General features: G+C 31.8%; 3 protein-coding genes across 5 annotated transcripts; 2 read left to right on the forward strand and 1 right to left on the reverse strand.

The window, feature by feature from the left end:
* Positions 1–13,960: 13,960 nt before the first annotated feature.
* LOC127707004 (C2 domain-containing protein 5-like) lies at positions 13,961–107,109 on the reverse strand. 2 transcript variants are annotated; one of them, XM_052211771.1, is made up of 31 exons: positions 107,031–107,109; positions 103,075–103,187; positions 101,547–101,633; positions 100,533–100,573; positions 100,116–100,246; positions 98,955–99,050; positions 97,268–97,423; positions 95,855–95,915; positions 94,906–95,034; positions 90,107–90,255; positions 89,253–89,353; positions 88,485–88,593; positions 85,684–85,798; positions 82,164–82,367; positions 80,321–80,425; positions 79,158–79,247; positions 78,642–78,699; positions 78,125–78,178; positions 77,173–77,247; positions 48,532–48,594; positions 46,931–47,029; positions 33,041–33,145; positions 31,908–32,036; positions 30,092–30,178; positions 29,503–29,592; positions 28,474–28,576; positions 28,031–28,132; positions 21,951–21,994; positions 16,994–17,119; positions 16,278–16,424; positions 13,961–14,562 (listed from the first exon to the last, which is right to left on the reverse strand). In XM_052211771.1, the coding sequence occupies exons 2-31, from the start codon at positions 103,162–103,164 to the stop codon at positions 14,425–14,427; spliced, it is 3,084 nt and encodes a 1,027-aa protein (XP_052067731.1). In that variant the 5' UTR covers positions 103,165–103,187; positions 107,031–107,109; the 3' UTR covers positions 13,961–14,424. The 2 variants fall into 2 exon arrangements, with proteins under 2 accessions (XP_052067731.1, XP_052067730.1); XM_052211770.1 differs by having other exon boundaries at positions 90,107–90,435.
* Positions 36,541–46,765, forward strand: LOC127707005 (ankyrin-3-like). The gene is made up of 7 exons (XM_052211772.1): positions 36,541–36,610; positions 38,093–38,145; positions 40,554–40,686; positions 42,771–42,869; positions 43,997–44,095; positions 45,235–45,336; positions 45,904–46,765. The coding sequence occupies exons 2-7, from the start codon at positions 38,093–38,095 to the stop codon at positions 46,570–46,572; spliced, it is 1,155 nt and encodes a 384-aa protein (XP_052067732.1). The 5' UTR covers positions 36,541–36,610; the 3' UTR covers positions 46,573–46,765.
* A 279-nt stretch (positions 107,110–107,388) lies between the features above and the next one.
* Positions 107,389–119,752, forward strand: LOC127704666 (glycerol-3-phosphate phosphatase-like). 2 transcript variants are annotated; one of them, XM_052208803.1, is made up of 8 exons: positions 107,389–107,493; positions 109,637–109,704; positions 111,239–111,331; positions 113,265–113,402; positions 113,924–113,989; positions 114,613–114,760; positions 115,641–115,782; positions 117,865–119,752. In XM_052208803.1, the coding sequence occupies exons 1-8, from the start codon at positions 107,415–107,417 to the stop codon at positions 118,055–118,057; spliced, it is 927 nt and encodes a 308-aa protein (XP_052064763.1). In that variant the 5' UTR covers positions 107,389–107,414; the 3' UTR covers positions 118,058–119,752. The 2 variants fall into 2 exon arrangements, with proteins under 2 accessions (XP_052064763.1, XP_052064764.1); XM_052208804.1 differs by lacking the exon at positions 117,865–119,752 and adding an exon at positions 116,917–117,759.
* The last annotated feature ends 2,469 nt before the right edge of the window (positions 119,753–122,221 follow it).

The raw sequence follows: 122,221 nt of genomic DNA on the forward strand, positions 1-122,221 counted from the left end.
ATAAAAACAATAAAACATCCCCAATTAAAATTTGTATAAAAACAGTAAAATATCCCCAATTAAAATTTGGATAAAAACAGTAAAACATCCCCTATTAAAATTTGGATAAAAACAGTAAAATATCCCCAATTAAAATTTGATAAAAACAAATAAATTAAAAACATGTTACAGAGCTTCACATGCTAACTGAGCCTCCTCACTCTCAGTTTGTACCAGTAGTAGCGAATACTTGATACATATGGTAAATTTTTGACCGAGCCACTGCACAAACTGAGCCTCCTCACTCTCAGTTTGTACCAGTAAACGTCGATACTTGGAACGTATGATTAGGGGACGTTACTATACCTAGAGCAGAGGTATAGCATCTGTGAACCCTAAACACAGAGAGCGGCTTAACTTCCCATACGTGTATACAAGTATCCAATGCTTACTGATAAGTAATGTTGTGTCAGTCACTAAAAACAATTTATAAATGTAACAACTAAAGAACCTACTGCAAAATAATAATATAAAACCTTAATTCTAAGTTGAACACATAACAGTTCCCTGTGGTATGTTTTATTCTAAAAAAGTCGTTTTACTGTGCAGTTTTCTTAAAGTTTTTTGAAAGGATTGAAAAAGTTGTGACCATAGTCAGTTAACACAGCATGACAGAAACTCAACAATACAGTTCAACCAGAAATACATGAAGATATCAAAACAATCTTTAACAATAAATGGTATTTAATGGTATTTAAATGTTATACAGTGACCTTTATTTTGTATTGAGATCCATGATAAGCTATAATCAATTCATTGTCCTTGATCCATGGTCTTTAGGGATAATTTTCTCATTGGCAATCCTACCACATCTCCTTATTGCCTGGGAAGAAAACTGTGGTTTTCTGTGTTGCTAACAAATTGAGTTTAACTACATGAAACACATAATACAATTTCTCAGTTAAGAATTCTTTAGAATGATCAGTTGTCAGAAACTCCTGTTTCCTTAATCAGTATTTGTGACCTCCTTAAAATTATATATACAAATGAAATAAGTGTGGCATTAACTCAAGTGAATCAATCTTTAAACACATATACAATGTGTCATACAAAACCATCTCAAGTGTCATACAAAACCATCTCAAAGAATCTATGAAATAAAGAAAAAGCAATTGGAAAGATACATATATTTATTGTTCCAATTAATCTTTTGATAGACACCAAAAACATTTACATCAACAAAAATTTAAACTATGATTTTATAACACAATTTCACATTCATGAATATGAAAATATACTTATGCAAAATAAATGTCTTAATTGTTCATTTCACGTCTTGATAATAGATGTGACACAAACAAATTGGTATATTGAGTACTGGAACTGAGTAATTTAAATTTTAAAAGATTCCAACTGTATGTGCCCGACAATCAAACAAAACTCAAATTTTTATTTGTGATATTCTCAAAAATGCTCATGCATATCCGATTTTTTAAGTGAGGTATACACAAAGATGTTGAATAATTTCTTGTGTATATATCCTGTGGATGCATTTAATGTCTACCCATCACTATTCCCTAAAAAAACATACAAATTGTATTTGCCTAAACAGCAGAATAATGATCATAGGAAATTTCAGGCTAAAAAAAACTCAGACTTCCAAAAGGCCATATGTATGGAATTTCTCTAAGCACATCTATCAAGAAATAGTAGATAAGAACTAATCCTGTATAAGCGGCATGAAAAAAAAATAAATTTGTCTTACATTTATGTTTTTGCTTTAATAAATCAAAGGTTGAAATCACATTATCATAAAAAGTTTTGAGAACATTCTTCATTCCATACACATTGGACGTTAAGCAACCAACAATCAATCAATCATTCCATACACAGATGTTATCATCTAATGCAAATTCTCTTGAAATCTGCAGAAGACAGTACCAGATCTTACAGTACCAGATCTTACAGTACACAGTACCAGATCTTACAGTACCAGATCTTACAGTACCAGATCTTACAGTACACAGTACCAGATCTTACAGTACCAGATCTTACAGTACCAGATCTTACAGTACCAGATCTTACAGTACCAGATCTTACAGTACCATACAGTACCAGATCTTACAGTACCAGATCTTACAGTACCAGATCTTACAGTACCAGATCTTACAGTACCAGATCTTACAGTACCAGATCTTCATGTCTTTAAAGGCAAACACATTTTTGTAACATCCAATTCTTTGCCTTGTAAGTCTTCATATGAAATAAATGTCTTCTTTTAAAAGCCAAACAAATGCTAGTCAGATTACATCCACATAGTTTTTGAAATAACAATTAAATGTTAACCATTGTCTCATGACTATGTTCAATGCTTCACTTCTAATACAATTCACTTCATTTAAAGATGAACTCTTGGCTGCTTTGATTCCTCTCCAAACAAAATAGCTTGTCCTGAACTTCTCTCATCATACTGAAAAGTAAAAACAAGATTTATAATCCTAAAGTATGCTGCTTGTTAGAGAGTAATCATCCATTAACCATTAACATTCAGATGCAAAGTTCAGTTGACATGAATACCAACTGATATTTAGATTTATTTCAAAATACAAATTTTAATGTCAGATAAATGCAATAGAGGAAAGAGGGGGAGGTCATAGGGTATACATGTACATGTATACCGTACGGTGACCTTTAGTGTTAATTTCAGTGTCATTTGGTCTCTTGTGTACCCCATCTTCTTATTTTTACATGTATGGCCGTACGGTTGCCTATAATTGCTTATATCCACTTCATTTGAACTTTGGTGGATAGTTATCTCTTTTGCAATCTTACCACATCTCCTCATTTCTATATAGGAACTTAAGACAAAAGGAAAAATATTTTATACAAAAATTTAAGATTGTGATAGGTATTTGATGCCTTAAATGGCAACTTGACAAAGACTCTTTTATTTTCCCTATATCTGTATGTTTCTCGTTTATCTTTTTTTATATAGATTAGACCATTGGTTTTCCTGTTTGAATGGTTTTACACTAGTCATTTTGGGGCCCTTTATAGCTTGCTGTTCGGTGTGAGCCAAGGCTCTGTGTTGACAAGGCCGTACTTTGACCTATAATTGTTAACTTTTTATACACTGTGACTTGGATGGAGAGTTGTCTCATTGGCACTCATACCACATCTTCTTAGTATATGGCTAGCTGTTTTTGTATTATTCAATTTCAAGATATCATATACAGTTGATAAAATGTCTTTTAAAGTTAATAATACATCATATTTAATTTGAAGATAATAAAATATCTTATACACTTTACAAGATATCTTATTAACTTAAAAATATATCTTTTAAACAATTAGATACATATATAGTTAATAAGATATCTTATTTAATGAAAAAAATATCTTATAAAGTATACAATATACAATTACTGTCTTTTGATAAGGTAAATTTGTGGTTTTGGCCGAAGCGAATATCAGTTTTTCAAAATTCAATTAAAGCCCATATTTACCAAAACTAAAGGCAGTGATTGTTTTATTCAGTATTTCAACAGAGGAATTGTATTTAATGACAATTATTTACCAAAACAAATTGCACATCACATGATTTTACCATAATCATACATGTAAAAGCATGCAACGTTTTGCATGGTGAATATACTTTTTTCTCAGTTGAATATGCTGTTTTGTTCAAAATCAAATTGATATACAGGTAGTTAAATGTACTAAAGTTCTATCAATATTGAATTAAAATTTAATTTCAATTTGAAGTTAATAAGATATCTTCTTCCATATTGATAGAACTATCTGGACATTAGGGACTGTCAAACAGAAAATGGTCTATAAAACATGCAAAAAATAAATGGGGAATGTGTCCATGGGACACAGATGATGCCCCCGCTTGCATATCATATAAAGTTATAAAGGGAAATAACTGAAGAACGGTAAAAGTGACGCTATCCAAATTTGTACTTGATCTGAGTTTTGTGGTAATAAGTATTGTGTATAATTTTCATAGCATTTGGTTGAGGCAAACTTAAGTTAGAGAACAGAAACAAAAATTAAGCAATTTTTCCATTTGTAAAGGGGTATAACTCTAGAACAATTAAAGTGAAGCCACCAAAATTCAAACTTGATCTGTATTTTGTGGTAATAAGCATATAGTGCGCGACATAATTGTCAAAGGTACAATTTTTTGCGGTGTTATTTTTTTGTTTGCCTTATTTTTGTACTCCATAAATAATCTCATATCTATTATTTTCTATGGTATACTGATGATGTCTCCCTTGGAAAAAGTTCAAAACCTGGAACCAACAAACTTTTCGTGTAGAATTTTACAAAATCATGTTTTAGAGCTTTAATCGCGATCACGCATGTGCAATCAGGACAAGAAGTCAAAATGGTCTATTTCACACCCATTCGTGAAAGTTGGCAGGTATATATATGATACTATCATTTTATAAATTTGAGTTCAAATTAAAAACAGATTGTAAAGGGTACAGTAGAACCATATGTCCCGCCCACAACTGCTACTGTCAGCGCAAAAGTTAAGTGTTGACTGCCAAAAACCTGAGTCCCTTATCAGTAAGATATAGTAAATAAGAAAAGTAAATTTTGCTCATCTTGTTTATTTAGAAGCCTGACTGTCCAAGTTTTGTTTAAAATTCCATGGAGGTTTTTGATAAAGTTATTCAAGTTTTGAAATCTCTAATCACAGACTATACCAAAATCTTGACTCCAAAAGAGCTATGCCAGTATTTATTAGTAATATACTATAACAATGGGGTGGGGTTAAAATATTGACCCTAGATGGTCTTAATTCTGTTGGTTGTCAATGTATTAGTAAAATATTGAAAAAAGTTTAAAAAATACAAATATTTCCTGCTATATTTCTAGTTCTTGAAAAAGGTTTGACATTATTGACATCTCATACCAAATCTCCTTAATTTATGACAATCAAATAAAATCAACCAATCAGGTCGCCTACCTGTACACTTTGCTTTGAGTCTTCTCTCTTGTATGACCTCTCCTTAATACCAATTTCAATTTTCATAACTGCTTCTTCTTGCGTCATACATTGACTGTCTTCATGTTTCCTTTCTATTCATTTTACTCTGAAGATTGTTCATTTATTTCCAGTCACTATAACCATTTCCTGCAAATCATAAAAACATGAATTAGGCTTAACAAATAGAAATACTTCTGAAATATTCAAATGTAACCACAGAACAATGGATAGGTTGATTGAGTAGTATTTTTTTAAATAATGACCCCTGCAATACAAATACAAATAAAAGAAGAATGTGTCTGAGGACATAAATGCCCCCACTCAAGCTATGCAATGAAAATGGGAAGGACTGACGAAACTATGTAAGAGTGGAAGGTCAAGGGTAACACTTAATGCCCCCATTGTCTTTGGCGTGGGTATTAAAATCAGTACAAAGACAAAGAAAGATAACTCTATTCATTTTAGATGACATTATGCAAACTTCAGAACTCCTGCTGAAAAACTGGTTTTTCATGTTTACCCATCTGATAATATTTTTTCAGGTAATATAATTATGCATCTGATAATATTTTTTTTCAGGTCATTCCTTTGAAATGACTAACAACAATGTATTAATACACATAAAGCAAAGGATACAGCAAGTCAGCAACATAACACAATAAGCTTGTTAAAACATATATTATAGCCATGCTTAAGACACTTGGCACAAAAACACACATATAGCAATTCACAAAACCTACCATGTATCAGGTACGAAGGTCCTTTATACACAAACCTATGGAACCTATGGTCCTACACCATGTACAATATTGGAACAGTATGTTTCATCATCTGTAATAAAAATATTATTATAACTATTTGTGTATTAAATTATCTAAAAAATTAATAGTTTAAAATATGTCTTAACATGCAAATTACTAATAGTCCTTTTTGATACATGTCGTGTACCAAAACTATTTTACCTATTTACGTTTATTCTTTTCACTAAAACTGAGTTATTAATATAATTCTACTATTTACGACTTGATATAATTATAAAATGATTATTTTATCTGATTTAACTGATATTCTATAAATTCATATACTTTTATATGTTTTTTTTTATCATATGCACCTTTTATTCTGAAATCATTCATTCTGACTATTCATACAATATCATCTATACAATACAGTATATTTGTAGGAATGCAAGATATTAAATTGAGAAAATTTACCTTATTTTTTAAAAATCACAGATGTCAACCAAATATGAATACAAATTATATCAAAGAACTGCATAACACCATTCAGTTCAAAATATAAGCAAATTCTAACCAAACAAAAGAATTTCCCTCCAAAAAAGACATATCACTTAATGAACCAATTATCATCAAGAACAGAGAGTTTTCACAACACAAACTTGTAAAACCTAGAGAGTTAACAAATAACTAATCTATCAAAACTCACTGAGCCATGCAGAAGTCTTACAATAAACATCACCACTGATCCATGACTAAAAACTACTCAATATATAGTACCTAGAATTAGAAATATTAAACTGATCAGATATATAATATCAAAATATCAAAGCATAATACAAATAAAAATATCCAAATAAACAGTCACTACCACATAATTACATCATGTGGTAATTGATCGGTTGTTGTTTCATTTTAACAGGTAAGGTCAATTGCCTTTGAATTTATTTAAATACACCATTGCAAAATTTACCAATTTAGGTAGGGCCAATTCCCTTTGAATTTATTTAAATACACCATTGCAAAATTTACCAATTTAGGTAGGGCCAATTGCCTTTGAATTTATTTAAATACACATTTGCCAAATTTACCAATTTAGGTAGGGCCAATTGCCTTTGAATTTATTTAAATACACCATTGCAAAATTTACCAATTTAGGTAGGGCCAATTGCCTTTGAATTTATTCAAATACACCATTGCAAAATTTACCAATTTAGGTAGGGCTAATTGCCTTTGAATTTATTTAAATACACCATTGCAAAATTTACCAATTTAGGTAGGGCCAATTGCCTTTGAATTTATTTAAATACACCATTGCAAAATTTACCAATTTAGGTAGGGCCAATTCCCTTTGAATTTTTTTCACAACAGGGTCATTTTTTAAAAGTCTTCCAAACTAAATTTCACAGTGTGACAGATTCATATGACTGTGTGCTTTGTGGTTGTAACAACCTGAGGGCGTACTTCTGAAAATGTTACCAAAATGTAAATGCTAAAGATAGCTCAAAACTGTAATATTGTCAACACAGGAGACAATAAAATGCTCCGCTGGGCACAACTTGATAAGACCGCAGAAGTCGAACCCTGAACAGTTGGGGCAAGTATGGACACAACATTCAAGCTTGATATAGCACTGAATTTGGATTGTGATTAATTTTTTTTTTTATAGGTTTCTGACACAGAATGAATGAATTTAATTTACCTATTCAAACCATATCATTATTATTTGCTTTTATATATAAATTAGAAATAACCAATTTAAAATGGAAAATTTTAAAGAAAATAAAAGGAAAAAAAAATCCCTCCCCCAAATTTTTTGAACCCCCTTATGATTCATCACTCCCAAACTCAATCCCAGCCTTCCCTTTGTGGTGTGGTACCTTGCAGTACAATTTCAGAGAAATCCATACACTTGAACACAAGTGTTTGTCTGGAAACTAGAAAAATGCTTGTTTTTATGCCCCTTTTTGGCCCCAAATTCCTAAACGTTTAGGGCAATTACCCCCAAACTCAAACCCAGCTTTCCCTTTGTGATATGGAACCTTGTAGTACAATTTCATAAAGATCCATACACTTACACAAACAAGTTATTGTCCTGAAACTAGAAAATTGCTTGTGTTTTGCCCCTTTTTGGCCCCTAATTCCTAAAATTTTGAGGCAATTACCCCCAAAATCAATCCCAGCCTTCCCTTTGTGGTATGGTACCTTGCAGTTCAATTTCAGAGAGATCCATACACTTGAACAGAAGTTACTGTCTGGAAACTAGAAAAACGCTTATGTTTGGCCCCTTATTCCTAAACATTTTGGGCAATTACCCCCAAACTCAATTCCAGCTTTCCCTTTGTGATATGGAACCTTGTAGTACAATTTCAGAAAGATCCATACACTTACACACAAGTTATTGTCATGAAACTAGAAAAATGCTTATTTTTTGCCCCTTTTTTGGCCCCTAATTCCTAAAATATTGAGGCAATCACCCCCATAATCAATCCCAGCATTCCCTTTGTGATATGGAACCTTGTGGTAAAATGTCAGAGAGATCCATACACTAACACACAAGTTATGTCTGGAAGTTACAAAAATGCTTATTTTTGGCCCCTTTTTGGACCCTTATTCCTTAACTGTTGGTACCATAACCCCAAAATTAATCCCAACCTTCCTTTTGTGGTATTGAACCTTGTGGTAAAATTTCATAGAGATTCATTCACTTAAACTAAAGTTAGAGTGCGAAAACCAATGTGTCTTCGGACGACGACGACGACGACGCCAACGTCATACCAATATACGACCGCAAAATTTTTGCGGTCGTATAAAAAGGGCTTTTTTATTTAAGGGAAAACATTTCAAAGTGCAAATGATTACAAAAAAGGCAACTTTTTGGTTAGCAACTTTTCTGAATACTTTGTCTGAGTTTGATCCCTTGATAATGCTGTTTTTCAGAGGGATCAAACTAGCAGCCTCCTAGTTTTCTGGAAAGTTTGCCACCAAAAGTTGCTTATATTAACCTATAGAAATGAACTTTCAAATTTTTTTGCTAAATTAAAAAAAACAAAAGGATTTTTAGCACAGTAAATTTATATCCCATTTGGGCTATAATATCTGAAACAGGTTATTATTACCCGTTTGGGAGATTGGCCCCAACCTGCTTATATGTAAATCATATACAACAAGAAATGATTGTAACAGGATGCTGTTACGAAGTCTCCCAAACGAAGCTCCCATAATTTGTAATTCCCAGGGTCGCCCCAAATTGGGCAAAGTCCACTGGAAATTGGTTTGGGCCAGTAAAGTTATATGCATTAGTGATGCCTGGGGACTAACCCTGTATATTATTCAAATCATCTTGGCATGACAAACCAGAATATATATGGTTTAGGGGTGGGGATCTCGACCATTTACAAGATACTAGAACATTGGGGGTGGGGGGAACCCCTGGGGACTGACCCTATACGTCATTCAAATGTTTGAGACATATCGAACAGGAATATATACGGTTTATGAGTGGGGATCTCGACCATTTACAAGATATTAGAACATTGGGGGTGGGGGAACCCCTGGGGACTGACCATATACATCATTCAAATGTTCGAGACATGACAAACAGGAATATATATGGTTTAGGGGTGGGGATCTCGACCATTTACAAGATATAAGAACTTTCTCAAATGGCAGGGGGTCAGGATGACCCCTGGGGACTAACCCTGTATTTCATTTGATTTGCTTTATCATGACAAACCAGAATATATATGGTTTAGGGGTGGGGATCTCGACCATTTACAAGATATTAGAACTTTCTCAAATGGCAGGGGGTCGGGATGACCCCTGGGGACTAACCCTGTATATCATTCAAACCATCTTAGCATGACAAACCAGAATATATATGGTTTAGGGGTGGGGATCTTGACCACTTACAAGGTATTAGAACTTTCTTAAATGGCAGGGGGTGGGGGTGACCTCTGGGGACTAACCCAGTATTACATTTAATTGGCTTTATCATTTAGAACATTTTCAATTAAAAAGATTGTGTCTATCACAAACGGTTTTCAATCTATAATCATTTGAAAATTTTAAAAAATAAAATCCCATAGGGTTCTATAGTAAAACCCTCTTTTCTTTTTGCCCCTCAAAGTACCCCTTTATAAACCCCATTGCACAAACAAAACCCTGATTGCACCACTAGACATGTTAGTCTAACATACTGTGAAACCCTAAGTTAATCTGACAAGCGGTTTTGGAGAACGTGTGCGGACAAGTTCAAATTTAAAAGCGGCGGAAGAGGAAGAGGAAGAAGAAGAAGAATAATAATAATAATAAGAACTGAGCAAAAACAATAAGTCTTCCCAAACTTCGTTTGGGAGACTTAATTATGCATGTACATTGTCAGAAAATATAAAATTTATTTGTTCAAGATTTAGAAACAGGACAAAAAGCAAGGCTCATAGAGAGTATAAATAAATTTCATATTTCCAACAATGTACATATATTGTTTTTATCCTACAATTTACACCTGGCGCTTTAAGGTTAAGTTTTTTAATTCCAAGTAGTTGTCTCTGATTTTTCAACATTTTTCAATGAAATCTACATACATGTAGTTTAAATGAGAAAACTATCCATCCAAGTTCAAATCAAGTGGATGTAAGTAATTATAAGCAACTGTATGGCCTACAACAATGAGAAAATCCCATATCTTATAGCCTTCTTTAAAAGACCCTGACTTGAAAAATATGGAACAATTCAATTGAGAAAACCAACATCCTAATTTATAACAGAACAATTTACGAAATAAATATGACAGACATGAACCAAAAACAACCACTGAACTACAGGCTCCAGACAGGCAAGTTAAGAATGTGGCTGGGTTAAACATGTTTGTGAGTGCTCAACCCTCCCCTAACCTAGGACAGTGGTGTTACAGCACAACAAAAGAACAAACTATAAAAATCAGTTGAAAATGGCTTAACTTATCAGATCGATACATAGCAGAAAAAACATCTAACCAAAACACAGACTGGACATGGCAGGGTATTTGTACATCCCTAACAACAAAAGACACAAAGTTCAGATCTGAAAGTACTCACAGTTACTGACAGCTAGTTCAAAGCGAATAAAGAACTAATAAAAGAAATTTTGTATAGAATGTTATGATAAATGCACTTTACTTTGTACATCTCAAAAGTAGTGATAAAGTTTGGAAAATTGATAACTATCAAGCCAGCCACATTAGAGTTTTGATTGCATGAATCTTTACCCCAAAAATTGCAATAATAAATGCACACCAAAAATCTGAATTTACAGTAAACAATTAAATAACAATGAACAAATCTATTATTCCCAAGAAATGTTAAAAATATGGAGACAGCATGAACTGAGACAAAAATGTGCATTGAAATTTACTTTTATTGTATTCATATCATACAGTAATTCTAATTATAAACTGATATAAAAAGAATGAATATTCAGATAACATAACAACTGAGTATTACCAAAACATGTGTAAAAACTAAAATAATGCCATCATTTGATGTTCAAAATGTATGTTTCTGTGGAATATAAATAAACAAGAATATGTGCATATAACCATGCCCTGCTCCCACCATTATATTTCCACGTTTGGGAAATCTGGGTCAAATTTGTCTTACAGTTTTATATTTTACATCAAAATGAACATGTGTACTAAATATCTAGTTCATGTGAGCACAACTTCATGATAAAATAACTTTAATTATAACAAATACCTGACACAAAACAGAAGAACAGATGGATGGACAGAAAAGAAAATGCTCTCTATAATTAAAGGCCACTAAAGGCAGGGCAGATGCAATACAAGATTTGAACATATAACATATATGTATTGTAATTTATGAAAAAAACTATTCCTAGCTATCAGCTTTTAATAGCTAATACTTAAATTAGCAATTTTCCAGAAAAATGTGTTGCACTTAAAAAATTGATACACTATAAAATGTTGTTTTTAGTGATGTGCATTGATGGAAAGATCAAGATTATGCTTGGTTTATTGTCTGAATCAAAAGTTTTTATTATTTGCAATTTTTAATAACAAATATGAAATTGGTTGTTACTTTATAAATAAAATCATGTGACAATTGCTACACATATAGATCATGTGACAATTGCTACACATATAGATCATGTGACAATAATTTTGCTACACATATAGATCATGTGACAATAATTTTGCTACACATATAGATCATGTGACAATTAATACACATATAGATCATGTGACAATTGCTACACATATAGATCAATCTATTTACAACAAATAATCACACAACACAACAAATGTCAATTGACAGTTAATGGAAACAAAAATCATGACAAATTACTTTGCCATATAAAGAAAAAAATGTGTATGTAAATATGGATAAAACCCAAAGGAAGAGCTATTATCAATAAGTGTTAACACATAATCATTGACTAGATAACAAAAATGGTTTTTCATTACAATGGTAATTCACAAACCATGTTAAATTACTTTGCCACATATTTTATTCCAGTTTTGAATTAGTACAAATAAAACAAATTTGGTTTTTCATAAAACTGGAGAAAAAATCACTATTTTTTTTCTCAATAGTCTCATGGAGTTATTACATCATTTTTGACTAGAAAACAACAAAAAAAATCAATGTAACTAAAAATAAATTCAAATATAGGTAAAAACAAAACCATTCTTAATTATATCCTAATATATTCATCACAAACTATAATTTTGACAGAGCAATTATAATCATATCTTATAGACTGTAGGATGACCTATATATGTCTTTTATGTTATTTGTATTGTTGGGTTTCTGTCTCATTGACATATACCCCATATTTTCACTTTCAAGACCAAAAAAAAAACATGAGTGCACATGCAGAAATATCTCACCTGCTTTACTGACCATTGAATTTATGTTGATGGTCCTAAATATGAAGTTTTACCACAAATATCACATAAACATAACATGATCAAAGAAAATGAGGTCATGGTCAGATAAACCAAGCCAGAAATACATGTACGCCTTACAATCATTCCATACACCAAATATAGTTGACCTATTGGTTATAGTATACAAGAAACAAACTTAACCAGGAAAACTTAATATTGACCAATGAACCATGAAATGTCAAATAAAACCTGCCAGACTGACATGTATTTCCTAAAATATTTCCATACACCAAATATAGTTGACCTATTGAATACAGTATAAGAAAAACAGACCAAAACACAAAAACTTAACTTAAACACTGAACCATGAAAAAGAGGTCAAGGTCAGATGACACCTAGATATATACTAGACCTATTGCTTATAGTATCTGAGATATGGACTTGACCTCGAAAACTTAACCTTGTTCACTGATCCATGAAATGAGGTTGAGGTCAAGTGAAAACTGTATGAAACACATGAGGACCTTGTGAGGTACGCACATACCAAATATAGTTATCCTATTGCTCATAATAAGAGAGAAATTAAGGTAACAAAAAATCTTAACTTTTTTGCAAGTAGTCACTTAACCATGAAAATGAGTTCAAGGACAATGGACATATAACAGACAGAAACTTCATAACATATATATATGGCATCTTTATACAAAGTATGAAGCATCAAGGTCATTTACTTTCTGAAATATTAAACTTTTAAGTAGTTAGATAACGCTGCTGCCACCCCCAGATCACTATCCCTATGTCTTGCTTTCTGCGACAGAAGTTGCAGGCTCGACAAAAAAACCCAAAAAAGGAAAACAATTTTTATGTTACAAAGATAAACTTTTGATTTTGAATTAAACAAGTCCATTTAAGGTCTCTGTGGTATGTGGTTTTGGACTGAAGCATGAGGAAGATAGGTCTAATCCTGTCAAGGATGGAAATTCATTTACACCTCTTATGTCTTGTAAAATGAAAAAATCTAGGCAGACTAACATGCCTCTAATTAATGGCTAGTTTCACATGTTTTCTAAGCAACATTTCACAAAAGAAAGATCAAAGTAATCTCCAATCTCCTATATATAGGTAGACTTTTGGTCTTAATCATATCTAATTCAGGTTATTACAAATAAATGAGGAATGTGTCCATGGGACACAGATGATGCCCCCGCTTGCATATAAAGTTATAAAGGGACATAACTTAAGGACGGTAAAAGTGACACTACCCAAATTTGTACTTGATCTGAGTAATTGTTGTAAGAAGCATTGTGTATAAGTTTCATAACATTTGCTTGAGGCAAACTAAAGTGAGAGAACGGAAACGAAAAATTCAGCAATATTTCCATTTGTAAAGGGGCATAACTCTAGAATGGTAAAAGTGATGCTACCCAAATTGAAACTTGATCTGTGTTTTGTGGTAATAAGCATTGTGTATAAGTTACATAACATTTGGTTGAGGCAAACTAAAGTTAGAGAATGGAAACCAATTTTGGGACATACGTACGTACAGACGGACAAGGGTAAAACTTAATGCCCCCTCTGCTACGCTCCCTCCGCTACGGCGGGGGCATAAAAATATGACTGTACATTGAAATCAATATACAAAATTTACATCAATTTAACAGAGAAGCATATAAAATATGTTCTGATCGTTTCATCTCTTGTGTGCTTTGATTTGTATACAATTTGAATGGTGAAAGTCCTCAAATTCACCTTTGTTGATATGTTCTTATTACAAATATCACATGAGGATCACATAACAATAAGTCACATGACAATCAGCTGTTAATCCTCTCTGTATTTATAATGATAGGTGAGTCACTGTTTTTTCTCGATGGTTCAGATGACACTTGGTAAATCTCACTGTCATAACTAAAACTGACTGTATCTCCACGTATGTTGATTAAACACTGAGCCTACAATACAATAAACAATAGGTTTATACTTTTTATTTTGATATGGTCTTCTAACTATTTGATTGATGAGTCTTATGTAGACAAAATTTTAAGCCTGGTAACTGTTATGAGTTTCCTATGAACAAGGAGAGGAGAGGGAAGATGGTTGTTTTAAGCCTGGTATCTATTATGAGTTTCCTATGAACAAGGAGAGGAGAGGGAAGATGGTTGTTTTAAGCCTGGTATCTGAGTTTTCTATGAACAAGGAGAGGAGAGGGAAGATGGTTGTTTTAAGCCTGGTATCTGAGTTTTCTATGAACAAGGAGAGGAGAGGGAAGATGGTTGTTTTAAGCCTGGTATCCGGGTTTTCTATGAACAAGGAGAGGAGAGGGAAGATGGTTGTTTTTAGCCTGGTTTCTGAGTTTTCTATGAACAAGGAGAGGAGAGGGAAGATGGTTGTTTTTAGCCTGGTTTCTGAGTTTTCTATGAACAAGGAGAGGAGAGGGAAGATGGTTACATAATTCAAACATCTTTTAAACAGTTTGCCTTCCATTTTAATGCAATTGTTTTTAAAAGAGAAGATATATAAACTCTAAAACTGCTTGTGGAAAAAAACATTTAGTTCAATTTATGTTAGTCTTTCGATACCTACTGATAACAATAAAACAGTCTGTGTGATGTAATAGTAGTGCTCATATGCCTGGAGACAGGCTCTGATATGTTATAATTGTGATAATAAATCCGTTATAAGCAATAGATTAAAAACAAGAGGCTCTCAAGAGCCTGAATCGCTCACCTGTAATTTTTTGCTTAAATCTTTCATCAATGAATATTTTTGCTTTTCAATATATATTAATGAGTGGCTTAAAAATGCCATTTAAATGTTCTTTGTATCTGACATATTTTATTCAAAAGCAAAAAAATGCATTTTACCCCTATGTTCCATTTTAGCCATAGTGGCTATGTTTTTTGACGTACAAGGAAATAAAATACAAAATTTATTGTAGATACTCTGAAACTGATTCAGCCCAAGTTTGGCTGAAATTGATTCAGCAGTTTCAAAGGAGCAGATTTTTTAAAGTAAGCAAACTAGATGAACAAATTGTGAAAAATTGTCTTTAAAGGGCAATAACACCTTAAGGGGTCAATTGACAATTTTGGTCATATGAAACTTATTTGTAGATCTTACTTTGCTGAACATTTTTGCTGTTTACAGTTTATCTTTATCTATAAAAATATTCAAGATAATAACCAAAAACTGCAAAATTTCCTTAAAATTACCAATTTAGTGGCAGCAACCCAACAATGGGTTGTTAGGTTCATCTGAAAATTCAGGGCTGATGGAACTTGACCTAATGAACAAATTTACCCCATGTTAGATTTGCTCTAAATGCTCGTAGTTTTTGAGATATAAGCCAAAAACTGCATTTTACCCCTATGTTCTATTTTTGGCCATGTTTTTTGATGAAACATAAAATAAAACACAAACTTTATTCTAGATACCCTAAGGATCATTCAGCTTAAGTTTGGTTGGAATTGGTTCAGTAGTTTCAGAGGAGAAGATGTTTGAAATAGTTTACACCGGACAGACGACGACTAAGGACGACGACAATGCCTAGTGATGGCAAAAGCTCACTTTTCCTTTGGAAATGTGAGCTAAAAAACCATTGCATTTTATCAGAACCTTTGACAATAATTCAAACAAAATAAAATAAATGACTATTTCAAAAGTTTACCTGGTTTTTATGTGGATTACACATCAAAACACATTCTGTCATCCTATATGCCACCATACCATTGCCACCCAATCCTGCCACTGTGGCTCTGACATTGGCTAGCACTTCAGCTATAAAGCTTTGCATGAATCCACCAAGGCCACCAATCTACAATACAATACAATGCAACTGATCAAACATTAAAATCAAAGAAACTGTGCTTATTGTCATGCTGAGCATACCCTCATTCTTATTAGATGTATTGGTAAATAGTCAGTAGGTGTGAAAGTCAAACAAAATTGTAACGTAGACTCATTGTAAAACCATAATAAACATACAATTCCATAAAATTATAGCAGAAAGATAAATATCTCCATTATTCTTCATCTGTTTTTAGTGTAGAAATGACGTTTCTCTACTATACCAAGTTGCTACATATTTCTCTTAGGGAACCAGTTTTTCTACAATACAAAGTTGCTACGGGAACCAGTTTCTCTACAATACAAAGTTGCTACGGGAACCAGTTTCTCTACAATACAAAGTTGCTACATACCTCTCTAAGGGAACCAGTTTCTCTACAATACAAAGTTGCTACATACTTCTGTTAGGGAACCAGTTTCTCTACAATACAAAGTTGCTACATACCTCTCTAAGGGAACCAGTTTCTCTACAATACAAAGTTGCTACATACCTCTCTTAGGGAACCAGTTTCTCTACAGTACAAAGTTGCTACATACCTCTCTTAGGGAACCAGTTTCTCTGATAAAGAAGAAGTTATAATGCCCTAAGTATCTTTCAATTCTTCCTCTTGGAATATATGGCAGAGGTGTCAACTCAATACCCACTCGGTGTTTTGGAAATACCTGTAAATCATAAGTAAAATGTATGTATCAAATTATCACAACTATTTGAAATACTTGTATATCCCATGTTAGGGTTGGAATTCATATTCCCCAAATCAATGTTATAATTCTATATGCTCTGTAACTGCGTGCATCATTCTTGTTAATTAATAGACCTATCTTATTGATTTATTTTGCCTTATTTATATATACTGGTACTAATTCACACACATTGTATTTTAATGGGTGTCAATGAAATCGTTGATTGGAGAAATTTTTTTATTTCTATGGTTTAAAGATAATCTCCAGACAAACTAAAATAAAATTTGTATTTTGTTGAAAATTTTTTAATCCACAAAAATAAGTATTCCATACATAATACTCAATCTACAGCAACACAATTTCTACTGGAATCTGATGTTTGGTTTACATCTTTGGTTGTGTACGTTAGATATTTATAATCTTTCAACCAGTTTAATTGAGGTCTGGAGTTGACATGTCAGTAACTGCTAGTAGTCCTTTGTTAATTCATGTTGATGATTGTCATTTTACTTAGTTTCTTTTGTTACCTATTCTGACATCGGACTCTGACTTCTTTTGAACTGAGTTTTACTGTGCGTATTGCTGTGTGTTTGTTTATTCTATATTGGCTAGAGGTATAGGGGGATGGGTGAGATCTCACAAAACATGTTTAACCCCGCCGCATTTTAGCGCCTGTCCCAAGTCAGGAGCCACTGGCCTTTGTTAGTCTTGTATGGTTTTAAATTTTAGTTCATTTATATGTTTTGGAGTTTTAGTGTGACGTCCATTTTCATTGAACTAGTACACAATTTTGTTTAGGGACCAGCTGAAGCCCGCCTCTGGTTGCGGGATTTTCTCGCTGTGTTGAAGACCCATTGGTGGCCTTCATCTGTTTTCTGCTCTTTGGTCGGGTTGTTGTCTCTTTGACACATTCCCCATTTCCATTCTCAATTTTATTTACAATCAGCACGATCTGTGTCCCTTGTTGTAATATATGTTGACATTACTGGCATTTTTTTTTTTTTTAAATTTTAAACAAATTTTATTAATTATCACCTGTTACATCAACCCTAAGTTGTCCAGGGAAGGAACTAAGGGGCCCCCGCTTTTTTACAGTCTCATTTGTCGGTGAAAATGCAAACGAGGAAAAAAACTCCCATTATAAATAATTAACATCTATCTATATAATTATCATCTATCTATATATTATACATCACACCATATATAGCCATTTGAATAACGTATTCATTCTATCTGTATATTTTTTCTCACAAGAGCAACCTATATATATATTAAGTAGCTTAGATTTTACAGCACTTCATTCCGTTCTTTTGTTGTGCTAATTTCTATAACATCCCAGTCGAGTGATCTCGAGTGACATTACTGGAATTTATTTATTAAAGCAAAAGCTATTCATATCTGAACCAAAAATCTTACAGGTTGTCAATTTTTACTTTAATTTTGGAAAGAGCTGAACAAAAAGTAAGAAGTTGAGACAAAAATTGCAAGGGAAATAACTCAAGTTAAATTTAAATTCATAAATTTGTTTCTTCTTGGGCAATTTTGGTTTCAATACCCATTATGATCCTCAAGAAAAATCTTGATAGAATATAAATGAACTGACTAATTGCAAGTAATAGGTTAACAAATGAAGGGGTTTTACTGCAAAGAGTTATATATCCAATGCAATTTACAACTGATCCATCTTGTTAAAGATATGCTATGATTTGATGTGTTTCCCAATATCAAAATAAGGAGATGTGTCTAATATTTCTCTGGACAATGATTCTAAATCGATTCTTAATGACCAATTTTAAAATATCATTCACCTTCATTTACTTTACAAACTTTATACATTTTAAATAACTAGAGTGAATTATTATACCTCAGTGTTTTTTTTCTTTATAAAAAAGAATGAAATATTTGTGCTATTTCATTCCAAAGACTATTTGCCAGTCAATAGTTTCAAAGACTATTACCCCGGTCAATAGTTTTATAAACATATTTCCCGTACTTTTGCATACTAATTTTTCATTGGACAACAATGACGTCATAGACTATTCTGCTTGGATTTGTGCGCTAGGCAACGTTGAACTCTGAAAATATCGTAAACGGTATAATCTGTATGTGTCTGTCGTCCTAAATTCAAATTCATATATTACTTACCAAAAGCAAATAAAAAAGAAAAAGAAAATCTACGCGACATGTTTTAAGAACTAAAACATAACAAATTTATGGTATGGGACTGTCGTGGTCTTCATAATCTGGGATTGCTTTGGTGCATAGTAAAATAAACAAGAAATGATTGTAACAGGATGCTGTTACGAAGTCTCCCAAACGAAGCTCCCATAATTCGTAATTCCCAGGGCCGTCTGACATTGGGCAAAGTCCAGTGAAAATTGGTTTGGTAAAGTTATATGCATTAGTGATGCCTGGGGACTAACCCTGTATATCATTCAAATCATCTTGCCACTTACAAGAACCCTTGGGGACTGACCCTATAAGTCATTCAAATGTTCGAGACATGACGAACAGGAATATATATGGTTTAGGGGTGGGGATCTCGACCATTTACAAGATATTAGAACATAGGGGGTGGGGGGGAACCCCTGGGGACCGATCCTATACGTCATTCAAATGTTCAAGACATGACGAACAGGAATATATATGGTTTAGGTGTGGGGATCTCGACCATTTACAAGATACTAGAACTTTCTCAAATGGCAGGGGGTGGGGGATGACCCCTGGGGACTAACCCTGTATATCATTCAAACCATCTTTGCATGACAAACCAGAATATATATGGTTTAGGGGTGGGGATCTTGACCACTTACAAGATATTAGAACATAGGGGGTGGGGGGAACACCTGGGGACCGATCCTATACGTCATTCAAATGTTCAAGACATGACGAACAGGAATATATATGGTTTAGGGGTGGGGATCTCGACCATTTACAAGATACTAGAACATTTATCAAATGGCAGGGGGTGGGGGATGACCCCTGGGGACTAACCCTGTATATCATTCAAACCATCTTTGCATGACAAACCAGAATATATATGGTTTAGGGGTGGGGATCTTGACCACTTATAAGATATTAGAACATTGGGGGTGGGGGGAACCCCTGGGGACTGATCCTATACGTCGTTCAAATGTTCGAGACATGACGAACAGGAATATATATGGTTTAGGGGTGGGGATCTCGACCATTTACAAGATATTAGAACTTTCTCAAATGGCAGGGGGTGGGGGATGACCCCTGGGGACTAACCCTGTTTATCATTCAAACCATCTTAGCATGACAAACCAGAATATATATGGTTTAGGGGTGGGGATCTTGACCACTTACAAGATATTAGAACTTTCTTAAATGGCAGGGGGTAGGGGTGACCCCTGGGGACTAACCCTGTATTTCATTTGATTTTCTTTATAATGACAAACAAGAATATATATGGTTTAGGGGTGGGGATCTCAACCATTTACAAGATATTAGAACTTTCTCAAATGGCAGGGGGTCGGGATGACCCCTGGGGACTAACCCTGTATATCATTCAAACCTTCTTAGCATGACAAACCAGAATATATATGGTTTAGGGGTGGGGATCTTGACCACTTACAAGGTATTAGAACTTTCTTAAATGGCAGGGGATGGCGGTGACCCCTGGGGACTAACCCTGTATTTCATTTAATGTGCTTTATCATTTAGAACATTTTCAATTAAAAAGATTGTGTCTATCACAAACGGTTTTCAATTTATAATCATTTGAAAATTTAAAAAAATAAATTCCCATAGGGTTCTATAGTAAAACCCTCCTTTCTTTTTGCCCCTCAAAGTACCCCTTTATAAACCCTATTGCACAAACAAAACCCTGATTGCACCACTAGACATGTTAGTCTAACATATTGTGAAACCCTAAGTTAATCTGACAAGCGGTTTTGGAGAACGGGTGCGGACAAGTTCAAATTTAAAAGTGGCGGAAGAGGAAGAGGAAGAAGAATAATAATAATAATAACTGAGCAAAAACAATAAGTCTTCCCAAACTTCGTTTGGGAGACTTAACAAGTAAAACTGTGAGCTACTGCTCACTGATGATACCCCTGCCGAAATATTTCGGTAAACAGGAAGTTGTTGAGTGATGAATCTGAAAACGCATCACACGGTATTGCTGACTTATATAAACCCTGAAACCAAATTTCAGAAATCCTTGTCAAGTAGTTCCTGAAAAAAATGTGACGAAAATTTTCAACTTGGCTATCATGTGTAAAATAATACAAGTGTTTGGTAAACAGGAAATTGTTAAGTGATGAATCTGAAAATGCATCACACGGTGTAACTTACTTATATAAACCCTGAAACCAAATTTCAGAAATCCTTGTCAAGTAGTTCCTGAGAAAAATGTGACGAAAATATTCATGGGATGGACGGACGGACTGACGGACTGACGGATGGACTGACGGATGGACTGACTGATGGACTGACAGAAGGACAGACAGAGGTAAAACAGTATACCCCCACTTTTTTAAAGCGGGGGTATAATCAGCTTGTGTTTATTAATTGCACAGGAATTCTTACACATTGAAGGATTCCTGGTCTTGATTACAGTAATTAAAATATTGACAATTACCACACAGGCTAAACAAACCTGATAGATCATCTTGTGCATGTCTATGTGACTATTTGGTGTTTTTCCAAGTGGTGTATACATGTAGTCTTTTTAGAAAGTCTTTTTTTCAGTATAATAAAACACTTAATGACTGGTTATGAGGGTAATAGCAAGTTTGTTGTCCCTGAGATACCAACTATTGCTCGAGGCAAAGAACTATCTTACCACAGGAAATAGTCTTGTTTGTTCTGTTTTTGTCTGTTTTGCTCCTGAAAAAAGTAAACAATGTTTAGGAAATTCTATTGTCATTAGTTCTTAAGTGAAGTACTTTCAAGATAATTATTATTTTGGTTAAAAATCAAATAAGATTCTTGACAATAAACAAATAAGAATAAAAAGACATTCACAATTGTATTATAATACACTATGAATGCTTTCTACAATAGTTTATTATAGTGATATTTTTATTAACAAGAAAAATGGATTATTAATACACAGCATGTTGACATGTATCATCGCACATGCATTACCTGTCCTTATTGCCGATTGGGTATTTTATTTCAGCTTATATCTATTAATAACAACCAATGATATAAGGAATTCCCTACTGGCCACTCTTGACATCTCGCTCTCTAATTGCTTTGTGAGATGTGGGAAGGGAACCAATCAGAACAAGGCCCTTATTTCAAATTATCCAATCGGCAGAGATAATTAATTAATTATCATCCTTTTGTTTTAATTACTGCGCGCCTCATTTAGGCATTCTAGATAATACAACTGCATGAAGCAGACGCATTGCAATTTGGCATTAGCGAATTTAAAATATATATATATATTGTCTTTAAACATCGGAAAATTTTTACGGGAAAAATTGGTTTAAATCCTTGGAAATGGATATTTCGGCAACGTTGTTAAAACCAGTGAAAGTATAGAGAACTTTTGTCTGAATAGCTGAATTCCCGAGAATGATATTTAACAGTGATACACTGTAGACTTTTGTGCACATTCCGGCGATGGAATTTATTGAGATCTGCTGTTGACGTGTGTAATCCTTGCATACCGTGTTCTGGTGATGGAATTTATTGCGTTTCCCTGTAGACTTTTGTAGTTTTTATCCTGCACGCTCCGGCGACGGAATTATCCGAGTCAGAAATGCTCTGCTTTAAACTTTTTTAACATTTGTACCAAATAGTTTATTTGCGACTATAGGCGATATGGCGAGCGACAGTGAAGGCGAAGTAGATTTTCCACGTAATGTCGAGCAGGTACAGATGTGGGCATCCACAATGAAGCTGAATCCAAACACAGCTTCCGAATTAATTAGACTTGGCTTCGATTCTATGGAAGCGATTTCATTGATTGAAAAAGAGGATATGCCAGCTTTTAATATTCCGCTTGGGCAGCAAAAAGTGTTGATACGAGCAGTTGGAAAAACTTTCAAGGACGGTCGCGCTGAAGCTGGGAATATGGCGGACACGCACCCTTACGGAAATGAAAACGAGGCTACACAGAGAACTTCCGCTAGGATACAAAATGAAGGCACCAGCAACCAAGATGGCGACGGTGTAAACAACAAAGATGGCGACGATGTAAACAACAAAGATGGCGGCGCCCATACGTCAAACCCCCGATCGGAGGATGCCTATGTGCAAGAGATCCTAAAGATGATGTCGAGGGAGAAGAACATTACAGGACAATTTGTGAATGACTCTCATAATTCTTCCACAGGTAGAGACAATTTGCTGGTCAATGACATTTACTCATGGAAAGACCCTCAAATATTTTTAAAGTCTACAAATTTTGATCCTAATGTGAATTTCTTTGATATAACTGATTTTGTACCTAATACTTTAGGGTGGCACTCAGAATCAGAGGAATTAGTTTCGGAATCGTCAGGGGGCAAATTAGTTTTCAAATCGGGGCCTGTCAAGCCTAAATTAGAAACATTGTCGGTAACACAATGGTCTATGGCTAATTTGTCCATAATGCATAAGTTGATAGCTATAGGAGAGTTACAATCATCCCAAGTTATGGATTATTTATCTTATACTATGCGCATTTATCTTTTTCTTTCGAGCTGTGAGTTGGTGTCTGTTTTTTTCCTTGATCGGGAATACCGACGCCTGCAAAAGCAACACCAATTTAGATGGGGTACAGACATTCCCCATCTCCATTCTGTATTTTTGAGGCCAAAGTTTTTGCAGAGTCAGAATTCCCGCATTGCACCTCAAACTCAGAGCTCGAAAGTAATGGCTAATAAACATGCAGTTACATATGCTTCTCATTCTCCGGGGGGGAGGATGATTTGCAAGAAATTCAATAGTCGTAGAGGCTGTTTTATGCCACACTGTAAGTTTGAGCATTCATGTGCTATACCTGCATGTGCTGAAAAGCACCCAGCATTTCAGCATACAAAAAACTAGATACAATGGTGAAGCCTACGCGTGCTCTTGATCTAATTTCATGGACTAATGAGTTAAGTGATGATTTTGACAAAGAATTTTTGTTATTTGGCATAGAACATGGATTTGACATTGTCACTAATGTCCCCCTACCAGAGAATGTACGCTCCAAAAATCATCCTTCTGCAAAGCCTAGTAGCCCTTTTTACAAACAGGCACATAAACAAATTTTGAACAGAAATTGATAACGGAAACTATATTTTTGTCAATTCCCCCCCCCAAAATTATCAGTCCGCTTGGGGTTATCCCTAAATCTGATGGCGGAGTTCGAATTATTCATGATTGTAGCAGACCAATAGGTTTTGCAGTAAATGATTTTGCAGGAGAATTTGATAAACAAAAATTTCAAACAGTAGATGATGCATGCAAGTTAGTTTCAAAAAATTTTTATATGTCAAAAGTGGACCTAAAGGCCGCTTACAGATCTGTCAAAATAAGTGTACAAAGTAGAGAGGTCACTGGGCTTACATGGACTTTTCCTGATGGTCATGATTATACTTTCATAGATAAAAAACTTCCGTTTGGATCAAAATTAGCACCTGGTATTTTTCATAGATTATCTCAGGCAATTCGCAGAATGATGTCACGTAGAGGCTTCACCATTGTGGCATATTTAGATGATTTTTTTTTATTTGCGAGAAGACAAAGAAGCGCTGCGCTCAGGCGTTAGCAATTTTAATTGCGCTGCTCAGGAAGTTAGGTTTTTGTATCAGCTGGTCTCAAGTAACAGACCCCTGCCAACAGATTGTATTTTTAGGGGTTGAGATAGATTCTACTACTTTAGAAACTAGACTTCCTATTGCAAAATTGCATGATTTGAAATCAGAATTAGCTGAATTTTTATTGCGTAAGCGTGCTTCAAAAAAACAATTGCAATCTTTAGCGGGAAAGCTTAATTGGGCGTCTGCTGTGGTTCGAGGCGGGAGAGTTTTTCTCCGTAGAATTATAAACGGCATCATGCGATTAAAGCTAGATTGGCATAAATTGCGTCTGACAGGCGAAATATTGCAAGATATAAAGTGGTGGCATAACTTTATTTCAACTTTTAATGGGAAGTCAATTTTACTTTCAAAGGTTCCTATCACCTCTGTAGCTACTGATGCTTGTAAATCAGGTGGAGGGGGTGTCTATCAAAATGATTGGTTTTATGTAAATTGGGCAGAAGATCACCCCTTTGCTTTGAAACTTCACATAAATGAATTAGAGGCTTTCTCAGTGGCGTTAGCAGTAAAGCGATGGGCCCCATATTGGCGTGGTCAGCGTATTATAGTTCATTGCGATAATGCGGTAACTGTAAGTTGCATTAATAAAGGTACATCAAAAAATGCTATTTTGATGTCCTTTTTGCGTGAGCTCTTTTGGTTATCAGCAACGTATAATTTTCACTTGATAGCTAAGCATGTTCCAGGCAAAACGAATATACTAGCAGACTGTATTTCACGGATGCATGATCTACCTTTCTGTGAACAATTTTTGCGTGATTATGTTCGACCGCCACTGTATTTACAGGATCTTGTTAGGCACATGTCTAGTAATGCCCTTCGTTTTCTTTTATTTAGGCTCACTGGTATCGAGGGAGGTGAGATCACTGGATAGTATTGTTGCTAACTTTAGATGTCATACTTATGCTGAATCTACCAAAAAGACATATTTAAACTATTTCAAGTCATACGCAGAATTTTGTAGAAGATTAAATATTACCCTTGTTCCATTAAGTCCTATGAATTTAGCCAGATATGTAGCCTATTTATCTTCAAGGTTACAATTTAATTCCATAACAAATTATTTGTCAATTGTGCGGTTGCTACATTTAGAATCAGGAGTTGCATCTCCGATAGATTCCTTTTTTATGGAGTCAGTACTCAAGGGTGCTAAACGTGTGTTAGGTGCTGCCATACATAGAAAATTGCCTATTACACCAAAAATTTTGAATGAGATATTTACTTTACTGTCAGTCAGCAGTAGTAAGGACTTGTGTTTTTGGGCAGCCTGCTTAGTGGCTTTTTTCTCCTTTTTAAGGAAGTCAAATTTGTTTGCCCCTTCAATTTCAGCTTTTGATCCTTTGCGACATTTTACTCGTGAGGAAATCCATTTTCACTCAGATGGTGTCTGTTTAAAAGTACGCAAAACCAAAACAATTCAATTTTCAGAGCGTATATTAGAAATTCCCCTTCCTAGAGTGAAGAATTCTCATTTATGTCCCTCTAAGGCGCTTCTTTTAAATTTTAAACAGGTGCCAGCAGTGTCAGCCCCCTCACCTGTCTTCCTGTATTTAGTACGAGGCAAGGTTACCCCTCTTACATATACAGCCTTTGTAAAAATGCTAAAACAGAACTTATCTAGGTTGGGTTATGACAGCAGCAAATATTCGGGACATAGTTTTCGCAGAGGAGGGGCCTCCTTTGCCTTAGAATGTGGGGTTCCAGCTGATCTCATACAATCACAGGGTGATTGGAAATCTAATTATTATATGGGTCAATATCCCCAATGCGCCTCCAATTGAGGAACACAAAAGTTGTGTGTAAACAAAAAATCTCTGTGTAGTGATATTGGACATGTTTCAATTTTTAACAAGTGACTGAGCTTAACCATTTGTGTTGATCTGGAAAGTATAGGACCATAGAATAAATGTGTAAAAACTATGGAGTTATTATATGTATTCAAAGTATTAAATTTTCAAAGAAATTATTGTGTGAAAAAAGGGACTTTTTACTATGAAGAGCCGCATCACGAAAAGATTTTCGGGGTATGCTAATTTACGGAAAAAATGAATCACACTTCGTACCCCGAAAATTTAACCACATATGTGAAAATGTCTCAGCTTCGAAACGAACCATCATACATATCCAAGTTTACGATATGGACTGAGCTACAGAAGAAAACGTTACCATTACCGCCTATGGAGAAACAATTGCGCATATCGCCCCATATGATATTTTTTTAAAAAGTTAAGAGTTGTTCTTATTTTGAAGCTAATTTGTTGAAGAATGCTGGGATTTGTATATTCTACCCTATTTTAAGACATGTGTACCTCATAAGGAACTGAATTATTAACCCTGCACCCTTGTGTAAAACTGGCTTGAGGAAAATTGACCTTTTGTGAGCCCCTTTGTAAAACATAATGAAAGATCAGACATAGGAATATTTACCCTTTAAAAGCCCCTGTATACTATATGATCAAAAATCAGACCATAGGAATATTTACCCTTTAAAAGCCCCTGTATTCTACATGATGAATAAACAGCTGCGCCATGAGCTCATGATACGCCCGTCGCTTTTTCAAAGAATAAAGTTCAATAACTTCTCAATGACATATCAGAAATTTATAAAAAAACTAAAGGGAGGTTATCTTAATTGATATAAACCAGTCACCAAAGTTTCATGAAAACTGCTCAAAGCTCTTTACAGATATTATCTGAACACTGGAAAATCACCCCTTTTTCATGAATAAAATCCCATAACTCGGAAATGTAAAATCTAAAATTTATAAAAATCGAAAGGGAGCTTACGTCAATAGATATAAACAATTCACCAAAGTTTCATGAAAACTGCTCAAAGCATTTTTGAGTTATTGCCCAAAAACTGGAAAATCCCCCTTTTTTTAATGAATAAAACCCCACAACTCGGAAACGTAAAATCTAAAATTTATAAAAAACGAAAGGGAACTCATGTCAATAGATATAAACAATTTACCAAAGTCTCATACAAATTGGTTAAAGCATTTTTGAGTTATTGTCCAACATGTTGACGATGGACGGTCGGTCAGAGGGACGGACGGACAGAGGTATACCATAATATGTCTCGTAAACTGGCGTATAAAAATCAGACGATAGGAATATTTACCCTTTAAGAGCCCCTGTATACTACAAGATGAACTGTCTGACAACTCTTCCATCTGAAACATCATGTCTTCTTGTTCACTTCCTTTACTTATTTCACTGGCAGCTGTAACAAAATGGAGTCAGATTAGTGGAATTAACCAATCACTGCAAAATGCCACTAAATTTGAAAATAAATAGGAACAATTTTTATACTTTTAAAGTTTGCAACAATTTTACTACAATTAAGAATGTTTATGGTCTTCCTAGGCCCTATCCCTATTTTGCAAACACAAACATGTTAACTTTAATTGTTCTGTATCCAAATAAGTATGAAGTATATGCCACTTTATGTCTAATCACCAAATATCAATCAATCATTTTATTCATCTTAGCAACATGAAAAGTGTATCACTGGTAAAAAAAGTAAAAGATTCAGGTTTTCAGACTTGTATTGTATAAACAAACCTGTTTTTAACAAACTACTTTTGCTGACTGTAGGTAAATCTATTACAGATGAAGTTCTGGTGGAAACATCAGATAAACCAATACACACTCCTGTTAAATTTATCTGAAATCATAAAGGAAAAAATACACAATATAATTAAATTAATCTGAAATGATTAAACCCAACATACAACCTTGAATAACATTGAAATTGACATTGGCCACTAAACTTAAAACAAAAGAGATGACTTCAGTTTTCCAATTGTGATCTTTCTATATGTAGCAACATTCCAATAGTCTCTGCATGTGGAGTATTTATCTCCCATTACAAAATGTATTCTGGATTTTTTTATAGACAATTGCTGATTAAAAGGAGGAAGCTATTTATCCAAGGGCTCTCAATGGTAAAGATACATTCATCTCTTCAAAAGAAAGTTTTTATGAACACCATGGTGACCATGATTTGGTTGGCTATTATGGAATATCTGTCTGACAGATGACCATGGAAATGTTCCCTTTGTTGTAGCCACAATTTCTACCTCCTGTATCTGTTTATGACATCACAGAATGTGACTTATCATTGTATGTTTTGTTTGCCATGAGCAACAGTACAGATGCCACTTTTGGAGGTGGCAACAGTACAGATGCCACTTGTGGAGGTGGCAACAGTACAGATGCCACTTGTGGAGGTGCCGACTCTTCTAGAGTACCTAGGTTAATTCCATGAATTTTTTTGTGGGGTTCATGTAGCTCAATCTTTAGTTCTCAATTCTGGCTGTATTGAAACATCTCTAAGGGACAAATTATCTTTAAACACAAATTTACAGTCTTAACAATGATTTTTTTTTTAAATATATAAAATAAATCATAAACTGTTGACATATCTGCTGTTTGTTTGTTTGTTTGTCTCCAGAAAAATCAGACTACATATGAGATAGAAATGTCTTCTAATCTTTTTGTTTATACAGATTATGTGAGAAAAAAATGAATAGATCCTTTTAAAATTAGTATCTCTACTAATCAAAGGGAACTAAATCTATAATTCCATACCTGTATTTCATTTTCCTCTGGAAGGTCTATGTTAAAGTCCAGATTACACACACAACATGGAGCCATTTTTCTCAACTTGAAACAAATTTTCTGTAAATAAAAATAAAAGATTGTTTCTGATCTGCAGATAAACAGACCTTCTGAATTCTTGTTGTCCAAAAGCCATAGTCATGTTATAAGAGCATAAAAAAAAAACTTATATTATAATTGATCTGAATTAAACTTATCATAAAAAAATAAAACCAGAAAACGCTATGACTTTGGTCACAAGAACCTTTTAGGTGTTAGATTCAAATTTGTTACTGATGTTCATGTCAAATGAAATGAAACATGTAGACAAAGAATGATAATGATGCTTAAATTTTTAGCTGTAAATGTTGGAATGATTGATAGTAGGTTGCTTTAAATCCAACAATAAATACTGCAGGCAAATGTTTAACATGTCTAACCCTGCCTGATTCTGTATGTGACTACTATAAGTTACTTACATCCAAGTTATGTGGTATCTGATAGATAAGTGTTCTCATTGGCAATTATACCACAACCTCTTGTATAAGATTAGAAGTTTTCAACACTTAATCCTACTTACCCTGATGAGATTTTCAAACATATCTGACAGTGCACTGTTACTTGTTACAGCGGGGTTAAACTCTCTCCGCAAAACCTGGGTAAACATCTAACAAAATAAAAAAAAATACCCTCTTAGTACAACTAAATATAGTGAATAGTGTAAAGCAGTTCCTATAGATATGTCTGTGTAATAACAACTAAATTAGCCCTACACTTCAAACCAAAAAAGGAAGAAAAAAACATTATAGGAATTTTTAAAGTCTAAATTAGGAATGTCAAATTTTACTTTATTCATTTTTTTTCTTTATCTTAGCCTCATCCTATAAATGATTATTAATTTGTCTATCCCTGAATGTAAAGGTACCATTATCCACAGGTTTCATTTGACTCTGATTTTTCTTTCCCATTTTAATTGAAAAACTTCTGCAAATCTTCATTCCTTAAGCTTAAAATGATTTTACTCAATGTAGTTCCAGAACAGAATTTTTCTGAAACTTTGATCAATCAGAATCTTGAAAGGTCACTGTCAACCCTGTTATTAATGTGTTTTTTTTTTTCACTGATAATTCCAAATTTCATTTCAGATTGGTCCTGTTGTTTTCATCAGGAAGACTCTGTATCTCAGATTTTTGACACAAAACTATTTGACTTGTAGTCAAAGGGAGGTAAATCCAAATAAGAAATTTTAGCTAAACATCTTAACTAGGCAAAAAAAGCAAGAAAAAGACAAAGAAGTCAACAAAAATTCGTAAAAACTAGAAAAGTGTTAATACTATAGATAAAAAACTCTTAATTTCAAGATAATGGGTTAGCTTTGAAATAAAACATATATTCATACATCTTCTATCAACTTCAAATTCAGTATAGGACAAATACATTTAGAAGTAAGTTAAAAAACAAATTTCGTACAGCAGACATATGGACAGACAAGGGAAGAACATTATATTATGTGTCCTATTGAAGCCTAAACGTCTCCTTTTTGTGAACACAATGGTGACCATATTTCAAAAATGCCCAAACATGTCCTACCGATTAAATTTGTTTTTAATATGTTTTCGTCCTAAACATGCATGAGATATTTGCCATTTGACATTAAGCATCCAACAATCAAGCAATATTTTGTCTTCAATATGCATGAAATAATTGTCAGAAAATTTTAAGCAAGCAACAGTCAGTTAATCCATTATTTTCTGTTAGTTGATTATTACCTCTGTAATAATTTAACGGTATGTGGCAGTTAAAAAGATCATCACCTTTAAAGTATCTTAAATTCACATCTTGTAAGTTATGCATACTGTTTTAACTTATTTCAACATTACCTTTAAGTAATACATGTTTTTCTAACGATTATAAATTATTAAACTGGTATCAGGGATGTTAAAAATACATGCAAACTTATTACTCTTGTTTATATGTCTCTTTAGTGAATATACTGTAAAGGTAATTGACGTTGCTGAGGACATATTAGCACTTAAAGTTTTGAGACGTTCTGGCATTTTAAAGTGGACATGTTGGGCAAATAGACACGTTTTGGGGGAATCTGACTCATTTGGGGCGATGAACATGTTTGAGAATGTTAAAAAATATATTTTATTTACCTAAGAATTAAAACTTTCAATATTCTATCCATAAACTGAGATGCTAAGTAGCATTGCAGCCCAATTACTTTTTTAATTCCATTCTAGTTTTCTCATAAATACCTATAGTTGCTTATAATCAATTGTATATCAAAAGTTTGGCAACAAATGACACATTTTGTACAAGAACTTTACTTGTTTTACATTAGTAACTGATTCATATCTGTTTGTTCAGAGATAGCAATCATTGTGAGTTACCTGTAAATTACAAATCATATTTTGGTCAGTAGTACCAGGCATTTTCTGTGTGTTACACATCTGGACCCAATCAGGTAAAACAGAATCTCTCAGTAATGAGGCAATGTTTTGGTCCCTGGTGTCATCCACCTATCAACAAAAAATTCATCTAAAGATTTTTTTTCTTGTTAAGAGTTGTTTTGGAATAATGATAGATTTTCTAGGTTAATAGGAAGTAATTAAAGATGAATGGCGCCACTTAGTTTTTAGATCAAAGATAATAGGTAGAAGTACATTTATTTTCTGCTGCCCTGGTAATTAGAAAAACAAAACTGAAATATTGAGAAATGAATGTTGGCTTTTGGTGTAGAAATAGTGAGAAATTTGGAGGAAACTCTCTGTGACGAGCAACATTTTCTGTGCTAAATTAAGCAAGGGGTGTTCTTCATTCATACTATTTCGAAAATAAAGGAAACCATTGGGTTTAACCTTAAAAAATGCTATCAAAAAAGCTGTGGCACCATATGTGTTTTGCAGTTTTATGCACACCCAAAGGTGTTGATAATTCAGAATTTGACAGTTTTATCAACAGATCTTTTATACTAAAAACGCAGCACCCAAAAAAGCTATCGTTGTTGCCTATGTAAATAATTACTTCATTTTAATCTCTAAGTGCCTATATCCAAGTTTAAAGAATATAAAATTGACTACCTTTATAATCTACTTTATAATATTTGAGTAAGTATATGACTTAAATAATTCACAGATATTAATAATAGGTAAAATTACTCATGTAATAAATTACGATTCCTCTCATTCTTCAGTGAGATATATTTTTCAAAGATACTTTTTACCAATAAAGTTCCCATTGATTGAATTATTCACAAATGATGTCAAAATTTTCTTGCAGATAAAATGAACACAATTTGTTTGCAGATCACCTGCAGTAAGAAAATATCACTGTTAATATAAAAAAAATATTATAGATACAGATAATACCACTGAATCTTGTGAAATAATATATTTCAGACAGTTATGCTAAGCAAGTCTAAAATTTGAAAGTACAAAATTCTAATAACTGTCTAGAGTGGAGAAATGTTATATCTCATTGGAAACCGTGGAAGAATCTACCCCTATATTACATATCACTTCACCTCTAAGATGAATGTATCTTTGTTCCCTGTTGATAGTTCCAGCTCAGAGACATCATCCTCACTGTCATCTGTCAATAAACTTCTAGGGCTTGTCTGACCAGTGTCCTGTAAAAAGAGAGAATATTGTTAAATATATTCAAGTTTCCTGTCCAGAATTCTGAATTTTAAGCAAGCAAGACTGCTGACATTTCTGTCTACATTTATGTCAGTATCCAAACTAGTTCAATAACCTCACTTTCATCTGTCTGTCACCATAGAAAAACAGTTACATTTTTTTAATATAGTCAATAAATCAGCTGTTTCCGATTTTATGAGGTTAAATAGTTGAGTATGTATGGCTGTAAGACAAATGATTAGTACTGATAATGTGTTCAGATTTGCTGGTGAGCTTAAATTTCACTCTACTAGATCTTTTTTTATTTATGAAATAAAAATAAAAGAACAGAGTTCCAATGTCCCTCTCGTTGCACATATTTTATCTGTTCAAGGTCAATAATTAAAAACAAAATTTTGTTTTGTTTTTTTAAACTTTTTAAAATTACCTTAGAGAGTTGAAGACTTGAGAGCAATTTCTAATATATTTAATATTTCCAAGGGGCATAACTCTTTACAAATATTTGATCGGCAATTATTTTCAAAACTCTCCGTGACATTGCTAATATTAACCTTTGATATGAATTTGATTAAAATCTGGAAAAAATTGTACATGTGAGAGCGTGTAACAATACAAATTTCCATATAATTAATATTTCTAAGGAGCATAACTCTTTTAAAAATAACTGATCGGCACTGATTTTTAAACTTATCTGAGACATTGCTGTTATAAACAGTATGATAAGTTTCATAAAAATCTGGCAAGAATTGTACACATGAGAGCACTAGCATTGCAATATTCCAAATAATTAATATTTCTAAGGGGCAGAACTCTTCAAAAAATAACTGATCGGCACTGATTTTCTATCTCGTCCAAGACATCGCTGATATAAACCTACAATATAAGTTGCATAAAAATCTGGCAAGAATTGTACACATGAGAGCGCTAACAATGCAATTTTCCATATTATTAATATTCCTAAGGGCCATTACTCTTTTAAAATTTATTGATCTTCACTGATTTTCAAAGTCTTCCAAGACATTGCTGATATAAACTTATGATATAAGTTTCATAAAAGTTAGGCAAGAATTGTTTATGTAAGAGCGCAAACATGAACAGACAGACGCCCGGAATTTCTATTTCCCCCTGCAGCGCGTTGCGCGGGGGACAAAAATGTTCTTGCATTGAAAATGCATAAAATATTTGCTGCTGAAAATTAAACTAGGCATCAATCATACAATTAGCTCCCAGTTAATACAATGATAACATACATTAACCTCCACTAAAACTTATTTATCAGAAAGAATTATCTGATTTCATGTACACTGTCATATGATTTATTACCAATGTATAAATTTGAAGGAATTTTGGCCTTTATTGTGAAAAGACAGAGAAATGTATAGATGGATGGATGACTTCCCATTCAAACTTCACAGCAAAGAACATAACATTAAATCTTTAAATTGAAACAAATTCATCTATAATCCAAAAATCTGACCACACAAGAACATGTTTGATTCAGTTGGGATAAGAATTTTATTTCTGTTCCCACTCCATGTGACTACTGCCACATGCAGCCCTTGTAATTCTTAAAACCAGGTTTCTTTCTCATTTCATTTGGTTCCCATTACTTTACACTACGTTACATTTACCCTTACTCCATGTAAAATGTATCAATAGATATAGGAAGATGTGGTATGAGTGCCAATGAGACCACTCTCTATCCAAGTCAAAATTTATAAAAGTAAACCATTAAAGGTCAGAGTACGGTCTTCAACAGGGAGCCTTGCTTCAACACGGAGCCTTGGCTCTCACCGAACAGTAAGCTATAAAGGGCCCCAAAAATTACTAGTGTAAAACCATTTAAACGGGAAAACCAACGGTCTAATCTATATAAAAAATGAGAAACACTTATGAACCACATCAACAAACGACAACTTCTGAACATCAGATTCCTGACTTAGGACAGGTGCAAACAATTGCAGCGGGTTTTAATGCATGAATATCAAACAAATCTAAAAACTTGAAAAGTTAAGTAAACTATTCAACTAATTAAGTATTGTTTATTTAATCAACTCTTAAACTGTGTGTTTTTTATTTTCGTTGGTATAAAAAAATGATAATATTTTACAAAAAATGTATACATTACACATTATTTTAAAAAAAAGGTGCTAAGAAATAAAAATAGTACTTCTTAAAATTGAAAAATATGAAACATTCTGGAATTATCCATTTTTCTTGAAAAAAAACCCCATTAAACACATAATGGTTTATAACTTTCTAAAAATTAACGTTGAACTGTATTCAAACCTCAAAAGTATTCAATAAAAAACATGACAAGCTGGTGACAAATTGCACATTCAAATGCATATTTGTGATCAGTTCCCCGTCACCAAGGACGATGTCTAGGCAATTATCCTCACATAAAAAACTGAATGAACAATCCCTTTCTATAAACCCCCTTCATTGTCAAAAGGTGTATAATCAAAGTAAATATAAATATGTAAATACACAGGAAATATACAGGTTTGTTACAATATCAGAATCAAACTGATTAGGAATATCTAAGGTAAGATTAAAAGAAAAAAGGGGGGATGACAGTTATTGCGTACATTAGATGCCTTTTGGGTATTTATGTCAATTGGGTGTTGTCTCATTGTCATTTACTCACATTATTCAATATCTTTATAGTTCTAAATGTCATATCATATTTTTGTAATCATTATTTGGTACAATTTCATTAATGACTTATTTTTTGTTTACCAAATGTTTCAAAAAGAAGTCATAAAATGGATAAATGTTGAAAATACTTTATTTCAAAGTTTCCTTCACAAATATTAATGGGTAATTCCATAACAAAATTTTGAAGATTTATTTTTTTATTATGTCTTTTCATTAGTTAATTCAAATTATTATTATCACTTTTACCTATTATTATCATGAATAATTATTTTGATTGTTTTTATTTAAATCTTAATCATGTAATTCACTGCTTCAGACAATTAAGTCATGTATAAATTTGATATAAAGACAATACTGACTACTAAATACACATGTAAAGTTTTATGTTGAAACATGGCTTCCAGCAAAGACCTTACAATCCGTAAAGACATGCACAATGAATAATCATAAACATCTTAATCCACACCCAAAACAATTTTAATAAGTACATCTACCTTTATAAGGTGTTGTTAGGGTCAAAAATATTTTCAAATTATTTCAATTCTAATTATTAAAATATTGAAACATTTCAAAATAACAAAAACAATAAAAATTTCTTCTCTAAAAATAATACGCATTTTCACATTTATCAAAGGATAAATTAAGGATGTCTGAATCAGTATATTTGATCTTTGTCAAAAAGTACAATATAGCTAGCAGCTACTAGTCAACATCTCTGCGTCCTGACAAATATATACCTGGCAGATACGTTTATTACATAGGTGTGTTGACAAAGGAACACTGTAACAGCTAAGGTATGTTTCAGCAACCAAATATCACACATTTTATTTCCTATTTAACTTAATTCATAAACTAAACTATTCTATGTAGGATTAAGAAATACATTTGGAGAGTTGGAAGATTCATAGACTTTTATTTCTTATTCATGTACATTATTTATATATAGTTTAACTTTTGGAATTCAAATAAGATCAAGTGTGGTAAGTTCAAATGTTTTAAATTTTATTTCTACTTCATATACTGGTAAGAAATTCAGAATTTTAAAGAGAATTCTTGTTGTGTCCAACATGAGCTTTGAAGTCTAACATTACAGTATTTAAGAGAAATTGTCCATTAGCCTTCATCAGCTTCATAAAGGGAAATCTATTCAAATTCTTCTTTCTGAAAAGATCTGAGAAGAGTTGCATGACAACCTCCTTAACCGTGAAATGATTTTTTAGAGGTAAATGATAGAAACTGAACGACAGAAAATAGAATTACAATGTTTTAAGACACATTCATTTAGTAATATGAAAAAAATATCAACTGAATGATATTGCATGAGTATAATTAGTTTAATTTCAATTTAAAAATTCAAAAGAATTTTTTAAATGAAAATTTAATGGAACAAATATTATGAACAATTGCCTTAAAATTGTTTGTTTGAATTGATCAATTTTTGTCTTGTGAGAAAATTATAAGGGGAGAAGGTATTCAGGTGAGATTTCATCTCCCTCAACAGAGATCATACTTTTTGGGGATGAGGAGTCTTCCTCAAGATTTGTAAGTGTTTAACAGGTATGCATATGTTAAAAAGATCGTTTATTTTGTTTCTTACTTTATAAAGTTTCTAAATACTAAACAGAATTAAGACTAAATAGTTGATGAGTTCATTCATTGATAAATATATATACATTTCTATGTCGAAATTAAATTTAAAGTATCATATACTCATATGTAATCTGTATATTCCATTATGAATTTTACCCATAATGCTCAGTTTTTGATGATGCAGATTGTGTATCAAAGATCATTACTATACATGTACTGATTTTAATGTTTTCTCTTCTTTATCACCTCTTTTAAACATAAGGTAGACATTTATATAACCGTTCATGATTTCTGTAACACTTGACCACCCAAACTGACCTATAGATATCTTTTGTTTAATTGAATTTTCAAATATTTTGGCCTCCAGCATCACTGAAGAGACATTAATCGTTGTAATGTGCATCTGGTGCAGTAAACTTGGTACCATTAATGTTGTTGTCATTGGGTTGCTGTCTCATTCTGATATTACAACACATTTCCTTTTATTCATGTGTTTTTATTTGGTTCATTTTGGAAATAATATAGAAAATGAAATTATTTTATATTGTTATTTAGAATCCATTAAATCTTTTCCTATCTAAGGGGAATAACTCCTGATCAGTATACTTACTTTCATGTTAACCTTAAGTTTACAATAAAATTAAATGAAATAATCAATATTTTCATTAACCTTATTTATCATATAGATGCAGTCAGGCAGAAAGATGAATGACCAGATGGCCATAGACAGATGGGCAGGGTGAGTACTAATTTATACCACCAAATTATTATTGTTAGGTGCAAAAAAAAAATGAATAAAAATATAAAAGAAGAATGTGCCCATGGGACACAGATACCCCCGCTTATGAATATGCAAGAGTCAATGTACTAATTCAACCTAATGACATTTTGTTTTCTTTGAAACTAAATGACATTTGTTTCTGTATGTTGTCATTGTAAATTGCTTGGGGGTTTAAGTGCTCTCAAGGTTCAATAACAAACAGTAACGGGGTTACTCTAGAACGGTGAAAGTGACGCCACCCTAATTTTGAACTTGATCTGTGTTTGGTGGTAATAGGCATTGTGTATAAAATTCATAACATTTGGTTGAGGCAGAGAAAAGTAAAGAGTTAGGAAATGGAAAATTCATCAATTTCTCCTTTTACAAAGGGACATAAATCAAGAATAGTGAAAGTGACGCCACCCTAATTCGAATTTGATCTGTGTTTGGTGGTAATAGGCATTGTGTATAAAATTCAAAGCATTTAGTTGAGGCAAAGAAAAGTAAGAGTAATGAAACAGAAAATTAATCAATTTTTCCATGTACAAAGGGACATAAATTAAGAACAGTGAAAGTTACGCTACCAAAATTCGAATTTGATCTGTGTTTGGTGTTAATAAGCATTGTGTAAAGTTTCATAACATTTGGTCATGACAAATAAAATTGGGAATGGAAATGGGGAATGTGTCAAAGAGACAACAACCCGACCAAAGAGCAGAAAACAGCCCAAGGCTACCAATGGGTCTCCAAAACAGCAAGAAAATCCCGCGCACGGAGGCAGGCTTCGGCTGGCCCCTAAACAAAAATATGTACTAGTTCAGTGAAAATGGACGTCATACTAAACTCCGAAGCATATAAATGAACCAAGATTAAAAAAAACATACAAGACTAACAAAGGCCAGAGGCTCCTGACTTGGGACAGGTGCAAAATGCAGAAGGGTTAAACATGTTTTGTGAGATCTCACCCATCCCCCTATACCTCTAGCAAATGGTTAGAGAATGGAACCCAATTTCAGGACTGCATAAAAAACACATTAACCTGTGATAATCAAAAGATGTCTTTTCAGCATGTTCTCCACAAGAATTAAAATAGCCCTGTGGTATTTTCGTTTTTCAAGTAACTCAATGGAGAAAAAAAAGTTAAGTTTTCCTTTATAATAAACTGAAAGATTAAACATTTGTTATTGCATTTTTAGTCTTATATTTTTCATTTCCAAGTTGGTTGTTTAAATAACACTGTTAGTAATTTTTACAATTGATTTTTATGGTCTTTTAGAGTTAGCCATATAATGTGGGCTTGATGTAAATACTGAATGTTTATTTTTATTAAAATAAGAAGATTTGGTATGATTGCCAATGAGACAACTCTCCACCAGAAACCAAAAGACATAGAAGTTAACAACTTTCATCTTCTTTCTTTTCAATAATTCCCCCATTCCATGGTCTTCCCTCTATTGTAGAAGAAAAATGTCTTTTTCCTCAATTTCCAATTTACAAAGGATTTCAGGTGGTTTGAAGGAAAAATAATTAAAAGGATATCAAAAAATATTTTAATTTTTCCTTTAGCAATATCAATATCTATCTAAATATTATTTGATTCCTAAAAAATAATATAAAAACAATAAAATCTTTTCCCATTTGTAATAACACCTTTTTTAAATTGTCTAAAAAGAAGAAATAAATAAAAAAAATTTGGAGATAAAAGAAAGAGAACAAAATCTATGGCTGTATTTTGACCTCATAATACAGCCAAGCAATTTCATCCATTTAATCAATCTGTCCATTTTGTTGAAATATATATGTTATTTGAATAGGAAGGACAGAATTACTGGTTACAATGTACTAAATAAAGTTACATGGGTGCAGCCATTCGTGAAGGGAACATGACATAGAGATGAAAATAGCTGGCTATCTGTGATTGGTTGTTATATCATTTCTGTATTTTTCTCCTGGAAAGCATTATGAATAAAGTTTCATGCAAGCACAAATTTGTCCTCAAATGTATATGATCAAGGGCCGGAAATGTTTTTTATTTTGATCAAAATTGGGGAAAATTTCTGCGAAATCGTAAGGTATGGTGAATAACCCAAAAATTCACCAAGAAAAGCCATGGGACCATATATATTTAAGTGCGGTAAAATCACAAATAGATTTTGAGCTCAAATTAGACAACAGCAGTTTTTCCATAAATAGTTTATTAAAAACACCATTTAAGGAGATAATTGCTAAAAATAGCATTGCCGGCAATGGGGCCAACATTTAGTACTTTATATTCTACTGGCCAGCATTGTAGTTGTTTATTTTTTCTATCTAACCTGGTAATACTATGTGTTTTGTTTTTGTATTATTGACCTTTGACCCATATCTACTTATATTCAATTTAACAGTTTGAGAGCAGACAACATGAGTGCTTTAGAAGAAAGGGCTACAGTTATGTTGTGGGCAGCCTTACACAGACAGGATATAGGAGCTGTACAAAATATGATCCGAGATGGAGTAGATGTCAACGAACAAGATATTGTAAGTCATATTAACCATTTAACAAAGGACTTTTCATCGCTGTTCATCATCTAAAAGTCACAGTGAGAGACTGTGAGACCTCATGGAGCAAAATTTCACACCTGCAAGTTCTAAACAACCTCAGTGCCAGTTTGAGTAGAATACTGCCAGTTTGAGTGGAATGCTATATGTAGTACAATGTGCCTTTGACAGCACTAATATCAGATAGTGTCAACAAATTAAAACTATAACAGACAAAGAAATCTATAAAATACTGTTGTAAGATACAGAAACAATACATGTACTTATATTTAGGCAGCCAGGGGCGACATCACAATATTTCAACGTTTCATTTCTTTCATAAGGAAAGTGTCACAAAACAGTTGAATATTGTCTTACCGGTATATATATATATAAATTTGTTGGTTCAGTGGTCCAGAGTGCTGGACAGTGCAGGCAATGTTGCCACGATGTCAAAGAAGCATGGGTTAGAATCCTGCTGAGGGAAAAGCAAATATTTGGTAACTCAAAATGCAGATCTAACATTGCCGGGCTAAATTTGAGACAATTATATATAAATACTGTGTTAACCCTGTATAACCACAGGTTATCTGATGGAGAATGTGGTAAAGTTGTCACAGGTTTAGACATATATATAATATATATAGATATATATATAACTTAACTTACAATCAGCAAAGGTATGACTAATGTCAGTGATGTTTATGCATCATCAGTATTTATGATTTGAGAGTATTACTCCATCACAATAATGACAGTGTGATCAGACTTTAAAATGTATCTTCCTTATGATGGTTACAGCCATTTGATATAAGTTCTCACAAACATCTCATGTACTTGGCTTCCCAAACTTTGGATAATTAAGAAAGACAATCTTAATACTTAAGAAGGTTGAAAATAAAAAAAATAAAGGATAATAAATTCAACACATAAGCAGGCAAGGAAAGTTGTGTCCTTTCCCACCTCTGTCTGGAAAACATATCTTGCTTTCAGAAACAAACAACTGATGAAAAAACTAGATTGTTGTTCACAAAATAAGCATATAAAGATCCATTTGGTATGCTGTGAAGTAGTTTCAATGATTTCTACATAAAGAAACACTAATGACTTTTTGTAGAAGAGGTTGACAGCTAGGGATGGATTTCTATGTAACCCGAAAAAGTCATAGTGCAGGGATCTAGTATGAAGCACATGTTTGAAGCATTTTTTTAAATCTCCAACATTGATAACACAGACTTGTATGAAACTGAGTCACAAATAAAATAAATGACAAATGAGTTGTTTAAGGAGTGACATGTCATTTTGTTGAACAATCTGACATCAGATACTAAATCAACGTACTACAGTGTGTAGGCTTGATGGGAATGATCATTATGTGAATGTTTATATGTATGAAACATCAACAGTCATCTGATAAAAGTCATGATTATTTTGCAGTCCATCAGTTTTAATTGCCCATTCATTCATTATCATCACTTCCTGCTAAATTACTCAACAAATATCCTGATGTGATCCTATTAATTCCCCAATTCATAAATTATTTACTGCCAAATTATTCAACAAATATCCTGATGTGATCAAAGTAATTCCCCAATTCATACATTATTTTCTGCCAAATCATTAAAAAAATATCTTGATGTGATCCTTGGTTCTCTAAAAGTTTGTATTGATTCTAAATTAAATCAGATTGTTATGCAAACCATCGAAGTATTTGTTAGATTCCTTTGCTCATTTTTCTGCTGAAGATCCGTGGTTCTCTCTGGCTTTCTCCACCAATAAAAACTGACTGCCACGAGATAGCAAATAGTGCTGAAAGTGGTGTTAAACAATTCCTGTATGTGTTCAAATGCCTGGTTTTGTATTGTCAATCTGCATTTTCAATTTTTATTTCCTTAATCTTATAAATCATTCATTATATATAGAGATATAATTTTGCTGCTTTTTTATAAGAAAAAATATATATCAGATAAGTGAAGTCAATGAAACCACTAATCTAAAAAAATGATACAGTGTACATTTGCCATCTACAATGATTAGCATTCAGAAATTAAAAAATTTCACAATATTTTGATCTTATTTTTCAGAATGGGATGACACCACTGTTGGTGGCCTGCTATATAGACAGTATAGATTTAGTGGCTGAGCTACTGAGGGCTGATGCTTGTGTTAACAGTGTTAATAATGTGAGTCAAAACTCTATAGGGAGATCAAGATTCTGAAAATTTGCCAAGTCTGATTTCTCTGTTTTCATAAAAAAAAAAGGGCTAAAATCACGGTAATATTGTGTCTACTTTTGGAACTTTGGTTAAGCAAAATACAAAACTAACAGAATTTGTTAATGATCATGCTAAAATAATCAGTAAAGAGTAAATAAATTACATATTAAGATGCAGTCAGTTGATGATTTTTTTGTTTAATTTCATGACTCAAATGAAAAAAAAAAATCTTCAAAATATTCCATAACAGCAGATGCACAACTCCAATATGTGTGCAATCTTTTTGTCAAGTCTCAGGAATCTGGGTTGAAAACAGTAGGAGGAGTTGATTACACAAAATAGGTGCAAATGTTTCCCTGCTTACCTAACTGCAAGTATGACATCCCCATATTTTAAGCTAATGTTTCACTTTGTGAAACCCATTTAAACATATGGTTTGATTTTTTTTCTGTTGTATCACTTACAATAACTTCAAAGATGAAAACCAAATTGAAATCTTTTTTCATGTCTAGATTGTAGAAAAGATTAAGCATAGAAATAAAGGTTTTGCTTATTTTTTGGAAAAATGCCAATTTTAGAAGGTCAATGTTAAAGTAAGTATAATCCTGTAAAATTTACAGTTTTATTAAAACTTTGGTTATTTATAGACTACTAAATATCATTACATAATAGTTGAATTTTTAATTGCAGAATTATAAGTTAGCCAAAAAACTCTTATCATACTATACATGACCCTTTAAAATATTTTAAACAGTGTCAAGAAGGAGAGTCTGACAAACTGTTACAGAAACCATGGCGAAAAATATAATCAACTCTCAAAACAAGTGCAGCAACTCACAAAAATAATAAAACACACAATCGTTTTTTTACAATTGATGGAAATAGTGAGATGATAAAAGAAGGTAAAAATGTGAAAAGCAAATGTTTGACAATGAATTCAGGATTTATCTATCAACAGATCAAAGAAAGAAATCCTGCAGATGACCCACAGAAAATTGGTATTCTGTCATCTAAGAGTTATGATGTTCTTATAATATATTAAATGATCTGATATCACAATATGAAAAATAATCATTTGTTTTTGTATTTTTCAGACTGGACATTCTGCCTTGTACTTGGCTGCTAAGAATGGTAACAACCAAATTGTAGATTTATTATTACAGTATAAGCCAAGAGTCAATGCTATGTCTAAGGTAAATATTAATCAGATGTTAAAAAAGGGGGGGGGGGGTGCCTAATATTTCAGAAAAAGTTGACTTAAAGAGTTGGCTCAGAAACTTTAGTACTATATATGTGCCTTTGACTTATACCCATAAAACCATTAATTCACAGAGAGGTCATTTTCTATATAAAAACACTTTTGATGGGCATATATAATTTTTTCTCCCCTTCTCAGTCAGACGACCTCAGTTGTCTCGTAGGAGCATGCTTGTCAGTTGTTGGTTCCAACACTGGCCAGGTCAAACCAAACTTGTAAATTCGTATTTGCTACTTCTCTGCTTTGCTCATGCAGCAGATTGGGAGTAAATGTAAAGACTAGAGTTATTGACATATTATTGGTATAAAATTGCATTGAAACTAGGTTCATTCTTGATCTATTATTGCAAATTAAGCCATGTCTTAGGTAAATCATGTCAACTTTAGTAACAAATAAATCATTGATATATTGCCTAGATTTAAGTCATTAATTCATACCTAATAGCAATGGTTTTCTGTTGTCAGCTTGTAAACAAATTATGTAAGAGTAGAAAAAAAATATTAGAAGTTTACATAGATCTTTATAACTTCTCTTTGTTCATTGCCATTACTTCTTGTCAAAATAATAACAAATTAGAAATACTTAATGATAGTGTTGACAAATTAGAAATATTTGATGCAAAGACCAAGGCCACACCAAATCGATGTATTGTTGTATAGATTTTTTCTGTTAATACTGAATATAGGGCAAAGTGAGAAATATTTTAATTTTCTTTTATGAAGTTACAAAGAGCTAATGGACATATCAAAATATGAAATGGAAGTTGAATTCATTTAAAGGATTTTACCAGAGGGACAGAGCAATTATTTTTATTTTTATTTGAAAATTCAAGATTAGTTGAAACAAAAAGGATTTAAAATTAAAATTAAACACAATGTGTTAAAGTGAGGAATTCAAATTAGGAGATAGCCTTTAATTATATAAGAACAACAAATCTATTTGGTGTCTCCTTGAATGGCAATTTTGTTACTACTTTTTTTTTTGAGTAGACACTATAAGCTGTTTTGAATGAATGAGAAAGTCCTAAAGCTTGATAAAAAGTACTGCTATTTTTAACTTTGTTACTTTTTATAGTTCAGTGGTATGACAGCTCTTCATGAAGCTTCACACAAAGGTCATCATCAGGTCGTACAAACTTTGTTAGAGCATGGAGCTGATGTGAATGCTCTGGATAAGGTGAGTTCAACAAAGTTAATAAAAGTATAATTACTAAAAAAACAATGGCATTCATTTTCACCATGATTTGTTTAATTTAAATTGATTAAAGATTTCTTTCCTTGGAAAGTTAAGTTTTCTTTATTTTATTAGTTTTAAAATTGTATGACTATCAAGTTTACAGAAATTTGTATGACTATCAAGATTACAGAAATTTGTATGACTATCAAAATTACAGAAATTTGTAAGTCTATCAATATTACAGAACATGAAAAGACTGATGTACAAGATTTTGAATGGTTACTCCACCTTTAACTGATACTGAAAGGGGATGAATATTTGTTAAATTAAATTTCCATAGATATTTTTTATTTGTTATTTCAGTTTTTTCTTAACTTTTGGTGTTGTCCACTTTTAGATGCTTAGATTACCTGTATACATAAATGTGCTGTTGGGTTACTGTCTTGTTGATGTTTGGGCTAAATATCTATTTACTTAAATAATTTGTGAAATTTGTAAAATAAAATTCAGCAAATAGTTCTTAGTTTTAACATTTACAATTACATTGTCTTTAAACATACATTTCAGATGAATAAGATGCCTGAATTCTATGCAGCAAACCAAGCAACAAAAGATTTATTTAAGAGATTTAGAGAGAGGTACCCACAATACAACATCTCACACGAAACAAACGGATTCCGACCTAAAACAGATGATTCAGAGATTGATGAGATATTGAAAAAATATGCAGAAGACAGCAAGAAACCAGAGGATAATGAGAAGCTTGAAGAGTTATTCAAACCACTTAGTTTTGAGGACATTTATAAAAAAAATGGTGATGAGGGAACAAACAAATCATATAAAAGAGAACCTGTCGTTCCAAAGCAGTTCTCTCTCAATACAGAGCTTGGAACAGAGGGCAAGATTTCATCAACAAGGGATTTAATTCAGAAAAAGCTAGACGAATATAAAGTGCCACCAAAGCAAGATTCTCAATATTCGAAAAGAGTGGCTTCCCAAAAGGTGGCACCTATGGAAGAGTCCCAAAAGGTGGCACCTACAGAAGGTACTCAAAGAGTGGCAACAGAAGATACTCAAAAAGTTACACCAACAGAAGATACTCACAAAATGGAACCAACTGAAGTTTCTCAAAAAATTGAACCAATTGAGGATTCTCAAAAAGTGGATTCAGCTGAAAATTCTGAGAAAATCAAAGCAAGGAAAATGAATGTTTTTGACAGATTATCTAAAAAGTAATATATCTTCAGACAATTTGAGAAAAATAAATCGCTCACACTCAAAACATTTTGATGCAAGTGACAAGGTTCATGTGCTTTTCTCAAAGGAATAATAAGCTTCTATGTACAGATAATTCAAATTCTTCAAATGGATAAAAACTTCATCATTTAGTTGATTATTTTATAAATTCTTAATAAAGTTACATTCAAGATTCTAGATTTATATTTTGAATAAAAGAGATGAAATGATTTATGTCAACTAGACAGCCACTAAATGACATATTATTAACTGAAATATTATTAAATGCTGATCCCCTACAGTGAATGTATAAAGGCACATAACCCTACCTACCAAATGTAGAGTTAACTCCACTTACCAGATTATTCAATTCATGAATTTCTTTGTTTCTTTGAACTGTTTCTGTGATTTTCTTCTGTAAATCATTCAACTGGTTACATTCTCTGTCTGAAGTTACCTGTAAAACAAAATAAACTGTTGACACAAAGAAATGTTTTATATTATAAAGAAAAAGTTAAAATTAAAATAACAAAACTTTAATATGTTACCTATGTAAATATATGCAAAACTTGTAAGTCAATGAATATGATATCTCTGTAGAAATCAATGAACAATGACTGAGGATAAATATGATATCTCTGTAGAAATCAATGAACAATGACTGAGGATAAATATGATATCTCTGTAAAAATCAATGAACAATGACTGAGGATAAATATGATATCTCTGTAAAAATCAATGAACAATGACTGAGGATAAATATGATATCTCTGTAGAAATCAATGAACAATGACTGAGGATAAATATGATATCTCTGTAAAAATCAATGAACAATGACTGAGGATAAATATGATATCTCTGTAAAAATCAATGAACAATGACTGAGGATAAATATGATATCTCTGTAAAAATCAATGAACAATGACTGAGGATAAATATGATATCTCTGTAAAATCAATGAACAATGACTGAGGATAAATATGATATCTCTGTAAAAATCAATGAACAATGACTGAGGATAAATATGATATCTCTGTAAAAAAGAGATATGCTGATGATTATGCAACTGCATACAAAATATCATTGACTTTGAAACTTTTCCATATAAAATTAGGAGATGTGGTATGATTGCCAATGAGACAACTATCCAACAGAGTCCAAAAAGTTTACATGTTGAAGTTTGTGACAGCTTAGGTCTGTTTGATAGGGAATGGAAAAGTCTAAAATCAATGAACCATTACTGTGGCCTTGGAAATGAGATGTTCTAATGTGAATACAACTGCATACCAAATATTATTGACTTTAACATGTCAAATATGAAAAACATTCAAAGTCAATGAAGCAAGACTGAAGGTTCAGGATCAAATCATATCTGTGAAAATGAGTTATGTCAATGCTAATTCAAATGCACACCAAATATCATTGATTTATCATGAGTAGTCCCTTTAAACTTTCAAGCTTAGAACTAATTACAAACTTTTAACAAATTGATGATGCAACCCAAGCCTGAAACAGCACTCCTACCTAAGTCAAAGAGATAAAAAAAAATCTATTATGAATAAGAAAAGTGGGAAATGTATTAAAAAGACAGCAATTAAATATCAAAAACAAAAAGTAATAGAAGAAAAATAGAAGTCAGCATACAGTTCTTATGATAGGGACTTTTGTGGCTTACTGTGCGGTATGGGTTTTACTCATTGTTGAAGTCTGTACAGTGACATATAGTTGTTTACATCATTTCCTTTGATATCTAGTGGATAGTTGTCTAGCTTGCAATTATACCACATCTCCTTATTCTTAAAATTATACTCATCAAAAACCACTCTTATAAATGCAACTTGTTTGGTTTTTTTACAAGCAATGCCTCAGGATACTAGTATTACAATAAATAAAGTAAAAATATAATAACAAGCTTTGATCTATATAAGCATAAATTTAATCATATCTTGGTAAACTTACTGGTCCTGATACTTTAGGTATAAGAGGAGGTGGTAAAGCAGACAGAAACACAGCTGTGGCAGTCTGAAATCAGAATAAGTAAACATAATCATTTCTAACCTCAAAGTTCTAATATTCGTACATGCTTTTCTATGACCACTGAAACATATACTGTGCTGTTCATAATAAGAACCAATTCATAAGTATACATATATTTAATATTTGTTTTTCATTCATTGTTTTTGCATAAATCAGGTTGTTGTTTGTCTTGTTTCGATTAATTCACATAATAGAATGACAGGGCCTGTTACAGCTTACTGTATGGTATGGGTTTTGCTCAATTTTGAAGGTGACCCATATATATAGTTGCTTTTCTCTAATTCTTTGGCAATTAAATCTTTCTGGACTCATTGTTATACAAATTTAATCAATTTAATTTCAAATTCACAAAACAAAACAAAACAAGGTCATAAGAAGAATGCGTCCATTGGACACAGAAGCCCCTGCTAGTAACTATGCAAGAGTCAATGTATTAATTCAAACTTTTGAGCATAGAAATGAAATGTGTGGTCAGTATAAATAACAGTTAGAGTTCAAACAAAAGAAATTCTTCCATTTATAGAGGTGTATAACACACTTATTCAAACTAACATGTGTTTGGTTGTGCATAAGTTTCATAACTTTTGGTTGAAGCAATTGGGTATGGAATTGGCAGGTTCATCAATTATTCCATTTATAAAGAGACATAATTCAAAGACAGTAAAAGTGATGCGTCCCCAATTCGAACTGGATCTGTGTTTGGTGGCAATAAGCATTGTGTTTAAGTTTCAGAACATTTGGTTTTGGCAAAGTAAAGTTGGTGTGGAAACAGCAAACTCAGCAATTTTTCTGTATATAAAGAGACACAAATCGAGAACAGTGAAAGTGATCCCACCTAAATTTGGACTTGATCTGTGTTTAATGGTAATAAGCATTGTGTATTAGTTTTATAACATTTGGTTGAGGCAAACTAAAGAACAGAAACCAATTTTGTGATGTATGGATAGAGGTACGGATGTACAAACGGACAAGGGTAAACTTTAACATGCTTAATGCCCCATCTGCTTAAGGGTGGGTGCATTAAATTACTAAAAAAAAACATTCTATTAAGGATGTATACCTCTGAGGAGCTAAAAATTTCTAGAATAAAACTTTTTTTCTTAACCTGATTTTTGGGTTTATATGACTGTAAGAAAGTAATTGATGAAGAAAAAATCATATGGTGGTGTACTTCTTTTTTTGCTACGGCCATTTAATAGTACTCCATTTTTGATGATTTTCCCATTTTCATCAGTTTTTACCCATTTTTGGGTTATTATCATGAAAAAAATCAATTTCACAATTTATAACTTTTTTTCACACTTTCACTAAAGATGAAGTGGTCCAATCAGAATAAATTTAACTTAAAAAAACTATAAGAAGGTGTTAATATAAGAAAGTTCTATAAAATTTTGTTACTTTTTTGTGTCAAATCAAGGATTTGTATAGTACTATACAAATCCTTGGTCAAATTGACCATGCAGCCAATTTTGTAAATTTAGGATTTTTCTCTTTTTTTTTCGAACAAAAAGCATATTATTTCAACTTCTTTGTTATAAATGACTGAAAAAATACATATCTAAGAATTTTGAAAAGAAAAAATTGATATGGGATCTACATATTTTTGGTAAAATCATTTCTTTGTACCCCTTACCCATTTTCTCAACATTTTGGCTGATGACACTGACCGCATTGGTTATAACATTTAAAAATGTTATTACTCAAAAACTACTTATTGTAAATACACAATTTTTTCACAGAGTTAAGTTTGATTATAATATTTTTTAAATTCATTGATATTTTCCCCTTGCATCAGATGTTTCGGAAATTGTTCCCGAAAGAGATTTCAACAAAACTGAAACATCAGAAGAATACATCCTTTACCTGAACTCATGGGTTAGTGATTAGTCCAAAGTCAGGACCATGAATTTCAGTGGTATTCATTAGTTCATGTCTGTCGTATTTGTTTTTGCATTGTTATAAATTAGGCTGTTAGTTTCCTTGTTTGAATTGTTTCTCATTTCTCATGTCAGGGCCTTTTATAGCTGACTATACCTTATGGTTTTTTTGTAATTGTTGAATAATTTACAGTGACCTATAATTGCTTATATCCACGTCAATTAACTCTGGGGTATAGAATCGATATTGAATAATATTTAAATATTTTATAACATCTGAATTGTTAAATATAAAAATAAGGAGAGGTGGTATGATTGCCATTGAGACAACTATTCACCAGAGTTTAAATGAAGTGGATATAAGCAATTATAGGTCAGATATAAAAGGCCCTGACATGACAAAATGTTTCATACAGAAAGTACAAACATTTAACAAATTTGATGATACTACATAAATAACACATATATGAGAGGGTGATAGAGCAGATTGTTACCCCAAGAAAAACATTGTCAACTTGAGTTCAAGAAACTAAACATAACATTGACCAATGAACCATGAAAATGAGGTCAAGGTCATGTGAACCCTGTCATACAGACATGTTAACAATATAATCATTCAATACAAACAATAGAGTTGACTTATCATTTGTAGCTTCTGAGAATAGGACCTTATCGAAAAACTAAATGTTGACCAATGATCCATGAAAATGAAGTCAAGTTCAAATGAATCCTATCATAACATGAATCATAGTACATCCCCTTTTACTAACAGTACTGTTGATTCATTACTAATCTGTGGATAAGCAGATAACAATTTTCGTGAATTCGTGGGTAAAGGTAAACCAAGAATTTGAATTTTCAATAAAATACAAATTTTCAAACGCTTAATATGCAAGCATTGACAAAACCAAAAAAATCAGTCCACAAAAATTGGTACCCTAAAAATAAACGAGTCCACAGTATCTTAGAAACAGACCTAATCTCAACTTAACATAGATACCCTAACCATGAAAATTGAGTCAAAGTTAGATGAACACTGTCAGATTGTCATGTACATCTTATAAACAATATCACTGAAATATAACTTGCATTATCTTGGATTATGGACCTCACCATGAAAACTACAACATTGAACAATAAACCATGAATATGAGGGCGATGTCAAATGAACCCTATAAGATGGACATGTATACCTTACAATTATATATACCTAATATATTTGACCTATTGCTTATAATGTTGGAGAAGCCAACCAAATCACTAAATGCACATTGATTGTGACAAAGTAAAGTTAGAGTGTGGAAACAGCAAATTATGCAATTTTTCCATTTATAAAGGGACGGACAGACGAATAATCTCGGGGGAGACAAAAACCAAATGCAAAAAAAGGACTAGTGCTGTCAGTGCTTTTATTGCTCTTCTTCATCTAAATTATTACAGTGAGACCTTCAACAAGGAGCAAATGCTTACACCTCACATCAAGTTCAAGAAACCCTAGCATTTGTTAGAAAGGAATTCATTTCTATATGTTGACCATGCTACCTCTGCACATTAAACAACACAGCTATGGGGGTAATGCAAACAATTATTGAGTAGTGAAATCTAATAAAACTTTCATAAATTGCCCAACAATGTCACCACCAATAACAAAACAATGCAAACATTTACAAAACCACAGTGAAATAGTATGGTATATAAAAAGGGCACACAATTCTGATGGAGTTGCATGCAACATAAGTTAGCTCAAGAATGGTTGCAGTCTCATTGACATATACCCCAAATCTCCTTTAATTCATATCTATTGTCAACATATAGTCTTTAATGATATAAGAAGTGTCTTGGCCATATATCAAGATATAAATTACTGAAGTCTAGACAAGAGTTCCTTTTTTGTTTGTTGCTGTATATCATATTTGTTTTGTGAATAAATCAGGCTGTTTCTCTTTGAATTGTTTTACTTTTTTCATTATGGGGCCTTTTATAGCTTACTATGTTGTATGGGTTTTGTCTATTGTTGAAGGCCGTATGGTGACCTATAACTGCTTTTATCTTCGTCATTTGAACTCTGGTTGATAGTTGTCTCATTGACAATCATACCACTTTTTCTTATTTCTACGACAAAACAAAACAAAAGGAAACAACTTTAAAGACAACCACTGACTAAATGTTCTCAACTTTGAATTGGTGTTGTTTTGGTGTTGTTTTGGATATATTGTGTTGTTTGACAGCTGTGTTACTGATATTACCAAAGGATATTTTTGATAACTTATTGTTACTAAGTGATAAGAGGTTAGGTACGACATTTATGCCAGAACACTGTTAAATAACACCAAACAAATCCATTATCTTATATATATTTATTAACTAAAACATCCAATATAGACAGAAACTCAGAAAACAAAAAAGATAACATTATTTTAATTTAACCTCAAACACATTCACACTAATTTCATACTTTCTCCGACAATTGGACACAATTATAAAAAAATTATCAATTGACAATGAGACTAATAAAAAATATTTATTGACTATTAGAATAGTTTGTTGCTAATATCCTTCCTAAAGCACACAGTACATACTCTTGCACACATGAAATATCAAATCAAGTAATATTTTTTTTTATAAAAATATACACATGCAGGCATGTCTTTACACATATACACATGTCTTTACATATATAAAACATGTCTTTACAAAATATACACATGTCTATATTCTATACATAATATATACACATGTCTTTAAATAAACACACTTCATTATTTACAAAGCACTAACTAATAAATAATGTTTACTTCATTTCAATGTAACATGTATAGTGACCTTTCTATCTTGTTTTGGAAAAGAAATAAAGAAATATTTTTTTTTCATATGAAGTCATTTTCTTTTTTTTTCTTATTCAATGTTCATATTGCAAAACTTGATAGAGAGTTTAGAAGGCTTAATTTCTGCCCTTACAGTGTCATGCCATTTTCAGTTGAGACAATTTCTGTCAAAACTATTATAAGTTGTAAGCTAAAATGAATTATTCATGCATTCTGTGGCCATACATAATTTTTACACTGAACTTTTCAATACAAAATCAGATATCTCAAAAAGGTTTTGCAATGTTCTAATATTCAATTTTCTTTTGGTTTTTATTTTCATCATTCAAATTTTTCCCTATTTCAATAAAAATTTCTAATTCCTGCAAAATTAATTTTAGCAGAAAACATTAGTTTTCATGTAAGTCATGAAAACAATTAAAGCAGCAAAATTTGAAAAATAAATAAATAAATAAATAACACTGAATAATAATACTCAAACTCACACTGAGACTTTTTGAACACCTATTAACAATTCTAGATCATGGAGTATTACTTGCTGCACTATATTGCTACAGAAGAATTCATTGTTGGGTCAGTATTCAATGAGAAAAAGTTAGTTTATCATGTTAACCACTAATAAAGTCTGTTCTCTAAGATATCAAGGTACACTCGATGCTGAAGTCGACACCGGAAGAAATCTCTGATTTGTTTCTTAATAAAATGTATCCAGGTATTCTCAAATTCCTTTAAATCAAACTTCTGACAAGTTACTGTCTTCACTGCAGTCATGATGTCAGGATCCAGACAGTCAAGTGTGGTCAAATTAGACTTGGTAACACACTGGTGCAGTTCAGGTATGGAAAAAAGCTGCCACATGAGATCTCGGGCAAATAGGTGTGGTTTCTTCTCATTGATCTCCATAAAGGCAAAAGAACTGATCTGTTTGGTCGTGTAATCAAAGAATTGCCTGTACTCATACTGAATGTCACTGTAGTCTTCCATCAAAGCTGCAAACTTTGACACAGGAAATCTTGGATTGAGAAGATATGGTGGAATCTTCATCAAATTCTGAATGTTGCTTCTGCTGTTTTGAGCAGGGTAGGAGTTGGTGACTTTCTTCCCCTTGTACTTCTTACAGATGTAACCAGCAATGGTGGAGGGACTACATGGTGAGGTCTGTATTGTTTTCTGTTGAGGGGTAAGATTAGTAGATGAAGATACTTGGTTGACAGACACTGGACCATCACAGCTTGCATAAACCTTTCGTCTTTTCCCAGAAGGTGTGTTCTCACATGACATGTAGTTTTCAAAGTTGACATCACATACCATCTTCATAGGTGTTGACTCAAAGAGCCGTTTGCGAGCTGATTGTCTAGTAGTGACACCTACTGGACTTGTATCTGGTGTTGGCTGATGGTGATGTGCACTAACTCGAGCTGATTGTCTAGTAGTGACACCTACTGGACTTGTATCTGGTGTTGGCTGATGGTGATGTGCACTAACTCGAGCTGATTGTCTAGTAGTGACACCTACTGGACTTGTATCTGGTGTTTGCTGGTGGTGATATGCACTAACTCCTTCAGTCTCAACATTGGTGATATACTGTGTAGAACAAATTGGTTGAACAGGTTGGTCTGAATGACCTGACTGACTGGTTGATACTGGTAATGGTGATGATGCTGAAGAGCTTGGATTGTCTTGTTGTCTGTTGACTAGTAACTTGGTTGTTGTTTGATTTGGTTGTTTACAACTTGACTGGCTTGTAGCTGTTGTTATTTGGTGAAGGTTTTCCTTAGATGACCATCTGTTTGTGGCTGAATGTCCAGATAAAGGCTGAGGGCTGACTTGACTGCAGACTGATGGACTACCTTGGTGCACATAGCAGAAGAGATCATCGAATGTAGAGTCAACATTAATGTCCAGTAGATCATCATGCAGCATTGTAACATTCTGGTGTCTGTTGTACGTTTGGTTTAATGAGTTGATCAGTTCATTGTTGATTTGCTCTTCTGTCTTTTCGTTGTCACTAGAGGGAAGTGTTGTCATGGAGATGAAGGAATCTCTTAGAAGGCTCTGGAGTTCTGTTGCTTCATCCTCATTAAGCAATGAGCTGTGTACAGACAAGTCAGACATACTTGGTGATGACAAACAGATAGTCAACAACTGGTCAAGTACTTTTGAAGTTGTGTCTAGGTGATTTGAGTGGTTGTTCAATGGTTGACTTAATGAAGTTACTGATGGATGTTCTGTGTAAGTACACTGAGATGTTGGTAACTGACTTTCAACAATACTGACTTGTGGATAGTTAGGTGTTGAAATGGTTGGAAGTACTTCCAGTACAGAGGTGAAAGTTGGTTGTTGACTTACTGAGGGTATACTGGCTGGACTGTTGTTGATTGGCTGTTGATCTTCATCTGCTGTCGTTATTGGTAGCAAACAAGAAGAAGCATCTGAGGCTGTAGTGGAAGAGTTGATGATGGTTTGTTGTCTAGGAGATATTTTAGCTGGAACATGAGTCCCTTTACAAGAGGAGCATGATTTACCTGATGATTTGATTTTCTTCTCGATGTCATTAATCAGGTTTCTGACAGACTTGACTGGTGTTGGACTAAGCTGTGGTGTATTCTTGTCACAAAAGTCACTGGCTCCAGTATAGTATGGTAGCTTGAAGGCTGCCACTATAGGATTATTTGATGTTGGTGAGGTCATTACTTTGTTGGTTGGTGTTGTGATGACTGGCTGAGTAGATGTAACATGTTCAAACTCTGAACTATTGTTGAAACTTGTTTCCTTGACTAATGCTGACTGGTTTGGTAGTACATTGGTCGATTGATGCTGGTTTGGTGTAGGCATAGCTGTTAGATTTTGGTAAGTCTTTGGTATGACTGACTGATTAGCTGCTACTGGTAATATGGCTGGTATTTTGGTTATAGACATGGTTGACTGATTTTGGCAAGACATAGAGCCAGCTGGTTTAAATGGAGTATCTAGAAAGTTGCCAAAGGCTACAGCTGACTGATTCTGGTAGGAAAATGATGGTTGTGGTAATATAGATGACAAGTTGGATATAGATATGGTTGACTGATTTTGGTAGTAAAATGATGGTTGTGGTACTATAGGTGACAAGTTGGATATAGATATGGTTGACTGATTCTGGTAGACTTCTGTCCTGTTTATATGCATTAGTGGTGCAGGTAATATAGGTTGCAGCTGAGGTAAAAATATGTTTGACTGGGTTCCATGCTGCTGCATAGGGGCCTCTGGTAAAATGGAGATATATACTTCTGAGTGATTTGGAGTAGATATGTCTGGATTACATGACAATATTTGAGAGAAATCCGAGAAAGTAGTGTCTTGTGTTAGAAGATGGCTAAGCCGTTGAGTGGACATGTTCAACTGGTTGGTAGATTGTGCTGGACACTGGTATGACATGGTGTGTAATTGACTGGAAGTCATCTTAATCTGGATTTATCTGAAAATTTAAAAAGATAATTATATCAGTAATATAGCATGCTAAACAAAAATTTCATATATTGACTACAAATTGTTTTTGCAAATGTTTGCAATGTTTCAACACAAAGATATTTGAATTCAAATTAACTGCTTTCTATTATGCCAAATCTTGTTGGACTACATAATTTTACAATATGTCATTCAATTGCATACAATATTTTTCTCTTTGACTCTGCAAATACCACAAAACAGATTACTTTTCCATATATTCAAATAATTGTTGACATTTATCCATGCAGCATTTTCAGACAAAAATTTCCTGTCTTTTTGTCCTGACAAAATGTTTACAGAGAGTCAGATCATAAAATGTCCTTCACAAATTTCAAATAAAAAAAAAAAACTATAATTCCTTGAACAACTGTCCATGGCAAATTACCCAATTTAGAACAATAAAAATATCACATTTTTCTTCCTTTAAGTCCAACATATCAAAACAACCATAAGTAAAAATTAACCTAGAGGCTCCAAAGAACCTGAAAAGTCCATAAAAATATGCAATATTGTTATTCACATAAAAATCAAGATTAGGAAATAAAAATCAATAAGCTGTCGCTGAAAAAATATTACTCATATCACAAATAAGGATATATTTATAATCAAAAGTTGCCATACTTGGGGGAAAATATGAATATTTTTCGTAATTTCCTATTTTAATAAATCACTTTATACAGTTTGGTGACAAGCAACCAATTAGTTTTATTTTACATAAATAAGCACATGATACAAGCTGCAAAACACTGTGTCCCAGATTAGTATCAGAACTTGTTTTTTTAACTGGACATTTTATTCAAAATCTGAAACACTACTAAGAGGGTGTTTTACAACCATGACAAGTCCACCTCTGAGACACTGTTGTAGCATTTTTCATCTTTTATAAACATATATTTAGTATGAATCAAGCTGACAATACAAATTTTAAAATAAGAATGTTGTTATTTAACTCATGGCTTACTAACTCTTTTGATAATCATTCTTGGCTATTTCTCTTTTAAGATTTGTTATGTTATGATGTCACAATTACGTCTTAAAACACCACCATTTTCATTAAAACAAAGGAAGCTGCAGAATTTGGTTTTCTATTTTCTGAACACCTTGAACCTTAGTGTAGTTAGGACAAATTTTAGAAAATGTATGGTAACTTTTCAATTTGTACTAATGTTTGGGCCAAATAAGGGCCTAATTGCCACTAATTCTTTAGTTATTTCAATGAAGCATAGTAAGCAGTTTCAAGTTTTTGGGGATAGTCATATCATGGTCAATCATACAATAACTTATTGTAAACGTCAGCTGTTCCACATTTCGGATAAATCAACCCCCTAAATGGAACCCAAATTATTTTTTTGTGTAAGTCCTGTAATTCAAATTTGTTCCCATCTTATTAAGAATTATGTCTTATATTGTATACCACTAGACTTTTTACAAGTGACGTTGAATATCTTTATGATTTAGTATTTAAGTGATCATGACATTAAGAAATTAAATACCAAATTGTCAAATAAAGAATTTTAAATAAATACAAAAGTAAATGGAGAATATGTCCACGAAACACAGATGATGCCCCCAATTGCATATAACATTACAAAGGGACATAACTAGAGAACTGTAAAAGTGACGCCACCCAAATTCAAACTTGATCTGAGTTTTGTGGTTAATAAGCATTGTTTGGTTGAAGTAAACTAAAGTCAGAGAACGGAAACGAAAAATTCAGCATTTTTTTTCAATTGTAAAGGGCATAACTCTAGAACAGTAAAAGTGACGCCACCCAAATTCAAACTCGATTTGTGTTCTGTGCAAAACTAAAGTTAGAGAACAGAAACTACCAGTAATTATGGGACATACGTACGTACTAACAGACTTCATACGGACAGACTTTCAACAATAACACTCAATGCACACACTGCTGCCTAGTGGGCATAAAAAGCTTGACATGATTGTTTGGTTGCTAATTTATCATCACGTGGCAAATATTACATGTAATTCAGGGAAAATATCATGCAAGTGAAATATAAATATATGCTGCATTATATAAATTTTTCACAGGTTTTAAATTGTCTTCTTTAATAGTATAGATATTTCAAATAGGATCTGTTCTATATGTTCATGTAGGTTTAGCATGAAAGGAGAAAATATGTGTCTCAAAATATCTTTTATTTGTTTGAAACCATACATCACAAAAGCCATAAGAGTAAAGGTCCTTCAAACTTTCCATTTCTGTCATTTGAAATTTTTTTGTCTCACATTTGAATAAACAAGAAATGTATTATTTTTTAAGCAGTCTTCAAGTTTTTATTGCTCTCTGTATCTCAAATCAAAGTCTGATCAGACTTTGCAGTCAGAAATCAAGGTCTAATATTTTTATTCTCTAAATCTGAATTGAGTCTCCTTTAATCAATAGCCAATATGATTTAATAATTTGTGTCAAGTCTGATATCATTCCAGTTTCTCAGTCTTGTATAAAAAAATCTTATATGGAAAGAGCATTAACTATTGCTCTAATTTGACCATGAGGCATTCTTTTTTGTATGCTTATCAAATTATCTCCTTAAGGCTTCATATTTGAGCTATAGCTGTAAATTTTATTGATTTTGAAAAAAAATACTCCTTGGTAGGGTCTTGGTTTTTTATGTGGACAAAACTTATAATGAGGGTGTGACATGGTGATTGCCAATCAGACAACTATCCACCTGAGTTCAAATAAGTGGATTATTTGCCTCGCTCATTATTTTTCCTAATACAAATTTTAATGTATCTACTATAGTTTTAAATAATATACAAAAAGAAAAATTTATAAAATTTGACATTTAAGGGCAATAACTCCTAGAAGAAGTTTTCTGACAATTTTGACATAAACGGACAATAGGTTGATATTAAAAACATTTCTACCCCTGTCAGGTTTTCTCTATTCATAGTGATTATCAAGATAATAGACAAATGTTGGCCATTTTGGTCAGCAGGCGGTGTCATCTGACACAGTTTTAAAACAAGATACCCCAATAACAATTATGGCCAAATTTGGTTAAATTGGGGCCAATAGTTTCAGTGGAGAAGCTTTTTGTAAAAGTTAACAACGATGGACGACAATGACGGACAACAGTGCCAAGTGATGAGAAAAGCTCACTCGGCCATTCAACAAAGGGATCGAGCTGAAAATGTGAAACAATTCAAACCAGAAAACTTAGTCTAATTTATAACAAACTAATCTAAGAAGACAACAAATGAGCTGCATCAGATAGATATCCACCATATGCAAGTGTACAAATACATGTACATGTATAAGACTTTGATTCATTTTTGAACATTCAAATACAAAATAAAAGATAATTTTGTTCTGTTTTGTAGAATTTTCAAACAGTTACAGACTTTGCATTAAGATTTTTTCAACCTGAAATAAATTAACAGATGCATTGATATTCATTTGCATAAGGTCGATTTCTATCCTTCTCAGCTCAAATATGACAGACATGAACTAATGACAACCACTCACTTACAGGCACATACAGAACATATTTGTGAGCCCTTAACCCTCCCCTAACCTTGGGCAGTGCTGTAACAGCAAAACTTAAGAACAAAAAAAAATTTGTAAGGGTTCCACGGAACCTAGTGTCTCGCCTGCTTTTGCTGTTAATCGCAGGCTCAACAAAAATGAGGCAAAAAATTAATAAAAATATTCCTCTCTATACTATTTTTTTATTGTAAGTAGCTTCTGTCCAAGTTTTGTAAATATCTAGGATAGTTTATGAATCTAATAAATGTTTTAAAAACTTAAACTGCAGACTGTATGTAATGTTAACTGGAAGAAAAACTAAGTCCATTTATAAGTAAAATAAGGAAAAAATGGAACAAAATTTTAACAAAATTTCCTTCTAGATACTATCTTATGATCATAAACAAGCTTCTTTCCAAGTTTGGTAGAAATCCAGGATAGTTTAAGAAAGTTATTAAAATTTCAAAAACTTTAACCACAGAGTGAATGCAATGTTTCCTGGCAGAAAAACTAAGTCCATTGATAAGTAAAATACGGAAAAAATGGAATTTTTTTTTACAAAATTTACTTTTGGATATTATCTTATGATCATAAACAAGCTTCTGTCCAAGTTTGGTAGAAATCCAGGATAGTTTAAGAAAGTTATTAAAATTTCAAAAACTTTAAACCACAGAGTGAATATTTGTGGACGCCGCCGCAGACAGAATGTAGGATCGCTATGACTCGCTTTTTCGTCAACAGTCGAAGGCTCGACAAAAATGTAAAAATTATCATTAAAGGGCAATTACTTCAATAACAAGTCGACTTAAGATTTCGAAGATGATAGCTTGCATGTAGATCTTGTCCTCATGATCAATTGTGCTATCTAAAGTTTCTATCTATCTATTACAGTTTTCAAGATAATAGGCAAAAATGGGAAAAATTGTCTTTAAACGACAATAACTTCAATAAGGAGTTGACTTACAATTTAAGTTGTATTTGACTTATTTGTAGATCTTATCTTGCTTAAAATTATTGCTTTTTAAAGTTTCTATTTATCTATTATAATTTTTAAGATATTTGGCAAAAAATGCAAAAATTTGGTAAAAATCAACATTAAGGGGCAGTAACTCTAAAAAGGAGTCATCTGATGATTAAGTTACATTGACTAATATTTGTAGATTCTGTCTTGCTGATCATTTTTGTTTGTTAAAGTTTCTGTGTATCTATTATAATTTTCGAGATAATAGGGAAATTTTTGAAAATAGTAAAATTCGTCATTTAAGGGCAACAACTCCTGTAAGAAGTTGTCTGACAGTTTTGGCTTAAAAAGACAATAGGTAGAGCTCAACATTCTAAATTAAAGAACCTTTGTGAGCATGATTAACATACCCCACGCCCCCACATTGTCACTGGACAAACAAAATCTCACCAGATTCCTAAGTTCAAAGACTCATAACGCTACAAAAGTCAACTGATAAAAATTTTCTTGTGAATATGCAATTTACATATTATTTCCTCATTAACTACAAAGTTTCATGAAATTCTGTTGTGTGGTTTCAGAGGAGTTGCGATGACAAACTGTTGCAGTAGTATATTTAGGCCAAAATTCAAGTTCAAAGAGGCATAACTCCTTGAAAAAATATTAAATCATTATATAAATTTCCTGTCGATTTGCACATCTAAATAGTATGTCCTTATTATCTACAAAGTTTCATGAAATTCTATTATGTGGTTTCAGAGGAGTTGCAATAACAAACTGTTACATTAGTATATTTAGGCCAAAATTCTATGTTCAAAGGGGCATAACTCCTAGAAAAAAAATAAAATTGTAATTTCCTGTCATGCACATCTACATAGTATGTCCTTATTATCTACAAAGTTTCATGAAATTCTGTTGTGTGGTTTCAGAAGAATTGCAATGATAAACTGTGCAGTAGAATATTGAGGCCATGCCAATAAGTGCAAAGGGGCATGACTCCTAGAAAAAAAAATTGAATCATAATTTCCTGTCGATATGCACATCTACACAGTATGTCCTTATTATCTACAAAGTTTCATGAATTTCTGTTGTGTGGTTTCAGAAGAGTTGCGATGACAAGAACAGGACTGACGGACGGACAGATAGATGGACAGACTGGATGGGTCAAAAACATTATACCCAACGCAATAAATTGCGTGGGGTATAAAAAGAATTCATTGTTATGGTCAGAATTTCTCTATCTATAGCGGTTTACAAAATAATAATGGTTGTGGCTAAGTTTGGTTAAGTTTTGCCAAGTGTTTTTTTTTATTTTTGTATAAGTAAAGGGACATCAACGGACGACAGAAGCCAGGTGACCTAAAAACTTGATACATTGCATTAAATTAAGAAGGACAACCATTTTGTTGTTGTTGATAAAACAAGCTAGTTTCCCATAATTTACAATAAATGGTTGCTTTTGAGAGTATTTCTATGTTCAAACAGAGGTATACTATTTTTCTAACTCATCTTAAGATCTTTTATAGTTTTTTTTATAAAAAAAATGTATGACACTGAAGATGAGTGTTTTATATTGTACTTTTCATTTCCATAATCTTGCTATAAATTGTTATTGTATTGTACAAAGATGGAGTGATCAGCACTGATTTTCGAACTTGTATGAGAGATTGATAATATATACCTATGATACAAGTTTTATATATACCTATGATACAAGTTTTATATATACCTCAGAAAGTTCGGGAAATCCCATATTTGTAGGGGAATTAATTAGGGCTATGATACAGATTTTATCACACAGTGATTTTTTTACGAAGTTTTGTATACTGGCTATTTCTTACATAGTCAATTCAAATATATAATAAAAATTATACCTTCGTGTACTACTTACTGAGATTGATGGGGTAGAAATTTTAGAAGTTTACTCAAAATTTCCTTTTTTGTTTAGACATTTTTATCCTTTGAACTCACAAATTTGCACATTATGTTAAGAAATGCAAAGGATTATAAATGAGTAAAACAAGATTTTTTTTATGTTTGACGTCACAATTACATAATAATATGTTCCTTTTCATGAAAAATGAAAAAAAGCTCCTTAATTTATCCAATCTTACATACATTTTTCCTTTGTGGAAACCTCAGGCATAGCCAAGAAACAACAAATTATTTACTTCAGCTATTACCATTATCTCAACAAATGTTAATCATCATTGAAAGTAAATGTCAGGTTTATCACAACCAAACTTGCATATGACCTGTATTTTCAGGTCCTTAACATTGTATTTAAATTTCATAATATTTTGTCAAGCCATACAATCCTGGCAAAAGAATGGACAAATGGACAGACAAACATGTGTACATCACTATTACTGTAAATTGAAATGTTTTGGCTGTACTCATATTTTAGTTTATTTGGCATCAAGGTTGAACTTTGTAATTACAGCTGTTTCACAAACCACACTTCTTTTGGGGAGATATATAATATTCATAGATATTTTATTTTGTTAACCTACTGGTTCCCAGATATGATCTCTATGTTTCATCTCATAGAGACATAACTTGGGAATTTTTCCAGTTTTAATACACATAGACAGCGGCCAAATTGAATTCTGAGGAAAACCAAAAGTGAATGCAGGGGTTGTACATAATTTTAGTACAAGTTGAAACTCTTAGAAGTTTGTGGCATATAAATGCAAACAAGAGGCTCTCAAGAGCCTGAATCGCTCACACTTTTTAAATGTTAGCAAACTTGATGAACAAATTGTGTAAAATTGTCTTTAAAGGGCAATAACTCCTTAAGGGGTCAATTGACAATTATGGTCATATTAACTTTTTTGTAGATCTTACTTTGCTGAACATTATTGCTGCTTACAGTTTATATATATCTATAAATATATTCAAAATAATAACAAAAAACTGCAAAATTTTGTTAAAACTACCAATTCGGTGGCAGCAACCCAACAATGGGTTGTTCGATTCGTCTGAAAATTTCAGAGCTGATAGATCTTGACCAATTGAACAATTTTACCCCATGTCAGATTTGCTCTAAAAGCTTTAGTTTTTGAGATATAAGCCAAAAACTGCATTTGACCCCTATGTTCTATTTTTAGCCATGGCAGCCATGTTTGTTGATGGATCAAAACTTCGGATACACTTTATAAACTATATACCCTAAGGAACATTTAGTTAAAGTTTGAAGGTATTTGGCCTAGTAGTTTCAGAGGAGAAGATTTTTGAAATAGTTTACGACGACAGACGATGTATGACGACGGACGCCAAGTGATGGCATAAGCTCACAAGGGGCACTTCAGGCCCCGGTGAGCTAAAAATGTGCAGCACAGCCCTATGTTTTGACCTTTGAAAAAAATAGCAGTGCATATGAACTTTCCATTCTAGTATATATTTTTTTACGAAACGTCATAGTAAAAGTGGCAAAGTTATAGCCATAAAAGGGGTTCCTATGGGAAATTACATTGTCTATATTTACAGAAGTGCAATCTTAAGACATAGTGCCAAAATTAAGATTCGTCTAAATGTTTAATGCTTGTTTTTTGATAAATATGAGCGAAACATAGTGTAAGCAATGATATTGATTTAACAATAAAATTAGCCTGTATACATATATTATTTGAATTTTATTTAATCAGTAACAAAAGCTGTTAACACAGAGACATGTTGCACCTATTGGTAATTTTGATAGTATAATGCAAATGTTGAAATTAAATGGCAGTTTTTAAAGATGTAAACTATGCAAAACATTCAGTCAATGAACCATGACTGGGAAAATGGAACCAAATAATCTCTATTAAATGAGATGTGCCAAAGATAAAACATCTGCATACCAAATATCATTGATCTACCACTTTTGGCTCCCCTTTAAATGACATAATCACAAACTAAAACATATAAACTAAGCAAAAGTTTCCAAGTCAATAGACCATAACTGAGGGGACAGGGCAAACTAGATATCATTGAGATGGGAGCCATCTCTGAAGACCCTGCTGTGAATAATGTGTGGTGAAAATTTTTTATCTTTATCATTGGACATGGGGTTGTCAACTGAAACTGAAGTTAATGACCTTGACCTTTGACCTAGGAAGTTGTACATAAATTATGACACACCCTCTGGTGTTGGTTTATATACATGTCAAGTATAAACTTTGAAATCATAATGGTTCTCAAGATATAGAGCGGACACGATCTTTACCATAGGACATGGGGTTGTCAACTAAAATCAAAGTTTTTGACCTTGACCTTTGACCTAGGAAGTTGTACATACATTATGACACACCCTCTGGTGTTGTTAATATACATGTTAAGTATAAACTTTGAAATCATTACGGTTCTCTAGATATAGAGCGGACACAATTTGTTACTGACGGATGGACAGATGGACGGACAGACTGATCACTATAGGGTGTCCACCATTCGGCGGGGCCCTAATTATCTCCATGTAAATGAGATGTGCCAATTTTTATACAACTCCATACCAAATACCATTGACCTACCAATATTGGTTCCCATTTGAATGACCTAATCAAACTTATACGTGTAAACTAAGCAAAAGTTTCAAAGTCAACAGATCATAACAGAGGGGCAAACGCAAATAATCTCCATGCAAATCAAATTCTTACACAATTGGCCCCAAGAACAGTTATTTCGTAGTGCATTTCTTTTAGACAATAAAATAAAAAAAATCCCACCTATGCTTTCTCAATAAAATTTTTATAGTGTGGTGTACTACTTTTGGGACAAATTATATCAAAATTATAGAAAACTTCATCAGCTCTTACTCAAAATATGGACAATTTTTTGTTAAGGGGTTCTTGAATTCTTTTGAAAGCTTCAGACATACTAATTTTTAACCTTTTTCAGCTGGACCAAATCACTACTTAACTTTAAAATTCATGACCCAAATTTTTTTACAGTGTAATTTCATCCCCTTACTTGCTATTTAAGGCATAAAACGTGAAGAAATAAATTTGGAAGGGGTATGAAAAAATTGCAACTAATACACTGTTCACAGTAGGGACTAAATTTGTAGGACGATAACAGTGTTCTTGGACCAATTGCATACCAAACATCATTGACCTACCATTAGGGGTTAACCATAAAATTACCCTATCAAACTAATACATGTAAACTAAACAAAAATTTCAAAGTCAAGAGACCAAAACTGACGTGGTGGGGCAAATTATCTCCATCTTATACAACTCCATACCAAATATTAGTGACCTACCACTATTATTCCTGATCACAAACTAATACTTTGAAGATGCCACCCCCGAAACATGAATTATAAAATCAGAAGAAACAACACATCAAATCTTGTAACAGATAAATTATCCCTTTACCTGATAACAAAAATAATCAGATCATTGTATCAATTAACACTTCGAATTCTCAAAAATTAACTCAAAATATTTCACAATTAGTTCTAATATCAACTTAATATGCTCTGATTATTTGAAGATGTTTCCTTCCCATCATTATTCAAATGGCATTTGAATCTGGTGTTTATGTATTTGTTCTATTTCTGGTGTCAAAACTATTTTTTATTTTAGAAAAATGATGAAGCTATTGTGGCAATTTTTTTACCCAAATTTTAATTGCTACAAATAGTTTGGTCCTTGCTCAAACTTAAGGACGTAGTTGGGTGAAATTAAAAAAAAATCAGAATTTAAATTGATACTATAAGTCAGAAGGAACAAAATAAGCTAAAAATATTGATAGGTTATGGAACTTTTTTTTGCGATATTTGATTTTTAAAAAATGGCAGGAAAAGGCTGACTCTAACTTTTGCCGTATATTTAGCATTGGCATTATTTGGGTCTCAAATCGTCAGAAAAAAATCTAGTAACTGCTTAAATTTTGGTAAAGACCTTTCTATGAGCTATTGAAGTCTTCTATGAAAAGAAAAAAGGGTGATATGGGGAAAAATATTTTACCCTGTATAGTAAGAAAAAACCCAAGAAGTCCAAACATCTGACAAAAATTTATCAACCTGACCTAAGTACATCCTTAAGTTATCAATTCCCAAGTTAGCCAATTTCCCTAATTATTAAGAGGCATAACCTATGAAAGATAAAAGTGAAATAGGCCAATACCACATCTCTTTTATATAGTCCTTAACTCCAGAAAAAATTAAGATCAGTTATAAGTAAAATATAGAAGGGTAAAAATATTTTCTTCATATGCTATTTCTTGAACATTCCATGAATGCCTGACAAGAGTTATAGATGCCTAAAAAAATAACTTTACCCTCAGACGGGATATAAATGTTTACTGCAAAAAAATAAATTTATCAGTACAATACAAAAAACGGAAAAAAAAAATCATGCTCTCTTGATCATAAGATGCTTTTGTCTCTTTTTGTTTTCATAAAATGTTATAAAGTTTTGAATAATGTATAAATATCTTAACCACAGATTGTTTCTAAATGCTGAATGCAAAAATTATGTCCAATTAAAAGTAAAAAACATAATTCAAAAAAAAGTTTTCAAAATTGTTGCTCCAGTGGTTCAAGAGGAAGTTATTGTTCAAGTTTCCATTTCCAGAGTTTTCAAAAAGTTGCATAAAGTGGAACTTAATGTTGACATAAAGATGACAGAATGTAGGATTGAAATTTTCCACCTTTGTGACTACCCTCAGGTGATATTTGAGTAACAATTGGTGGATCAGAAATTTGCAGGGGTTAAAATAAGAGGTCTTTTCTATATAGGGCAGCATAACCAAAATTTGACTTGATGCTATGCCAGCTAGTTTTTTTTATAGCATTTAAAGGGATAGTTAATTTCATTAAAGGTAAGTCAATCTAAGAAGGAGTTTGGCCAGTTTGAAACAACATCTTATTTCAACCCTTAAAATCAAACAACAAATTAAAAATAGAGATAATCTATGATAAAAGATATGACAAGTTGTTTGTATCAAGGGTTTAATACTTTCTATAATTTTTATTATTGTTGAAAACATTGTTATGCAATATATGCATTATAAATGTCATCTTCATTATGTTGTTAAGTCCTCCATTTAAATTCCCAGAAATCCTTGATAGATATATTGAATTTATCAAGATACATTTACCAATGATTACATCAAATCATAAGATCAACAACAGGTCTCACTGTCACATTTCCAAGTTTAATAAAACACGAAATTGGTGTCAAAACCCTAATATGGCATATTTTATAAACAATTTACACCATTATGATTATCTGTATTAACTTTCAAATTGATGTGACCACAACTACCTTACACATCAAACTACTTTAAACCAAAACTTTAACCTGGCACCGATTGAACAGATGAACATTGCAAATGGACACATAGACCAAACATACTGTCTTAGGAGGATCTAACAGATGAACATTACAGATGGACACATAGACCAAACATAATAATACTATCTAAATAGGAGGATCATAACAAGGACTAATGCCAGAAAGCTGACGTCTTTTCAAAAAGTATACCTGCATGCAAATACAGAAGAACAAAATTAATGTTGTATAGTTAACTGTATCTTAGTTACAAAATTTTGATGCTAACTTAAAACAAGATTTAACAAAGCTTATTATTATAATAGATATAAAATGATTTATAAAAATAGGTAATCGTTTCATTTAAATCAAAAGTTTGACAAAAATATAAGTCAAATGGGCGCATTACATTTGTGCACATATGGGATTAATTTTTGACATATGCACACAGCTTTTTATTTCATTTGCATGCATTCATTTTGGTAGTAGTCCTTTTGCATTAATTGCTATTTTTAATATGTATCATTTGCACAAAATATTATTGTCCCAATTTACGGAATTCATTTGCACCAATTTACCTGTAACATGAGGGTACCCAAATTGCACCTATTTTGACAGTTTTTTCACCTACGTTTTTTTATGATCCAGACAAAAGTTTCCATTCTGTGTTTATTTTGTAGACCTATCCTTATTCACTATATGGTTACACCAATTTAATTTTGAATCCATATTGAATCATAGAAAAATTAATTTGAACTGACCTTCAAACGATCTATGGTTCTGTAATTAGGAGTACACAAATTGAATTGATGCTTAAATTCACATCCTTAAAAATCGAATAACAGATGTTTTGTTTTATCTCTTCAAATATTTAGAACAATTTGACATTAGTCCATGCTTAGTATTCATTTTTTAAGAAATGGATGCTTGTAACATATTTTATTTGCTAATTTTTAAAAGATGACTTTTTGTGAACATCGCATAACGTTTCTGTAAATTTTATTTTTCCAGTGAATACTTCATCTCTTGATATATACTGTGAACGTTTTGTGTATATTTGAATATATTTACCTATGTTGAAAAACGTATAATGTCAAACCATAAAAATACAAATTGTTTAATAGTCTCAAAAAAACTCTAATTTGGCATTAAAATTAGAAAGATCATATCATAGGGAACATGTGTATTAAGTTTCAAGTTGATTGGACTTCAACTTCATCAAAAACTACCTTGACCGAAAACTTTAACCTGAAGCGAGACAGACGGATAAACGGACGGGCGAACAGACAGACGAACAAATGTACGCACAGACCGAAAAACATAATGCCCCTAGGTGGGGCATAAAAATACCCAAATTCATCTTTGCCTGAGGGATTTGGAACTTTCTTAAATTTTTTCTTAATCTTAATTCTTAAACCATGTGGATGGACAATTTAAAGAAAGTCAGTAGTATTGAAGCACCGAAGCACCTGCATGAATAGTTAGATTGATTGCTTGGTTCCTTTTCCTTAATCAAATATCCATTGGAAAATATTTCATGTATTTCATGAACAAATTAAACTGCTGGGAGCAAAGGTCATAAAATGATACCCAATCCCCCACATAAAGTAATGTATGATATCATTTTAATAACAGGAATTTTTCATTGTGTTGGTAGAGTTCATATTTCTGATTAAAACATTCAAAGTGTGCATGAGTATTTATACATTTCCCACAGTCTTGTCATTAAATGTCATTTTGAGTATTTTATAACTTGTTTGTTATCTGAGTGGTTTATCATCATATACTGCTGTTGAGTGGGGTTAACTAGGTTTAACTAGGGGGTTTAACAAAACTTAATAAAGTTTAACTGAATTTTGAATTAAGAATCAAAGAAATAAAGGATTCACTTTGTAATTTAGAAAGTAATGGGACTATCAATGATCTAGATTTTAAAGTAACTACCGAAGACATTATGAAGTCAATTCATAAAATAAAGAATGGTAAATCTACTGGATTAGACTGTATTTCAAATGAAATGCTAAAATGTACTGTCAACAGGCTTTGTCAAAATATTTAACAGAATTCTCAATACTGGTTTTTATCCAAAACAATGGGAGACTAGTTACATTTTTCCTATATATAAATTTGGTTCAAAATGTGATCCATCTGATTACAGGGGTATAGCAATTATGAGCTGCATTACTAAACTTTCATTTGATTGCTTAATAACAGATTAAATAACTATTTAGAAAAATTTTGTAGTATATCAGAAACTCAAATTGGTTTCCAAACTAAAGCTTGAACTGCTGATCACATTCTTATTTTGAGGACATTTATAGAAAAATATACTTTAAATGGTAAATCTAATTTATATACATGTTTGTGGATTTTAAAAAAAAAGCGTTCTTTTCAGTTATGCATGCAGCTGTATTCTTAAAATTGTTGGATCTTTTTATAGAATTGTTAGGAGTAAGTATACTAATAATTTACTAAGTATTAGAATAAATGATAAATTAACATCTTCTTTCAAATCAGAGGTTGGAGTGAGACAAGGGGATAATCTTAGTCCAAATTCGTTTAAAATTTTTATCAATGACGCCTAATATTTTTAATGATGTTTGTTCCTCTGCAATTCATGGAAATCCTACACATCAGCTGTTTATTATATGCTAATGATGTTATACTATTTTCAACAACAAAGGATGGATTGCCATACTGTTTAGACAAATTTATAAAATATTGTAGTACATAGTGCATTCAGGTTAATTTAAAGAAGACAAAAATAATTGTTTTCAATAAAAGTGGAATTAATTGTAAATTTTATTTCAATGGTGAGTTGATTGAAAATTTCCAGTGTTATGAATATCTTGGTGTTATTTTTTCAGCATCTGGTATGTTTAAGACTGCTCAAAATAATTGATTTATATCAACGAGCTCTTAGGGTATTTTTAAACTGAAAGGTGTTTTTGGTAGTATTATGCCAAACATTGCCACAAATCTTCATATTTTTTTTTTTCATTTTACTATAATTATGGTTCCAAAATTTGGGGTACTTGTAATTTTAAATCACAAAATATTAATTCGCATGAACTAGACCAAAAGTATAATAAATTTATTGTGAAAATGTATGCCTAAACTTTAATAAGTAATACTGGGAGTTCATAGTAAATCAACAAATCAGCAGTTTACAGGGAACACAGTCGTACTCCACTACATTCTGATATTATTTGTTCAGTTATTAAATTTTTCTGTAGAATCAAAGACATGAAAGAGTGTCAATTGTTAAGTCAAACTCTTCCATCTAGCATTCATATTCACCAGAATGGTAAACAAACATGGTATTCATCTAATTTATTTATTGCAAAACAGCTGAATGTAGATATTAATAATTTCAATGTTTTAATTAAGAGGTATATGCAAATTTGGAAAGTTTATCTTTTACAGAATGCTACAGTGAAAAAGAGGAAATAACGATCTTATTTTAAATTTAAGGATATTTTCAAACAAGAGACTTATCTAAATGTTGTAAATTTAAAACTAGAAAGTACCTCACATAAATGAGAATTAGTGTTCATAAAACAACTATTGGGCAGGTTCGTTATAGAAAAATTGACACAGATCAAAGAATTTGTAAATTTTGGTCTTTAAATTCAATTGAAGATGAAACTCATTTTCTAATGGAATGTTCAGCATTCAAACAACAATGACAAGTAATGTTGAATTCTGCTTTAAAAATATGCAATAATTTCAAAAATCGAAATAAAGAAAACGGATTTATTTGGCTTTTTTCTTGTGAACATGAAAAAATATGCAACACTGGCTTTATCTTGTTATAAATGTTTCACAAGAAGAAAACGACTGCAATAATTAAATCCATTTTATCATAAGCATTACCATTATTATTTTTTTTCTTGTTTTTGCTGTTATACTTATGTCTATTTGTAACCATAATATGTAACATGCCTTTTATGGGCCGATAGTTGGTTTAATAAAGTATTTGTATTCATTTTCATACAGCTATAATATATACAATGAATTATTTAATTATTTACAACAAGAAAGAGGGACATTGGGTTACACATTTACAAAATTTTACCCCACATCACATTTGAGTTACTCCTTGAAAAGATTCAAATAAAAACAAATTATCACTTAAAATAATAAATTTCATCATTTCAATTTTTAAGGAGCAAAATTCTGCACAATATAAACTTAAAAAACAAGAAGATGCAATAAACATCAATGAGACAGTAATCCAGTCACAAAAACACCACATTTATCTGAGGTCAGAATACTGTGGCAAACAATAGACAAAGTTTCTTAACAATAAATTAGGGGAGATTAGTATTTTACTTATTGATATTACCCTCTTTAAATAAAGTATTTATTTATAATATTATTATTATTATAATTACTCGAGACTGTCTTTTTATGAGAACTTGAATTTTTACTATGTGTGAAATTTCTAATAATATTATGGCTTTTCTTTCTCAAAGAACAGCAGTTATAATCAACAATCAATTATTGTGATATTCCAATTTTCACATATCAAAATCTTAAATGAAAATTCTATGCAGTGTTAATCAAACAGTTTAAACCATGTCAAAACTACCACAGCCTCATAAAATCATTTGTTTAAAAAAAAAAACAGGGTGTAGCATCTATATTCAAAATTTTACATGAAAAATGGGGAAAAAAACAACAAACCAGAGCAATAACCACATTAAAATCCCCGATTATATCTTTGGAAACACCTTATATCAGAAAATTCTCTATAAATAAATATAAGTAGGTGCATGTGTGACTATAAATGAGATGACTTCCCAACAAGAAATATTAGGAAAGAAAACATCTATATATCATGTATATCATCTTAGTCAATGTACTAATTTCACAAAAATGAAATTTCATGCAGCAATTTTCAGTAATCAAATTCATTAACATTTTTGCATTCCAATATTATCAGCATTCTATGAATGAAACTGTTTTAATTCATTATATGTAAAGTGGATATATTTCGTCAGCTTTGCAGGGTTTTTTCTTTCTTTTTTTTTAATTGGGGGGAGAGGGTGCAATTTATCATTTTCAAGACTGCAAATTTTACTTTTTGAAAACTAAACTTATCTGAATGTGGATCTGTTTGATTTCAAAATTGTTCGCTTTAGGCCTGCCAGTATTCATGTTTTTTTATTATCCATTTAAACTCATTTCACAATGTTTAAATGTTTTACAGAGAGCAAAGAGGCTCAGAAAACTGAGACAATATTCCTGTAAGTTTCATTCTACATTTTCAAATATGATGTTAATATGCTTGCCATCTTTTCTATTTTCTATATTTACAAACTTTTTCAACATTCTAATTCATAAAACTTTTTATAATAGTGTTTAGTCATATAAACAAAAGATAAAAACAAACTGTTTTGAAACATATTGATACACAAAACTTTCCAGCTTACTTAATTTTGTCATGAATTGAAACTACCAGCTTTTAATTCCACAGAAACACTTAAAGTATTAAAATAAGAAAAAAAAGTAAATGAACCTTCTTGTAAGGGCATATAAACTTCATATTAAATGAACCAGTTTCGACACAAAGAAACATGAGTATAAATATTTGGAATTTTAGCAAAATTAATATGTTTAAAACAAAAAAAATATAAATGAAATTAAAGTTCCTCAAACAACTTATTGCAAGAATTATAAATTAAAACTTAAGAAATAAATTTAATGTCTTTCACTATTCAGTTGAATTAATATAAAAAAAAATTTTTTTAGATATTATTTTTTGACCTAAGAGGTCAATCTTTAATTTTCCTGAAAATGAGGTTTCTGGAATTATGGTTTTATAACATAGAGGTATAATTCTCATTTGTAATATTAGTTTATTTAAAATGAATATTTTGTTTCTCAGAGCAAATCCACTCAGTCTTATTTTTTTAAATTTGAACCAGCAAGTCATAAAAATAACGACAGCTTATAGTCATTATCTAAGTAAGAACTGTTATCTTTATATAAGCAACAGTACAAAATCAAAATATCAAGTTCTTCAATATGAGAAACAAAATATTTCTTTTCAATCACCTCATGTCATATTACTATAGTTTAAAAACTTTGAAACAAACTTACCCTTATTATGGAAATCTGATCTTTTCTTCTTTTAAAACATATATCTGTCTTGCATCATCATACACAAGTCTTTGAATGATAATAATTAGTAAATCTGTAAACTATATAAAACATTTTTGAAACCCTGTCTGTAATACACAGGAACAGAATGACATCCCTTAAAACAACAAAAAAATTGAAAATTCTAATTAACTCTGAAATATCCAGGTACACAACAGACAGAAACAAAAACACAATAAACAAATATGACCATTTGTGACAAAAAAATCTACCTGTCAGGGGGTAAGACTCAATATATGTTTATTAGATAGGTTGGGGTTGGGTTTCATTTTCACACCTTGACATCAAAATGTCACCTTAAATATCAAAGAAAGAAAATCAAAATTTTAAAAGAATTGATTAAATTTTTAACATTTAATTATTTACAAAATTTAAAGCACAAAAAACAACTACATTCATTTATGATGTAATATGATAATTGTAACATTAATTTACATACCAAATATCAATTCCCCCCAAAAAATTGGAAACAAAAATTTTAAAACAAATAAAATCCATATTCAATTTCCATATTTTTGCACATTACACAAAGTATGGGTATTCAGAAAGTAAAAAAAAAATAGACTAGAATAAAAATAAAAAAGTTTTTTTTTTAAATTCAAATTTAAATGTTTTGATTTTTTTTTATTAAAGATTTTCATCACAAATTCAGTATAATTGTTTTAATAGCATTTCATTTCTTATCTCTATATATAAAAAACTATATAATCACTTTCATTTGTGAAAAAAAAAGAAAAATAATATTGTAAATCTTTATTTTTTTATCAATAATTTAGTTTCTTCTAATGTGTTACAGTGATATATCATATTTAGATAGTAGACATGTAACAGGAAAAGTAAAAAGTCAAATGAAGCCAGCTAATTAGTGCTAAAACTTATCTTGTACTGCTGTAAAAACTTGACACATAAATGAACCAATTTTTGTTTGTTCAACAAAATCATGGAAGTTTATTCATTTGCAAAAATCAGCCTAATAAAACAAACTGTTGACTATATATAGTCAACCCTAGACAGGATTCAAAAGTTTGAGTTTATCTAAAGAAGGTGAATGGTTACACTTATTATTCATAAAATTTTTGCTATTACTTTAACCAAAAATGAAAATTATATCAGATATCCTTTCTTTTCTTTGACTTTATATTTCCTACCAGATATGATATTTTTTCCCTACAAGAACCAAATTTGTATTTTAAGTTACCAAAATTTTAAAGATAAACTTAAATTATCTCCCCTGTTTTACATGAAACGCCTCAAGGTTTGGATGCTTTATTAGAATGTAGGACAGAAAGTCACAGGACAAAAAGTCACAGACAAAAAGTCAAGGACAAAAAGTCACAATTCAGTTTTGAGATTATTTTTCTTTAAACAAGAAAACACTAATTTAAAAAATTATTTTTTGTTTTTTCTTGAACTTTTATATACGAAGCAACTTTGTAATTAACATTTATTCAATAAATATCAATAATGATCAAATAAATGTTATATAAACAAAATGTCAACGTGGCTTGGTACTTAAATGGCTTCATTGTGCCAAGAAATATATCCTTTGCATGATTAAAATTTAATAAATTTTCATTTATCAAGGCTTATGAACAATTTCCTAAACTTAAAAATGAATATATGTAATAAAAAGAAAATATTTCAAGATCTTTCTCTTATATATTCAAACAATTGTCAACAAATTATTTGTGACTTTTTGTCCTGTGACTTTTTGTCCTATCAAATTTGTGACTTTATGTCCTGTAACTTTCTGTCCTTTTACCCTTTATTAGGCCCTTGATGGAAAATAATGGTGTAGCTGGTTGTTTCTTCAGAGCTTATAGCACATCTAAAACCTTTAATCTGTAAACCAGGGGGAGATAATTCCTGATTATCTGAAATTTTGTTAACTTAGAACTAAAGACAAACAATATTTTCTTCATGTTTCATAACCTAAGCCTGTTTTTTGTCTAAAATGGAAGTGGCGGCATTTGTGTTCAGTATTAATATTTAAATACATAACATATATAAAGGTTGAGACCGAACACAAATGCGGCCACTTCCATTTAAGACAAAAACCATCTAAAAAGTGACGTTTTATGGCATATTTGATAGATTTTTCATATTTAAGATTGAATTTGAGTGTCTTTAATGACCAAAATCAGTTCAAATCTTTTACATAAACTAATTGAATCGACTGAAGTAGACACTTGAGTGTCTAAAAAATGTCAAAAATCTTTCATCAGATGTACTTTGAATTTCAGGCCAAAACTAGCCCTTACTAGACTTTCTACTTTACTTGTTTTCTATATCGACTGTGCTCTGACGTCCCATATCCCTAGCAAGTCCCCAAAAGGCCATCAGATATCAGAGCAATCTTAGACTAGGGACCAGGAGAAATATAAGAAAGTTATAAACAAAAAAGTACTGGTTCTTTAATACATTCTTTTTTGTCTCGTGTAATTCTGTACATCCTACCATCAACAATCCACTAACATTAAATAGTTGTAATGCTTACAGCTATACCAATTAGATAGGTATCTCCTACAGATATCTGTATCCTTAATCCAAACAGACCATTCATCCCTCGTAACTGAAAAACAAACCAATAAAATTTTAGTAACATGCTTTATCAAACAGAACAAAAAAATAAAAAATAAAAAATACTCTTCATTACCTAGCTAATGGCAGACAAAATTGTGGCTTTTAATATCATGTGAATATAGACAAAAAGTCACAGACAATAACTCAATGACATATATACTTCTGAAATTAAACAGAAGACTTGTTTTCTAAATAACTTTTGTACTTTTCTTGAACTGTTATTGACTGGCTTCATGGTGCCCAAAAAAGACAATCATTAGTATGATTAAAATTTGATAAATCTTCAAGTTATAAAGAAGATGAATTATTTTCTTATTTATTTATGTTATTAAAATTATTTCAAGACATTCATAACATCTACTCAAACAATTACAAATTATTATCATTAACTGTGACTTTTTGTTCTATCCATTTTGTGACTTTTGGTTTGTTTATGTGTATTCTTTTCATGTATATTTTGTTTATTTAACCAGTGTTTCTTAATGATAACTATGTTTGAAGTATATATTTAGTGTGCCATCAACACTAGTTATATGCCAACAATCAGACCATAATCCAACTTTATTCCTTCATTTTATACTTTTACCATTTGTCCTCTGAACTCATCTTATGTCCTATTTTCTAGAAATTTCGGTCATTGCTATGTACAAAATTTCATGATTTGCTTCAAAGATCCATACTGTTTTAATTTTTCTTTTTTCACATGTGATCTGCTAAACACTATACAGTGTTAATTTAACAGAGTTCCATATTGGCAGAGATAATTGAGTATAGCAAAAATGGTCAAAATAATACTACTGCCACAATATTTCCCTTTTTTTTTTACTTCTTTCTGTTACATCCAACTTTCATTGTTAAGATCATACCTTTAATTTGTTCATCAACTGGTTATGTAGTTCATATTCTAAAAATGGCAGACTCTATAAAATAAAAAGAAAGAAATGCAATTATTATTTGGTTTGTGTTGATCTGACGATTCAAGCCCTTTTCAACTGATATTTACTGTTTGTTTTTTTATATGAAGTGCTGTTACACAAATTAACAAAAGAATGGGAAGGAACGAGCGCTCACAAACATGTTTAACCTCACTAATTCTATATGACCCAAGTCAGGAGCCTGTGGTTAATTTGTTGTTGTTTTTTCTGTATATCATATTTATTTTGAACATTAAACAAGCTGTTGGTTTTCTTGTTTCAATTGCTTTACATTTACCCATGTCAGGGCCTTATATAGTTTACATTGTGGTTTACTCATTGTTGAAGGACATAGTGACCTATAGTTGCTTACATCTACAATACAGTTTCATACATTAACACTAATAGCTTGGTCCTAAAATTTTCTGTAAATATCCTGACAGAGTGAGTATATAGAAAGAAGACTCACATCACTGACTTCTTTAGCACTGAGTTCACCTTTGGCTTTAAGCTTGGCTTTACATACTCTGTAAAATAACAAAACAAACAGGTGAATCATATATAGCTTTCTTCCTTCCTGGGTTCCAATTTTCACAGAATATTAAATGGAAAGCATACTTTATTTCCATTGATATGTATTTATACATGAATCAATTTTCTTCACACTACCAAAACAAAGATCCATAAATTTATATTTTTTCAGTAAGCAACTTAATGCTTTTTGGTAGAGTTCATGTTGCTTTGTTTTTTTAAGTAATATTTCTATAATTCAAGAAGAACGTTTTCCGTAACGTCACAACTGCCTTTATTGTGATGCCATGAATTGGAAGCTAAGATCTTTATTCAACAGTTCAAATTTTAGTCGCTGGCTTGTATAAGTGACCCTTTCAAACTGTATTTCTGTTATATGGACTATGGTATTTACCTGGCTTGTATAAGTGACCCTTTTAAACTGTATTTCTGTTATATGGACTATGGTATTTACCTGGCTTGTATAAGTGACCCTTTTCCATGGGTCTGTATTTCTGTTGGTAGATCTATAGTTGTAAAAAGAACATCTGGAACTTTCTTCTTTCTACAAATACGTATACCACATATTTTAAAAAAGTATATCAATATATAAGCATATTTTTTCTGTTGTTTTGTATTCGTACAAGTCATTTTTTGGATACTGCATTTAAAATGCTTGTGTGTTTAGATTATTTAAACAGAAGACAAAGTAAAACTATCTATACTAAACAGTTTTACTATTAAGACTTAATTCATAATATTTTTTTTTAATAATATAAATAATATTGTTGTTTTCATAGGTCTTAGGAAACCACATATCAAACTAGAATTAGGTGATCACAGACATCCCTACCATAGGTTAAGGATTACTACTGAGCCAGAATCTTTAAATTAATTTATACTAATAAGTTTATAATATACAAATAAGTGTATAATGTTCCAATCCCAGGGCTCACACTACTTCAAAATCATAGGGAGAAGTGACTTCTCTTTTTGAAACTGGTAGGGAGAAGTGGTGAGAATTGAAAGAGAAGTGCCCGTTCGATCACGGCACTTATACAACTGCATACTAGTGGTTCCCCTTGAACTGACCTAATCACAAACTAATACATGTAAACTAAGCAAAAGTTTTAAAGTCAATAGACCATGACTGAGGGGGCGGAGCCAATTAATCTCCATGGAAATGAGATATGCCAATGATTATACAACTGCATGCCAAATATCATTGACTTACCACTAGTGGTTCCCCATAAACTGACCTAATCACAAACTAATACATGTAAACTAAGCAAAAGTTTCAAAGTCAATAGACCATGACTGAGGGGGCAGGGCCAAATAATCTCCATGGCAATGAGATGTGCCAGTGCTTACACAACTGCATACCAAATGTCATTGACCAACCACTAGTGGTTCACCTTAAACTAGACCTAATCACAAACTAATACATTGTTGACGCCGCCGACGCCTACATCGGAAACAACATACCTATGTCTCGCGTCTTGACTCCGTCAAGGTGAGACAAAAATGTGAGGAACAGAGGGATGGACACGAGAATCGCTACATACAACTCCCCCTTTTTCCATACCAGGCAAGGGTTTTAAAATAAATGTATGACTTTATATTTAATGAAACTATTACCTGCAGATGGCACAAGATGACAGGTTGACAGGAAATGGTAAGGATGTAGATATATAGGGTATATGACATAAACTACACTGGAATATTGGTGATCCTTCGTCTCCTCTGCAAATAGGCACAAATATATATATATATGTATAATTATGTCAGTTGCTACTATACATGAAATCAAATCAAATAATAGTTTGGGTCCTAGACTTTAGATTTTAATTTTAACTGTTTCAATGGAAACATATGTGTTTACTATTTTTTATCATAATTTTTCTATATATAGTAAACAGCATAGTGAGAATAACATACATCTCCAGACAAAGCAGACTTAAACTTTATACATTTACCTATTTACAAACATTAATCTTAACATGAGTTTTTGTCTGCATATTCTAAAAGTCACTTGCTTCAGCTAAACATTCCAAACAACCATACTTAATTTGGTCTTGAATTGTCCACATTTTTTTTCTCATAAATAAATATTGGAAGGCAGAGGTGCAGATTATAGAGTACTATAAGTGAAAATGAGATAAAAACTCGATTTGCTATGTTGGTTTACATTCCACCATGATAGTTATTAAAATTATATATATATATTTCTTTTCAAAACTCTTCCAACTTCTACTTGATGATGGAAAGCATGTTTTTCCATGAAAATACAACAAATGATCACACTAGATTTGAAATTACCAGAGTATAACCAGATTTTTCAACAAGTGACAATTTTTTTTTTCTTTCTGCATTCACCTGAGAAAAAGGGTATGCGGATTATACAAGGCTGATTATAGTACATAACATGATTGTTAATTTCTGAATACTAACTCTACAATGATTATTTTTCAATCTGATTAAAGTGCAGGTCCTGTGTCTAAGCTTTGCTTACAAGGATCTGACAACACTCCATTTTACTTTTTGTTCTTATAATTATTACATCAGCCAGTGAAAGGAGAAGGTCCGGTAAGGGCTTATTTCGGCCCAAAATTAGAAGTACATCTGATGAAAAGTTTTTGACATTTTTTAAACACCCAAGTGTCTACTTCAGTCGATCCAATTAGTTTATGTTAAAAATTTTAACTGATTTGGTCATTCAAGACGCTCAAATTCAAGCTTAAATATGAAAAATCATATATGCCATAAAACGCAAATTTTCAGATGGTTTTTGTCTAAAATGAAAGTGGACGCATTCAACTCAGTCTCAACATTTATATATGTTATTTAGACTGAATGCAAGTGCTGCCACTTCCACTTTAATCAAAAACCGTCTTAAAATTAGCACAAATGCTGAAATTGTGAAGATTTCAGTATTTTTGCATGAAATAATGATGCTAGTACCTGATGCATGTCCATTGTAATGTCAAAAACAGCCTATATTTATGTAACAAAAGTATTCTACTTTCCAATAAATAGCTAAAAGTGGCATTTTTAACTACATTGTTAAAACACTATATTTTGGGGCCAAAAAGGGATCTTACCTGGCCTACTCCTTTCAGCCTTCAAATTTTTGAAGGAGTGTATTAATCAGACAAAACCAGAGGATCCCGAAAGTTTTTAAAGACAGAAAGTCTCCTCGTTAGCACAGCTTGGACACATGATCTGTATTTAAAACAGATTAATTATTTATGGGATAATTTATTTTTGGGATAACTCTCAAACACAAAAATATCTATTTCTTTTGGTCAATCTGTAGATATTATTTGTTGATTATCAATTTTCATGGAATAATAGATTATCAACTGATGATAAACCATAGAATTATATATCAATGAGAAAAAAAAGTTTATCAAACCATTTAAAACTGGTACCCAATGAATTAAATAAATCCATAATTAAACAGGTAAAATTTCAGACTTACTGTTCATATGATAGTCTATTCTGAGACATTTGATTCGCCAGGTTAACATCTACAAACAGTCTCTTGTCCCTATCTTTATCTAGCTGTAACCTGTCCATATTGGGAACCAGTGGCTGTGTAGAAGATTTGACTGACGGGACAGGGTCAGAGGTCACTTGTACTCTGGCAGCTGTTCCTGATGCTGACAAAACTATAATTTCATCACTGAAATTAGAATACAGAGCACAAATGTTGATAGTTTCAAAGACTTAGTTTTTCTTATTTCATTCTCTGTAATACATTTTTGATACAAGTAACTAAAGCAATAAATATTTTAGACTAGAGGCTGTCAGACTGACAGCAAACCGGATTTACCAGCATGAAAATGATATTTGCAAATCTGGACCCCCAAACAGGATTATGTAATAAAAAATAAATGAATTTTTGTAGGGTTCAGAAATGGAAAGGCCAAAATCAATCTAAGTATCACTTTTCGCTACTTAAAGGTCAAAAACTCATCAACGATAAAAGTTAAAATCGTGAAAAATCGAAATTGACCATCATTTAGTCACAGGAAACAACATATCTAAACTAAAAAAGATTAGGTCAAAGGGTTAATAAGGAATAATACTTTGCTGGAGTCAATGTTCACACAGTTATGTTCCTAACTCTGCCATTATGGTGGTCTAAAAGTGATACATATCTCAACCTTAAATATTATCCATAATCAATCTGTCAGTAAAATGCCTATCTTGTACCACACTTGAGTGTGTAGTAATTTCATTGATGCTGTACTACTTTCACATGAAACCAGATACTACATTGTAGTTCTGAGTGATAGGTTTTTAGTAGTCAACAATTCATTACATTTTAGTTCTGGGTGATAGGTTTTTAGTAGTCAACAAGTCTTTACATTGTAGTTCTGGGTGATAGGTTTTTAGTAGTCAACAAGTCTTTACATTGTAGTTCTGGGTGATAGGTTTTTAGTAGTCAACAAGTCTTTACATTGTAGTTCTGAGTGATAGGTTTTTAGTAGTCAACAAGTCATTACATTGTAGTTCTGAGTGATAGGTTTTTAGTAGTCAACAATTCATTACATTTTAGTTCTGGGTGATAGGTTTTTAGTAGTCAACAAGTCTTTACATTGTAGTTCTGGGTGATAGGTTTTTAGTAGTCAACAAGTCTTTACATTGTAGTTCTGGGTGATAGGTTTTTAGTAGTCAACAAGTCTTTACATTGTAGTTCTGAGTGATAGGTTTTTAGTAGTCAACAAGTCTTTACATTGTAGTTCTGGGTGAAAGGTTTTTAGTAGTCAACAAGTCTTTACATTGTAGTTCTGGGTGATAGGTTTTTAGTAGTCAACAAGTCTTTACATTGTAGTTCTGAGTGATAGGTTTTTAGTAGTCAACAAGTCTTTACATTGTAGTTCTGAGTGATAGGTTTTTAGTAGTCAACAAGTCTTTACATTGTAGTTCTGGGTGATAGGTTTTTAGTAGTCAACAAGTCTTTACATTGTAGTTCTGAGTGATAGGTTTTAGTAGTCAACAAGTCTTTACATTGTAGTTCTGAGTGATAGGTTTTTAGTAGTCAACAAGTCTTTACATTGTAGTTCTGAGTGATAGGTTTGTAGTAGTCAACAAGTCTTTACATTGTAGTTCTGAGTGATAGGTTTTTAGTAGTCAACAAGTCTTTACATTGTAGTTCTGGGTGATAGGTTTTGGGTGATAGGTTTTAAGTAGTCAACAAGTCTTTACATTGTAGTTCTGAGTGATAGGTTTTTAGTAGTCAACAAGTCTTTACATTGTAGTTCTGGGTGATAGGTTTTTAGTAGTCAACAAGTCTTTACATTGTAGTTCTGAGTGATAGGTTTTAGTAGTCAACAAGTCTTTACATTGTAGTTCTGGGTGATAGGTTTTTAGTAGTCAACAAGTCTTTACATTGTAGGTCTGGGTGATAGGTTTTAGTAGTCAACAAGTCTTTACATTGTAGTTCTGGGTGATAGGTTTTTAGTAGTCAACAAGTCTTTACATTGTAGTTCTGAGTGATAGGTTTTTAGTAGTCAACAAGTCTTTACATTGTAGTTCTGAGTGATAGGTTTTTAGTAGTCAACAAGTCTTTACATTGTAGTTCTGAGTGATAGGTTTTTAGTAGTCAACAAGTCTTTACATTGTAGTTCTGGGTGATAGGTTTTTAGTAGTCAACAAGTCTTTACATTGTAGTTCTGAGTGATAGGTTTTTAGTAGTCAACAAGTCTTTACATTGTAGTTCTGAGTGATAGGTTTTTAGTAGTCAACAAGTCTTTACATTGTAGTTCTGAGTGATAGGTTTTTAGTAGTCAACAAGTCATTACATTGTAGTTCTGGGTGATAGGTTTTTAGTAGTCAACAAGTCATTACATTGTAGTTCTGAGTGATAGGTTTTTAGTAGTCAACAAGTCTTTACATTGTAGTTCTGAGTGATAGGTTTTTAGTAGTCAACAAGTCTTTACATTGTAGTTCTGGGTGATAGGTTTTAAGTAGTCAACAAGTCTTTACATTGTAGTTCTGAGTGATAGGTTTTAAGTAGTCAACAAGTCTTTACATTGTAGTTCTGGGTGATAGGTTTTAGTAGTCAACAAGTCTTTACATTGTAGTTCTGGGTGATAGGTTTTTAGTAGTCAACAAGTCTTTACATTGTAGTTCTGGGTGATAGGTTTTTAGTAGTCAACAAGTCTTTACATTGTAGTTCTGAGTGATAGGTTTTTAGTAGTCAACAAGTCTTTACATTGTAGTTCTGAGTGATAGGTTTTTAGTAGTCAACAAGTCTTTACATTGTAGTTCTGAGTGATAGGTTTTTAGTAGTCAACAAGTCTTTACATTGTAGTTCTGAGTGATAGGTTTTTAGTAGTCAACAAGTCTTTACATTGTAGTTCTGGGTGATAGGTTTTAAGTAGTCAACAAGTCTTTACATTGTAGTTCTGGGTGATAGGTTTTAGTAGTCAACAAGTCTTTACATTGTAGTTCTGAGTGATAGGTTTTTAGTAGTCAACAAGTCTTTACATTGTAGTTCTGGGTGATAGGTTTTTAGTAGTCAACAAGTCTTTACATTGTAGTTCTGGGTGATAGGTTTTTAGTAGTCAACAAGTCTTTACATTGTAGTTCTGGGTGATAGGTTTTTAGTAGTCAACAAGTCTTTACATTACCTTATTGTTCCTTCTTTGACCATATGTTATACACAATATCATGATGAGCTGCCACTGAAAAAACTAACTAAAGAATTCAAATCTCAATGTAGATTGAATGTTATATTGTGGATTTATTGATTTTTTTGGGGTACCTTTTCAAGTGGATAGAGGAAAATGGTATTTTTGTGAACATTTTGATTTCATGGTTTTGAAATTTTTTGTTTATATACATACCTATTGACAATTTATACTTGTTGAACATTTAAATTAGCGTTTTCCCTAAACTCCACAATCATCGAAAATGAGTACCCAACAAATAATAATGAATCCACAATACGTGACTTAACAGTGTATATTAACACTATTTATATCTCTTACCAAATAGAGGTTTGTTCCCTGTAACCCAGGACAGCATGGCACCCCATAGCCCTCATATGTGATCTGATTTCTGTCCTGATCTCCAACCACCAAACATCTCTTGTCTCAGGCTCCTCTGCAATTAAATAGTCACTTCAGTAATGGTTATATAAGAAATAACTAAACATCTACACATAGTGGCAGGCAATTAACTAAATTGTTCAAAAATGAAAATTAACTGCAACAGAAATGTAAGCAAATGCTACAGGAGCAATTAATAATTGTTTGTCAAGGAAGGGCAGACATTTTACTAAATGATTGTTTGTCGAGGAAGGGCAGACATTTTACTAAATGATTGTTTGTCAAGGAAGGGCAGACATTTTACTAAATGATTGTTTGTCAAGGAAGGGCAGACATTTTACTCATTAGGAAAAAACTAAAGGTACTGCAAGCAAAACTTGCAAAATGTTACCCCCAATACATATCAAAAGTGAAGGTTATGATTTTGCTTAAGGAAACACCTCAAAAATAATTTGGATAAAAAAAACAACAAAATAATTAGCATTATATGGCTAAGATTCTGAGGAGTTTCAATAAATTCTTTTAAGGGGTTTCAGAGAAATTGTAGAAACACAATGGATATCCCCTGCCTGATAAATCACTATATACTATCCACTTCAAGTCACTTGCAGTAAAACATAATTAATCAAGATGATAAGCCATAAAGTTCATGAAATATGGGTCATCTGTATGGTTGAACAGGTTCATACACTTGTACCTAAACATTTAGGAACTTCAAAAGTCAACCTTGACCTTATTGAGAAAAAATAATTATATAGTGATATAAATGTAATAATGAAAAAGTACATAAAACTAGAGGATCTAAAGAGCAGGTGTCCCTCACCTGGATCATTGTGCATCTTCAAAAATGGCCACTCTCTAACAATAGAGACTAAATCATAATTCATTGCACCTCTTTTTCGTTTATCTTGTGTTGCTGATAATTTCTCTGTAAACAGTTTCTCTCTATCTTACTTTAGTTTATTTTTTATCAAAATGCATAAAATTTGTAAAAAATTGTCATTAAAGGGCAATTACTCTTAAAATTGAGAATGGAAATGGGGAATATGTCAAAGAGACAACAACCCGGCCAAAGAGCAGATAACAGCCGAAGGCCACCAATGGGTCTTCAACGCAGCGAGAAAATCCCGCACCCAGAGGTGGTCCTAAGCTGGCCCCTAAATAAAATGTGTACTAGTTCAGTGAAAATGGACATCATACTAAACTCAAAAAAATATAAATGAACTAAAATTAAAAAACATACAAGACGAACAAAGGCCAGAGGCTCCTGACTTGGGACAGGCGCAAAAATGCAGCGGGGTTAAACATGTTTTGTGAGATCTCAACCCTCCCCCTATACCTCTAGCCAATGTAAATAAAGATACACACAGCGATATGCACAGTAAAACTCAGTTTTAAAAAAGTACAAGTCCGATGTCAGAATAGGTAACAAAAGAAACTAAGCAAAATGACAATGATTCATAAATTAACAAAGGACTACTAGCAGTTACTGACATGCCAGCTCCAGACCTCAATTAAACTGATTGAAAGATTGTCTTCATCATATGAAAATCAAGTACAATCCCTCCTGTTAGGTGTTTAGTATCATACCATCATAAAATATATGAGAAGAACATAACCAACAAATTTGGCTACATTAGCTTATTTGTAGATCTTGTCTTTATGATCTTTTTTGCTGTTTACAGTTTTTCTATATCTAAAATAATTTTCACCATATTGATATTATTGTGGATTCTTGTCTTGCTGATCATTTCCTTCTATCTATTATAGTTTTCAAGATAATGGGCAAGACCAAAATAATCAACTGATGATACTGGCCAAATTGACTCATTATGTACCGTTTAAAATTACTTCTCTCCATTTATTATAATTTTCATGATAATCCTAAAAAAAAAAAAAAATCGTAAAAAGCTGTCATTTAAGGGCAATAACTCCTATACGGTGTAGTCTGACAATTTTGGTCAAAAATAGACGATATATAGATCTTGAATTTCTAAACATATTCTCCTCTCGTGTCATTTTTCTCCATCTTTAACAGTTTTAAAAATAAAACTCTATACTTGAATTTTTATCCTATGTTCTATTTTTAGCTGTGGTGCCCATGTTGGTTTGCTGGCAGGATCGTTGCACACATTTTATTATCTAGATACCCCGAGATGATTGTGTAAAGATTTGGTTAAATTTGGCCTAATAGTTACATATGAGAAGATTTTTGTAAGAAAACAAGATGCACTGCAATGGACGATAACAGATTACGGCCGCCAAGTTATGGAAAAAAGAAAAAGGGTCGATAAAAAATATTCCCTTGAATTTGACAGTTGTAGGAAATTAATCCTACATTTCATTGCAGTAAAAAATTTCTGAGTCATAAACATAAATCTTGGGTGTTTCAAAGCACCATTATTTTTTTATTTGGTGTTTCTATAGAATATTTTGGAAACTTGAGGTTAAATGGTTACTAAATCTTGTACACAGGAAAAAAAGGGGTGAAATTTGATTGGTTAACTTCCAGTGATGGTTATTTTCTTATATGCAATGAAATGTTATGTGAAATTTTGTCTATAGTACTGGACAGGATAAAACTTTACTCATGCAAAGTATTTGTATATTTGAAACAAAGATAAATTCTGCACAATTTTTTTAAAAGTGCAAATTTAACAAAGACTAATAGGGGGAAATCAATGGTGGTATTACACCTACATTAGTAATAAGAAAACAGCATAGTTATTCATACAAAATACCTGGATTATGGATCTTGTCCAATAATTTGACTGACTTGGCAGACACCACACCACCAAGATGTGATATGAACCCCACAGGAAAACTAGTCATAGTGAAAAATGGGTATTCCTGAAATAAAAAAGGCAAATTTAAGCACATAGGGGAATCCAGACTCTTGATCAATAATGTTTGGTCAATCTAAAGGCCTTCTTTCTTCGCTTATTTATATGGAAACTGCAAGTACATGTAATCGTTTCAGCCATACCAGAAACATCTCTAGTTGTGAGGATAAGACAGGTAAGCATAATTCAAGCATCATAGAAGCTATTTTTACTATATTGCGAAACATTCAGTATTGTAAATTCAGAAATTATTGCGATGTTTTTATTATTGTGAAAAATGCGACAGGGTTATAATCGCAATAATTAAAACTCGCAATTTGAAATTTTTATATGATTAAAACAGGACTTTTCTCAATATTGCAAAAATTAAAATCGCATTTTAGTCTAAAATGACAAAATCGCAATTATTTCTGAATTTACAGTATTATAACTATGGACTTTATACCTGAAGTTATGTGCAAATTGTATAAAATTCAAGATCTAATAACTTAAACAATTAATTTCTAAATGTTTGAATAGCAGTTCAAATCTGCCATAATTGAATGTCATATAATCATAATTGTTACCAATCACGATCATTTGAAAATGCCTGTACCAAGTAAAGAATGTGATACTTCCTTTCCCATACATAAAGGGATGTCTTATTCCATTATACTGTATTCATACCATCAAGTCTATACTTGGTTGCTGTGCTGATAACTTGGAAACAGATTTACCTCCACTTCCTATAGCACTGCCACTACCACTACTTCCTGTTAAACTGGATCCTAAAATAAATCAGTCTCATTTAGTCATTCAAAGTGTTCAAATATGGCATGCAACCTCGAAATCTTTGATTGATGCAAGGAAATATTGAAATGTATAATTATATTTATGCCCTACCAGATATATATGGCTGCTGTATGTATATGTAATATAGCTTGTTTCTGACAAGGATATTCAAAAAGTGTGGTAAAACTTTGAACTTAATGAATATGACCAATAGAAGACAAGATAACTTGAAACATGACTGAATGACCAATGAACAAGAAAATAGAGAACTACAGTACTAAGATATTAAACATACCAAGAAAATAAGATCGCATAAGAGAATAGAAGAAATGATGAATTCTTAAAATACATATAATAAAACTACTAATTATTATCAATTATTCTGCAAGAAAATAAATGTTAATATATAACACTCTACCAAATGTATGATTGTGTTTCAACAAAGCTTGTAACTGACAAAGAAGTTACCTCTGTGGCTAAAAACTTACGCTCTCTTTATAAAGCAGAATTTATAACTTTAACATATCACTGAACATGTTCAAATGTTTGAAAAAAATAGTCTTTAACGGGTTGGAATTTTTTTTTCTAAACAAACGTTTATTTCATTTATATCCAAGCATAAATGTTACATATATCAATTTTTCAATCTTCAGATGCAGCTCAACGAGTTCCAAATGCATACAAAAATTCCTAAAAATCAGAAATACCACCCAATGATGTATATGTTGCCTTAATTGTGATAGTTTTACCTTTAGGAGGCGTGTTGGTACTTATATCAGAGTCTGATGATCTTCTGTTGGTCTGTGATGGAGGGACCATCTTGACAGGAGATGTTGTACTTCTTACAGGCTGGACAGGAGGTGATGATGGTGCCAAGGTATCCTCAGGCACAGGGGAACTGAAAGCAAAGCTAAATGCTGATTGGCCAGGCAGAGAAGGTGGAGCAGAGGGAGGGGGAGAGGCAGTGGGTATTTTGCGTGCAGGTCTAGAGGGTGGAGTCACACTATGTTGGGTGTATCTTGTGGGCGGAGTTACACTCTGTTGGGTGTGCCTATGAGGAATGGAATACAGCCTCAAACTGTAAATAAAGAAAAGAAAGAAACAGAAAAAACTAAATTAGTGTGGTTAGTACAAAAAATCTAAATAAAAATATTATGTTTATACAAAACAAAAACAACAGTGAGAGTCTAATTAAATGATTATATGTTACTTTGTTATTTTGAAGCACAGACCCAATCAAGCAAACGCCCTATCCCAATGCTGTAAAACAGACAATATATACCAGAGTACTTGTCCACTAAGGAATTCCTAAAACAATTCAGTTTCTCATTATATTTCATGAAGAATGACACGTTTTTGGGTTGTTTTTGTAAATGTACTTAATTATACAAAGGAGTAGAGCCAGTAACCCCAATAAACGGCCCTGGAAACGCATACATTTTTTAAAATTCAATTGTTTGAGTATATGTTATGCGGATGTATTGCTAAATTTATTATTTTTGAAAGCATAATAAGAATAGTTGTATTTTATAAATATATTAGCCTGAAATACGAATAGATTTCATTTTAGTCCATTTTTCTGGAAATGTTTTACCTTTTACAACCTTTTTTTCATGATTTTATAAGTGGCACCACCCCTAGCCCATTGAAATTTTTGGTAAAAGTACAGAATATGGTATATAGAGAATATTTTAGCAGTAATTTGTTTGAGAGAGGGGTGGCCCCACTGTTAAAATTTCAAAACAAGAAATAAATAATTTCTACAAAGTTTTAATATTGTGACCCAATAATCAAAAACTGTCAACATCAGGTTATTGTATTCATTAAATTAGACTATTTTGATAAAGTATAATCAGCCTAAAATAAGACCTAATAATCACATGACTATCTCATACTGCATTGTGACAGGAATTTGCTTGTTTGAGACCTCTGTGCAAAAAAAAATCCTTTAAACTAATGTAACTGAATATAATGCCTATCCCAAGTAAAAAAAAACAACATTCATTGACAATTATACAGATCTGTTCATATTTAATTTAGCCAAAATTTGAACAAATTGCCATCACATCTTTCTACCTTTTAAACTTATGTCACTGTACACATTGCCATTCTTTTAAAATTTATTTTGATTTTGCTAATGAAATGTCTTAAATACTACTGGTAACTACACATTGTTATTCTTTATAATTATCTCCCCTTATAATTTATCTAATTATCTGTATGTATCAAACAGCTCTGCTGGAATTTAAAAAAAATATTTTTAGTTCAAATAATACTAATGCATCTTTTCTCCAAAAGCAATTAATCTTCTTGTCTGTATTACTTTGAAACAGTATCAGATAAAGGAAATCAAATTACAAATAATATCAAATACTTGTATGATTTTTGTGCAACAGTAAATAAAAAAAAAAGAAATTCATCATTTTATAAAAAAATCAATATTAGAATTAAAACACTGACTGTAATCACACATGCCTGCATCAGTCCAAGATATTAATAAATACACATGCATTTACATCCCCAAAAAGTATGCTGATACCTGTTCCAACAACATGTCTACAGTTTGATTGATTGATTGATTGATTGTATAAGTGAATACATTGGAACTAACTGAATGTTTAATTTAGAGATTGGAAGTTTAGTTGACAGACTCGTTGACTGAAAAGGATGCAGTATACTAAAATAATCATGAAAATATCTGTTCTTTACAGGCATATGACAATTCTTTCTACTTCTTTTATATACAAACTTTGACCTCAAATATTTTACTGGAAATTGTCATTTTTAATATGTTTTATTAAGTTAAGGGATAAGGTTGTTCAATCAACTTTAATTTATCTGTGCAAAAACTTGTATCCCCAGCAGCATGCATGCAAAAGCAAATCTATGTCATGCAAAATTATAGACAGAGGCAGATGTAGAAAAAACTTCGAATCAATCATATCAAAGAAAATCAAGTAAAAAACACAAAATATGTAACATAATATCTTGTTAAATGACAGGACAACCAAATATTCTATACAATTGGCTATTCCAGAATTAAAGAATTGTGGGGAAATTCATTGTTTGTTCATGAAGGGCATTTACAAATATATGATACCCAGGGTAGGCACTTTCAAAATGGGGTAACTATCTTTAGAGGCGAATGTTAAGTTTCACTATAAACATTATCACTGTACTTGACACCAACCCATAGTTGGGATTTGAAAGTGCCTTCCCTTGGTCCCATGAATGTTTTTATGAAACAGCTCTAATTAAGATGTTTATACCTGACATTGATTTTATGCCCAACAATAGAACAAATGACTAAGATAACATCATCTGAAATCAAATACCTTGATGGAATGATTTGAATCAAACATTTAATATATGTTTGAATATCCAATGTTTAGGACTAAACACAACATTTTGGTGTAAGCTTTGTAATTATTACACAGAATTTGCTGTAATACATTAAATACTAAATCTGTGTAACCCTAACACTAGTCACTACCTACAATACAGAGATATGATACCATTTCTGTGTGAAAGACATGTGATTAGATAAAATAGCCTTCAGCTAGTAAGCTTATAACCAAATGTTGGGGGAAAAAAAGGGTAAACATTAACCATATTAAAAATATTATTTTGGCCCATCACAACTTAGACATCAGCAAAAACAGCAAAGTCCACTTGGTTGACCGGTATGTGATAGGGTTATCGACTACGTACCACAGGCCATTGGATTTCAGTGGGCACTGCATGTCTCCCACTTCAAGAAAAATACTGTCATGAAATGGTAAAAGGTATATAAAAATTAAATTGTTGTTGTTTAATCATATTAAATCATGGAAATGTCAAAAATCTTTGCATTCAATATATTTTTGTTTCTTTTACGTCATGAGCTTGTTAGCAAAAAAATAAAAGTATAACTTTATGCAAGACAGAATTCAGATACATATATGTATATCATTGTAGTGTAGTATCTTTATGTGTATCTTTTTGTTTAATATTCAATAGCTATTTGCTGTGCTCAATCAGAGTTATGTATTTTGATGTTAACTTCGTATTGGAATCAGGGAAATACACGAAATGGGACTTTCTAATCTACTGCTTTTTTTTTCAAACGTCATAGAGCATTTATGTCACTTGTAATCAAGATGTGTTAGCTAATACGCATGAACAATATACTATTTGGTCTTTAAAATGAAGAACATGTTCTTTTTATGTGAAGTTATCAGGAATGGTTGCCTGTTTTGGTAATGTCACAATTAGTAAAATAATAGGACAGCTAGAAAATTGGACATCATAATTAAATTTTGTTTTATGAAGAACTGAGATCAAGTGAACCAATCTTTGTTTATCAAGAATTATTCAAACAGTTTTGGGAAAGGTTAATCTGGCAAAGATACTATTAAATCTATTGAAGAAGATGTCATATGAAAATGTTAATATTTTAAATTTCAGCAACAAACACTCTTAAAGTTACTACTAGTTAGATTTTTTCAATTAAAACAATGTTTACATTACCGTATACTAAAAAATAAAGTAATATACAATGCAAATCAATATGCAATCTAGAAACAGCAATTCAATTTAAGAAATTTCAAAAAAAAAACCATTCAAATTATTTGTAGTTATTGACAAAGACGATCTTATTAGAAAATAAGAGATTTTCTACCCATTTTAAAATTCACATCAATGATATTCAGGAAATAAAAATTGCAGAATTCTGACTATTTCAGTTTACTTTATAAACAAGAATGACAGTCTAAGGTCATAAGTGTTCCCCTTATCAGAAACACATTTTTAATAAAAATTCTATTAGAGATATTGCATGCCCGAATTGAATATTTTTTTAATCCATTAAATACAGAAATATCTGCAGTTTCTTGCAATAATTATCAAATGTATTTATGATTTATACTTTTAGGGAAATCACTGTTAAAGACAAGTATGACTTTCTGTAAGAAAAGATCATATGACTATATAGGAAAACATGACACTAAATTTCAATATTTGTATACAAATAATGATTCCCCAGTAATGACATATCATAAAAATATTTTATAATAACCATGAAAAACTGTATACATTTATCAGTTTAACATTAAACAAAATCTCGAATTAGTTTTTGACAAAATATTGAAAAAATATGTTGTTATAAGAAATAATAGGGGAATTTCAAAACAGTGAAACACTTTTGACCTAAGACTGTATATTAATATCCCTTAATCAATCAATCATAATTTCAGTACCAAATCTGCAGATACATTTAAAATGAATTATACATTTAAAAACACCACTCTACATGAAAATGTAAATGTGGGTCTACAAACCAATTTTCAAAACACCTATAAATGGGACAGCTTGCTTATAAAGTAGACCATCTTATAAGTCAACTTTCAGTAGTTCTACATTGACAATAATTTAACATAACTGGCTGGTTCCTGAAATAATCATTCTATTTCATTTTCATCACCATACTACTCTAGTAAGCAATCAGTTATCTATTGACATACCAAATTCCTATAACCATGCAAGGGAGATAATTCCTCGCTATACTTACTCTTTCAGTAGAGGTGACACCCCCTGTGGTGAGGGGGGCTGCTGGAGGATCTTAGCTATGTTTACTACTGTCCCTATACCTCGTGCTACAATTCCTGATTCTCCTTCTAGATCAAAACATTGGTAGTAACTAAAAGTAAAAGGTAAGTCATACTGATATTGTTTATTTTTTATATATATAGATTTTTACCCTCAACATCAACATTCTTCATTGTTCTTCTGGCTACTATATCATGAAAGGGGAGATGTGGTATGATTGCCAATGAAACAACTATCCAATTGCCTATTCTGCTAAATATCAGATTTCTAGAATTGCTCATACTGTTAATAATATTTATAGAATTGCCCTTGCTGGCAAATATAAAAAAAATTTAATTGCCCATATTGCTTAATATAAGAGTTCAGGAATTGCCTACTGTGGTAAAGACATTTTTGCTACAAGATGTTTTTTTTAAAATATGCAAATGTAGGTAAAATACCTATTTTGATTATAAGACCTTGGCTCATCTCTATATTGACCAAAAACTACTTGTAAAATGGCAATTCTAAATATAACAACTTCAATGTTTTATGATGCCATGAAAGCATTACCTTTCTGCACTAAAGTGTCCAGATTATATCTAACTGTTTATTTACATTTATTTACAATTGATTTTAATCAGGGCGATCTAGATCTTGACAATAGTAAAAACACTTGTCTGATGTTGAAGACTGAATGTTTACCTCTACATGTCTCTAACTTTTTTGTTCTGTTGGGTTGCTACCTGAATGATGTATACCCCATATTTCCATTTATTTGAATACATTTATATTATCAAGGAAGTGCTTTAGAAAAAAGACAATCCAGACATGCCTACTTGTAACAAATTATTGCCTGAAGATCATCCTTTTACTACTTGTGAGATAAAAGTTACTGTAAAATAGCATTTCTACCCAGAGATAAAAGTTACCCTATAATAGCATTTCCTCCCAGATCTAAAACTTTCACTCCAATCTTTCTCTGCAATTCACCTGAAAAAGGAAGAATTTGTGTTTGTAACATTATCGTACATTATTGTGACTGATCTGAAAAGAACACTCAAGGTACAACTTATTACTACTGACCAAATATGAAGACATTCTGTAAAGTAGTATTGGAAAAATGTATGACAAAAAATTTGAAGTTCATTCAACATATTGAAAAATCCAAAGTATCTAAAAAAAGGAAGTAGGTATCTGACCAAGGATCTGGAAATTTTTTCACACAATTTCGGTCATTTTGAGATGACTTAAAAGTTTGTGTCCTTTTTTCAAATTGTCGAAATCACTCTAGATTCATAGCATCAACAGACTTGTGTTGACTGTTTCATTGCATTTACTTCATGAATTTTCTTACCATTTTTCTAAAAACGTTCAAGAACAGTTTAGGGAAGGCAACAGTTTAAAATTGAAATGATTTTAATGACTCAAAATGGTAAATTTCTTAGACATCGCTAGTTTGTCTTTCTATTTTGAAGACGAAATTAAAACTGGAAGTTTTGCAACAATACTAAAGTACGATTAATTCAAGATTCATTTCCGGGATTCGTTTTGTTTATCAAATTGACAGGAAATCACCGGCTTTTTAATTTTATTACCTTTAAAAGTGTTTGAATACAACAGATAACAGTTGCACTCGTTTAATTCAGCATAAAATCATTTTGCATTTACGCATGTGTATTACATAGTAAATAAAGCACATGTGTAACTCATGAAAAATTACTTTTTTCTACGTAAATTAAACATGTTAATTAAGTTTTAATCTTTAAATCAGAATTGACTGTTGTCTTTGCTGAAAAGTAATTAAATAATGAAGACAGTTGTCATGGAATTTTAATCTCTTATGATATTAGGTCGGAGCTTGTGATCAATGTCAGGTGTGAATTAAAAACACAGGTCAAAAGTGATAAGCGGTCATTAGCCAAAAATTCCCAGAGGCAGTACTTTAGTTATTAGGAGGGCCCTCAGAATTATACTATATTGGAGTTTTATTGCAGGAAAGGGATTACAAAACAAAAAAACAAGGGCAAAATGGCTATTAAGAAATCCGATCTCAATCAAATGACCGAAATTATTTCTGCAAAAAAATAAAATTTGTCCCCAATCCCAATCTGCCGTTTAGGACAATAGCTTTCAGTTTAGGTCATGACTGGCAAATATGACCGTTTCCGGACCCTTGCATCTGACATATCCTAAAGTGCTCACATGTTACAACTTATCACTGTCACGCTGCATACCATTTAGTTGTTTATCCTCATTTATCTTTTGATGTTAATGAGTTGTATTGATTATATTGGAATCTATGGAATTCTGCTTTTATCTATTGACTTTAACAGTATATTTACCTGACAGTCGAGAAAAGAGCCTCTGTCTAGCTTCATTGGAAGCTCTAGGAGTTCTAATTTTATCTATCCATTTGTACTCTGGGTCATCATTAACCACAAGTTCTTCAACAAATCCATGTATTATTTGTAGCTTATATCCACTGGGTACCTCAGCAGCTGAAATGAAACATAAACAATATTGTTATTGTTATACCCACTGGGTTCTACAGCAGCTGAAATAAAACACAATCCTTATCGTAATTAGTATTCCCACTGGGTACCTCAGCAGCTTCAGATACATTATCGTCATTTTTTTAACCACTGGGCACCTCTGCAGCTGAAAAACAGACAATGTTGTTATTGAAACCCACATCATAACCTCAGCAGCTAATATCAAATAAAGAAGATATTGCAAGAATTATATTGATATTCTTTTATTTTATTAGTTTTTGAAAACAATTTAAAAAATAACTTTTTTTATAATCTGAAAATAAAATTTGAGTTAAACGTTTCAAATCTCCTGAGAATTGAATATCACTAGATATCAAGTCAAGCAATTTGATTTCAATATAATAAAAGGTGCAGTTTATTACTGTAAATTCAAAAATTATTGCATGTATTTATAATTGTGATTGTTGACCAATCGATACAAATGCGATTTTAATTATTGCGATTTCAAAACATGGCAAAACTTTCTGAATTTACGGTGTTATTATTGAAATTAAATATAAAGTATTGATTTCACGCTATATCCAATTCTCACGAGCTATTAAATCTATCTCTTTTTAACAGGGAAATTGTTATTTGTGTCAAATAGTAAATTCTGTAAAACTTTGTTTTAGTCTTTGACATCTAAACAATTTGCTGTCGTAGATCCACTTCTGGCACCAACATGGATGTTAACATCAGATGATTTTAAGCTTTTTGAACTCTTGAGAATTCATGGAATTAAATTTGACAATAAGAAGGTTTTCAGGTAAGAAATGTGAGAATTTTATATATTTTTTAAGGGATCATTTACCTCTGTTGCCACAGAGGAAAAGTAGTCATCAGAATTTAGTATCACATTGCAGAATAGGCCAATCATATTAACACATTTTTCATATCAATCATTTGTATTACATCATGTTCAGTGTGATACAAGAAATATCTCATGAAGGGAAGAGGTAACAGGCCAACCCCTTTCTTTCCTTAATGAACAATTTTTTAATACAGTTGTTTACTTCTACACATGTTTTCAAAACACTATACCCTGGGACTATGACTTTAATCCTAAAGATCCAAGCTAATGTGGTTTCATTATTACACGTGGGTAAACCAATTTTCATGGATTTCATTGGTATAGATTAAACCAAAAAATCAAAAATTCAAAGAACAACAAATTGAGTGTAGTCTTGTATAAAATTTAGAATGGAAACGGGGAATGTGTCAAAGAGACAACAACCCAACCAAAGAGCAGAAAACAGCAGAAGGCCACCAATGGGTCTTCAACACAGTGAGAAAATCCCACATCCAAAGGCTGGGTACAGCTGGCCCCTAAACAATAATGTGTATGCAGACTTTGACAAAACCATGAAATCTCATATCCAAGAAAATATAATTGTTCCTCAATCCACAAAAATGAATGAATCCACAGTATTGTGATTAATCTTTATAAATTCATAACAGTATAAAACAATTAAGAAGAGTTAATGATCTGTTAACTTACTGCTGAAGAACTGCACCCCACAGGATGACTGTCGAAACTTATTAACATCTGTAAACAATTCTACTCTCACGATGATGTTTAACTCTCCTCTTATACCTAGTTAAGGAATAAAGAATAGAAAAATTCACAGGAAAATACACAAATAAATAAAGCATATTCATATACTGTTCTTGTTATCAGATATGTGGAACGTTTTGTAAAAAAGATTAAACAAACTTATTATGTAAATCAAACCTTTCAGGATTTATTTAATGTTTATGTTTTGGCTGTTTTTTATATGATTACAATGAAGTAGTTGTTTACATCTTTACATTTTGTATAGACAATGTTGATCAATATGTCTTTGTTTTTGTGTGTAGTTGGGTTGCTGTCTCATTGACATATTCCCAATATCTTCTTTCATTTATATCTATGTTACATGGGTCTATTGGAATAAATTACATTCAGAGGCTGTTGAAACTTATCCAGAAGAGTAATTAACTTTATTTCATTTTTAGACAGCCTTGATACAATTCAATTATAGTAACATTCTGAACTTAGTCTGACACTGAAAGTTATGGCTTTAAAAAAACCATTTAGCATTTAGTAAGCTATACTTTTTCAGTTGAAACACAAATCACTGAGAACCATGAGGCTCACATGTGTACAAATGTACTAAAATTACATAACTTATGAGTGCTTATCAACTGACAGCAATTTTTCTTGTCTCAAAAATTGAAAATTTGATATTTTGATTTGTTCTTATTTTTAATATAAGAGAAACTTTACACCAAACTGCACCATACAAACCATGCATAGTGTCATAGATGGGAAACCATTCACTGATCATGATCATGTTTGGAGTCTCTGTACTCACCATGCATAGTGTCATAGATAGGAAATCATTCACTGATCATGTTTGGAGTTTCTATACTCACCATGCATAGTTTCATAGATAGGAAACCATTCACTGATCATGTTTGGAGTCTTTGTACTCACCATGCATAGTTTCATAGATAGGAAACCATTCACTGATCATGTTTGGAGTTTCTATACTCACCATGCATAATGTCATAGATAGGAAACCATCCACTGATCATGTTTGGGGTCTCTGTACTCAACGTGTATAGTTTCATAGATAGGAAACCATCCACTGATCATGTTTGGAGTCTCTGTACTCACCGTGCATAGTGTCATAGATAGGAAACCATCCACTGATCATGTTTGGAGTTTCTTTACTCAGCAGGGGATTCAGATCGACATAAACTTTACCAATTGCATCATGAGCACTATAGGTGTCATAATCCAAAACTCTGCAATGCATAATAATTGGCAGTAATATACCAATGTCCAGAAATAAAGCAGTTACCGTTATTGTATTTTGTTTGTTATTTTATCACAGGCTGTTGGTTTTCTCGTTTGAATTGTGTTACATTTAGTTGTGTAATGCTACATCAAATATGTTTAAACATACAAGTAGAAATTTATTTTTAAAGTTCAACGCAAAACCTGCATCAAAATCTGTGTTAGATGATAGAAAAATAAATGCTGTAAATTATAAAAAATGGTCTTTGCTGTTATTTTACGGAATATCCTTACCTAATTTCTAGAGGCTCATCCTGCAGAACATTGTCTTCTACCTGTAGATTGAAGCAAAATAAAGATTAACTAGAACACACCCCCGAAATGGCGAACATTTAGAGCAAGGATTTGTGTAGTTAGGATCCTTGTTCAGAGCGTGGTTGAAAGTATGTAAACTGTTGTAGGATGAATTTTTGTAAAAGATTTTATGACGAGAATTTCAGGAAAGGTATCAAAAGTCATAGGTACTTGGGGACAGGACAATTTTTTTTTTAGCCCTCCCTTTTTTTCAAAATCCGTTATTTTTTTATTTCTATTAATTTCAATTATGTTCACGTTTTTCTGTATACTATGAACATACATATACTATAAATTAAGTGTATTTGCTATTTACTATCCATTCCAAGTTTACTATCCACGGCGGTAACTGATATATTATGTGGCGAGTCTCTATATAATATATCAGTGACCGCAAACCATCCTAAACGGAAGTCTTATCTATGACTTAAAAGTCTGTCCGATGACAGAAACTATATCTGGACGCCTTTATTTTCGTTTTCCTCCCAAAATAATCCAAACGGAATAATCATAAGCGAGGATGACAAATGTGACTATGCATGGTACCTATAGGACACAGAGGCATAATGATTAATTTATTGTCTTAAAGAAATGCACTACGAAATAACTGTGTTCTCGGGCCAGATGAACATGACAATCTATCACCATATACATCAAACTCTCTGAAGCAAGATCACAAAATTCTTTCAACAGACTATGAATGATGCAGCTCAAGAATATGAAAAAAAAAAAAACATCCATTAAAATCTATATAGGTTATTTTTCAATATTAAATTTCATCATTGTCATTTGGTTCTTATAAGACTGATTAGTTTCCTATAAAAGAGTATTATAAGCTTTTACCCTTTTCTTATAAAATGTCTTTTTTTAGTAACAACAGCCACATTGATCATGCAATGGGAATGATGGGATTAACCATGGAATGATGCTAAATAATCAATAAAAACTATTTACCTCAAATATAAACCATTCAGAATTCCAATGTGGATTTAAAGATTTCTTGAACACGTCTGTCTTCACTGTCTCACTACCAAATTTTACCTATCAATATTTAGAAACATAAATACATGACAGAAATATTGTAGAATTTCATTTAATTTTTGGATATAAAAGTCAAATTGTTGAAGGGTTGCCTTTAGCTGCTTACATCCATGCAATATGGATTCTGGTGGATAGTTGTCTCATTGGCAATTATACAGCATTTTTTTATTTTTACAAGTTATACATATGTCATTTTTTTAATTGAAAGCATATATACTTGCTGAATTAGGTTTATTCCCACTTTCATTGTCAGCCCTTAAAAATACAATTAATTTCTGGATTCATATCATTAATATGAATAGCGAGAGTATGGTAAAGAAAGCATACAGTGAAAACTTTAACATGTCTAATGGTTTTTGTAGTAAAATAAAAGTGTTATTTGGTAAACTTGGTTTTCAGCATGTTTGGGAAAATCAGAATACTATGTCAAAGACAAAATTACTTTCTTCTGTTCAAAAGAAATTAGAGGAGGAATTCATAAAATCCTGGAAACAAGCTCTTTTTTGTGACTCTAATAAAGATAGTCATGGTAATAAACTAAGAACGTATCGCAAAGTTAAAAATAATTACGAATTAGAACAATATCTCCTACTGGACCTTAAAAAAAAAGTTATTTCTAAAATGGTAAAAATTAGAATTAGTAATAGCAAATTACTAATAGAAGTTGGTAGATATACTAGAACACCTTTAGAACAGAGAATTTGTCCACTTTGCAAGGATGGAATTGAAGATGAATTCCATTTCCTCATTAAATGTAAAGCGTTAGAATTTAATAGAAATATACTCTTTTGTAATTTAAGTGATATAGTTCCATCTTTTGTCAATATGTCTGAACAAGATAAATTTAGTTTCATTTTGAAAAGTAATGATACTGACATTTGTACTGTATGTGTAGCTGGAATAAGCGATATGTATGATTCGAACATTCATTTAAAGCAAACATAATGTTGTTAAGAACTGTTGTAGTATTAAAGCTTATTGTAATAGCTTGAAGTGATAATATAGTATGAATAACACCTCCACGCAATGTAGATATAAAATATGTGTCTCTTATCATTGAGAAAACATATCTCTGTATATTTGTTTTTTTGTTTATTTTTGTCTGTTTTTGTATTTGTATTTTGTAAATGTCAGCTGGTATCATTCCTGTATTGGAATTTACACCAATAAAATTATTTGATTTGATTTGATTTGATTTGATTTGATTTGATTTGATTTATATAGTTTTTGTGGGTTTTTTTTTACTTTTATGTTTATACTTCATTTGATAAAATAATGCAGATCTTACATAAAATCTCTTTGGACCTAGCTAAACATTCACAAGACATGCCATTATAAATTGAGAAAAAATCTTTCTTATTTAAACTCAAGGTTTCACACATAAAAAATTTAACCTGAATAAAATACCTGTACATTTGTAGTTATATACAATGATACTAACCTCCACAAACGCATCAGTTAGGTCTGTAGACCTATCCATTACTGGCAAATCTCTTCCAGCCAAAATACGAACTTTTAACTTTCCAGGCATCTTATTAGTTTAACCAAGTATTACTACAAAATATATTAAAAAAACAGTTATCAACATTAGTAAAAATCTGAAGCTAGTAAGATCCAAATTATCTCTTTTCACAAAATATCTTTAGATTCATAAGTGACTTTTATCATTATATTTTTTGTGATAATGACTCTTTAAGTCTTATTTCAAAGACCACTGTATAATCCCAACTCTTTTACCCCAAACTATGGATAAGAATAAAAGGAGATATGAGGTATACATAAAGCACTGGCTACGATTACCGCAAAAAGTAACAATAAGAAATAATTATTATGACTTCCGAGACTAATTGCCAAAAAGTATTTCTGGACAGAGACCTGACTTCATACGGAAACTGCAGGTAACAATAATATATTTTTTTATTGTTACCTGCAGTTATTGTTACCCACAAGCTGATATATTCAGACAAGCACTGATCTAAAAAACGTTTGATTTGCAAGCAATCTCTGAAATGAATTTAAACAATTAAATTATGATGTAAAAAAACTTTAACATGGTTAAACTTCCAGATGTATTGACTGAATATCAAATATTAATAAACTATTTTTTTTTAAATATTAAAAATTCGATTAATTAATATTTAAAAATGATTTTTGATATAAAAAAAATCATTTTTTAATATTAATAAATAGGGAATAAATTCTACAATGGCTTGCCATAGACCTATATGATGTTCACTTTTGCATTTTTAGCAGAGTCGATTAAAACAACTCATTATAGATGGCTTTCGAAATTTGTTCACCCTTCTGTCAATGTAACAAAGCTTATATATATATGCTTTTACATACAGTAAGCACCGATTGTTTGATGACTTCATATACGCATATTGACCTCGGATCAACCGGTGTAATTTGTTCATTAAGAAAAAAAACTCGAGATTGGTGTATTCATAATGGAACTGCTCATTGTGCATATACATGTATACTGTAAGTTCAGAAATTATTGTGTGCATTTATTATTGCGATTTTGTCATTTTAGACTAGAATGCAATTTTAATTTTTGCGATATTGAGAAAAATCCTGTTTAACTCATATAGAAAATTTCAAAATGCGAGTTTTAATTATTGCGATTATAACCCGTACGCAATAATAAAAACATCGCAATAATTTCTGAATTTACAGTATATGGATCTATAGTTTGCGACGTTTGTCTGGAGTAGTACCACCTAAATGTGTTGGCCTCAAAATGCCACCTAATATAAAAATAAGGAGATGTGGTATAATGATTGCCAATGAGACAACTATCCACCAATGTTAAAATGAAGTGGATGTAAGCAATTATAGTCTACTGCACGGCCTTCAACTATGAGAAAAACCCATACATGTACCGTATTGTCGGCTATAAAGGGCTACATACTGGATGTGCAGGAAGTGCCACCAAAATAAATAGCTAAAATAATTGTAAATCTTTCAATTTATCATTACTTTGTTCAATAAATAATTTTCTATTCAGTCATATCAATTTGTTCAAATATGTAAAACAACGCATACAGGACAATGACAGTATAAAACATCCCACTGCTACTGACACAGAAAAGACACAATTTGTGAATGTAAAAAACAACTGATAAAACTTGAAATTTTACACAGAAATATTAAACTACAAGTATCTTTAAAATGCCTGCAAAGTTGATCACACTTCCAAATAGTAAGTGAGAAACTGAAATTTCATGAAAATTTTTCAAAAACAGATAAATTTATATAGCCCGCTTGAGCTTACCAGTATATAGACAGATCAGGCTAGATATACAATATATATAAGCCAAAACGTCAAATAGTTAGTACCTGCTAATAGACATGTATTTTTTTGGAAGCAAAACAACTCACCCTTACCTTACATAAACTCCTACCATGCATGCTGACCAACTCGCCCCAACTTTCCAAACAACCACAGATATATAACAATTACAAAATTGCTCCATCAGGATTATAAGATATATATTTGTTCTACAAACTTTTCAACATAACCCCCCCACTGATGAAAAAGAGCTCATTCTCTACAAATTCACCCCACCAATAATATATAACAAATAGAAGATTCAGTATGCATACAGTCAAATCTACTAAAAATAAACTTGCACCACTGATATATATATGACAAATACAAATTACTGGCCCACCCAGAATGTGAGAAATATGAAATATATACATTTTACAAACTTTTCACAAATACATGTACCCCCACTTGTTAAAAAAAACATATACACCACAAATAAAACTGCAAACTTGCCCAAATATAATTTTAGAGACAAGAGACCATTCCTTTCATTGCTATAAATTCAAATTGCCATGATTGCTGTTAAATTAGAATCCTTAAATTGTTATGATAATAACTCGCATTTTGATTCATCCACCCAGGTTTCTTTATCATTATTATGTATGTTATGCAAATAAAGATGCTTGCTTTGCATTGCTACATCCTCTGGGACAATTCTTTTTTTTTTTTTTTGCAGACGAAAAATAAAAGTGTTGCTCTGCTTTCTTTCATGTGTCTATTGGCAATTTTCAATGAAGCTTTTTAAAATTGTCTGATAAACTCTTAAACATGTTAAACGTGTAAAAAGTGTGTCAACATTGTTTAACTATCATTCCTTTAGTTTCACATAGCTTATTACCACAATATAGAATGTACAAAGAGAATTTACTGTCAGGTTAACAACAACATTCTCTACAGAGCGAAACTGATTTTTCACAAAAAAATAAAACTAAAATAAAAAGTTTTTCCTGCCTGCTGGGCTTTGATAATTTTCCCATGTTAGGCTTACATTAATTTTTCCATGGCCATGATGGCCTTAAGTAAGTATTGCAAAACTTTAATAGACTGACATAAGAAATATGTTGGAATACTGGTCTTCAGACTAGTGATGGAAAAGACTTTGGTGCAATACTGTTTTAATGTGGTGATCGAAGTTTATTCATATCACAACTGGGGTGCATATAAATAATTCTTTTCATTAGTGGGGCCAGTTGGCGGCATGATGCTTATTTAGCAGGATTATAAACTCTGTTTAAATCTAATTAGTTGGGCAAGTTTTCAGGTATTTATTCAGTGGGATAAAACTCTTTTTTTTTTAGTGGGTCAAGTTTTTAGGTCTTTATTCAGCAGAATTAAGTCCTTTTCATTTGTGGGGCAAGTTTGATGGTTCTTTTTCAGCAGGATTTAACTCCTTTTTATTAAGTGGAACAAGTTTGCTGGTTCTTATTAAGTGGGATTAAACTCCTTTTCATTATTAGGGAAATTTGGCAGGCCTTTACACAGTGGCATTAATAACTCTTTTCGTTAGTCTGCAGGTAAGTTTGCATTCTTTACTCAGCTGGCGTACCACATGCACTGGCACTTAATAACTCTTTTCGTTAGTCTGTTTGTTTTTTTTGTCAGAGATTCTATTTTGTAGTCAAAAAGTAGCATGAAGCGACTCCGTGGGGAAAATACTATAAGGGCTGTATCCCTGCTGTACCAATGTAGAGTAACAATAGACCTTGTATGAAACAACCAGGCTATACATGTGCACCATGAGTCATGACATTGACAGACATCTGGTCTGAAAGATTCCGAGAATAGATTCATGCAGGTTAAACGACGAAAATGTGACAGGCGAAAAATACATTTTTGGTAGTTTGGTGACAACTTCTGTTATAGGTCATTGGTCAGAATCTTTGAAGCAGTCTGTCTGACAAACCAATATTTGCCTGGGCCAGCCTGGGGCTGATGCATGTGATTAGCAGCAGAGAAATGTCAACTTCAAGACCTTTGACATATGAACACACATTGACAACTAATCTGAATCATTGCATGTAATACCAACTAATTCATAGTGAAATTATGATGAAAATTCAAACCTGAAGTAATGATTCCTTCGCAAGTGAATTAACTAAAATAAGAAAGGATTTCGTCTGCATGTGCTTGCCTGCAAAGCCATTTTGAATTATTTATTAATAAGAGATGTACGTTCCGAATGGATTTTTTTAAAGAATGTCATCTCAAAGTACAATTATAGAACATCAAGTTGATACTATAATTCCTCCTGATTCACCTTTTACAGTTCAAAATACTATTTATTTCAATTGATTTTACTTTATCTGTTGTCATGAAATTAACTTCATTGCAATCAATCATTCTAATTACTAAACATAAATGTTTATGTTTATTTTACATTTTGAAATAGTCTTTATTATTTTCCAGACTCCACACAAAAGATTATTACCCTGGAAAGGTCAATAAATATGGCATGCAGAAAGGTTGACAGAGCGATAGCCAGGAAAATAATTGATAGTATCGATAACTTTCTGTTCGATTGTGATGGTAAAACTATTTTTATGCTAATAAAATATCACTTGCGTCTGGATGTAGCTTTGATTTGCATGTGATCCTGTTTATCACATAGCCTCATAGGATAAAACAGCACAACCAGACAAAGTGGGTTTGTCCAAAACAAAATGCAACCAGAGCCTCAGAGGTGACCTAAAGTTGCTAACAATAATGTCAGAGTTATTGCCCTTAAATGATTGATTTTGACCAGTTTAAGCTGTTTTGGGGGGTCTTTTATCTCAAAAATAATGATAGATGAGTAGAAACTGTAAACAGCTAAATTATCTGCAATACAAGATCTTACATTTAAAGGCCAATCTGCCCAAAACGATTAGATAACTATACATGTATGAGTTATTGCCCTTTAATTACAATATTTTACTTAATCTAAACTATTGCACCTATCCCTGAGATAATTTTTGTGATTTTCTTGTATAAATCATGTTTAATCCGTCACATTCTATATGTGCCTGTCCCAAGTCAGGATCCTGTAATTGAGTGTTGTCGTTTTTTGCTGTATCTCACCTTTGTTTTTGTTTTTGTTTTGCAAAGTTTGTGTTGTGGACTGTTGGCGCCTTTAAACATGTTTAACCCAGCCATTATCCTGTATGGCAGCCTGTCCCAAGTCAGAAGCCTGTAATTCAGTGGTTGTCGCTTGTTGCTGTATATCATATTTGTTTTTCGTTTATTTTTTTGTGGATAAATCAGGCTGTTCAAAGTTTTCTCATTGAATTGTTTTACATTTTTCATTTAAGGGCCTTTTGTAGCTCATTATGTGGTATGGGTTTTGCTCATTGTTGAAGGCTCACAGTATGGGTACCTCTAGTTGTTTACTTTATGTCATTTGATCTTTGGTGGAGAGTCCTTTCATTGGCAATCATACCATATCTTCTTATTTTTATATTCAATATAACAAAAGTTTATTGTCAAAATTTTATTACATACATGTATGATGAAATTATTGTACTGGCTACGTGGTGCAAAGAAAAATATCCTTTGTATCATGTTTATTATCTCAAAAACATTAATCAATAAGTACAAACTGTAAATAAACAACAAAAATAATCAGCAATAATTATAAGATCTACATAAGTAACTGAAACCATTGGAAAGATTTTTCATGTTTTTATAGGAGTCTGTGCCATTAAATGATGATTTTGACTAATTTTTTAGTTTTGTCTTATCTTGAAAACTATATAATCCTAGTTTAATGCAGAAATAGTCTTGCTGTTTACATGTAGCACTAATTTATTTTTGTTAGATGTTGATTTTATTGTTATGATGATGCTATCACTGAAGTACGTACCCTACACCTAAAAGTCCTGTATATGGTTTTTTTTCCACAGGTTATCAACTTCTTTTGAAATTCCTGAATATGTAAAACTATTTTAACAGATTATAATTTTGGGGGGTAAAACAGATAAAAAGGTCCAATAAAAGTATACTTTGTTTGCAAAAATTGGTATGAAAATGGTATAAATAATCATCCATATTATATTATAAACCATATTTGGATTATTTTCCCTAAAAAGACCAGGACGAATGTTACTAGACTAAAGCATTACATTGTCTTTACTTCAGTAAACTTCAAATCACTTTGTCAAACATCAGAAAGAGCATAAAACAGTAACTTTTTGCAGTATAAAGTCAACATACTAATTACATAGTTATTGTATTTTGGTTTTATCCATGCAATATCAAAAATATCCTAGCTACACCATGTACACTGTTGTGTAGTACCCACAAGCTAATTTTTTTTTATATTTCTTATATGATGATAAATATACATATAAACGTGTTTGGATTTAAGATTTAAATTCCTTATTTCACAGGCATGTAACTGTGTATTTAAACATCCTGCCAAGACACCCTTTTGGGCAAAGAGGTTTTTGATCTGCCCCTATGCATTTATTTCATGTCCAATCACCAGCAATCACCCGGTTTCATTGTAAATCACACTACACCTGAGCCAGAGAAACAGCAATATTGTTCCAGTGAGATGCAGGATGAGAACTGATCAATGAGTTCTAGCTCAGCTTTTCTTGATGACCTTCATCAGGAACACTCAAGCTACATCGTAGTTACATGTAATAGGTTCAGTGCCTATAGGTATTTTTACAAATGAATTCTTTTTTAGGGGTTTTATGGGAAGCAAGCAAAGAAATACCCGGTAGTGCTGATACTGTTGCTGCTCTAAGGAAGTTGGTATGTATATATATTTATCTTACCTCCTATACATTTCTAGGAATATGATTGGTTAAAAGCGTCCGCGTGGAGACCGTGTATATTCCATATTAGGTTAGTAGGGACTCGGGAGGCGGGGCTTATTTCATACACGGTTAGTAGTGGTGTTACGTCCCTTTATAAAAACAAAACAGTACTAAAAAAAAATCTTAAAGGTTTCAACAGACGAAGAAATTGATGATGAAAATTGAAATAAATTCATAAAACACATTTAAACCTAACAAGTTGTTATTGTTGGCATCTGTTTTTGTAGGATCAATATATATTGGAAGTAGTTTCTTAATGCTAATGGTATTGAAGACTTGCTCATTTTGATAGGTCACTAGTCTAAATTTCACACGTTAAGATAGTCGGTAAGATAAATTCGTTACATAGTGTGCTAGTGACGTAATACGGTATATATGGGGTCAGTAAATTCCATATGGGGATTCAAGCTTCGCTCTCACCCCATATGGAATTTACTGACCCCATATATACCGTATTAGGTCACTAGCACACTATGTAACTAATAATACATGTATCTGGCTCTAAGGAAGTTGTTATGTATATACATGTATTTGTTGTCATTGTGTGTTTAATTTGGAGTTACTGGTACTGTATGAAGCTGATGCTAGGACAATGTGCAATAAGATGATAACAAATTCCTGTGATAAAGATAGATGTAAATTACTGTCATTGATATTGATAGCACTATATTTGAAATGTGATATTCTGACAACCATTGACAACAGATAAAACAGTAAGAAGTTACATCCAGGCAATCAATAGCAGAAAACCAGAAAACAAAATGACAAAAGGCAAAAGAACATGAAAACAACAGTCTTTAATACACTATACAGAAAAATAAGGATCAACACAAATGCACACAAAAACAGGGGTAATTTCTGATGCTCTGAAAGGATCACAACTAGTGACACAGGTTTTTTAGTATTGTTCCTTACCATGTGCAAATGGTCAGCAACTACCAAATCAAAGCTTTGTATTTTGAATTTCATTGAAGGAATTGAAAAAAACTTGATGACTTTGCTTGTTGGCCCAATATGCATATTATGAATTACTTTGCATATCTGCAGACAGATCGTATTTTCTATTGGACTTACCATACAAGAACACTATCATTCACATGTATAAATAGTAATTCACTCAACACCAACAAGAGTGATTTTAAACTGAATCACATAGTGTGTTTTGTTTTGAACTTGTATTGCTGTCAGTGATTGTCATTAACACAAGGGGCCTCGGTGGTCTAGTGGTATAATTAGTTCCTCTACTGTAGCACTAGCCTGTCAACACCGAGGTTGTGAGTTCTACTATCTTAATTGACCCTCCAGGCACTCTGGCTTCCTCCAACAATAAAAACTGGCAGCCAATAGTGCTGAAAGTGGCGTTAAACACCAATAACCAATCAATTATCAAATCGTGTTAGGTATCATGTGAATGAATAATACTCCTGTGACTCTCTGTTGTAAGAAATGTTATTTTTCTGTCATTTCAGGGAAAGAAGATATTTTACATTACAAATAACAGTGGTAAAACCAGAAGCCAATATGTGCAAAAATGTAAAAGTTTAGGGTTCCATGCTGCTGAGGTAAATTATATCAGAATTTGTACATGTTTATTTAGTGAAATTTCAGTTGACTGTCACAATTAAATTTTTTCCATGGAAAAAGATTTTAAAAAAGTGTCATCTAAATTCCAGCAGCTGATTTTAATCTTAATAAAAGTGTCCCTTTGTACGAGTTTCAGTAACATGTAGTTTTCCAATAGAAGGATTGCCTTAATTTTAAAATCTTTCTGAAAAGTCCATGAAAAGGGCACAGATATCCATAGCTCCCAGTCTGGTAAGGACTGGAATTATAAAAAAAATTCTCTAATATAAAAAAAAAAGATGTTGAATGGTTGCCAATGAGACAACTCTCCACCAGAGACCAATTGACGTAGAAGTTAGCAGCTACTGAGGCTATATGTCACTCTAAGACTTATTTACAATATACAAGTCCATATAAGAATTTCTGTTTTTTACAGGAGGAGACTATATCTCTGATATATGTTTACCTGAACTCATCAGGATTAAGTCTGCTGTCTTAATTAAACTTCATTGGTAGTTGAGTTGGATAGTTTTTGGTATAAAATGTTTTGGGATAGAGGTATTTAACAAGAGCCTGTTTTTGCTCTGGGATCAATGTGAATCTTCAACATTTTCCAAAATCCAACATTTAGACTAATACTGTTACTTTAATTATTCATCCCTTATTTTATTGATTTTGTATTTACATTGTTTCATAGATCAAATTTATTCGTTCAGTGTATGTTCACTTGTGTTAATATGTCTTTTGATTGAGTTAAGCCATTTCAATTTCAAGGGGGTTAAAAAAAATTTATAAGTTCTTAGACCACATTCATTCTGTGTCAGAAACCTATGCTGTGTCAAATATTTAATCACAATCCAAATTCAGTGCTGTATAAAGCTTGAATGTTGTGTCCATACTTGCCCCAACTGTTCAGGGTTCGACTTCTGCGGTTGTATCAAGCTGCCCCCAGAGGAGCATTTTATTTTATATCTATAAAGTTTCTGACTATAACAGTTTCAAGATAAGAGACAAAAGAAAAGGCTTTTAAAAAAAAATCATTTTCATTTAAGACAATGACTCCTAAAAGGTGTCTGTCGTGTCATCTGGCATTTTTGGTCTAAAAGAACAGTATAATGATCTTTACATTCTAATTATTTTCCCCCTGTCAGTTTTCTCTTTCAATAACAGTGTTCAAAGTAATAGACAGTACATGTATTTGACCCCTATGTTTTATTTACAGCCATATTGGCTGTCTGGCGGGATCATCCGATATACATTTTATACTAGAAACCCCAAAGATGGTTGTGGCTAACTTTGGTTTCATTTGGCCCAGCAGTAATAGAGGAGGAGATTTTTGTAAAAGATAACAGAAGATAATGACACAAATCAAGTGATAAAAAAAGTTCACTTGGCTCTGTGGGCCAGGTGAGCTAAAAATAGAATTTGTTTTTGTACAGTACCCTAACATAAATATCATTGGGGATAGTTCTGATATATTCACATATTGCAATGAAATTCACAATGTACAAAGCCCAGGTGACATTTAAAAATATATATATATACATGTATTATATTGATTTTCATCTCCATTTGTCCTGACAGCATGGACATTTCATTTATTTTTTTCTGAAATAAGCCTATGGAAATTTTTTGATGTCCAGAAACTTTAAATTTATCTAGACTACTGGTCAATATTATTTTCACCATCATCAGAGTTGTATCCAATTAAGGAAGGTAGACCAACAATGTTGATGATAACCATGATTGCCACTACACCTTTTGAACATTAGAAATCAGAAAAATAATTTATGCTGAAGTTAAACAAATGAAAATTAAAATGAAAAGTAGGAAATAAAATCTACCACATTGTTGCTTAGGTGACAGAAATTCTACTTCTTCCCTATATGCACAAATCTAGAAATTATAAAATGTTAATGTTATATAATTCAGGAGGATGTAATATGTACCGGTCATGCTGCTGCTCAATATATCAAAGCTCAGAATCTACAAGGTAAAGTCTACTGTGTTGGTAATGCGTCCATGGGAGTGGAGTTAGATAGCTTTGGTATCAAACATTTTGGAATAGGGGTAAGTAAAAATAAAGGATGGATGTTTTCAAATGATCTGTAACATTTTAATTTAGATACAATATTTTGAAAAATAATGTATCAGAGGTCATTCAAAAGGAGGTATTCCTAATTTTCACTAATATAGAAACCTGTAAACCATGGTAATATAAAAAATATGTTTTATATTTAATGGTTGCATGCAGCTGGATGTTTGATGATTTTGATTGACTGTTGAATGTTCAGCAGCAAATATTACATGCATATTCAGGACAAGATGATAGTGAAATTCACTTATAATATTATTTTATGCTCCCTGAAAAAATTCAGGGGCATTTATGATGTATAAAGTCGTCACTTCATAAAATAAGGGACATAGTCTGTGCTTAGCCATATTGTTTTGAATGATAACTCAAGTATCCAAATATGAGCTGGAACACATTTATAACGGTGAAAATGTAGCTATTAAACTGTTATCCTTCAATAAATGTGCACTTTTGGGAGCATCAGTTAAAATTTAACTTGTTTTATTTATCATTATAGCCTGATGAAGTTCCAGGAACTTTTGAACAAATTGGAATTCCACAACACATTACCCTTGATCCAGAGGTAAGCAAAAACTTATTGCAAATAATATGAAAACAATTTGCTTGAAAAAAGTCCTACAGTCCAATGGCCAGAACCATCAGGCCAGAACAATTGTCTTTTATTTAAAGCATATGAAACTAATTTTAATGCAAATGACAACCAATGTACACTAGCTCACTTGACCCAAAGCTTTGTCAAACACTGTGCACTACAGCTGAAACAATAAAATATGCATATTATGTAATTTCCAGATTTTTTGTTTGTGATGGTGGGTTGCTGTCACATTTTACATTGTACACCTCTCTGTATTCCTATTACACAGTAAATTAATCAGATGATCACATACTATAAATTCATAAATGTTTGCGATGTTTTTATTATTGCAAAAATTGCAACTGGATAGGTTTTGCAAAAATAAAACTTGCATTTCAAATTTTGATAAAGCATTATTTGCATGCAACATTTCCTGAAACCACAATAATTAAGATCTCATGTTCATCCTGGCACAACAATCACAATGAAACATGAACACAAATATTTCAGAATTTACAGTTTTTTTTTTTTAAAGATTGTTGTGCACATGGAAATCATATATCATATCAAAATGCCCCATCTCAGGTGAAGGCTTGTTGATCTATTTACAGGTGAGCTGTGTGCTTGTTGGATTTGATCCACATATAAATTACATGAAGATGACAAAAGCCGCTAGCTATATAAGAAAGAATGGAACATTGTTTGTAGCCACAAATGAGGACACACATTTACCGTTAGCTGGAGATCTAGTTGTACCTGGTGAGTAAGGACTGTAAAAAGGACCAGTAAGGAGTCCCCATATTATCACAAAATATGTATGATTGAAAATAAGATGATGGAATACAGATTTCAATTTTTTTTTTTTTTTACAATTTACAAATTATTAAAAGGTTAGAAGCATTTAGTAAAAAAAAACAGAGTTATTAGTTCTCATTAAGGTTTTGATTTACACATTATTAAAAGATTAGAACAATGTTATTATAGTAAACCAAGAATCAATAAGTTTTCAATGTCCATATACAATAAACATAGAGAGGTCTTTTTTTACTTTTTTTATTTCCAACCTATAAGATTTATTTTGACAACTTTAACTAATTTTGTACATATTTTGATATGATATTTGCTTTTATAGTCTAATCTGGATTTCAAATATTAAGCTTTCAAGCCTTTTATTCAGTTTTATGTGGATTTCAATGTTAAACAGCCCCAATCTGACATGGACTCAATAAAACAATCATATTGGTACCTGCATTCAGACTCCATAAGAAGGCTTCTTAGTCCAATATGATTTGAGATGATACCAGGGTTATTATAAAGGTGACACACAATTAGATAACTGCTGATATCTTGATATAAATTATGAAAAAGCAAAATGACCAGCAATTGATACTTAGGACTCAGTGCTTAAATTTATTAACAACTTTTTAAGACTCGGTGTGATTTACAGCTTGGCGTAATGTATATTTACACACTTGTCTATATTGGAGAAATCTAGATGTCTTTTGGTTTTGTGATTTGTGTTTGATTGATTTTTTGTCTCATTGATATAGACCCCACACATGAAGGTAAATTATCTCTGAGAACAGCATATACCAAACAAATAACACTAATCATTACTAACTTGAATAACTGTTCTTAGGTACTGGTGCTGTAGTAGGTGCCATTAAAATACCTGCAAGAAAGGAACCAGTTGTGGTGGGAAAACCAAACTCTGTCATGTTTGATCTTCTGAAAAAAGAACATAACCTTGACCCTGCAAGATGTATGATGGTAGGAGATAGGTAAGTAGCTCTTGTCATAGTAACTTAAGTTGTACATTGCCTTCTTAAGAAAGATATAACCTTGTCCTGGTATGTCATGGTAAATGATGTTTCGACATGAATGATTTGGAAAACTCCTTCTCTTATGATTGAATATTTGGATTCTCTTAATTCAGGCAGTGGTCATTTTTATTCTTTTCTAATTTTTTAAGCCAAATTCCTTTTAAAAGAAAGATGTTGAAAAAAAGTTTGAAATTGAAACTTTAATAACAAATAAACATATATTTTATTTTATTTTATTTTAATAAATATTCAAGTGTGCAAGATATTTACATAAGTTGCAATTTCTCTTTTTAATGAGACCAGTTGCAATTGTTGACAAAAAAAGTTGCAATCTCAATTGTGACGTGACAAAGATTTTCCTGGATTTTTATACTCCCAATCTAAAAGTTGGAGCTACATTGCAATCATCTTGTCCGTCCAGCCATTTTTCCGTTTGTTTCTCCAACAAATATTTTCGTCACACTTTTCTCATAAAATTACTAATTTTTGGAATGACTTCATGTGTGGTCAGCAGCTCAACAGTGATGAGTTGTAATATGCACTTTTCCAATCAATCAGATACCTTTAATCTTCCGGTTTGCGGATACTTTGAATTTTTCAATATGTTGAATGAACTTAAAAAAATTTCTTCACATTTTTCATAAAAGTTACTATACAGAATGTCTTCATATTTGGTCAGCTTCTCAATAGTAATGAGTTGTTATGTGTGTCTGACACCTACTTCCTGTTTTCCAATACTTTGCATTACAAGTGGGGGTATGCTTAGCATAACAAAACATGCATTCTTGTTTTTTTTTAATCCTTTATTACCAACCAAACAACATTAATAGTTATCAAACTAACTTTCAAAATACTGACAAATAAAAGAATTTCTTACTGTTAAATATATATTTTCCTACTCCTCTGTGCCATACAAAAAATCATCCATAGTGTAATATTTTAAGATCATAGTGTAAAACACCAGATAAATGTATGAAGTTTTGATGTAAAATAAGAAATAGTTTAGTTTAAAGACTAACCCAACTAACTAACTACTAAATCATTTCAAAGAATGAATAAACAGATATTTAGTGAACATATATCTGCTTTCAGTTGCCACACAGATATTTATGTGGCACAGAAGTGTGGCATGTCAAGTCTCCTTGTATTGACAGGAGTGTCTTCTTTGGAGGATGTTCAGAGATACAAAGACCAGTCTGATCCTGATTCCAAGTTCAATATACCCAACTTTTACTGTACAGATCTGAATGAATTTGGCCAACTGATATAAACAGAATGACTTTTTTGTGCAATGTCTTTTTATTTAAGTATTTTTAGAGTTACCGCCCATTTTAAGCAGCTTTTTCATTTATTTAGTGCAAAATATTTTTACATTTTACTATTTTTTTTATACTTTATATATTTATACTTATATATATTGTTATATATAAACACTTGAAATACTTTTATCAGATAGTGAAGAGAGCTTGTTATTTATACTTATATATATTGTTATATATAAACACTTGAAATACTTTTATCAGATAGTCAAGAGAGCTTGTTAAGGTGCTGTTGTATTTTGTTCAGTCCTCACTTGCCAGGGATCATACAAAACATTAAATAAACCTCATACATGTATATGCAATAATTTTGTAATAATTTACCTCAATTGATTAAATAATCATTTTTTTCAATTTACAGTTAAATTCAAGTCCTCAAACCTATGATATGTATACATGTTATTTATTTTGTAATCTTCTAATTGTGACTTGACATAGAAGATCTATACTCTTATAGGGAAGATAACTCTTGCAAAGAAAAAGAGTTGTAATAAATTGAGCAATAACTATGGTAAGAGATTTGTTCAAAATTAACCAATGTATAATAAATCAAATTAAAAAAATTTAACTTTCAAAACTTTGCCTTCATAAGTACATATATCTTTTGAACAGTCATGTATTTTAACTGTTTAAATGATAGTCTGTAATATTGCAAAAAAGTTGTTTGTTAGTTAACTTTCGACTTCTGTCTGATCAATGTTTGATATTTTACCATTTACAGAAGTGATACTGATATACATATGGCCAATCTATGTGGTATGGACTCGTTAATGGTGTTCAGTGGTGATATTACCTTTGAAAGATTACAGGATCTCCAGAATTCAGCTGATACAGAAGACAAGAAACTTAACATACCTAAATACTATTGTGATAAATTAGGTGATCTAGGAAATTTTATACAACAGTTTATATAGGATTCATAGGTTTTACAATAATTTTATTATTTATATTGTTCAGACCAACAAAAACCACAAGTACTGAATGTTCATTATAATCTAAACTAACCTTTAAATTACTGTAAACTGGTTTATTTTTGCAGAATTTGAATTTAGCAATTTCTACAGTCAAACTGGTTTGTAAGGCTTTTTTAACCTGTTTTCTTGTCTGTGAACCCTTTAAGATCATAACTGTGCAAGGGGATATTTTTGTGATTTTACCTTGCTCAATGAGCTGTAATAAACCACATATGAAAATTTCCCAAACATCTATAATATTAAGTCTTTCAGTCAATTTTCAGATAATATCCAATGCAATCAATCCAATGCTGTTCCTCTGTGGTCAATCAAGACTTGTTTAATCAATTTTCAGAGCTTTCAGTATATATTTGATTTTCTATACCACTGCTATAGAAGGAATATTTAATTGCATGAAAAGTGGCTGAACAGATTTGATTGAATACAAGCTAAATGTCTTAACACTACTGAGTTTTCCACAAGTAGAATATTAAAATAATACCTTAAATCTTAACAAGAGTTGATATTTTTTATGTTCAGACATTTCAAATGATGTTCAGAAAGAAATAGACAGTTTAAACAAATGAAAGTATGACTGTTTGGAGATTCAGTCTATCAAACAAGGAAATGTTTTCTTATTTTCCAGAATCTTTTTACATTGATAAAAGAACAGAGTTCCAATGTCCCCTTCGTTGCACATATTTTATCTATCCAAGGTATATGGGCAATTACTAAAAAATCTTTTTTTTGTTCTTTAAAATTTTTTATAAATATCTTAGAGAAATGAAGGCTTCAGAGCAAATGCAATGCGATTTCCGTTATAATTAATATTTCTAAGAATTGTACACTTGAGAGCGCTAACAATACAATTTTCCATATAATCAATATTTCCAAGGGACATAACTCTTTTAAAAATAATTGATCAGCACTGATTTTCGAATTTGTCCGAGACATTGATGATATAAACCTATAATATAAGTTTCATAAAATTTTGGCAAGAATTGTACACATGAGAGCACTAACAATGCAGTTTTCCATATAATTAATATTTCCAAGGGCATAACTCTTTTAAAAATAATTGATCGGCACTGATTTTGGAACTCGTCCAAGACATTGCTGATATAAACCTATGATATCAGTTAAATAAAAATCTGGCAAGAATTGTACAAATGAGAGTGCTAAGGATGCAATTTTCAATATAATTTATGTTTCCAAGGGGCACAACTCTTTTTAAAAATAATTGATTGGCACTGATTTTCAAACTTGTCCAAGACATTGCTGATATATTAGGGGAATTTGATAATTTTGGTTTTGATTTTTCTGACAGACTTTAATGCTATAAAATCAAAAACATCAGGTTTGTCAACAGAAATGGGATGCAAAATTGATGAAATATGTTATATTATTTCTGTCTTATTTTAACCTCTACTTTAATTCTAAAATGTATTTATGAGTTACAAAATAATAATTTATATCTGGATAATTTACAAGTTTATTAACCCAAATTTTGAATATATCTTGATGTGGAGTTATGTGCCTTCTGGATCTCAGCAAATTAAATATTCATATTATTAATACATATAGTACAAGTATATAATGTTTTACAGTATATTATGATTTGTTACATATTTTTTCAATAAATATAGATATCCTTTAGTTTTTGAACTGATTAATTTATCTCAAATTAACATAGTGTGTTTCATAACAGAACATGTGCAATCAATTTTTGAATGCCACAACCATAAAGTAATGACATTGCATCACAATTTGTCTACCTATTAAAGTGATTACAATAAGCGGGAGATTATGTCTTACACTGGTCCGCCTGTCCTTTATTTATTTAACTATAACAGGTATAAGGATCAGGTATTCACCATCTACTTCCTCCATTGCTGTTAATCAACATGGATAAAAGCCTTCAAATTAGCAAAAGTCATTACAAAGTGATGTGGTTGGTCAAAAGCTATTTCTTAGATGACATCAGTTCTAAATGGAATTTCTATGGAATCTGTGCACAGAATGCATGGGAAAATGTTTGTGTCAGAATAAGATGCAAACAAGTGGCTGCTGAAGACTTAACCTTTCATTAGAGGTTACAAGATGATCAGGGAGAGAACCAGACAATAAACACAGACAGCGGTACAATCGTGATTAACAAAACAATAAACACAGACAGCGATACAATCGTGATAAATAAGACAATAAACACAGACAGCGGTACAATCGTGATTAACAAAACAATAAACACAGACAGTGGTACAATTGTGATTAACAAAACAATAAACACAGACAGCGGTACAATCGTGATAAACAAAACAATAACATTAGTGGCAAGGTTCCGGTGCAAAAAATAGTTGACATGCATTTTGTAGCCGGACACATGGACACAACCGGATAAATTATAAATATTGAATATACTAATTCAGTTTAAAGGCTTAATTTAATACAAATGACGGTGTTCTAATGTAAAATGCCACAAATGTAAATTTTAATTAAATACAATTTTCTGGAACACAAATTATACTGTAAATTCGTATTGGCATGCGTAGGCACCGGACACATCCATCTAGAACACCAATACCAATATTTAATATTCAAATAGTTCCAGTGTAATGCTGTGTGTTATTTAAGAAATAGACATAATTAATTGTCTATACAATTTTACACCCTTAAAGGACACTTGCTGTGACAAAACTCCTGCAACTTTTATTGTATTGTACTTTCAATATTCGCATTGAGCAGGCGCAGGCAAAATCGATTGTTATATATAGTAATCCAGCGTACATCCAAATGTGTAGAGCCGATTTTAACTTGGGGCCTACTATAAATAATAAAATCAAATGGCAATACAACTATATCAAAGTAAGAAGATATATATTCCTTGATAATTATCAGATGTAGGCTTATCAGACTTTTCTTCCCTGATCTTCCTGATTCGCAGTTGGAGCTTTGCGTGTATATAGCCTTTGATTTTCATATAGTGTGAACAATGTATTTCTTCCACTGATGTCTTCCTATTTTTCTTACGCATTCCCAATATTTATATGTGTTTATGCCTTAAAGATGAAATCATATTCATTTGGATATGGTTCAGTATAACAGGAACATATATATTGATATACTGTTCCCAGAGTATAAGTTTACGGAGCTGTACGTCAAACTGAATTAAATTGTCTAGTCAGTTATGACATACAATTATCCATGACTTGAGTTTGAGCAGGTAGATGTTTCTTTGAGTTTATATCCTAAAAGGATTCACCACACGCACTGTTTAGGTTTTATTGTCCATAGATTATTGAAAACACAAAAGGGGTCCGAAAAAGGTAAATTGTTTGATCCTTAATTTCTGGAAAATAACTTAATTTATACAGGGAAGTGAAAAAAAATAGTTTGTTTCCCTTGAAAATTATGATAAAATAAATAAAACATTTAGTTTTAAAATAAATCGTGTTCCTGTCGATATTTGATATTGAAGAAAATAGTTTTTATTCTAAATTGATTTGCATTAATATAACTGAGAAATTCACTGCATTTTGTGCTTAATCTATTGGGTTCTTAGGCTTAAGAATTGCGTTAATTAAACATGAAACTGGTTTTGCCAACTACTGGTATCAATTTGTTAAACAAAAAAATATGTAATGGATTTCCACTTTTTTAGAGAAAATTGTAGAAATGTATATAAATTTAGAATTATATGCCCAAAATACAGCCTCGAAAATTTTCCATTTCAAGTTTTCATCCAAATCTACAATGCTGACTTTCTATCTGAAATGTTTTAATGTTCTGATATCATATTTATGTGTCTAGGCTGGTGTCAAGTTTTATTGATCATTCGTGAAGTCCAGAGAAAAGTAGATTAACATTGAGAAAAATGTATTCATGGTCCAGGTTCTGGTGTTTTTAAAGTTATTCAAATGTGAGGTGCTTAATTTACATAAAAAGATGAAGATGATGTGTCCAGCTGTGTCCGCCTGTAGCCAGCAGATTAAATAAGTTTTATATAGATATTACATAGGTTGTGTCCACTTGTGTCCGCCTGTAGTCACTAGTTTTTATATGTTTTATATAGAAATAGCACTGTGTCCTGCTGTGTCCGCCTGTAGCCAGCAGATTCTCTAAGTTTTA

This window comes from Mytilus californianus, unplaced genomic scaffold, assembly GCF_021869535.1.
Source record: "Mytilus californianus isolate M0D057914Y unplaced genomic scaffold, xbMytCali1.0.p SCAF_6, whole genome shotgun sequence".
NCBI classification, from domain to species: domain Eukaryota; kingdom Metazoa; phylum Mollusca; class Bivalvia; order Mytilida; family Mytilidae; genus Mytilus; species Mytilus californianus.

Excerpts from the sequence above, each read along its gene's own strand:
- LOC127707005 (XM_052211772.1), top strand. The coding sequence starts at position 38,093 with ATGCAGTCAGGCAGAAAGATGAATGACCAGATGGCCATAGACAGATGG. Across the intron at positions 38,146-40,553 it reads GCCATAGACAGATGGGCAGG|TTTGAGAGCAGACAACATGA; the intron begins GTGAGTACTAAT and ends TCAATTTAACAG. Across the intron at positions 42,870-43,996 it reads GTGTTAACAGTGTTAATAAT|ACTGGACATTCTGCCTTGTA; the intron begins GTGAGTCAAAAC and ends TGTATTTTTCAG.
- LOC127707004 (XM_052211770.1), bottom strand. The coding sequence starts at position 103,164 with ATGCCTGGAAAGTTAAAAGTTCGTATTTTGGCTGGAAGAGATTTGCCA. Across the intron at positions 80,426-82,163 it reads AATAGACTATCATATGAACA|AGGAGACGAAGGATCACCAA; the intron begins GTAAGTCTGAAA and ends GCCTATTTGCAG. Across the intron at positions 28,577-29,502 it reads CAGAGGAAAATGAAATACAG|ATAAATTTAACAGGAGTGTG; the intron begins GTATGGAATTAT and ends TTATGATTTCAG.
- LOC127704666 (XM_052208803.1), top strand. The coding sequence starts at position 107,415 with ATGGCATGCAGAAAGGTTGACAGAGCGATAGCCAGGAAAATAATTGAT. Across the intron at positions 109,705-111,238 it reads TTGCTGCTCTAAGGAAGTTG|GGAAAGAAGATATTTTACAT; the intron begins GTATGTATATAT and ends CTGTCATTTCAG. Across the intron at positions 115,783-117,864 it reads TGTATGATGGTAGGAGATAG|AAGTGATACTGATATACATA; the intron begins GTAAGTAGCTCT and ends TACCATTTACAG.